The 115,012-nt window shown below is 32.8% G+C and overlaps 2 protein-coding genes across 3 annotated transcripts; one reads left to right on the top strand and one right to left on the bottom strand.

Annotated features, from left to right (window-relative positions):
- Positions 1 to 27,769: 27,769 nt before the first annotated feature.
- Positions 27,770 to 29,788, top strand: LOC115879365 (B9 domain-containing protein 1-like). Its single transcript, XM_030896146.1, has 3 exons — positions 27,770 to 28,035; positions 28,101 to 28,310; positions 29,411 to 29,788. Exons 1-3 carry the CDS (start codon positions 27,795 to 27,797, stop codon positions 29,506 to 29,508), a joined length of 549 nt encoding a protein of 182 aa, XP_030752006.1. The 5' UTR covers positions 27,770 to 27,794; the 3' UTR covers positions 29,509 to 29,788.
- Positions 29,789 to 32,061: 2,273 nt separating this feature from the next.
- On the bottom strand, positions 32,062 to 111,720 carry LOC115879411 (protein tweety). 2 transcript variants are annotated; one of them, XM_030896234.1, is made up of 12 exons: positions 111,630 to 111,720; positions 97,478 to 97,510; positions 57,058 to 57,303; positions 54,466 to 54,633; positions 52,409 to 52,689; positions 42,162 to 42,385; positions 41,867 to 42,094; positions 41,475 to 41,718; positions 39,640 to 39,849; positions 36,889 to 37,077; positions 35,058 to 35,324; positions 32,062 to 34,916 (listed from the first exon to the last, which is right to left on the bottom strand). In XM_030896234.1, exons 3-10 carry the CDS (start codon positions 57,187 to 57,189, stop codon positions 36,894 to 36,896), a joined length of 1,671 nt encoding a protein of 556 aa, XP_030752094.1. In that variant the 5' UTR covers positions 57,190 to 57,303; positions 97,478 to 97,510; positions 111,630 to 111,720; the 3' UTR covers positions 32,062 to 34,916; positions 35,058 to 35,324; positions 36,889 to 36,893. The 2 variants fall into 2 exon arrangements, with proteins under 2 accessions (XP_030752094.1, XP_030752095.1); XM_030896235.1 differs by lacking the exons at positions 97,478 to 97,510; positions 111,630 to 111,720 and adding an exon at positions 69,869 to 70,094.
- Between the last annotated feature and the right edge of the window lie 3,292 nt (positions 111,721 to 115,012).

Here is a 115,012-nt window from a genome sequence, read left to right as displayed (position 1 = left end):
TCCCAAAACTTTCATGCTAAGGATTTTTTGAGCATAATTTCAATAAACTATACAGGGATAGGTGTAGGATATAGTAGTGTTTATAATGTTTAGTCAAATATTTTCCCTATGTGGTGTGGTAACTGCTAATATTTGAATGTAAAAATTGATAGTACCGATTAATTATTGATCTGGTTATTCGTTACTATTTGTTTACATTACTGTTTTTAAATATTTCAGTTGCTGTCGCGGCGCCCCTAGCATCCGGCGCCCCGGGCGGCCGCCCGTGTCGCCCGGCCCTTCCGCCGGCCCTGTGTAACTATGCCGTAATGTGTAATAATATACAGGGTCCGACAAAAGTGTCTAAGGCATCTGTAGCTCCTAGAAAAAAAAATTGAGAATTTTGTTTAAGTACAAACATAAGGTATATTATACAAGGGTGTATTTCATGAAAATATTATAACTTCTATAAGGTGGCCCAAAAAAGTGTAAGTAGATCGGGATAGTTTTTTTTTGAAATGGAACACCCTGTATATTATTGCATTTTTGGCTTCCTTTCAGATCATTTTATATAACCCAAAGATTTGAGTAAATATGTTTCGATAGTTTCAGAGATATTAATTAATAAATAAAAAATATATTTTTTTCAGTCTTTTTAAAAAAATTATTAAAAATACAAAAGAAATTTCCTGAAATCAAAACTATACTAGGTGTTCTATTAAGTTATATTTTATTATCTAGGGTTAGATACTTTAGATGGTCTATACTTAACTTTGCTATAAATATCGTAATCGTAAATCATACAGGCTATTTAAAATTCTAGGTCAAACTTTCTAAAATATAAAATAATATTTTTTTTTTGTTTTTTTTTTTTAATGTAATTATTTAGATGGAGAGTAAAAAATAAAGTATTTCAACATTTTTAATGGTTTCGCAGATACACGCAGTATTATTTCATATGGCTTTTTCAAAGGTAAAATACGAGGGAAAATTTATTAGGTGGCTTTCATAAAAATTTCCTATTGAAAATGCCATATGAAATGTGAATATTTGCGAAACTGATAAAAATTTTGAAATACTCTAAAAACAAAAAATGTTCATTTTTTAATTATCCATCTATTGAAAAAATTATATACATGATGTTCTATTTAAAAAAAGGAAGACAAATTATTTTATATTTTAGAAACTTTGGTGTAGAATTTTGAATATCCTGTGTGATTTACGATTACCATATTAATAGCAAAGCAAGTACAGACCATCTAAAGTAAATACTTAATATAGTTTTGATATCAGGAGTTCTTGTATTTTTAATAACTTTTTTAAGAAAGGATAAAATGTATACCGGGTGCGACTCAAAAGTTGCTAATCCCTATAACTTTTTTATTTTTTCAGATAAAAAAACGAGATTTGGTATGTTAGTATATGACATAAACTATGATTGTTTGACGTATTCAATTGTTTTAGGTCACTTCCTGTTTCACCGGAAATAACTACAACTTTTAATTTTTAAATGGCACCCTCAATATTTTTTTACTTTATTCGATAGAAAATGACACTCTGAATCGAATGACATATCATATGCCAACTTAAGACATATTCGCTCAAAAACAAATTGTATTTTAAATTTCAATCTAGAGTGCCGTGGCTGTATTAAAAACACCAATTTTAATCAAGGAGCCTTGGAAAAATAGATTTGATCGTCTAATGTTTTTAGTATTTTATCCTGACCGGTTAAAAGATACTCAAATCGTGTTTTTAATCATATCTCAATATGGGTAATTATTTCCGGTAAAACCGGAAGTGGCCCAAAACAATTGAATATGTTAATCAATCCTAATTTATGTCAAATAGTAACATACCAATTCTCGTTGTTTTATCTGAAAAAATAAAAATGTTATCGGTGTGAGCCACTTTTGAGACGCACCCGGTATATTCTTTCTTTATTTATTGATATCTCTGAAGCTAACGAAACATATTTATTCATATTTTAGGATTATGTAAAGTGATCTGGAAGGAAGCCAAAAATGCTATTATTGCATTTTTGGCAGGAGGTTCCATTTAAAAAAAATCGTCCTAATCCACTCACACATTTTGAGTCACCCTATAGAAGTTAAAATATTTTCCTGAAATACATCTTAGTACATACTTTAGGTTTACACTTAAAACAAAATTTCCAAGTTTTTTATTCTAGGAGCTACATAACATAGGAGCTGTATAAGTCGATTCACAACGTTCAACGACGTTTTCCGACACCTAACTTTCACTCTGCCCTATTTAGCTAGAGATCATCAGATATTTCTCTATTCTCTAATCCTTCGTGGCCTTCCTCTTTTATTTCTGCCTCGCGTTGTTCAGTAAAATTTGTTTTGATATTCTGTGATCGCAGTGGCGGATACAGAGGGGGGGCCCATGGGGCCCGGGCCCCCCCTAAAATCTGTAAATTGGGTAAAATCTGTAAAATTTCCCTAAAATCTGTAAAACTAAGCTTTTGGGTTAAAAATGGCGCCCTAAATACCATATTCTACATTACTTTTTATTTGGGCCTCCCCTAAAATAAATTCCTGTATGTGATCGGGCATTCACATGACCATACCATATGAGTGGTTTTGTTTTTGACAATTGTGTGTTTTGTTTCCGTAATTTTTCTTACCTATTTTGTCGTTTGTTATTTTTTTCTTTTACATTTTCCAGCAGATCTCCTCCAGTAATCCATTTCGGTCGTTAATAGCATGTTCTCCGTTCTGCTTTTCAACCTTCCATACTTTGCTCCAGTAAATTATTATGCTTTCCACTACGGTACTATATATCTTCTTCTTGTTATTAGTTTTAGAAATCCCCTGATCCCACAGTACACCATTTAGCATCAATATTACCCTCCCCTTCAAAAAAGTCCTATGGGTATTTCGCCACTGTAAGAAAATCTACAAAATAATAATAAAAATGTTATTTGTTGTAAACACTGCTACGTTATTCCAACGGAGACTAATTTCTCGGTGGTGATTTTCTAATAAACAACTTTGCCTAACTGACAAAAAATGCTTAACGTATTGGGAAGTATATCTGTTCTTTCCTCAAATAGTGAAGTTGTTTTAAAATACTTTTTTTCTCTTGTCAGTCTCACTGAAGCAGGTTCAATGTTGATACAAGGTAATTATTACAAGGTAGTTTTTGATTATGCAGCACCTGATCATGAAAATGTGTAGCATTGTTCACCCATCCATGACCAATAACTGTAAACTATCCGGTAAGACGTACGTTCGCCATATTTTAAAGCGCGATAACGTTATTGCAGTCTCTTTTCACTCGTTTGTTATATCAATATAATCATTTCCCATTTCACTTCCTCTTATGTCAGCAAGGATTGCAGTGATGTCAAAATTGATGCCGTTAAACTAACGGTTTTACGGACAAACAGGCGGACAATAAACCAACAGCTTACAACATTTCTCATCAGCAATTAGATCATCAGATTGCAGATTAGAAATGCTGCCTTGAAACAGTACTAGAGATGAGCAACCAATCGCAAACTTTGATTCAATCATAGCGATTTTAAAATCGTAATCGCAACCTGCGATTGGCTCTCATAGGAAACTGCGACTGCGATTTCTTCTATTTGCGAGTTTCAATTTAGGCAACCAATATTACTATAGTTGTGAGATGCGATTGTGATTTTGTAAACTAGGACCGACAAAACCTTCTATCTGCGAGTTTGAATTTTTAGGAATTAGGATTTGCGATTTTGTTGCGAATGTAATTTTGTGGTCCATTGAAGCATTTTATTGTAAACTGCGATTGAATTTTTTCCCTGATTTTATTTATTTATATAGAAGGTATTATTTTCTAGGGCCAAGATCATAATATACCGGGTGTTTCTGAAGAGGGGTTAGCGCCTATAACTTTTTTATTTTTTCTGATAAAAAAACGAGATTTGGTAGCATAAATTAGGATTGATTGACGGTATTCAATTCGTTTCGATCACTTCTTGTTTCAACGGAAATGAGTACTACTTTTGATTTTTAAATGTCACCGTCGGTATTTTTTTACTTTATTCGATAGAAAATGACACTATGAATATGAATAGAATGGCATACCATGTGTCAACTTTTGACATTTACACTTAAAAAATCGTATTTTAAATTTCAATATAGAGTACCATGACCGTGTTAAAAACACTAATTTTTAAACAAGGATCCTCGGAAAAAATATTTAATAGTCTATTGTCTTACGTCTGTTTTTTTTATAGAGGTAGGAAAATACATTTGCGTATCTCAGAGCCAGATGATTGGCCTGGTATGTCGGACTCAGGTTTCAATACCGACTAAAAACCTCCTCTTTCTCCGGCCTCTGCAGTCCCCGCGGAAACCGCCGTTAGGCATTACTTCACCGGGAGAGGATCTAGCAATTGCTCTTCCTTCCATTAATTGAAGTCAATCTTCTCTTCCTCTAACCGTTCTTGTTGCTGGCTCGTTTTCTCTCTAGAGAACGCAGGTGTTGAAGCACTTTCGTTGTGAAAGTATTGGTCGCGTTCCAGGATGCGTCCGAAGAAAACATCGCATCGATTAGTGTCTCTGGTTGAATTGCCTGTTCGAGGACAGTCTCCAAATGACTACGCATTAAGTTGAAACGTAGGCACGCAAAGAACACGTGCTCCGCGTTTTCAGGAACTCCTGGACAGGACGGGCACTCCGGGGAATCATCGAGCTAAAGCGATGAAGATATGCTCGGAAGCAACCATGTCCTGAGCTGATCTGTGTCAGGTAGTAGCTCACCTCACCATGTTTTCGATTCAGCCAAACATTCAACTGAGGTAGAAGACGGTACGTCCACCTACCCTTTGCTGCGGCCTCCTACTGTACCTGCCATCGGCTTATGCTATGCTACCGCTCTTCTCTTCTGAGTGTATCAGGGCTCAGTGCTGACGATTCTCTTCATCGATAAAGGACTTGCCTTTCTTCGGCTAGAATTCCAATAGGAAGCATTTCAGCGATAACACACACCGCATCCTCAGACACCGTACGGAAGGCACTCTAGCTACTCTCAGGGAACTCAGCCTATATACTGATGCAACTCTTCTCCGTGTTGTTTGTATTCTGAGGGCGTCAGCCCAAACAGAAATTCCATAAGTCAGTACCGATGGAATTCCATAAGTCAGTACTGACGATAGCAGTTTGAAGATAGCAATTTGTTTCATATATGATACTGAAGATAGCAATTTGTTTCGGGCGTCCAACATTCGACATCAGTCGCGATAGGCTAACTCTAACTGCTGACGCTTTGGTACATACATGTTCCACTTGCTGCTTAAAATTTAGCCTGGCATCAAGCATCACTCCCGAATATCGAATGAACGGCTGTGATGTGATCTCCTGCTCTCCGACTTCTAGTCTGCTGGTTTCAACTTTCTTTCTACTAGTGATGAGCACTGCATCGGTCTTATGTTTGGCCAGCTGCAGCTTCATTGCACTCATCCATTGGTTAATCCTCCGGAAGGTAATGTCGAAATCCAGATTAACATCTTCTAGATGCTTCGCAACAATCACCACGGCCACGTCATCTGCATACGCCACCAGTTTGACATTCCCCGGAAGTACCAGGTTTAGTAGTCCATCGTCTATAATATTCCACAAAAGCGGTCCCTGAGGCACTCCTCCAGTTATTCTATAATAATTTGGGCTGCTCTTCGTGTCGAAAAGTAGCTTGCAATCATCCTACGCAAGTATCCTGGTACGTTTTTCTCTTCAAGGGCCCGCATAATGCAGTCCTAATTAGCGGAATTAAAGGCATTCTTGCCTTTCGTGCGTTGTCCTGGTCGATAAGGTAGGTATTGGTATGTGTAGTTGCAGCAGTTGCAGCATGTTATAAAGTTTTTATACCTATACTATGTGTCGCAGATATTAAAAAAAACAACTGATTTTTATAAACTTTTTTTAACTGTACATACACAGACAATTATATACCTAGTACTATATTTAAATATTAAAATCGCAATCGCAGGTTACAGTCGCAGCGATTTAAAAATCGCAATCGCAGTTTCAGTTGCGATTGGAGAATCGCAGTTTTACTCATCACTAAACAGTACTATTTATAGTTGGAACCTTTTAGTTTAAAAAAGTAGTCTACCCATTTCAAGGCAATTAAAATGTATAATTCAGTTACAAAAATAAGTGATTTGTTTTACAAATCATTATTTTTTACTGCTCGTTTTGGCTATATCAAGCAGGAGAATATGTTAAGCGAAACTTTATATCCTTCTAATACATAAAATATTTTATAGACATTTAAAATACCACTGATATTATCGAACGGTATTCCTGCATGTCAAGTATATTTTTCGACCTGAAAATTTTGAATTTAATGCGATATTTAAGCGGACGTGTGTGAACTAGATACGTCACAAACGTTACGCAAAGAGATAATAAGCATTTTCAGGTTTCTTATGCGGCAAAGCATTCTTGCATTTCTGGGAATTCCGTTATTAATGTATGGATTATCTACAAAACCTACTGAACTTTCTTTTAGTTCATAACTTGCGTAATGATAATAATGAGTACTATTTAGGTACTACTAGCAGAGGTCTTTTTTTCTGTAATATATGTCAAGATAATTACAGTGGTTCTACAAGATAATTTATCGATAGAAATAAAATAAGTAAATAAATGTTTTGACTTTAATTGATGTAAATTTGAGAATATAGGTCGCATATGTAACCGATAGGATATAACTAAATTGTACCTTTGTCGCTCATGACGTATCTATCGAATTCTTGTTAAGTTTTATAATATGAGAATCGATCAATTTAGATTGCAAAATATTATATACTTTTGGATTTTTAACGATAGAAATATAATTCGATTAATAACAGATAATTATTATAAAGCTAAACGCTCACATACATGTTCGAGTCGGCAAATTATTTAGCTACTAAAGGGTAAACGTATGGTTAGGGTATTCTTTGCTTTAAGTTCTACAAGATAAGACACAAGATTCGCACCATTAGAATAAGTTGATATAGGTGCAAAGCATTGTCATAGTAGCCAGAGAAAAAATCCAACCCAATATTAACACGCAAAAGCTTCAGATAATGGAAATATGGAAGTGATGGAGACCTGTCGTAGTAATAAAAAATCACGTTGATTGAAAAAATGACAGGTTGGTTAGAATGTAGAATGAATGGAAGAGTTAACCGCCGCGACCTTAAAGTCTCTGTCGTGTTTCCCTTCCTTGAGTTTTAACAAATCATACAATCTCTAACATATCATACATGGAGGTTTTCATGTTGTAGGGGGACAGGGTATTTCCCATCCTCCTCTGACAACAGATATTCTTCCTCCGAGGAGTGGACATCTACCTCCTCCGAGGATACCCTCGGAGATGTCACACTTCTACGATTGGGGTTTGGCCCTCCGTGCCATACACATTCGAAGAGCTTGTCTCCGGCTGAGGTACTCGTGAGTTTAAGGCTGGAGAATCTGTCTCCATTTTCTCCACCTCTTTAACTTGGTCTCTCCTTAGATCTGATACCGTTGATTTTCCGAATCCATAATAGGGGATATATTCCTCTTTATCTATTGCCTCCTTGGATTTGAAGTCAATTCCTATTGTGAGGACCTGACCATGGTCCTCCTGCCTCGAGTTGAAGAATCGTCAACTGAATCTCTTTATATTGAAGTTCTAAGCTTGGGTAAGTCTAAAGATCGTGATGGTCGCCCCCTTTTGGTATTTTTCTCCCTTCACTACAACCAGTCCCCGCACTTTTCAATTCTTAAGCTTAGGTGCCACTTCTAACAACCAATCCGCTAATTCTTGAGATACACAATCTATGAGGAGCATGACCACGTGAAAATATCTTCCCGCAAAACAAAGATGACCCACATTTTGTAAATCGTTGCGTTGCAATACGCTCGCTACGGCTTCGTCCAGTATCGCCTCTTCTAGAGCCGTTTGCCAGCCGGTGGTCAGTGCAATCTCTGCGTTACTTTTTGGCAGCACCGCCATTTTCACTTGTCCATCAATAGCGGCAAAGCTGGTGATACGTCCCCGCTTGCCTCTCGTTGTTAGACAACTTTTCAACCTGACTTTTTCTCTGCTTCCTGGAGCAGAGGTGAGAGGTTTTCGCTCCCTTTCTTGTCCTTTGGTAGAGATGCGCCAGGCTGTTTCTTGGTTCCTTTGCTCTCTTCTTTATCGAGGAGTGTTTTCGCTTCACGAAACGGTAGAATATAGAATATGTACTCTTTGACGGTAGCTTGTGTCGCTTATTGACAGGTTGGTTAAGCTACCGGCTTAAATAGTTTTAAACCGACCTCCTTCAGCTAATTGCCTAACGCAGCGATTGAAGATAAAATTAAATTCGTCACCCTACAAAATTTACAAATACTACAAGTACTGGAATGAAAGAGGTCAATAAGGAAGCTTAATAAAAGCATCGCAAAAAGATGCAAAAAGAAGCATCAGAACGAATTGAACGATATTGACTCACTGACACATCATCAAAATTCTAAAGTACTTCTAGAAGTGTTACAAACTTAAAATTTTGAATTTTAGGTAGCTTTAAGCTTATAAACAAAGGAAAAAATGAAAAATCTCGAAATATCCTTATGGATGAAAAGTTAGCAATCTAGCCGCTACCGGTAACCGGTAACTGATTTTACGGTCCAGAAAAAGGTAAAAAACTAGAATTAATCGAAGCGGACTCTTCTGATTTTATTTGTATATTAATGTACCAACAATAATTCAAGGATTATGAATTTTATCTAGTCAAACTTCTTTAACTTCGTCAGGGACTCAGTCACCGTCATCAAAATTCTAAGGTACTTAGAAACTTCAAATTTTGAATTTTAGGTAGTATCCTATGTATTTAAAAAATAAAAAAAATAATATATATATATATATATACCGGGTACGTCTCAAAAGTGGCTCACCCTTATAACTTTTTTATTTTTTCAGTTAAAAAAACGCAATTTGGTATGTTAGTATATGACATAAATTAGAATTAACTGACGTATTCAATTGTTTTCGGTCACTTCCTGTTTCACCGAAAATGACTATAACTTTTAATTTTTAAATGGCACACTCGAATTTTTTTACTTTATTCGATAGAAAATAACACCCTGAATAGAATAACATATCATATGTCAACTTTTGACGCATATGGTTTATTTGAAATTATAACTTGCGGTTTGTAACGAAAATTTCACTCGAAATACCAAGTGTGTGGTACCAAATTATTCGAAAAAAATATTTTTCCGAATATGCTAATGAGCCACTCCCGTTCCATTTGAAAAAATTGAGATATGATTAAAAATTGGATTTGAGCATTTTCTAACTGGCCAGGACACGACACTAAAAATATTAGACGATCCAATCTATTTTTCCAAGGCTCCTTGATTAACAATTAGTGTTTTTAACATAGCCATGGCACTCTAGATTGAAATTTTAAATACAATTTTTTATTAAGCGAGAATTTCGAAAGTTGACAAATGATGTCATTTAAAAATCAAAAGTTGTAGGTAGTCATTTCCGGTAAAACAGGAAGTAACCAAAAACAATTGAAAACGTCAATCAATCCTGATTTATGTCATACACTAACGAACCAAGTCTCGTTATTTTATCTGAATAAATAAAAAAGTTATAGGAGTGAGCCACTTTTGAGACGCACCCGGTATAATGTGGTGGTACAAATGGTTGGTTAGACAACATACAGGAAAACTTTGTAGTTTGAAGCGGTTCAATAATTATTGTTTCCTGTAGTCGTATTTACAGTTTTAATCAATGCAGCATTATCTTTTATCTAAACAATAATCGACACTCTACTCTAATAAATTCGACGCTAATAAATTTAGCATTTTAATTTGTCACCTATCAAAATTCTATATATATCATTATTAATTTCGTCAAAATCTACAATAATTATTAAATCACGTTTACAACTCTTTATTTTTTCGGTCGGTTCGGAATTTCTGGGCATGGCCCTCTAGATATCGGGCTTGTATCTGTACGTTGCGTAACAAACAGGGACGTTACGTAAACCGTAACAGTGCCCGATGTGCCCCTCGGGTTACGTAGCGTGTGATGTGTCTTGCCGGCCGGGCCGGTCAGTCCCATTTCACTTTTTTGTTTTCGCGTGGGCTTATCAGACACACACACACATTTAAACGAACCCGATTCGATTCCGCAAAGATCGCAGCTTGCCGGTGACGAAATATTAATCCGATACTTTATGTGCACTGGTTTTTTTTCTTATTCTTACTCCATTTATTTTATTTCATGGTATACAGTGGCGCTTAACAGTGGGCAGGAAAACAAGAGGTCCATGGCCTCCTTTAGCTCAAAGTCATTTGTTAGAAATAGAGACATACTATCTCAAAGGATTGAAGAAAATGTGACCTTTTAAGTGTTTTATTGTTTGTTTAAAATTGTTCAAAGTTCAAAGTATCCGATTTCGATGTTTTATAATTAATTGCACTATTTCTAAACTCCAGATTATTTAAAGTAATTTATCCACAACTCATCTATAATTTGATTATTATACATGAGTTTATGAAATAATCATAATATTCATTATTCGCTAGTGAATAATGGTTTCATTATTCACCGCTTCCACGGATATCTTGATCCAATCTTGTCGTGTCGTCATTTGTCGATCCAAACGGACTTATAAATAAATAATTTTTGTTTTAATTAGTTAAAGCTAAATTAGTTAGCTGCCTAGTTAAAGAAAAGTTCAATGTTTTGTTTCCATGTTACTTATTCGTTTCACTCGTTCAATATTTTTTTGACTGACATTAAAAATAAAAACTTATATTAATATTATCTAAAATTTTTTGATAGTCTATAAAGTATAATATTTTATAAAGTATAATATTCTACTTGCATATAATGGCTCTTATTCACTTGAACGATTTCTGACACTCGCCTGCGGCTCGTGTCGTCATTTGTAATGGTCATGATAAAGCAAAGCAAGAATTTCCATTAACATACAGACTGGATATAATTTTCTCATATTTATGTCAGCATGAGAAAAACAATAGAGAAACCCCTCCTTATCGAACCTCTACACCCCACAGTCAATCCGTTTGCCAAAAATCAGCTTTAAATGTCAAGCAGTTTAAGCAGAATCGTGATTACTTAATGGTCATATTTTATGAAATACCCTGTATAGTTTTTTACAAAATCTTACAATATGTCAAACAACAAAATAAAATATATGTCTTTAAGAGTTTTTCCGAAAAACTCACCGGTTTTTAAATAAAAAATATTCTAATATTTGAGGGGTGGTTTCACCCGCTTAGAATTCGAGTTTCGAAAAATCCATTCTTATCGAACCTTTACACCCTAAAGTCAATCCGTTTTCTAAAAACCAGCTTTTTACGTCAAACGCTTTATGCAGGATCATGATTAATCAATGACCAGATTTTTCGAAACACCCTGTATACATTTTTAAAAAATCTTAAAATATGTAAAAAAACAAAATAAAATATACGTTACGTATATTTTAATTTGTTTAGTTGAGATTCTTACATTGAGTGGTTTGAGCAGAATCGTGATTAAGCAGTGAGTCAGTCCACTTAAGGATTTTATATATTAGTATAGATCAGTGATTCCCAAAGTGGTCCAGGTGGACCCCCAGGGGTCCACGGGAGACTTGCTGGGGGTCTACGTAGGCGTGAACAAAAAATGGGGGTCCATAAGATGTTAATGGGGGTCCACGAAAATTTATCTGCTTTTGATAGTAAAGACCAAAAATGTAAGCATAGTTTTTATAAGGGCCTACCTACATTGTTTTAAGTACCTATCTAAGCAGATAATATTTTAATAAGGCAAGCGACTGTTACTTGTCCAAACTTGCGTATTCGATATTACGTACAATTTCGTGTACAGACTTGCAAAGCGCTATCCGCCCGACAATGCTTAATGCTTGTTCAGACATGAACTTGATCACCACTATAAATACTTGATGCCAAAGGCAAACGCATTCATTTGTTTCCGGAATTTCGAAAAAAGGCGGAATTTGGAAAAAAAGTTGTGAGAAAAATTTATATCTGTGTTTGCTAGTGTTGGAGAAAAGTAAGTAACCTACCTTTTTTTGTTATAGTACTTAAGTATTTTGTTTACGTGTACTAGTCGGTTGATCACAACGGCCTGTATAGATAGGGTAACTTAGTAACTTACAGATATTTTAATTCTCCTCTTTCGATTTGAAGACAAACACAGCACGTTTTATTCAATTGTTTTTCACGAGAGAAACACTGCCTCTCTAAAAGGCCGAATAAGCAATATTGCAGAGCAATTAATTTTGTAATTTTTCTTGCAAATAACTACTAATTTTATAAAACAGTAATTTCATAATCATTTTAAATTGGTTTTGAAGTAACTATTTTATCAAAACTATTCCTTTTCGGAAAGAGCGAGCGGTGCGCGGGCGACGGGAAAAGGGCGGGGCTTGGACTTCGATGCCAGTTTGTCACGTTTTAACAATGAAGCCGCAGACAAAAAATACGCAAATACACGGAGCGCGTGAACTCATTGATTTAATAAAATGTTAGTTATCGTTTTTATGGACAATTTTGGGATTTCGACTTTTATTTTTCCTACACAAATATGATCAGTATTCGATACTGAGTACACCAATTTTTATTTATACTATTAAAAATTAGTGGTAAATTATGTACTTTAAAATTGATACCGTTTTGTGAAAACGTCTGTATTTGTCTCAGCGGTTTATTAGTTGGTCCCTTTACAAGCCGTAATTCTATTTCCGCGTGCTGACAAAGGCTGCGGTGTGATACCTTTTCCCTCGTCATACCTTGTCGAAAGGAGTTTTAGTGCCGTTACAAACCTCTTAACAAAAAAAAGGAGCAAATTAAACATCACAGAGCGGGGGGATTTGCGGTTATTGCTCACAAAAATAAAGCCAAACATTGATCGTTTGCTGACACTCCATCAGATACATCCTTCCCATTAATTAAAATTATGACCTGAACCTATATTACCTTAATATTTTTTCTTGTAATTCTATTCTTTTAATAAATAAAGTGATATAAAATGTACCATTTTTCGTTTTTATTTTACATATCGGAATATAGGGACAGAACTCAGAAGTGACACAATTTTTATTTTTTGGCGACTTTAAGAATGTGGTAGAAATGTAGCAGCAGGGGGTCCACCGAAACCAGTAAAATTTTGAAAGTGGCCCACGAGAAAAATAAGTTTGGGAACTACTGGTATAGATTAATATCCAATATTTCTTTTTATTTCTAAAACACCAATAACTTTGCGGGTAGTATTTCTAAAGCCAATTGGACTAGTTTAGGGCTGTTAATTTCGCACTGCCTTTGTCGGGGACATTGTTTTGTAATATAAAAACTATAAACAATGGTTTAGGCCAGAGGCGCATATACGGGAGATGTAATCTCTCCCAGAAAGAAACTTACAAAAGAGTTAAAATGTGGTATACAATAAAGTTGCCACAAAAAAACACCACAATCCGATGGGATGGTTGAACGCATGAACAGAACCATCAATCGTGACTTGGCCAAAGTAGTCTCTGACCACCAAAGAGACTGGGACAAATTTCTTCACCTGTTCCTGTTGGCCTACCGTTCATCTATCCAAGAATCCACAGGGCAAACTCCAGCCAGCATCGTTATGGGACGGGAAGTTCGCCTACCTTGTGATCTGAAATTTGGTTGCCGACCAAGAGAAGAAGTCGCTGGAGAAGATTATGTCCACAGACTACGTCAAAGGATGGACGACATCCATCAGCGAGTCCGTCTAAATATTCAAAGCGCTAGTGACCGAATGAAGAAACACTACGCCATTCAAGCTAAGCATGGAGGATATCAACCAGGGAATTTGGTGTGGCTATACTACCCGCAGAGACGTCGTGGATTATCTCCGAAGCTACAATCCTCGTGGAAAGGCCATACGAAGTTATCGATAGGATTAATGACGTCGTATACCGTATCAGAAAATTGTAGAAAGTAAAACCGAGTATAGTCAATTTCAATCGTTTGAGCCCCTACCAAGGCGAAATAGAAGATCGTGCTGAGACCGTGCAGCTTTAATCCCCCTGATTCGGAGATATCCTTTGACGGCTTCATGGCCCGTTACAACAGCAGTGAGAAGGCTCGCTATGGTGTGTCCAAAGAAGAACAACGGAACCGCTTTTCCGTGCCTACAGATTATTCGCTCGCTCACTGTGTGGCCCGAGATTTGCGAATGTCCAGAGAGACTAAACCTAACCAATCAAAATAGAAAATCCAGACCAATAAAAGTATCTTTTTTACATTCACAATACCTTTCAGAGCAAATTAAATCTAAACCTAGTACTTTACTTAAACACTATCCCTCCTAAACTCAATCTCTAGAAGCGCCACTTGTTTAGACAAAGAGATTAAGAGTCCCACGCCAGTCCAAATGATTATATAATAAAAATTTATAAAAATATATATTATAATAGTCTTTGGTCATTTATGAAGAATTTTACTATACTTTAAAGTTTGACAGAACTATGTACATTACATCAGCAAAAATATTTGAAACTTCTGGGAGGATATTTGAAACTTCTGGTAAGGGATAAGAACCTTAAGACTTGGTTACCTAGTCTTTGAAGCACATAATATGTCACTGCGAGGCTCTGAATCGCAAGTGACACTTTATATTTGGGAAAACTAGGCTAGAACCGGAGGAACTATGCTCCCAGGGTACAGGGATAGGAGAATGGGTGCAAATCTAGAAAGGGGACAAACACAATAGGTCTCAAAGGTCACAGTGTTTCAACAAGACTTAATGTAGTATTTTTACACTTTAATTTTGCATCTATATCCATGCAGGAAAATGCTTACAGGATATAACCAACAATAATGGCTATTTTCAAACGGAATAGTAAAAAGGATATTGGAGTGTCATTGATTATGTTGATCTTATTGGCCATTTAAAATCATCTTCTAATACGAGTATATAAAATTCTCGTGTCACAGTTTTAGTTACCATACTCCTCCGAAAAGACTTAACCGATTTTGATGAAATTTAATACGTATAGTCAGTAGGTCCGAGAATAGGTTGTTATCTAATTTTTATACCCCTAAGTGACAAGTTTTAAGTTTTGGAAATATTTTTATCTCATAGCATAAAGTTGTGCCAATATTGTGAAATGAGTGCAAATTATAAAATATATGTTGATGAAATGTTTTCTACTGTCTGCTGCGAAAGTAAATTTTGGCATTATGCCTTAATATTATTAACTTTATTTGCCTTTATTTAATATAGTTAATACATTTTGATTAAAAAAGTGATAAATATTAATTACGACTTTTACTGTTAACAGATATCGTGCCTTAAAACTTGTTTTTACCCCGGTCACATTTCTTTTAAGGTGATCGTCTAGTGATTACGGTGTAATGTCGAGACAATTGGTAATGGCCTGAATTTTTTTAACAAATTAACGTCGAATTTAGATTATTTGACATTTTACGTTCAAGTCCTGTGCGATGCAAGTGTTACAATCGTAATGACCCTAATTACCGAATAATTCAGCCAACAACTTTACACTATAATGATTCATGCATAGCTCAATTCTTTCAAACACCTTCAGTTGTTAATGCTATTACTTTTAAAACAAAACTTGAATTAGAGTCAAAAAAGAATTCTTAAAAAATATTACACTACTGCTTGAATAGTATTGATGTATTTATTACCTTGAACGTACGTTTTAATTCTTCTTCTAGGAGATGTGGGACCTTGTCGTTGGTGGGGAAGCTCCTACTCAGGTGCCAGGGGGAATCCCCTCTGGTACTTTAGCTGGGTCTAAGAAGCATCGTACTCTTTTGTCCCTGGCTGTAATATCGTGGCCAGGAAATTGCACCAAGACGTATAACGATGCCAGATTGGACTACCCTGTCCGTCATACCAGGCACCTTCTACTGTCTGTGATCATGTATCACGGGCAGATGGTAGGGGAGGAAGGACTTGGCTTAACCTCCCGGACCAAGAGGAGAAAACCTCACCAAAAAATTAAAACCTAAATCCTACGATGGCGGGACTAGGTCAATGGGATGCCTGGCTAAATAGATCTATAGTGGTCTCAACCTTGGGGCACCCCGTTGCATTCTTCCTAAAAACCTCCTAATAACGTGAGAACATTAACAGTGCAAGTTTCAAGTGACCAACCCCAAAGGGAATTACAGAAGAGGCAGCTGGCACTTTCGCGAAACCAGCCACCACAAGTGACACACAAGCTACCACCACCTCTAGTATGGGTCTCGGGAGCCTTCTTCTAGACCGAATAGGCTACACAAGCTACCGTTTCTTTTACCCGGCCCAGGTCAACCAGGGGTGGAACTAAATAGCGATCTCTGTAACTAAATAGCGATCGGTAGCGATGAAGAATACTGACCTTGACTTAATCACAACCTAACCTACCGATCGCTATTTAGTTACAGAATTCCACCCCAGGCGGGCTAGACGACTCGCTGAGTACGGAGTACGGAGATACCTCCGACTGCTCCACAAACTTTTTGCTTCAGAGGGAGCAAAAGCGAAAACACTCCTCGAAAAATGGGAGAGTAAAAGAACCAAAAGAAATAGCCTAGAACGACTCCACCAAAAGGCAAGAAAAAGGACGAAAACCTCTTCTGTCTGCTCCGGCAAGGAGAGAATAAGCCAGGATGGAAAGCCACCCAACACCGCGACACAAGCAGGGACGTATCACCAGCTTTGCCAGAACTCCAATATAAGAACATCAAATAGGCGAGTCATTAACTCGAAGGAGGAGGGTCATGGTCAGGTCCTCACAATAAGAATTGATCTAAAATCCAAGGAGGTAATAAAAAAAGACAGATATATCCTCTATAATAGGACAACACCAGTATCAAGTCTAAGGAGAGACAAAGTTAAAGAGGTGGAGAAAATGGGGACGGATCCTCCAGCTTCCACCTCACATGTACCTCAGCCAGAGACAAGCTCCTCGACTGTTAAGGGCACGGAGGGCTAAACCCCAACCGTAGAAAGGTACCCTCGTAGGAGGTAGATGTCCGCTCCTTGGAGGAAGACACTAGACAGCAAAAAGAATGGCACGGATAGTATAAATCACTACTAATAGAAAATAAACCAAAGTTTAAAAACACAAATTGGGAACAGCGGAGATGCATCTTCGCCTGTTCCTTTACATCTGAGCCTTAGCCATGTTTATTTATGGTAGATATGTTATAAAATATTAGAAGGACAATAATACGTGTAACAAAATTAGCTGCAAATTTTCATTATATTTTTCGTTCCATATGAAACAGTAAAAAAATTGCAGCTATCTTTGTGGCACGTTGTATTGCTCTTCTCGTCTTTATATAATACTTCTAGTGTATATCCTATATCTGTCACTTACCCTGGAGTTAAATAGTTTAATGCAATTCTATATGCTACTTGTAGTTTTTTATTAATTTAATCTTAGTTTAAAGTCAATAAATTTAATATCTTACTACCTAATTTAATTAAATATCATTATATTTATTCTGAATTATATATAGAGTTACATAATATTTGAGTCAATTAGTAAATAAACTTTCCATATAATTTAATTCGGATATCAAATACATATAAAAATAAATCGCAAATTTCATTCGGAAAAAGCATACATAATTTTAAAATGAATTCCATAACTTTAATGTACACGCAGAATTTCTTAATATGTAAATGTTAAAAGTTTTTACTATACGGGAACACTTGTTCTTATAAAATCGCTACCGAATTCCAAACTGGCTATGTGACAGCATATCGCTTTATTTTGCAAGATCGAAACAAGATTAATTGTAGAAAGTTGCACGAATTTTTACATAAATTGATAAGACTTTATTGGGAATCTATATTTGCCTATAGGCGTAACTATTATAAAATATACAATTATCAGAAAGTAATTACAGAAAATTGAAATTCCAAAAGAATGGAATAAAAATCAAAACTTCCGATTGATATATTGCAATCTATAAATTATTCTCTTTTGCAATAAGTTTTCCTGTGCTAATTGTTTTTTTTTTCAGCTTCCTTACACTGTAATAATGACAAATATCATGATCTATCAGTACTACAGAGCCCCACATGTAGCGATGTAGGTTTGAAACCAGAGAAGGTTAGTTTTCTATCTAGCCACGCCTCTTGCTCCCGCTCTCACTATCCTTTTACGCCTGGTGCAATTCCCTTGCCACGACACTATAGCCAGGAACAAGACAGCGAGATGCTCCTTAGACCCAGCCAAAGTGCCAAAGGGGGTTCTTCTTTTTGGTCGACTCGTTTTTGTCCAAGCGGTTAAGCTTAAATCCCCTACATCCTCTGCCCGTGATACATGACCACAGATAGTAGAGGATGCCTGGTATGACGGACAGGGTGGTCCCATCCGGCATCGTTATATACCCTGGCCACGACACTACAGCCCGGGACAAGACAATGTGCCAGAGGGGATTCCCCCTAGCACCCGACTGGGAGCTTTCACATCAAGATCTTCCCCAGCAAGGTCACGCATCTCCTAGAGGAAGATGTTCTGTTAGTAGACCCCAGATTTTTTACAGTCTTCCTGTCTTTGCTTATCAGGTCAGCCGTAAATTATGGCTACCGTATTACTATAAACTGCTTCACTTATCTATGCCTTGGTAAATTTTTCTACCACTCTAGAGATTTGTTTGCCACCAACCATTTTGAAACTGCTTTTGCAACGCCATAGAAACGTTTTGGACCTATGAATGACACTGATGAGACTTGTGTGGCCATTCCATCTGGCTTTGCGATTTCTTATCCCGGGGGCCTAGTAGCCAGGCTATCCCAATGTATTTATAGCACGCACATAATCTCTCAGTAATCTGTAGAACCGAGTGACCTTAGAGCGGCTTGAGCTTGACTATCTGTGAGACAGGCAGCTAAACGGTGTGTTGTGTCGTGTCTTTTCATTTCTTTCTCTGAATTATGGATTTGCCATTATTCCTGCCGGGATAATTATTGTGACATCTCTATATAGGCTTACGGGAAAATATATTCCCTCTTTCAGTTCTAACGTTTTCAGTTCTACTAGCCATCTTTGACGCCATTTCTTGATCATACGGTAGAAATAATTCACGATGATACATCCTGTATTTCAAATTACTCATTACCAGTTTTACTTGCTTTAATAAAAAAAAACGCTTAACAAATTTATTGATGATATTCTTACTCAATCGGTGTATGCAAACTATGAATTCGAACATTGGGTAGTAAACTTGACCGTCGTCGTTCTACACCAGTGAACCTCCATGAAGCATAAGCAAATAAAAAGTTTTATGCAATCGAGCGTTTGTTAACATTTATTAGATAGTCGTTAATCCAATGTTAAAGATACATACTAAATTTTATCAAATAAAAATGTGATTAAATTATAATAATTTAGTTTTATTATTTTAATACAATTATCGTCATTATACCGGGTGCGTCCCAAAATTGGCTCGCCCCTATAACTTTTTTATTTTTTTCAGATAAAAATCGAGATTTGGTATATGGCATAAATTAGGATTGTTTTACGTATTCAGTTGTTTTCAGTCACTTCTTGTTTAACCGGAAATGACTACAACTTTTGTTTTTTAAATGGCACCCTTGGTATTTTGTTACTTTATTCGATAAAAAATGACACTCTGAATAGAATGACATATCATATGCTGCAACATGCTGCAACTACTGCATTAAAATCTAATAATATTTATCGTAAATATTATAGTCACATGATAAAATGATACTGTAATGAATTTAGTTTTCTTTTTTAACGTTAAATGAACAAATTTTCTTCATAGAATATAATTTTTTCTTAATCAGATCTGTAACAGTCAACTCATTCTGTTCTTAGAAGTAACTAAAAAAAAGGTCATTCGCATGGGGTCAAAAGAGATGGTGACCTAATTGTCTTCGAAATTATAAGGTCGACCCACTGCAAAACGGATCTATCTCTCGCTCGCTGAAAAATATCGACCGTGTGGTCTGATTTTTCGCGATAAAGGTGAGTGAGGGTGTTTATTAAATTAAGAAAACAATCAAGGGCGAGCAGACATGCGAACAATTCGTTTGCCTTTGTCGTATTATCGCCGGTAAAAATGTCAGAAAGTTTTGATTTAGTTAGTCTTTGTCGGGTGCAGCGCAATCACATTGTACATTAGTTACCAGTGGCGGGTTCCAAACAACAATTATGAAAAACTATAGATAGAATAATATACGGAGCGATCAGTGAGCGATGATGATAGTTGGCTATTGTGATTTGGCCCTATTGGTTGGTAATAAATATAAGAAATTAATAAATATAATAAATATAAAGAAAAATAATATGATATAATTTTTTGACGATATTTAAATTCGTTTTCAATAATTATGTAAAACTAAAACCAATGAAAACGAGATAAGAAATGATCACAAAAACGATTTAATCGATCTTGATAATAAAACGTATATTAAGGTACCGTATGATCGAGAAAAAACGGCGTCAGCGATGGCTATGAAATGAAGATCGCTGTCATTTAATATGTAATTTTATATGGAAAATGTCATCGATCGTCATTTCCCAGCCAACTGGACGCCATTTTTTTTCGATCATACGGTATTATAAAGTACGAAAGCTGCGCGGCGTAGAGCTGCCATCGCAAGATTGAAAATAATTTTAGCAAAATTTACACTTTTTCTGTAAATTTACAGATTTTTTGTAAATTTACACTTTTTTGTAAATTTACACTTTTTCTGTAAATTTACACTTTTTCTGTAAATTTTATGCGAAATTTACTACCCAGCAGGGCGACGCGACGTTTCAATATTTTTAGACTTTTAGATTTTACTTTTTAATTAGAAGAATTTAGAAATAAAAGATTATTTAAAATTTACAGAAATTCTGTAGATTTACAGAAAAATGTGAATTTTGCTACAAATATTTTTCAGTGTTGCGATGGCAGCTCTACGCTTTCATAATAAAGAACTTTTATTTCAAAAAAAAATATTAGAAGGTATCCAATATACAGTATGTTCCCGGATTGTCTTTATAAGAGGAAAAACTTTTTTATTATTGACATTTTGAGAAAGATGCATTCTTCATAAAAAATTTTGCTTGTTCTAAAATGGTTTATCCCGTTTATACCTTTTCAAATTTTCATACCGTTTTAGAGAAAATTAAGAAAAAAAAATAGTCGGCTGATGCAATGCCGGGTATGGGATTTGAACCCACTACCTTGAGATTGGTAGACCTGTACCTCTACGCCACCGGGCAACATAAAGAGCATAAACACAACTTATATTAAATTAAATTTTGTGGTACTTTGTCCATAATCCATCTTCGCGTGTTTTACAGGGTTTCTCGTTTATGAGCAGAGGTACAAGATGCGGTTTTCACATTACTATGCTACTTTTTTATGAAACTAAAAATGGTACACACATATTTGTCCTAGCCCTCTTAGTTCCTGAAATATAGAGCGAAATTGAAATTGTTGCATTTTTCGACTCCCATCATATCTCGGGCATTATAACTTATCAAAAAGGAGAAAATCGATTTCCAAGATCAACTAAAACCTAGATACGAAGAGGGTCGAAAATGCGTGAAAAGTGAAAAAGTGAAATTTTAAAATTCGCCTTGAATTTCAAGAACTAAGAAAAGTAGATGTTATACTAGGTGTGTGAAAAAGAAATGCTGCTGTTAAAAATTTGTCGAGAAAATATAAGTCTTTTATAAAAATATATAGTTTGCTGTAAGCTTGCAGCTTGCAGCTCTGCAGACAACTTATTTATCTCAATGATTTTTTAAATGAACTACGCCTATGAACTATGTGCGTTACTGCAACCAGAGGTGACTTTGATTTCGATCTGAATTAAGAAGAAAACAAATCGTTTCACAGTTAATTAACCAAATAAAAAGAACCGTAATTATTCTACGAAAATGTAGGTCATATTCCATCGATAATAGAAAAATGGTGCTGTATTGAAACGGCGAAAATTAACGACATATCGAAAACCCAGTATTTTGGCGGTGATAAATCTGTATTAGGTTTTAAATTTAAGGCGAATTAAAAATAGAGATTAAGGTCAAAACAATTTTTGAATTAAATTAATGTTCTCTCATATTTGGCCTTCGATTATTTTAGACACTGTGATTTTAATCAAATACGTACGGTGTATTTAGAGTAAAAGCTGATTTACACGTAGTAGCTGGCACTGTTTCACTGGTACGCCAGCACTGGTGTTGTGGAGGCACCATGTAAACCTCGCCTTTTCCATGCCATCACTTGCATGAAAAAGTGACAATGATATTGCCTAATAAGTACCTCTAGTAGCAGCTACAACAGGAATCTTATAGTATAGCAAATGCTGTAAATGGATTTTGGAGGTGCTGCATTTTGTTTGTAGACAAAAATGTTCACACATATATGCTGATTTGAGGCACAAGATGATCTGCAAAGTGAACTGACAACAATAGTCGTCAAAGCAGATAAATAGAATAGCTTAGAATGAGTTTATTAACATGATATTTTGATGATGATATTTATTAACAAGTTAAAGCTTGATGCATTTTTTAAACCGCTCTAAAATTATGGTTAAGTATAAATATGTATGTAGATATACCAAGAAAGTACAACTTTGAGGAAAACATCAATGTAGTATTGTAGTATTGAGAAATAAAAGGACTTCTTCTATCGAAAGATGCGTAATTTACACATAACCTACTGCACCTTACCTACAGTAACCATCAATCCAAAGTTGGTCAAAGAGTGCCTAAGTCTAAAGATATAAACAAATTAGGCAAAGAAAATAAAGTCCTCTTACTCTGGGTGCCAGCCCACCAAGGGAGAGTAGGTAATGAAAAAGCAAACGATCTAGCCTGAAAAAAGCGAACACTCCACTAACTGGGCTAGAACCATTCCCACCAAGCAAAAAACCTCACATTACATTTGCAACATTACAGTCAATCCCCAAACAGTTTGCTTTGTAATGTTAATTTCTAAACGTTGTGTCGTGATTGATGAAATCTTGCTACAGAAACATTGTTTTTGAATGGCGATTAAAACTTTTTTTCTGCAACATTGCAACAAAAATTAAAATGAAAGATCCGCGCAAGTTAATAATAATTAATAATATAACAAATATACCATAAGATCGAAAAAAACGGCGTCTAGTTGGCTCGGAAATTAATATCGATGACATTCCCCATATAATTTTACATATAAAATGACAGTGATTTTCTTTCCACAGCCATTGCTGACGCATTTTTTTTATCATACGGTATAAGTTAGAAGTTAGGTTAGGTTAATGCACTTGTTTTTTTACGTTTTTGGTATCACGTTTTATGCTTTTCGAATGAGATTTTAATGAATGTAAATGTAAGTATAATTTTATTATCATGTTTGTTTTAATAATGCTTAGCCATGTATAAGTCTGTTTAGTTTGTTTATAAGCTAAATTGTGTTTTAGATTAGCTTTTAGCCAACTGAAAATTGAAGTAGATAAAACCAGGACACGAGTATATCAATCTAATGATAAATCACAAATAATATTCAGTATTAATTATTCTCAATAATATTTTTTAATGATGTTTTAATCATTTGAGATTTGTAAAATAAGGATATAAAGGGGCCTCAAAGATTACTGTCACAAGAGGTAAGTTACTCATTGTTTTATATATTTATTACAACTGATTGTTTTTATTTTTGCTACTTTAGAATTGATTGGATATAGATTTCAAAACTTTACCGAAGAGGAATTTGAAACCATGAATAAGACAATTCAACATGCGAAGACAAAATATGAAAGATCCAAAAAATCAGTTAAAATATAAATTTGCCTTTCCTTGTACATATATTTAATGTTATACTTTCCTTTTGTATTTTTGAATAAGAAATATATAATAATGTTTATACTGTACCTATATATTTTGTATTATTTCAGACATTCAACTTTAAGATTTTTTTAGAAATTCGACTCAGAGGTCGGAGTTGTGTAATTCTTTATTTAATGAGCAGCCGAAAAGATCAGTAAGTTCTCAATACTTGACAGTATTTTTGATATTTTTGAAACAAGTAAGTGATAAATTTCTAATTTTTATTTGTTTATTTCAATTTGTTTGACAAATTCGACTTTCTTGGTAGGGATATATTTATACCGAGCATTGTTAATTTTTCTAAGTCAATGGATATAGAGATATGCCTATTTTTATCAATATTGTTTGTTTTTCGTCAATACAATATTAGTAAAAGTATATTATACCTATCTGAAAGTCTACAATTTAATACCCATTAATGTTTCTGTTGATTATAATCTATTACTGATGTATTATTGGTAACATAAAATTGCTAATGTTCTTAAGAAAAAACCTTTTCATTAATTGATAAGTACATAAATATTAAAAAATCATTTCTATGTATACTCTCCTATGAATGAAATGGTTTTTTATTGCAAACATATCTATTTTTTGCTATATTATTTTGACAATAAGTCAATTAATAAGTTATAACAAAATAGAAAGTTTAATGGGCAATTAGTTTTGAACCATAGGTACAATATAATTTTACCAATATTGTATTGACGTAAAATTAACAATATTGCGAATAAATCTCAAATTAGTACTTTCTTGAACGTTAGAGTAGTAACGTTTCAATAATATTGTGAAATCTTTTCACGAGGTTGTGACAAGGTTTCAATAAACTTGCATCAACATTTTTTTCAACCTTGCACTGCAATGTTATTTGGCGGAAGATTAAGCTAACCTGCCACCTTGCATAAACCTCCCTACAATGAAAAAAGCAATGTAACACCTTGCTTTGCGAAGTTTTGGCAATGTTCCAGCAATAAATTTTTCTTGTTGGGTTCTGTTTCCTAAATGGAAACCAATTTAAAGCAAAACTCAAAAACCTGGAAAACTCCATCCGTAACCTGGAATGAGAAACCTACAACCGGTCTAAGACACTCGAATAAATTTCTCAGAATGTTTTTATTCCCCGGGACAAAAACATCTTTAACTAAAACATTTTGCTCTTTCTGTGTGCAGCCTTAGTGTAAATTATTCTCGTTCTCCTAATTGTGTCGATCTGTGTTTATCCTCGACTATCCACCCTGCCGTATTTTAACGTGTAAATAAGTGCGAATTTTTGAATGACTTGCTATTTCTATAGTTTTATTACTCTGTATATAATACCTTTCATATAAACCTCTTCTTATGCAAATATCCATTATTTTCTATTGTGCAGAAGGACCTCTCAGTCTAGATGCGGAATAAGAGATCATTTAATTTTGATTACCATATTTCCACTGACCTGGATAGGTAGGTATGATTGTTTAAACGATTTGAATATATCGCACCTACGAAAATAATCATAAACAATAGCGGTTTTATATTAGTAACAAGCGTATAATGCAATCTTAGATACAAATGTAAGAATTAAATAGATTTTATGTAATCTAAATGCAATTCAAATATTTGTAATATATTAATTTGCAGGATATTTTCTTTGAGTGAGGAATTCAGTTAATTTATATACCGTATGATCGAAAAAAACGGCGTATAATTTAGCTGGGAAATGACGATCGATGACATTTCCCATATTACATATAAAATGATTGATCTTCATTTCATAGCCATCGCTGACGCCGTTTTTTTTTTGGTCATACGACTACCACAGATTAGGACATGTATACAGATAAAAATCTTGTCCCTAATTCGTGGTACGAAAATTGTTTTTTATGACGATGAGCAAACGAGTAAAATGTGATACTACAGTGTACCGCTGGCGCATTAAGATTGAGTTTGGGAGGACTAGTGGCAATAGTTTAACACAATACAAAAGTACTAGAGAACCATAATAGCTTATGTATCAAGGAAATTATAAGGGTGTTAATTATCGATTATCGAGGGCAAAGTTTCAGTCCCGAGGGCCTATGGTACGAGGGATAATAATTGCCCGATGTTATTAAACTTAATAATTCCCTTATTGGTATATAATTTTATTTCTTACTGAATTTAATATATTTTGTCCCATTTTAAAACGACACAAATGTTGCATTCAGAGCTGCCGCGCCGGTAGAAACTATGTTTGTTGCCAGATTATTTTATTTTTTCCTGTCGTTACTTTTTAAAAAATCAAAAAACCAATTGCACATTGTCATAGCCACTTTATTAGGGTTATCTGATGGTATTTTTAGATTTTCAAGTTAGATAGTGTCAAGGTGTATTACTGGTTGCATAACTGCGTACTGCTGAATAGTCGCGGCGTGCATTGAGGAACCTGGCGCATTCGCCAGAAAGTAAAGAAAATTATAGAATTCTTTAGAAAAATCTAGAAACAACCGCCAGGGGGTATATAAGGCCCGCGCTTTGACAGTTGGACAAGTTTGAAGTTTAAAGTTTGAAGTTTAAAGTTTGAAGTTTAAAGTTTGAAGTTTGAAGTTTGAAGTCTGAAGATAGTCTGAAGTCTGAAGTATGAAAATACCGCGAAATACCGTTAGAGTAATAGTAGTTGCATAAGTTGTGTTGTAAATAGTATAAGTTGTGTGTACAGAGTGAAACAAATAAATTCGTTAAGTATTTTATCGTGAGTTTAAATAGTGGACCCACGGAATCCGTAACAATAGGAACAAGTTTTTCGATTAGACTTGAATTAGCTGATAATTTGTGAGATACAGAGGTCACTTAATTTTTTTTTAAATGCGAACCTGCATTTTTTATTTCAGGTTTCGAAAGAACTCGATCTCCTGAGTACAATGATATGCCACACTTGATACTTTTTTTGTTTTGGACATTTGTATGTAATACACATTAACCCTTTCGAACATGTAGAGCATTAGAAACTAGTTTGTAGAAGCTTTATTTATAATAATTACAATTAATATTACGCGTATTATAAGATCGTACACTGAGATTTCAAATTCACAATAAAAAAAGTTAAAAATATTATCTTTAAATTGCTGACCTGGATATTAATTATTTGAATATTTTAATTGGCTTGATTTTCCTTATTCGATGTTAATTAGCGCTGATCAATATTTTTGCGATGAATATAATCAGATTATAAATTAAAAAACCAGAGTCGAACTTGAAATGATTTTAAATAATAATTAAATAGATTTGTCATTGTTAAAATACCCAAAACAAAAAGTATCAAGTGTAGCATATCATTGTACTCAAGAGACACGTTCTTTAAAAACCTGAAATAAAAAATGCAGGTCCGTATTTAAAAAAATTAAGTTAGCCTATGTAGCTTCCAAATTATCAGCTAATTTGAAAATCCAAAAATACCATCAAATAGCCCTAATAAAATGGTAATAAGAATCTGCAATTAGTTTTTTGATTTTCTAAAAAATAACGACAGGAAAAAATAAAATTTATTTTCAAAAAATACGTTTTTCCAAAAAACTCAGCAATCCTTGAAATTTTTAAAACCTTTTTGATGGCATCTTGGTCAACATCCCAAAGCGCCATCCCAGTTGCTGTTTTGAAGCAACTTTCCAGTGGTTTTGAAAATTTAAGCCAAAAATATATTTTTTTTAATTTTATAGAAAATAACTCATCAGTTATTTTGGAGTTATCTCCAAAACGGTAAAGGGGAAAATATGTTTATTTTATCGAGATCTACCAACCCTGAAAATATTTGCGCTTATTTGAGGCTCACCCTGTATATTACCAGATATTACTGCTACCCCCTTTACCTTCTACACCCTATATTCTCTTATAGAAAATAAAAATAAAATTTCTGGTTGCCTATTCTCCTCATTATACGCTTGGATTAAATTTTCGATACAAACAAAACAATTTAAAAAGCCCGTCAAAACACCGCAAGTGAAAATTGGTGAAAATGTCGGAAGGAGGAACATTCCTTCTTTCGATTTCGGGTCAAATTGAATTTGTGGAAGTGATGGCATCGATTGGATCCTCCTTCCACTGTAAATACGAATTCTGTTCAGGAACGGACTGGAAAATTATTGGTGGTCTGGAAGGCGGACTGTCCCAAATCGTCAATGTCGTAAACAATAACGATAAAATAGTATTAAATTATCCTGTGGATGTACAATTCAAATCCACTAATCCTTATGGATGTAAGTTAAAAAGTTTCCCACTTTATTTTCAATTTGTCAATGTCCCGTTCTTTTAAATTTCATAGGGCCGCAAATGATAGTAAGCGTTTACAAAGGAATGTCCTTAGAAGGTTACGGTAGAACTCACATGCCAATAAGACCAGGAAATCATCATTTAGAAGTTGAACTTGCTAGACCGAAACCGTCCTCATTCCTGGGATATATTGGATCATTTTTTGGATATCAGCCAGAGTTACTACAACCAAAGATGTTAGCTACAACTGCTGGAAATCATTGTAAGTACCTTAAGTATGTCTGAAATACTCTATTCTTCTATTTTAGGATTTTTTAATAATATACACACACCGGAAAAGTCTAGGGATATTACAATTTTATCCAGCCATCGTCAGTAATTTTATTATTTGCATATCTGATATAATAAAATTAAAATAAACAAATAGTTTACAGGACGTATTGGAAATAAAAATGCGAAATTTACCGAAATTTCCAAATTTATATTGATATTTATTGAATTCAGAAAAATACACAATTTTTTTTTATTCTAAACTGTGAATTAAAAAAAAAGATAAAACCATTTTTAATTAATAAAGGGTATGGCCTCCTCTACTGTTCATTACAGCCCTACATCGTCTCTCCATGCTCCTGATCAGGTTGTCAATCTCTTCTTGAGGTACAGCCTGCCACGCTGCATTCACGGCCTGAACCAGATCCCTACGAGTTTCACGAGGCATACCCATTCTCAAAATTCTTCTTTGGACCGCGTCCCATACATGCTCCAAGAAGTTGAGGTGAGGAGATTGTGCCGGCCAGGGTAAGATGTTTAATTGATGAGCATTGATAAACTCACTTACCACTCTGGCTGTATGAGGCTGTGCATTGTCATGCACGAGAATGAAGTTTCTCCCAAAATCATTGGCATATGGTAACACAACAGGCTCAAGAATTAAATCACGATATGTGATTCCCGTTAGAAACCTTTCAAGAAAAACGAGATCGGTTTTTCGGCCTAACTGGACTCCTCCCCAGACCATAACTGTTCCACCTTGATAAGGGTGCACTTCCTGAACATGATCCAACCGAATAAGATTTCCCGGTTCTCTTCATAAAAACATAGCCAGTACAGGTTAAATTCGAACGATTGATGCTAGGTACTTTATATACATTTGACAAAAAATGTACAAACACTTCTGCAAATATCCCAAATTTAGAAATAACTAGTGTGACTACTTCGTTTCAATCGAAGTAGAAAGAATCGGCCAACAAATATGTGGTTCAAAACATTTATTTTTAACTTTAATAAAATGATATCCCAAATTTTTCCGGTGTGTGTACATGAATAATTATTTATAATATTTATAAAATATTTTTGTTGCAGTGATAAGAATGGAAACTTATGGAAGAATTCATATGAATTTTAACGTGATATCCCAAGGCTTCTCGAGATTAGGTTATGATTTCGGAAAAATTAATTAATACTTGTTAATTAGATTTAAAATATTACTGACCTTAATAAGACTAAAAACTATATACTTAGACTGTGCCTTTTAAAATAAAAATAAAGTCTGTCCAACGCGTAAAGGAAGATTTCGACAGACCACATCCAGAAATTGAGAGAATCAAATCAATTTGCTTGTGTAACCCCTGGTGTGACAGTCACAGCTGTCATTGTCAGGAATTTTCTTGTTGGACAGACTATACCTACCAATGACTAAAGAATATAAGGACTAATAACACGCGAGACCAAATTGTTACCATGCCAACAAACAGTGCCGTGGCCCATATTTTTCTTAACATAGCTGCTTGAAGAGATATTTATATTTTTGATAAATGTTTTGAAGAACGCCTAATTAATTACGAAAAAATGTATTAAAATGTTAAGAAAAGGTACAAAACTACCGTATGATCGAGAAAAAACGGCGTCAGCGTTGGCTATGAAATGAAAATCGCTGTCATTTTAAATGTAAATTTATATGGGAAATGTCATCGATCATCATTTCCCAGCCAACTGGACGCCGTTTTTTTTTTCGATCATACCGTAGTATCGACGTATAGCACATATATCAAGCACATACAGGGTGGCGCACCTCATTCGCATCGGTTGATTATACGAAATCGAAAAGATGTAGAAACAAAATATTTTATGGGTATATGTGGGGAGGCAATGTGGCACAATTTAAAATTATTTTGAAATATACATGGTGTTTTAGAACTAAGATCCATACCAAAGTTATATTTTTTCTTATGGAACACCCAGCATTTGAATCTGCTTCGGTTTATTTTAAAAAATACAGGGTGTTGCATTTGAAATAACGAAGTTTTTATGTAAAATAAATCCGTAAATTAAATCAGCAATTTTTGATACCTCTGTATAAATTTAAGGAAGTAATAACATTTTCCAGTAAAGTTTATTTCTTTACCTTTAAACTCAGCACAAGAATTAATTCTGAAAAGTAATGTACAGTGTTAATAATCTATTCTATAGTAGCATGCAAATTTAAATATCTTTAAATATCTCAAAAACCAAAGATTTTATACATATTTAACCCTTATAATAAATGCCTTTTTTTGGGCCCAAGAATCCAACAATGAAATAAAATACCGGGTGTTCCATAAGAAAAAATATAACTTTGGTATGGATCTTAGTTCTGAAACACCCTGTATATTTCAAAATAATTTTAAATAGTGCACATTGTCTCCCCACATAAGAAAAATAATTATCGAATTCACTAAAAAAGCGCTAAAAATGTGGAGTGGGCTGTTTATTCACCTGTGAAACGTAACTCCTCTGGCTCTTTCTTATCGCTGCGACTTTTACATTTGAAAGCTGTACAACTAATCACCATTGTAACAAAGTTTATACAATAAAGTTCACTACACACAAACTATTGATGGCTCATTCGTTACTTCCAAAAAAATGGCGTCTAACATCACAAATACTGCTGCAGCCCGTGTATGCGGGCATTACATATCCTTGTATTCTTTAGTCATTGATACCTACATACCTTAAAAACATGTATAGAAAAATAATAAATGAAAAAAAACAATAAACGGTAAAATTCGTTTTTAAAAATTATATCTTTTAGATGTCATGCGTTAACATCATTATAACATTTCATAAATGGAGTATGTATTATTTTTTTGCCAAAGAAAGTAAATATATTGTATTCGATTTCATACATCAATATCTTCCCTTGGTTGCCTTTGATTTTTTTAATTTAGATTTTCTCAAGACCCTTAAATTTGTTTTTATAAGGAGCTTCGTTATTTCAATATGCAATGTACAAGGAAAACTTATTTCACTCAGTGTATTTCATACACTGACTGTACATACATAGCTTTCATTTTGGAAAAATAATATAAGTTCCAAACAACTTTTCCCTTTGGCATTTTTCGATCTTTTGTCTCATCTAACCCCACTAATTGCATTTGCATAGAATATTTTGTAACTTTCCGCCATGAGAGGTGTGACATTATACCCATCTGGTCATCGAAACTGCGTGGTTTGGTAAAATCCAAACCACGTGTAAGACAGTGATGTAAACAGCTTAATGTAAAATCCAATGCATTAAAAAGACACAAAAGTTGGGTTGATACATTTATTCTATGCGGTATTGCCAGATTTTGCATCAAAATTTCTAACCGCACAAGTAGGCGTTTACGCAAATGTTGCATCTAGGGTTGGAACTTTATTTTCCACAATTAGTAATACATTTTACTACAGCTGTAATATATTACATTTAGCTTAGATCTTCATTTCAGTAGAATGCATGAAAGTTTTTAAAATAGTTTGTTTTCTACACGGATTTTCCTACACACGTAAAAACCGGCAACACTTTATGCCGCAATTTATTTTGTCCCTGTCTGTCAACTGGTCATTAATCGGTCAACTCTGTCGCATGCATTAAAATTCAGACCACACACATGAAGTATCCTGGATGGTATATGCTAAAATATTCCGTATAAACTTTTTACAATTCCTTTTGTTCCAAACTTTTTCGCACACCTTGTATTGATTAAAATACAAAATCGACTGTCTCAAGTTTTTTATTACATAAACATACTATACAATAAAAATGCGTTATCAGTTCCAAAAAATCAATAAATACAGTGACATTATCATACAAAATATATAACGTACACACAAATTAAAGCTTCCTCTTAAAAAGAAAATAAAATAAACCAAAAAGAAACTAAAAACACAACTAATTTATAAACTATACAATGCCTACCTGAAAACATCGACGCCTTAAAATTTAAAGAACATTCAAAACGCTATAAAGTAATTCATGAGTGGAAAGATACATTTACTATTAGTTAATTTAATATTATACATCACGCACTCAAACAGTGCCTCTCCAGTTTGACAAATCTTACATTAAATGGTTGTACAGGGGACCGTTTAAAAATTGAATAAGAGAAATTCTATATTTTTGGTTGGTAACTTAACACTTCTTTTTGTTCACCCTGTAGAACAACTTCTAATACAAACACCCATACAAAACTTTCAGCGTCAAGCATCAAACCATAGTCTTTGGCAGTTATTCAGTATTTTTATATTTACGACAAAATATACAAAATTATTCAGGGTCAATGGAAAATGTACGCCCTGTAATTCTATAACAATATTAGTCCTATTTTAACTACCACATCTCGTTTTATGTAGCTATTACATATTTTTAACTGAGTTAACTAAAATAATTCCAGTACAAATAAAGCACAATTTGAAAATTTAAATTGAACTAGTAATTTCACATTGTATCTAATTTTAACCTAGTATTTTTACTTAGGTAATAGGAATATATCAATATATATGTAACAGCTCCATAATACAGACATACACGGTAGATTCTCTAGAAGAGAAAGTAAATGCTAGTACATTTATTTATCATGAGACCCCCGTATATACTATTTTTTTCTAAAAATTAAAAATGCATTTACAAGCAATATATTGTGGACTTAAATTACTTTTTGATAATTTTAAATTGCTAGTTATGTTATTTTTATAGAATAAAAATATTCTAGCTAACATTGTAAAGCAAAAAATACATTTTATTAATCAATTATCCATCTACACCATTAAAATTTATAAAAAAAAATAAATACAATGCTTCTTTGAGCATAACGGCCGTCCCATTCACTACCCTATGTAAAAAATGAGCATCCGAGACGGTAGAGTTCCTACGTTTTTTATTTTTTATACAGCAAAAAAAATCTGGTTTTGTTCCCCATTGTATCAGATGTATGTTTACTATTTGTGCCACAACAGGTTCTTGTTTTTATTTCTACTAGAAAGCCTCTCATTTATATTTTGGCACATTATGTTTGAATGACCATGAACTTAAAACAATCTCAGACTAGAAGTGTCTAAAAGTGACATGTAGAAGAAATAATGTACTTTAGAGAGAATTATATAAAATTGTACTAGTTCCCCTAGAAAATTCGTTTTGTATCGCTCGTAATAACTAGCCTGAGTTTTTACAGTAATGATTCTAGAATGAAAATGTCCATTTATTATAACATTTATAGAAGTAAATTGTGCTAGAGCCTTTGAATGTCGATTCCTTTTAATGTGAAATCGTAAAAAATGCCACGTATATTTTATGGCACTAAAACGTACATACCTATACAAAAAATTGAATGAACTAATATACCTAATATTCAATATTTTTTTCCCAACATATATTTTATTCAAAATGTATTAACTACCTTAAATTAAACATCCTTACTATATACATCTTTGCAATTTTTATCGACAAATTATAAGGTATTAGGTTGGGGTAATAACCTAACAGTATATTAGTCCATTATGGTACAACATATATCATTTTTATTAGAATAATTACATATATAAATTCCATAGGCTACCTTACTACCTATAGTAGACAGGATGAAGGAATGCAACTAAGATCACTAATAATATATGTTGTACTACTATATGCTTTAAAATTTATAAAAAAATATCTACATACACGTAGTAATAATATAAAATAAAAAAGAAATATCCTTTACTATTAACCACATGCCTGCATTTCCCAAAATGAAACAAAAAAAAACATACACAAATGTAAAATATCTATTAGAGCCAATATTTATAAAAAAGGTTATAATAGATATTGGTACATTTTATAAACCAATTTCTAAAAACCGATCGTCATTAGACCTAAATCAAAAAAAGTTCAGTCTCAAGTTTGTTGCGATTGTGAATTTATATTATATTAAATCTCAATTTTAAAATATCTACTTAGTATCAAGTTTAGTGTAAAGTTTGTCAGTCATTTATCTAAAAATATAAAACTGTGCATTTATGAATATTTCATTACCAGATAATCATAACCACAAAAAAATGTTCAATTATAATACGCCATTAAAAGTCATTGTGGTCGTCAGGAGATCTAATTTTCGAAGAACTCCTGTTTTACTTCATTTTACTTTGTTTATTTCGAAAACTCCATAATTACCTTCAACATCAAAATTCAGACCACTAAAAACATTTTTAGTTGTCTTATAATTTTAGACAACTCCCTGACATTTAAAAAACTTTCCATAGAAAAAGAATAAGGAATGTGCTGGTGACTTAGAAAACGATTTTCGGAATGTAAATCAGTCTCTTTATGGTCAAAACGATCGATTTTTATATTCGGTCTTATACAAAAAACAAAACTAATTGACCAATTCACAGTTCGGTAACAGCATACAACTGCCTCTCGTTTTCGCTGTTAGCGTACATAGCCTCGCTCTGCTGGTTCTGATCCTGAATCTTGACGGATCTGAATTGCGCGTGCGCACCTGGCGGTCCTAGGTTGCCGCGCTGCAGCGACCTGAATTGCAGGTTAGGTTGGAAGGTACTCACCGACTCTTGCCAAGCTCCACGTTGAAGAGACCTAGAGCAAATAGCTAATAATATTAAGAACATCCTACGACGATTAATAACAAGAATGGGATCAAAAAATAGAACAACTTAGAAATAAACAATAAAAAACACCATCTGATAATTATTTTATTGGGTATAGAACGGGCATTACCTGAAATTATTAGGGTTAATTGGGGTCTCTGGAATGGTTCCAGAAATGGTAACAGGAACCTTCGGTACAGGTGGCTTGTTTCTAGCCTTCTCATCGGGCGTTTGCGGTAAGGGACGACGTCCCAAAGATGAGTACTTTCCAAGGGTGGCGGTGCGTTGCGTTTCGTGAGGCTGTTGTTCTGTGCTGTGCTGTTGGACGTTGCTACTTTGCTGCTGTCCTTGGTCGAACTTAAAACCTTTAAAGTTTGGGAACTCCTTGCAGGCATGCCTGTTTCAAGAACATTACAGGGTATTAACTAGCTTAAAACTGGTATGATGAACAATAAGTACAGTATATTTTGTCGCCTATCTTACGAAAAGGTCTAACAAGCCTAACTTAGCGATATCGTGAACGTCAAGGTTTTGTATGACTTTTGTTAACGTTCTGTGATTTTTTGATATCAGTGATTAAATCAGAGTTTTTTATCGTGATATGTCGCTCATTACTAATACACATATACCGGGTGCGTCTCAAAAGTGGCTCACCCCTATAACTTCTTAAGTTTAGTATATTATAGTATATGTGACATAAACTGACTGATTGACGTATTCAATTGTTTTTGGTCACTTCCTGTTTCACCGTAAATGACAACATCTTTTGATTTTTAAATGGCACCCTCGGTATATTTTTACATTATCTGATAGAAAATGACACTCTGAGGGTACATCCACATTATCCTAGAAAAAGCGGATCGGCGTATCGGCGTAACGACCTTGAAACGATTTCCAGTAATTCTATTGGCTGAAATTTTTGACAGATGAATTTGACAGATGAAATTTTTGACAGATGATTTTTTCAGCCAATAGAATTACTGAAAATCGTTTCAAGGTCGTTACGCCGATACGCCGCGCGCCTATCCGCTTTTTCTATGATAATGTGGATGCACCCTGAATAGAATGACATACACTTTGGACATTTTCCCTTACAAAAAAATTGTATTTTAAATTTCAATCTAGAGTACTGGGTGTGTTAAAAACACTAAATTTTAATCAAGAAACCTTGGAAAAATAGATTTGATCATCTAATGTTTTTCGTGTCGTGTCCTGGCCGGTTAAAAGATACACAAATCGTCTTTTTAATCATATCTCAATTTTTTCAAATGGAACAAGGCATTCAATGGACTATTAGCATGCAAATGGACTATTAGCATATTTGGAAAAAGCATTTTTACGAATTTGGTACAACACACTTGGTATTTCGAGTCAAATTGTCGTTATGAACCGCATGTTACAATTTCAAGTAAACCATATGCAAAAATGCCAAAGTTGACACATGATATGTCATTCTACTCAGAGAGTCATTTTCTATCGAATAAAGCAAAAATATACAGAGGATGCTATTTAAAAATAAAAAGGTGTAGTTATTTCCGGCAAAACAAGAAGTGAACAAAAACAATTGAATACGACAATCAATCCTAATTTATGTCATATACTAACATAGTAAATCTCGTTTTTTTTATCTGAAAAAATAAAAATGCTATAGGGGTGAGCCACTTTTGAGACGCACCCGGTATACTTTCACTTATAAATAATTTTGCATATTATATTGTTGCATATTATATCCGACTATATAAAAATAAACTATTCATTCTGTCTAACAATTATTAAACTATTAATTTTATATAAGATGAGACAGAGTAAAAATATTAGTAAATAAATTTTATAGAAATAGAATTTCATAATATACGCAAATATGATACACATTTTTTTATTAACAATATCTAAATATTCATATAAATTTTGTATTAATTCAATCTCTAGTTTGAAAAATATTTACTACAATAATGGCATACCTGTCTCAGTAGAAATCCGAGCTTTCTAACGTCTTGCACTGTTTGCTCAAAGTAGCGTATTTGCCATTGTTTGGTCCTGAAATCGACTCGTGATGATGATGAGACGGTAAACGTCCCAAAGTGTGACCTCTCAGATGGGATAAATGTGCACCGCGGTGATGCTCCTGAGCCCTTGTATCACAGCCATCCCTATAGCATAATTTGAATTAAAAAGGAGTACCAAAAAATACAAGAATATATAAAATCGTGAATGTCCTATGCAGAGAAGATTTTTAAATATTCACATCTAAAAAATATGTATGAGAAGTAGTAGAAGTATATGTATAGTTTCTTCAAAGTTTGAATATATTATGAGATTGTTAGCGGTACGCCAATGAATAACGTTATATTTCTAAAATATGTTATATGTATAGATAAATCCAAGTGGGATATCACAACGTTCCTTATCACTTTTAACATAACTGACATATTATTAATGTTATAATCTAATATCTAACATCAGAAGTGGGATTAATATGTACATTATTGTTAATTTGCGATTTGTTATGTTTTGTGATACATTCAATTTTATGGCAGAAAAAATATTAACAATATTATTTAACAATAGTTTCTGAACGAATTTGTCAATTGCAATTTATCAATTGCCGAATCTGTCAGTTTTTATATGTCGCTTGTCGAAATTATAGATTCCCCGCATGTCAAAGGACAGTCAAGGACGCATGTCAAGGACATTTTAAATAATTTTTTTAAGAAGGGCTGAAAATACATATTTTTTATTTATTTTTTAATATCTCTGAAACTATCGAAATATATTTATTCATATCTTAGGGTTATGTAAAGTGCTCTGAAAGGAAGCCAAAAATGCAATTATATACAGGGTGTTCCATTTAAAAAAAATCATCCAGGTCCACTCACACTTTTTTGAGCCACCCTATAGAAGTTAAAATATTTTCCTGAAATACATCCTGGTACATACTTTAGGTTTGCACTTAAACAAAATTCTCAAGTTTTTTATTATATGAGCTACAGATGCCTGACGCACTATTGCCGGACCCTGTATATTACGTTTTACCTGTTCAATCAAAACGTACCACGACCATACAGATCTATTGTTTCCTCCTTGAGTTATAATTCATTATACAGTCTCAGGACTTTGACAAAAGCCAGTATCTGAGACTGTTTTACAGAGGTTAGTTATTCATCTCCGATATCAGTCGTACCAAAGTTTATGACACGAGAGTTTGTCGTCTCGGCGCACTCACTTATGAGGTGTTCTGATATTTTCCCATTTTCCCCACAGAATCTACATTCGTCGTTGATTCTTAGCTTCAATCTTCTGAGGTGTTCTGCCTGATATAGTAAATTGAGAGCATATAGTAAATTGAGAGTAAATGTCCTTGACATGCGTCCTCTAGTTAAGACACCCACAATTTTAATAAATTCTTGTATATATTTGGAGGTTTGTTTAAAAATTTCTATTCATATTTCAGTTGAACAAACATAACTGGATTTATTTTATTATATTCATTATAAGATCAAATATAAATGTGTTCCACAAGTGTGATTGTTTTCTAATATTGAATTTCTAAACATCAATCATGCTTTTTCAATTTGATTATCTCATTTAGAAGCAGTATTTCAGTATTTAGATATTTTTTTTTATAAAAATAGCTAAATATTAAAATAGTAATCAAAATAATTAACTATCCAGTGTATATAAGCTCTTCGAACTACTACTTTTCTACGTTATGTGAAGTTTGCTGTAAGCTTTTTGGCGTACATATAATAAAGATAAATTAAAAAGTATTAATACAAAATGACGAATTTAAATCAAATAACTTCATCTAAACATTAAACTTGACTAATGGTGGGTTCAAACGAGGAAAAAATAAAATAAGAACATATAAGAAATAGATTTTAATTATTGTTTATAGTAATTATACTGTCACAACGGCCCTGTTTGGTTCAAACACCAGTTCCCGATATATCACCAAGTTAGGCGACGTTGGACGATGCGAATGAATGGACGGGTGACCCTTTGGAAACGCTGTCATGTCGTGCTCTTGTTTCATGGGAAGAGTGTAAAATCTATTGACACGCACTACCCATTCACGCCGGTTCGAGGCCGGATAAGATCGAATATCTCGAGAGTAAGAGTCGATTACGACACTTGTCAAGTCGGTAGGCCATTGACCATGTGACGGTAGGCCGAGGACCGCGGTTCGGATTCCGCACAAACAAAGTAGGTTCTGCCCAGAGACCAATTTTAATTTGAATTCTTATTTTATTATATATTAACTTTTTTATGTTATTTTAGTTTTATTTTATTTCGTTGTTTGAACCCACAATATTACTAAAAAATTGAGACATGTAATAATCAGAAACGAATTAAAAATCGGTCGTGATATAAAAAATAATCAAAACATTTACTAAAAATAACTTCTTGTCAATAAATATACTTTGATGTTTCTAAACTGAATAAAGATACTGCTCTCTATAATCTTCTTTTCAACAGATTTTGCCGTTTTTCTGTTAAGAGCATAATAACTCTTTGTATCAGGTTGACAAGGATCTAATAGTGGGAGCCACCCCACTGGTTGTGAATGATATAAACTGATACTTTGAATGAGATATTTCAAATTAGCCAAATTTAACATGTCTATTCCTTACACCACGACCGTTTAATAACGAATTAAAGACTTTAAACGCCAAGACGAAAGTAAAAACAGAAAAATAAACCAAAGTGTGTACAGCAAAAGATCGGCTTCATGCACCGGAGCCGAGGCGACATGCGAGGGGGGCGGTCTAAGGAGGGCGGCGTGCGCATAGCTAGGCGGAGGAGTGTCGGGGGGTCCGGGGAACTGCCCTTGGCTGCGCTGCAGGGTGCGGGCGGCGATCGCTTGGCTCGCGGCCGGCGGCGGCAGGTACGGGTCCGTCTCGTTCACCTGTTGATAGTCTTTCCTGAAACAAACACAAAAAATTGTATTCCGTGCTGGCAACTGTTACTTTTGGGTCGGTATTTACATGTGTGGAAGTAAATCGCATAGGGATCTTATTAAGTCGGAGTGAGAGAAATGCGACGGTATGCTGTTACGGCGTTGCCGGTACGTCTTTCCCTTTAAGTAAAGTAAAATCAGGATCGCAAACCGCTTATTTTTCAACGACTTTTTTTAAAAAAATAACTAGATAAAATCATTAGATATGTTTCAGAGCATCTGAAATGGAATTATAAGGATATCGTGATTGTATCCATTCTATTATAACGATAAAACGTCAGCAATTGCGATAATTTAAAAACTCGACTTTTTAACAAATATAACACGCTATAACTTAAAAACCACTTTAGACATTGAAACTTTTTTTATTTTGAAGATATTTTACAATATGTTTAAATAAGAAAAATTCGATAAGGTTGTTTTTTTTTTCATTCAAAAATTTTAAACAACCCATCCATTTACTTTTAGTGCATAGCAATTTTCAGCAATCGTGTAACTTTTTTATTTAAAAAGATTACCACATACTGTCTGCGAAGAAAATATAGCAGAAATGTTAAGAAAAGTTTTTGAAAAAACTCCAATCAATTATTTTTAATAGATTTCGAGATATCGATTTTTGACTTCAGAATTCTAATAGCGCGACCACTGTCGAACAACAACTCAATTCCACTTATTTTTACCAAAAATGCAAGTGTTTCTAACTTGTGCTTAAAATTTTTCAAGCTATAGGGAAAATTACGAGGACTCGTTAATAAATAAACAAAAAAAATATCGCGAGACGTAATTAAATCGTGAAGCTAAACGCATGATGTACACCTTTCCCTAGAACTTTAAGTACTGATTGGGTAGACCGGTCGACTGCGACAAAATCTGCTATATCTCCTCCCACGTCTCTTAGCAATGTGCACAGTTTCTCGGTTTATTTCATACGTTTGGCAACGTGTTTACTGTCATCTCTTTGTTCAGTACATCATAAACGCATTGTACTCTTCTTACATACGGAAATCTCGACACAAGACTAACTTTTGCCAGCCCTTAGTATTATACTAGGATATAATAAATAGTAATATACCTAATACCGTATGATCGAATAAAAACGGCGTCAGCGATGGCTATGAAATGGAGATCGCTGTCATTTTATACGTAAATTTATATGGGAAATGTCATAGATCGTTATTTCCCAGCCAACTGGACGCCGTTTTTTCTCGATCATACGGTATTTGGTGATACATTGTTAGTGGATTAATGATTTACACCAATGCGACTTGATTGAACATTTTTAGGAAATTATGTCTATTCACTGATCTCAAATTTTTGGCTTGTCTATTAATCCTTGTAAGAAGAATTAAAATTTTGACATTGTTATTTGGTAAAATCGGCATATTTTTCAATGTAAAAAATTACCTACAATTTTTCAATAAAACTATAGAAAAATAAAACACTAATTCACTACAATACACCAAAACACTTTACTTTTAACACTGAACGCGCGAAAGAAAGTGGTAAAGAATATAAGTTTACTTCTGTATATTCCATTTATGTGGATGACAGCAACTTGTTTTTATATTAAATTTGAGCTAAAGTACTTACTTTTTTCTAATGTATATCCATGTATGAGAATCGACCCAAACAAGCACTGTTAGTAGAACACCAGCCAGTACTGCCGAGGCTAACATCAGTGTAAGCCCAAGCAGTCCCACATTACAAAGTGCTCTGGCTCCTAATAAGTAATGGGTGTACAATGCTCTACAATCCACAAGCGCTGTTAACTGGGTACCAATGGTATCGGCGGCATTGATTTCGTTTTTGAGTGAGTTGAATTTCTGTTCCAAACCTAAAAAGAATATTGGACTATTATAGCAACAATAAAATTATAATTAAAATTTAAAGATGCCTTATAGAAAATCTAAAAAAGTCTAATAGCGAAAAATATAATTTCTGTTTTAATTGGCGCAGTCGGCTGGATTATCAATAAATCTTACCTTTTTTCGGAAATAACTGAAATGCCAGTGGTTTGAGTAAGCTAAGCTCAATTCTCATATTTTCCAAGGTAGTTTTTGCTTCCCTTAATCGTTGAGTAAAAGGATTTGCCCTTGCCCTTTCGCAATTTAAATAATGCCTTAAAATGTCCTTCGACAGCTCGGAACTGGCCCGACTTTCTATAAACTTTTCCGGTCCCATACAGAAGTCTCCCAGTGCCACAGTTGAAGCTGAAATATTTAGAAATATACAATAATTTTAAAGTCGGATTATTATTAACAATTATTCTGAACTTACCCAAATAAACGCTGGCCATTATGAAAGAAGCGATAACAGCGAGAAGCCCACACACTGAAAATGCAATAAGGGCGCATCTATTATGTCTAGCCACGCCCACCAATAAAATGACGCAAAGTATGAGAAGAACGCTCAAAACCGTCATGGTAAAAGGCCATCGAACTGTTTCAAACTTTTCTCCGACTTCGATAGTCGGAATGAGATTCAGTGCTATAAGCGGATTCCTGAAAATGTAATAAATATATCTGAATAAAAATAGAAAAAGGAATTATAGTGAATTTGAAATGAAATTAATAAAATAGATCATATTTACATTATCAAAAAACTTGAAACTGGCGTCAAAGTGGCTCTTACACCTAATTTTCGATTTGATTTTAGATTGCATATGGATATTTATATGGATGACGGATAAGCTTGAAGAAAAGATAAGTGAAAAGAAGCTGAATTGTAATAACTGGTTAGGAAATCCAACAGATGAAAATTGGCTGGCATATAAGAAGTTACAAAAGGAAGTTCGACAACAAGTAACTGAGGAAAAGAATAGTATGTGGGAAAGAAAATGCAACGATATTGAAACTTACATTGGGGGATCACGAACTACGGAAGCATGGAGAACTCTGAAGGGGATGAAAACAAATACGCGTGAACGATGGACGGGAACTATATATTTAAGTGATTGGAGGAAACATTATGAAAACCTATTAATAGAACAACGTTTTTTTCCACAGTTTTTGCAAAAAAATGAAGCCGTCACTATTACAGAACCTAGAACAAACATATCGATTGAGGAAGTTAAACAAGCCTTGGTGTCTATGAAAAATGGTAGAGCTGGACCGGGTGGTATTATGGCTGAAATGCTAAAATATGGCGGAGAATGTCTTATAACAGAAATAACAAACTTAATGCAGATGTGTGTAGATCGGAATAAAATACCTAATGAATGGAAGTTAGCCTATATCACTTCTATATATAAAAAAGGGAACAGAAAAGACCCGAATAACTACAGAGGTCTTAGTGTGAATTGCACCTTCAGCAGACTTTTTACAAAAATTATTAGGAATAAGTTAGAAATATCTACTTACAACAAAATCAGGGAAGAGCAGAGTGGCTTTACTGCAGGGCGTTCATGTATAGATAATCTATTTACTATCCAACAACTGATAGAAAAACGGAATTCACGTAAAGAAGATACACATCTAGCTTTTGTAGACCTTCAAAAAGCTTACGACTCCATCCCCAGAGTTAAACTATGGTACATACTGGAACAATTTGATGTGGATGAATGTCTCATAAATTTAATTAAGGTGCTGTACAACAACACAGCTCGTGTTAAGAGCGGTAACAAACTGTCTGAGGTAATTTTTACAACTAAAGGCCTTCGACAGGGATGTCCTCTGTCGCCTCTTTTATTTAATCTGTATTTGGAAGTGGTTCTTAGGGAATGGAAGAAGAGGTGTGGGGGAATGGGCGTCCCTGTAGGAGATGACTGTTTGGTTACATTGAATTTTGCCGATGATCAGGTGGTCATAGCTCAAGATGCTTACGACCTTGAATTCATGATGAGCAGGTTGAATTCGGCATACACGGAATGGGGCCTTACTGTGAACATTGATAAAACGGAATACCTAGTGACCAATTCAGATGATAAATTTGACATTTTTATTACTGACAATGCAAAGCTCAGACAGGTTGAATGGTTTAAATATTTGGGGGCACGTATAACCAGAAAGGGACTGGACAAAACAGAAGTATCTGCTAGAATAGAACAAGAGCGGAAGATTATAGGAGCACTGAATGGCATCTGGTGGGACAAAAACATAAGACCAAACACAAAAGTACATATTGGAAGAGCCCTAGTGGAGTCCGTAGTAACTTATGGGTGTGAAGTTTGGACCTTAAAAGCTGAACAAAAGCGAGCTTTGAATGCACTCAAAATGGACTATTTGAGACGCAGTGCGAGAGTATCTAAACTGGACAGAGTTAGGAACGTGAAAATCAGAGCCAAAATGGATGCCACACAGACAATAGTGGATAGAGTCGAACAGAGGGGCCTTAAGTGGTTTGGACACTTGCTACGCATGGAACACCAAAGATGGCCCTACCGTATCTACAGCTGGTCACCTCTTGGAAAAAGGAAAAGAGGACGGCCTAGAAGATCCTGGAATGAGGCCATCAGAAGGGCAATGGAGGACCGTAACTTGGAAGAGGAAGATGTTCTTGATCGTAACAGGTGGCGGTTAGGCGTGGGGATGCGACATTAGTTGCGACAACCGTAAGGTATATATATATATATATATATATATATATATATATATATATATATATATATATATATATATATATATATATATATATATATTTATTAAATCGACGGAGTCAGACCCGGTACGTTTAAGATAGGTAGATTTATATAGATTTAAGTCAGACCCGGGGTATATCGGACGAAAAATGTTCAAGCGATGCCTTCAGGCCCTGATGCTGGACCGTTTAATTTGTCCCATTTATATAAAAAATAGAGGTTTATTCGTTTTCGCCAGACCCACGACGTTGCCGCCTTTTAATTCTCAAATATTTATATTAGAATTAGACGAACGGACCTTTTGACGCGGTAATGGATCACAGTGCAGAAGTAAAAACGGTGCATTTCTGCTATAGTGAATATTATTGTACTTATTGTTAGTATTAGATATATTCTGTCTTATAAATGCATCTGTACGAAAGCGTTTTTATCTGAAATTTCTTTAAAAATTAAATTTCTTTGTAATAAGCATAATCAAGTTACAATGTATTATCACTTTCGTTTAGTAGATTTTGTAAGTGTTTACTAAGTGATGATGGAGAACCCCGTTTATTATCTTTATACTTTAAAAGAAAAAAAGTTTAGCTACTTCTACAAGGAAATCATAGCATCGAAATAAATTTTTAGATACTCGTACAATTTTTTGACACGACGATCGATTCCGACAAAAAAAAATTAGTTACTTCTAGAACGATATTGTAGCATCGATATAAATATTTAGGTACTCGTACAATTTTTTGACACGACGATCGATTCCGACGACTGTCATTTCTAAGGTAATTTGACGCCGTGTTTTGGAATCATAGAGTATGTGTGTATTTTGTACCTTTTTGTTTAAACTTTTTCCTGTGGGGAGAAATATCATACAAAACGGCCTTATCGTACAGTCACTATCATATATACGATGATCGTAATTACTTTGATGTAATTACTTCGACAATGAAATCATACCACCGAAATAAATCTTTAGGTACTCGTACAATTCTTTGAAATCATAGCACGAAATAAATTTTTAGGTACTCGTACAATTTTTTGACACGGTGATCAATTTAGATGAAAAAACTTTACATACTCGTACAATTTTTTGACACGACGATCGATTCTGACGATTGTCATTTCAAAAGTAATTTGACGCCGTTTTTTGGAATCATATATATGCCATGTGTATACTTATCTAATAAGTAAAGTGTATTCATTTAGAATATTAAGAGATTCAAACGAAAAAAATCAAAATAGGTAGTAAGTATTTTTTAAGATTGTTTCTACAAGTTTTATTTAAAAATTGTAACAGAGAACTATTATTATTATAGGGCTCCTCTCGGACCGCTTGGACGAGTCCATTATAAAAAAGAGCGAGGGACAGTAGGTAGAAAAAACATATGATTTGATTTGTCACGGAAACGTGAAGTTTATTAATAAAAGTGTTTTGTTGAAATTCTTCGAGTTTTATCATAAAGTTTATGGTTCGACACCTAACAAAATAATTATAACGAATCCCCGTCACAAAATATAAATAATTGAAAGTCTAATCTGGCGAGTTGAATTTGGATGAAACTGTAAACAAAATGTTTAAAAGTGTAATGTAATCATTTAAATTTGAATAAAATTCGTATAGCAGTAAAGTAGTAAAAAAGTGTAGGTTTAAAAGCATGAACTTCTGGGAATTCCCTATTTGTATAGTCTGAGAACCACCTACTTTTCTGGGAAACACATACTTTCAAGTTCAATTTATTAGAATTGTGATTAAAAGAAAGCACTATTCTCATTCATATTGCGATTAATGAATATTAATATTATACTACCATATATTACTCAAATTAAGTTTTCGAATACATAGTAAGTAAACATAGAAAGATAGAACATATTATAGCGATGCAACCTGTAACCATAGAACGTGTTTGTCATATTTATATGGTGTTGGTAGATAGCATCCAACCGTAAACTGATTATACAACGTATTACCGTGGTATTACTGCAGCAATCAACATTTTTGTTACACTAAAATTACTATTTTAGATCTTAGTGAACGTAGTAATGTAATAAAATTAATTATTGTACTGATTAACTACCATATAATCGAAAAAAAAACGGCGTCAGCGGTGGCATGAAATGAAGATTGCTGTCATTTTATACCGGGTGCGTCTCAAAAGTGGCTCACCGCTGTAACTTTTATTTTTTTTTAGATAAAAAAGTGAGATTTGGTATGTAAGTATATGACGTAAATTAGTAATATGACGTAAATTAGGAATGATTGACGTATTCAATTGTTTTTGGTCACTTCCTGTTTCACCAGAAATGACTACAACTTTTGATTTTTAAATGACACCCCCGGTATATTTTTACATTATTTGATAGAAAATGACACTCTGAATCGAATGGCATATCATATGTCAACTTTTGACATTCTCGCTTTAAAAAAATTGTATTTTAAATTTCAATCTAGAGTGCCATGGCTGTGTTAAAAATACTAATTTTTAATCAAGGAGCCTTGGAAAAATAGATTTGATAATCTAATGATTTTCGTGTCTTGTCCGGGCCCGTTCTTATAAGATGCCCAAATCGTATTTTTAATCATATCTCAGTTTTTCCAAACGAACAAGGGAGGCTGGTTAGCATATTTGGAAAAAGCATTTTTACGAATAATTTGGTACCACACACATGGTATTTCGAGTCAAATTGTCATTATGAACCGCATGTTACAATTTCAAATAAACCATATGCGAAAATGTAAAAAAATTGACATATTATGATATGTCATTCTATTGAGGGTGCATCCACACTATCCTAAAAACGGCGTATCGGCGTAACGGCGTAACGACCTTGAATAGATTTCCAGTAATTCTATTGGCGGATGCGTCTCAAAAGTGGTCCACCGCTATATCTTAAAAAAACGAGATTTGGTATGTTAGTATATGACATAAATTGTTTTGGTCACTTCCAGTTTCACCGGAAATGACTACACCTTTTGATTATTAAATGACACCCCCGGTATGTTTTTACATTATTCGATAGAACATGACACTCTGAATAGAATAACATATCATATGTCAACTATTGACATTTTCGCTTAAAAAAATAGTATTTTAAATTTCTATTACAGAGTGCCATGGATGTGTTAAAAACACTAATTTTTTAATCAAGGAGCCTTGGAAAAATAGATTTGATAGTCTAATGATTTTCGTGTCTTGTCCGGGCCCGTTATAAGATATCAAAATCGAATTTTCAATCATATCTCAATTTTTTCAAACGGAACAAAGGTGGCTCGTTAGCATATTTGGAAAAAGCATTTTTCTACGAATAATTTAGTACCACAATTTGGTACTCGAGTCAAATTGTCATTATGAACCGCATGTTACAAATAAATCATATGTGAAAATGTCAACAATTGACATATTTATGATATGCCGTTCTATTCAGTGTGATTTTCTATCGAATAATGTAAAAATATACCGCGGGTGCCATTTAAAAATCAAAAGTTGTAATCATTTCCGGTGAAACAGGAAGTGACCAAAAACAATTGAATACGTCCAATTAATCCTAATTTATGTTATATACTAACATACCAAAACTCGTTTTTTTATCTGACAAAATAAAAAAAGTTGTAGGGGTGAGCCTTTGAGACGCACCCGGTATACGACGATCGATTTAAATGAAAATAGTTTTTAAATACTTCTACACCGAAGTCATAGTATCGAAATAAATTTCTAGGTACTCGTACAATTTTTTGACACGACGATCGTTTTAGACGAAAAAATTTTAGGTACCTACTTCTACAGCGAAATCACAGCATCGAAATAAATTTGTAGTTACTCCTACAATTCTTTGACACGACGCGACGATCGCTGATCGATTTAGATGAAAAAAAAATTAGGTACTTCTACAACGAAATCATAGCATCGAAATAAATTTTTAGGTACTCGTACAATTTTTGACTAGCCGAACGAAATAATTTTGTTTCTAATATTTATTAGCCGAACGACCGGTTTCGACAATAAAAGTTTAGTTACTTCTACAAATCCGGTGATGACAGCAATTCAAAAAAAAGATTAGACCGTAAATTATTGATATTTTTAAATGAAACTTGGTGGAATAATTTTAAAAGAATACTTATTTTCATTTTTTTCGTCTGAATTTCTTAATATTCTAATTAGAGTATGAGCATTTTGTTTTCTACCAAATATAACACGGCTATATCTTCGTTTCCCTTTAATAGTTTGCTTTACCGTGTTGCCGGCTCTTGGGTCTGAATACATCGATTCAACGTAAATCGGCTTATACACTTATACTAATGTCGAAGGTGGCGCCGCCCGTGACAATACCGGTGTACCCCCAATCGTATATAAAAAACGTAAAAAAACCATTTTTTCAGGCCCAGCTGAAATTTGGTCAGGGGAAGTGGGGAAACCGTTCTAGACGATAACCACTGAAATCGTACTCAGACCCGACCGACCCCGGGCCTGAAATGTCGAATCGGGTCTGAGCCCAATGAAGCAACGTAGTTTTTGGGCTCGTATAAGCGGTTTAATAAATCTATATATATATATATATATATATATATATATATATATATATATATATATATATATATATATATATATATATATATATATATATATATATATATATATATATATATATATATATATATATATATATATATATATATATATATATATATATATATATATATTGAGATTGCATCTTTAGTGGATTAAATGTTATATGTATTATTTAAGTAACGTAATATATGTGTAGTAAAATGTAAAAGTATACCGATTTGGTCATCGAAACTGGGCGGTCTGAATTTTAACGTGTAAGACAGTGATGTAGACAGCTTAGTGGAAAATCAAATGTATTAAAAGAGATAAAAAATGTGGTCGATACATTTCTTCTATGCGGTATTGCCAGATTTTTTGCAATATAATTTCAAACCGCACAAGTAGGCGTTTACGAAAAATTTTGCAAGAGAGAGCATATATATATATATATATACATATATATATATATATATATATATATATATATATATATATTTGAGATTGCATCTTTTAGTGGATTAAATGTTATATGTATTATTTAAGTAACGTAATATATGTGTAGTAAAATGTAAAAGTATACCGATTTGGTCATCGAAACTGGGCGGTCTGAATTTTAACGTGTAAGACAGTGATGTAGACAGCTTAGTGGAAAATCAAATGTATTAAAAAGAGATAAAAATGTGGTCGATACATTTCTTCTATGCGGTATTGCCAGATTTTGCAATATAATTTCAAACCGCACAAGTAGGCGTTTACGAAAAATTTTGCATTTAGGGTTGGAAGTTTATTTTTCAATATTAGTTACTCATTTTACTACAGCTGTAATATATTATATTTAGTTTAGATATATTATCATCATTTCAGTAGTATACATTTTTTTTTAAAACAGCTTATATTTTTCTACACATTTTCTTACAAACGTAAAAAATCGGCAACACTGTATGCCGCTTTTGATTTTGTCTCTCTGTCTGTCAACCGGTCATTTATATTATTCTCTGTCACACTCATTAAAATCCAGACCACATAAATTGCATGACCAGCAGGGTATATATCTTGCGAAGCTGAGTATGATAGAAAAGATTATTATAAAGTATAGGACTTGAATGCCTGTGCTTTAATATAGTGTTATCTACATTAAAATATTTTGAGTCTCCAATATAGCTGTACAAAGAATATTAGGAATGTAAGTAAGGTGAAATAGCAAAATTCCATTTAATGAAATTTTACGTTGGAATTTACATAATAATATAGCATTCATTTTTAACACTAATGAATAGACATACATCAAAAGTGTGGTTTTTAAATGCATATCCTAGATAATAATTGATAATATTGTTTTCCCTAATTTAACTAAGAACACTCTTCGGATTGTCATGGGGATTTTAACAGGACAATGTCTCCTCAATGAGCACCTCAGTAGATTTAAGCTAAGAAATAACGGCGAATGCAGATTCTGTTGGAAACACCAGTACACCACATTACTGTGTACGCCGACAACCATTCGTGCCATAAACTGTAGTACGACTAATATCAGAAATGGAGGATTACCCTCTCAAAACCTCTGCAAAACAGTGTGAGATACTTTTCTTGAGTTATAACTCAAGAAAAGGGAACACGATAGATCTATAAGATCAGGGTGATCAACTTACCCCCTCCCATAAAATCTACAATCTAACATAGCAGATGATCTGATCGAGCTAGTAATCACGGATGGACTGCCTTTGATAGAAAGATATATCTATAATAGAAGTAAAGGATGGGCATGCAACGCAATGGTTTAAAAATCAGAAAAGCCCCTGGCCCTGGTAATATCCCAGCAGAATTAATAAAATTTGAAACACACAAATTATACGTACACCTAGCAGAACCATTCCAAACTTGTATCAATACCGGAAAGATACCAGAAGAATGGAAAGAATCGTATCTTACCCCAATACATAAAAAAGGCAGTAAAGAAGAGTGGAAGCGGAAACTACAGGGGAATTACAGTTGCAGGCTATATGGAAAGATATTTAAGGCCAGAATAGAACCCTAATTCGCTGACTACGAAGCTGAAGAACAAGCTGGAATTCGGGCAGGAAGACCAACTGTCGACCACCTCTTTTGTGTCACACAAGTCCTGGAAAAAATGTCAGCTGTTAATAAGGAAGAAGTCCATCTATTATTCGTTGACCTAAAAAAAGCGTACGATAGTGTTCCGCTTATTAAACTGTGGGAGGTACTGGAGACAACAAACATCAATGCTACAATAATTAAAGCCGTTAAAAAAACTCCCATATAAAAATTAAAATTCCAGTGGGTTTATGCCAAATAAAAGATTGAAACATGGTTGCTGTCTATCACCAACACTCTTCAAAATATTTTTAGAAAAGACGCTGCTACAGTGGAAATGAAAATGTAGCCATATGGGTATCCCGCTAAACGGCAGCGCCATCTATACATTAAGTTATGCAGACTACCAAGTAGTACTGGCGCAAGACTCAGCCGATCTCGAATATATGACCAGAAAGCTAATCGAAGAATACAGCAAATGGGGATTGGAAGTGAATTTAGATAAGACTGAATATATGTGCATTGGCGGACTCCAAGAAAATCTCCCACTTGAAAACATTCAAAATATTAACTGCTGCAAACATTATAAATACTTGGGAGTCAAAATACCAAGGGATGACACTCTGGACAGGAACGCTCAGGGAAGAAAGGCAATCTCTATGTTAAATGGCGTCTTGTGGGATAGTAACATCTCTAAATCCAACAAACGTCAAATATTTGTATTGTAACGACAATGGTTAAAAGCATTCTTTGCTGTGACAGCTAAAAGATACTGCCGTGTGCACCCTGGAAGCGGCAGAAATGGATTTCTAGAGACGAGCCACAGGTATATCCAGAAGAGAAAGATGTACGGAACAACAAAATTCGAGAAATTATAGGAGTAAATCTAACAATAGCTGATGACATAAGAACGAAACAATTAATATGATATGGCCACGTACAAAGAATGTCAGAGGAGGTTCCAAAACTAATCCTCAAGCGAGACGACGAAAAAGAGGTAGACTACGCAAGAGCTGCAGAGAAGGAATAGACAATGAGCTAAAAGAACGAGAGCTCGAAGACGACCTCTGGCTAGATAGGGAGCAATGGCGACTGGGCATCGGAAGACGTCGAAGAACGTTTTAAAACCGATATAAAACATATTTTTAAAAACAATACGTGTACCTTACTTTCACATATTTTCAAACAAAGTAACCCCCGGGTAAAACGGATTCCCTATTAGTGTTTTTAAAAGATATTTTGTATCAAATCCACAATAACCTACAAGTAAATTGTACTCTGTGTTTGTTCGAAACTAATCAAACAAACGTTTTCAACATTTCTTATATTCCATCATTCTTGTAAAAACTGATATCTACCTGATTTCAGCTGCAGCATTTGCTGCCAGAGTATTATTGGCGACGAGCTTCTTCAAATGCAGTTCCGCAGCTTTAAAAACAGTCATATTACTGACAATGGAGTCATCAAAAATGGATCTGATCGCGGTGAAATCAGCTGCGGCCTGGATACGCAGCTGTCGTTCAATTGCTTCGGTGTGGTTGCGAATTTTAGCAACGAGACCGTCGATCGTGCGAGCCTGGTTCAAGGTCTGGATCACTCCGTTGTGCAGATCGTCGTTACCGTATAGACCCAAACCAACCTGAAAAAAGTTAAATCAAAATAAATATAATATACATGGTGTTACAAATTCGAGGTACGAGTATTGGTATCTCGGGATACGAAGACGGTTAAATTGGGACAAAGATGCCTCCTTGTGATGTTCACCAAGATACCATCAAAAAAGTTTTAAAAATTTCAAGGATTGCTGTTTCTTGAAAAAAAAAACAGATTTTTTTGAAAATCAATTTTATTTTTTCCCGTTGTTACTTTTTAGAAAATCAAAAAACTAATAATTGCACATTCTCATAGCCACTTTATTAGGGTTATCTGATAGTATTTTTAGATTTTCAAATTAGCTGATAATTTGTGAGATACAGAGGCCGCCTTAACTTTTTAATATACGGACCTGCAATTTTATTTCAGGTTTTGAAAGAACTCGGTCTCCTGAGTACAATGATATGCCACACTTGATACTTTTTTTTGTTTTGGGTACCTTAACAATAACAAAACTATTTAATTATTATTTAAAATAATTTCAAGTCTGACTCTGGTTTTATAATTTATTTCATATCATTATATTCATCGCAACTATATTGATCAACGTTAATTAATAAGGATCAAAGCTAATTGAAAGATTCAAATAAATAATATCCAGGTCAGCAATTTAAAGATATTATTTTTAACATTATTTATTGTGAATTTGAAATCTCTCTCAGTGTACGATCTAATAATATGCATAATATTAATCGTAGTTATTATAAATAAATCAACTTCTACAAACTAGGTTCTAATGCTCTACATGTTCGAAAGGGTTACCACCCTCCATAATGCACAAATTTATTTTTCGTTCAATCTTATAGCTCTTTGAACAGATCTTCTTATACTTCCGAATGCATTTTGTAGTTTTTACTGTAAATATTGAAATGTATACGTACTTTAAATGACGTCAAGTAATGCTTGGCGACAGATCCAGGAACCTCGCTTTACCATTATACCGCTCTACCATTTCCAATCCGTCTTCCGGGGAAATGATTTGATTGTTTATATTATATTATATTAACATTATTTTTTATTATCTTATTGCATTTGATTTTCCGCATTCATTGTTTTACCCCACGTCATTGTTAAGTTTGAAAGCTTATCAATATTGTAACGATGAATAGATTAAATATTATGAATAGATTATAATATTTAAAACAAACAGAGCCGGGCAGAGCCTGCATTTAAAATGAAGGCCGTATTTAACAAAATTAAATTGGTCTCTGTATCTCACAAATTATCAGCTAATTTGAAAATCAAAAAATACCATCAGATAGCCTTAATAAAGTGGCTATGAGAATGTGCCGTTAATTTTTTGATTCTCTAAAAAGCAACGACAGGAAAAAATAAAATTGATTTTCAATAAAATCCGTTTTTCCAAAGAACTAGCAATCCTTGAAACTTTTAAAACTTTTTTGATTGCAACTTGGTGAACATCCTAAAGCGCAATTTTGCCCCAATTTAACCATGTTCTTATCTGTTACAGTTACTGAGATACCAATGCTCATACCTCGAATTTGTAGCACCCTGTATAATTAAAATAAAGGAAAAGTCCAAGTGCTCGGAAATCGCCGACTGTCGATGTGCCGTAAGCATAAGGAGATGAGTATACATTTTTGACACTTTTACCATTGTTCATCAATAGCGAAGAAAACCAAAAAAAAATCTTTGATTTATAGACCGATATACAGGAAAGGAATTTATTTAACTTATCTACTTATAAGACACTCTAATTTATTCTATGTTAGTTTATATCTCTTCTTGTGGATATACTTACGGCCGCGCAGCACAGCACCGACGTAATCGCCAGCGTGACCTTAAGGGCCGAAATTGATTTGGCGTGTCTCGGTTTCCGGTCGCAGCATCTCGTCAGCAGATAAAGCAGCAAGATAAACAGGGTGAAGATAAGCCATGCGCCCGGTATCGAGGCTAAAATCCCCAAACTCTGAAAACAAAAAGAAGAGGAAAACGTTTAGACCCCACCAAAGTGATAAAACGGGTCGTCGTTCGCGGTTCATGCTCTTGACGGGGTCGTATCCGCAGAAAATAAAGCGTATAAAATTAATTAGAAGCCCTTTTGACTTGGCCAACTGTCGCGATAAGATAAAAAAACGTGCAGAACGGAAACATGTACCGTCGAAAATATTAAAATACCTTTAAAAATGAAATAAATCTTACAATTAGTGGAATGATAATGCCTGTTAAAGTTTGTTAACTTTTATATCATTCGTCATTGTCAAACACAACTAAAGTAATATCGGTAAAATAAAACACTAATTCACCACAATACACCAATACACTTAAATTTTAACACTGGACGCGTGTTTATGACATGATAGAGAAGATAAATTTTCTGTTGTTCGACATATTTTTTTTATAAATATCATTGTACTAGCGGGTACCAGCGACTTCGTTCGCGTCGAATTAATCATTTGTAATGGTGATGATAAAGCAAAGCAAGAATTTCCATTAACATACAAACTGGATAAAATTTTCTCACATTTATGTCAGCATCAGAAAAAATAATATGGCGATATTATTATATAACTTGGTAATATTTGAGGGGTAGTTTCATCTCGTTGGAATTTGACTTTCAAAAAATCCGTTTGCCACAAATAAGCTTTATACGTTAAGCAGTTTAAGCAGAATCGTGGTTAAGAAATTACACAACTTTTTGGAACACCCTGTATGATTTTTTAAAAAATTTCAAAATATGTTTTTTTGAAAGCGTTTTCCCGAAAGACTAACTGTTTTTTAAATAACAAATATTGTAATATTAGAGGGGCGTTTTCACCCTCTTGGAATTTGAGATTCGAGAAACCCCTCCTTATCAAACCTCTACACCCCACAGTCAATCAAAAATCAGCTTTAAACGTCAAGCAGTTTAAGCAGAATCGTGATTACTCAATGGTCATATTTTATGAAACACCCTGTATAAATTTATAAAAAACCTTAAAATATGTAAAACAACAAAATAAAATATACGTGTTTAAGAGTTTTTCCGAAAAGCTCACCGGTTTTTATATAAAAAAATATTTTAATGTTTGAGGGATAGTTTCACCCTTAGTTTCACCCCCTTAGAATTCGAGTTTCGAAAAATCCCTTCTTATCGAATCTCTACACCGTAAAGTCAATCTGTTTTCCAAAAATCAGCTTTTTACGTCAAGCGTAAGAAAAAAATATTCATTAATTATTCTTAACATTTATATTAAACGAAAATGTTAAGTATTTTAAGATTTTGATTTCAAAAGAGTCAATATGAAAACAAAATACTTACTGTAAAACTCTGTAATACATATTAATAAGATTTATACAAAATATTCAAATTCCTTACGAAATATAAAGCAGAAAATACACACCAAAATATTCTAAGGGATATTTATGGACCAAAACATGAGGAAATAATTTATTACACTAAATATACCCTATAAATTCAAATAATGTCCTTTTTATGATAAAGGTAGACATTTACTAGGCAATTATTCTGAAAACACACCTTTAATAATACAGCGTGTTGGATACGGTATAACTTGTTATCTCATATAAATTTTCTATTGTATATCTAATACAACAATGGTTATTGGTATTTTAAAACTTTGCGTACAAATGGAAGAACGGTAATGGAAGTAGCATAAGAATTGAGTGAGTAAATATCCAAACAGAAGAAAGTATCACTTAAAATGATTGAATTTAAACAGTAAATGTACTGCTAAATACAATAAAAGTAAAATTATGGATGAGTGAATGCCCTCTTCAGTCAATTCAACACACTTCTTATTAATATAATACCGCTAAGAACATGATTAGTATTCAGGAAGTGATGCCAAACTTTTAAGGAAGCGCATGGGGTACTAAAGATCTTCAAAATTCATTAAAATCATGACAAAGTCTTAATATACATATTTTGTATAAGATTTGTATCTTTAATAAATTCAATATAGGACTCTATTACTGAGATTTGTCTTTTATATTTAGTATATAGAGGTAGAAAAAAGCAGTAGATAACTTTTAAACGCTCTTGTTTTTCTAAATATTCTCCAATTCTGAAAGCAGTTATTCCACTCGCTTGTTGGTACCTTCAAATTTATGTTTTTGAAGGCGTTGACTCCATTTTCTGGATTGGAACCTTTGACCACGCAGTCAATTCTTAATTTTTGGAAAAGTAAAAAAGTTGTTAGGAGTTAGGTTGGTACTATATGGAGTAGGGTCCAAGAATTCTATGTTTTCTTGCTTTTATAACTCAATTGTTTTTCGAGCTGTGTAAGTTGCATTGTCTGGGTGGAGGATCATTGGCGGAACTTGGTGTAGAAGAGGTTTTATATTTCACAGAAAAATAATCTTGTATGAATTGTCTAAAGTAGGTACCCACCTCTAGATAAACGGATGAGCTCGGATCGAAGGTACTGTCCACCTCCTTGAAGCTGGCGTTGACGTGAGGTAACCGGTGCAGCCATTCGGCGAGCCTTGGGGGCCGGTAGACGTCATCGGAACGGGCGCCCATGACGTAATGGAAGCGACCGGGAGCGGCGGGGCGAGGGGCAGCCCACGCCGCCTATACCATCGTTGCTTGGGTCGGGGTAGAGACGAAGGTTGAGTGGTACAAGTATAAACGAATCTGAAAAAGAAAATTACCTATTAAACATATTGTAAGAAGATTATAATCTGTTATAGCACTGAGTCGAGTGCGCATAAAGGCGGCTTTTGAAGACTCGCTTACTTACCAAACATTTTTTATTGACTTAGAGGGTTCGGCGATAGTGCGTCGTAACTCCTATAATAAATAACTTAGAAATGTTGTATAGATGCCCAAAGGACTATTGCCGGACCCTGTATACGAATAATAAATGTTTGCCAAATATACGAGTCGTCTGAGCGGGTCATAAGAGAAGGCTACCAAAAGATGGTAACATACGATCGAAAAAAAAATGGCGTCAAAGACCGCTGGGGAGTAACAATCGATGATAATTTTAGGGACGTCAAGCCCTAGACGTCATTAACTTGGCCAGTACTCTTCTTTGTTCTTTTATTTAGTACGTCTTACGTTCAATTCTTTTTTAATCTTTTTATAACAAATGTTAATTTTTGACAAGTTTCATGTCAATTTTTAGTAAATTACGTCTAGAGATTGACCTCATCAAAAAATTGCCATTGAAAGTTACTCTTTTCTTGTAAATTGTTACCATCTATATAGCCATTAAATAACCATTTAGTGATGAGCAAATAGAAGACCAAAACTTCCCATGGTCTTACAGTCTATAATAATAGTAGTCGTGGTTCTGAGGCAGGATTGCAGGACTGCAGGACCCAGCCTTGGTCTTGATCTTCAATCAGAGCAAGACTCTTACAAGTCTTGGACTTTTTTGATAGATTTTAACTAGAAACAATTGAAGGGGTGGCTGCAATAACCAGGCAGCTCCACTTTTTTTACGAAAATAAGATTTTTACTGAACTGCCCTTTAAAAAATAGTCCAATCGTTCCCTGCAACAATAAGATAACTCCATTTAGCAGTACATAAATGACAACGTTCTTTGGAGCTAACTTGCTTTCAGTTTGCAGCAAAAACTAGGATAGCTCCTGGGAGATGTTTGCAGCAAGCAAAATTTCTTAAAATGGAGCTGCCTGGTTATTGAAGCCACCCCTTCAATTTCTACAATTTTTTTAAGAACATCAATTTTTTGACATCGTCTGTCGATATCTTCCAGTACTCGTAGGGAAGAGTATAGAACGTGTATTGTGTAGACACAAATCATATTGAAATCTGCTTGCTATAACTAAATAATAAAACAAACGCCCCACACTGTAATGTACTACAATATTAAATACGATGTTTAATAGCTGACTTGCTCTAATAGGTGCAAACCGCCACACAGTGCTTCGTCCCATGGACAAAAATCAAAAAATAAGTTAAAATTTACTAATATCTGAATATATAATTTTATACTTATAGCAATGTTCAACCACCCTGTATATTATTTTTCATAAGCAGCGTTTTTGTTAGCAAATATTTTCACTAAAAATAAATTTTGCGATCATTATCTCATCAGTGAAAAGAATAACATTCATAGTAGTTCTGTATATTATGGAGTTAAACGGGTACGTACTTAATTGAAAGCCACTATGGATATTGTTAAACAAGGTATGTACTTTAAATTTATTTCTAAACAAGTTCGTGATTGTTTAGTTTTTATTTATTTTTTAAGATGATTCTTAAATGGGTATAAAAATTTTACATTTTCAAACTTCAAAAGGCATTTAAAAAAACATATCAAAACATATCGTATTTATTAAATATTTTTGTTGCCATATTCATACACTTTTATTTTTGTATAGTTCACCTGCGTCTGCTTGCGACGAACTTTATTTTATAATACTTTTCAGATGGAGTAAGATTGATAAGCAATGCCGATCTGGCTAATACTTGGCTTGATCATAAGGACAAGAACTCAAAATTATTAGTATTTCAAAAAATATGTTCTTATTAGATATTGATGAACCTTCCAGTCAAATGAGACACCACTTGTGCCTGAAAAAGTCCACTATGTTGGAGCGAAACGTCGAATAAAAAAAGTGTCCATCTTTCAGTTTATTATAAAATCTCATACCCAAGAAAAGGAAAAAATAATATATGCATATGGTCTATTAAAGAGGTAACTATTAACATCCGAACCCCTCATACCGACAAAATGAACAGTAACAACGCGAAAAAGTAACATATTAGAAAATGATGTACAGAAATATCTTATATGTGAGGATACTTCATCTACCTGTGATTTAGATACTATAAATTTAGAAGATTCTGTCAGCAGTGATTCTCCTGAATCAGAGTAGTTACGATCTATGCATTTTGTTGTCCTAAAGTAAATTTATAGTATCTTAATTTTTTTTTTAATTAAATATAACATTAATGTTTCTTTTTCATTAAAGAAAAACATTTTTATCTTATATTAGGCTTATATTGTAGGAATCATGTTCTAATGTTATTTCAATTCTTTTTTATCACAGGAATTTATTTAATACTTACACCGTTTTCATACTATAACTTATTATTTGCTTAGATGGAACACAGCTCCAACATTATTATTATTTATAAGATTTTTTTTTCATAAACGTGGGACTAAGAACATCATCATTTAGTACAATGAGAGTACTCATCATTTGTGTCAAATAAACCTAGTTTGAATAAATTGCTTACAATAAAAGAGAAGTTTTGGATTTTTGTCCTCTAGAGCCATATGTTCGAAGCACTGTGCGCCAGTTCGGCAAAATTACTGAACTGCGCCTAATTACATTCATGCTAACTTCTAAAGTACATTCAAATGCCATTAGGTACAGAATAAATTTAATCTGCACCATAATATGTTTACTACACCAACGCTTTATCTGATAACTATTTATAGAGCTGTGAATCGCCTTGTTAAATAATATACACAATATTTATACACAAAATACTAATTTCTGCAATAATTACCTAACCTAACTTTACAATAATTTATTACTCACACTCTTGCTGCAGCTTCTGTCTTTTATATTATTGAATGTGTCATATAATCGAAAAATAGCAAATGGTTTAAAAATTACAATCTATCACATTCACTATACATATAATTTTATATATAAAATAAATTTTAATTTTTTCCAGCAAAATAAAATAATCTCAAAAAAAACTAAATAAAAATCATAAATATTTATATAGGTGAGTCTTAAATAAGTGCAAATATTTTTAGAAGTGGGATATTTCAAACCCAGAAACTGTGTTTTGCAGTAATACTAGTTTGAATTTACTCACTTTGCTGAGAAATGCGTATACGATAACTATTTTTTAACGAATAATACACGAATTTAGAATTTCCCATGAATATGATGTTTTTGGTTAAAATTTCCTTTTTCAATCTGGATCTCGAAATTTCCCATGATTCGGATACTTCCTACGAGTGGGCATTTGGCATCACTTTTTTTGCGGCACTAAAAGGGAAGCAAAAACAGAAATAATTCGGTGGCTCTCAAAATTTTTTAAAAATATATTTTAATTTGAAAAACGGTAAAGAAGAAATATGTTTATTTTATCGAGATCTACCAATTATCTAATACATCTCTTATCCACAACAACGTACATGTTTGCCCAATGTTGAGTACATGTTGTGGTTAACGTGTTGTACACGTAAAAGACAAGTATGTGGAGATCTGCAGTAATGACAGACGATGCACAGAAGCAGAATTCGTTAGGTATGAATTAATTGAAAATACGTTAGGTTAGGTTGTCTACAACCTCTATCAAGATCAATAATTATTTTCAAAATGAATACACTATAATGTTTTCATTGCTCATTTTAATGATTAAACCCGGATTAAGTTCATAAAGTTGGATTAGATTGAAATACGGACTGCAAGTACTGCAAGTACTTTTTTTAATTAGTTCTGAACTTCCTGACCTTAAATCTGAATCACCCTATATATTTAATTTAATTTTTTCGGCATATGTATTTGAAAAGGAAAAAATATCGTTCTTATTGTCCTAATCAATATTTTACATTAGGATTGTGCAATATAATTACCTAATGTAGTAGGCTAATGGCGTACCTAATGGTTGTTATTAATTAATTAACTGTACTAAAACCTTCATCATGTTTTACAAATTTAATTAGAGAATGGGCATAACGCGTTTATGTTAATTTAACAATAACATGTACTGGTATTATTAGTTACACAGTGGTGTTCGTCCTTTTATTGTCTTTAAACTATATACTAAAACAAAATTATCAAGAGCGAAAACAGTTCAATAAAAATCCTTACTTTTGAAATCAATAAAAACTATGCCAAAACAAAGTAAATGAAAATACTTGTTATTCATATAAATAAGTTTATGTCTGAAACTCTTTAACAGTAGAGTTAGAATGAGAATGAGTGGAAGGAAGTTAATCACCGCGACCTTAAATATCTATTGTGTCCACCTTTCTCGAGTTATAACTCATCATACATGGGGATTTCTGTTGTAGGGGGTATTTGCCATCCTAACCAAACCTAGAAGAGCTACCTACCAAACCTGATCCTATCAAACCTAACCTAACCTAACAACCCTTTGTCCTTCGAGGAGTGGGCATTACCTCCTACGAAGGTGTACACCCTTCCACGGTCTACAGCTCAAGTATCCTTGAGGTGGAGGTTGGGGGATCTGTAACCATTTTCTCCACCTATTTAACATTGTCTCTTCTTAGACCTCATACCGGTGTTGTCCCGGATCTATAATAGAGAATATATATTTTTTCTCTATTGCCTGGATTTGAGGTCACCTGGACCTGACCATGGTCCTGCTCCCTCGAGTTGATGACTCGCCAACTCGATGTTCTTACAAAATTCAGGCAAAGCTGTGTTCTACACCGCAAGGGTTAGTCGGTCCATTTCCACACCACACAGACTCCCGAATGTAGAAGTAAGTAAGGGACACGAGAATACAAGTTGCCTCCTGGTGCCCCAGTGTTGAAACCAGTAGCGGCTAGTCTTCTATCTAGCAACGTATCCCTTTGACCTGGTTCCGCCATCATAGGATTTAGTTCTTTAGTGTTCTCCTCTTGGTCCGGGCGGTTAAGCTAAGACCCCCATACCCTCTGCCCGTGATACAGGGCCAAAGACAGTAGAGGGTGCCTGGTATGATGGACATTGTAGTCCCATCGGCATCGTTATACGTCTTGGTGCAATTCCTTGACCACCACACTACAGCCAGGGACAAGACAGTAAGATAATCCTTAGATCCAGCCAAAGTGCCAGAGGAGATTCCCACTAGGTCACGCATCTCCTAGAGGAATGACGCTTAGTAAAAAATATAAAAAATACCATGTCCGGTCGACATCAAAATAGTCTAATATTAAGAGAACAAAACTATTCTGTTTTATTTTTGATACTCTCAATTCTGATAGCATAAGTCATTAAGTGCAGTAAGGAATAAGAATTATTTTTGTAATAAATTATTTTTAGCACAATCATATATTATGCTAGACATAATGTTAATTTAACATGATACATGAAATAAAAAACATATCAAATTATATTAAAATAGTTTTCTTACTTTTTAGGGTTCCGTACCCAAACGGTAAAAACGCGGGAACCCTATTACCCTTCTATTACTAAGACTTCGCTGTCCGTCCGTCACAAAGGTTTATGAACCGTTATAGCTAGACAGTTGAAATTTTTACAGATAATGTATCTATGTTGCTGCTATAAGAACAAATACTAAAAATAGAATTAAATAAATGTTTATAAATAAAAAAGTACTTTCACTAAACATTATCTTTTAAGTAAAAATTTTACATAGAATCTTTCAAGTCCTCGGTGGCCGCGTGGTTAAAGGCGTTAGGATTTTACGCTGCTATGACGTTGGAACCGTAGTAAGGCAATTTCGAATCCTAGTCAAGGCGACTTTTTTTAGTCATTTTTTTTTATTTTTACATATTTATTTTCACTTTTTACATATTTATTATTGATTAATACAATTTTTAGTAATGTGTTTCTTCATTTTTTTTTAAATTGCTTATACGCGCATTCAAAATTTCAGCTAAATCGGAAAAAAGTTTATAATAATATAGTGTCTAATGTTGTATAGATAATGAATGGTACGGAACCCTTCGTGCGCGAGTCCGACTCGCACTTGACCAATTTTTTAAGAACTTTTGAATTAGTGGCAATGACTAATAGCGTATCTCATATATATGTTAAACAATCAATTGAACGACATAAAGAACGAAATTATTTTCCAAAACAATAAATACGTATAGCTTTTTCCAGTACATTTAACAAAACAAATTACCTTACGCGCCCGTGAAAAGAATGGAACGGTTCGATTAGGAAGCGGCATATCATGAATATACATCGTGAAGACAAAATAAAAAGAACCGGCGAAGAATAATAGTTTTCATTTTTAATACCTCGCTGACAAGATAGGTCGTTGTACAGGAAGTCTTTTTTATTTCTATTATTATCGGTACGTTTGTCGACACTGTTCATATTGAACTGGGCGAGACAGGAATGACAAATTCATAAAAGTTTACAGCGATTACCGTTTTATTTCGTGAACCATAACAAAGAATCTTTCTTGTTTCCTAGAGGAAGTTTTTTGACATTTTCATTATTTTATACACTGTCATACAATAATCATACAAAAAATACAACATAACAGGTTTACATATGTTTGGCAAGGTTCAAAAACTGTCATTTGTAAAACAAGTCACTGCCAGAGTTCTATGTTTAAACACTTTTTCATATTTTAGTGTAATTTATTAGCAGTCTACTAACAAAAAATATACTTCATTTCAATTCAATTTAAAAATAAGTTCCTTTCTGTACTACCCGTCGTCATATTCAAACTTCATAACGAAAACATCTGAAGTATCATTAAGATTATTATACAGGGTGAGTCTTATGGGTAAGTAATAAAGGGTACTCTCAGGGTAAGTAAATGCAAATATATTTAGAGGTGGTATACTTCGACCCCAGAAACACGTCTATGAGGTTATTTTCGCGAAAAAAAAGGCTGTACTTAAACTGCCGTTAAACGGTAGCTTACTAAAATGCCGTTAATAGGTATGACGTCGTTGATGTGACGCACTTGACGGCTTTATAAAATATAGGAATTTTATAAGGACTAACCAACGCTATCTACCCCACCAAATAACCAACTTAACCAACGGAACTAACCTCGACACTGATAAAAAAATATAAAAAACAAATATAAATTAGTAAAAACCAACCAACCCCACCAACTAACCAATAAATTAACACCCTCCAAATAATCACGCTAACCAACCCGCCAAATAACTAAACCATTTCAACCAAAAAGAGTGAAACCAATGCAATAAGATCACGCTATAAGCAAAAAAATATATAAAAAAGTCTTGGTCGGCGTGAGGTTTGAACCACGGCCCATTCGTTCACGAAGCGATAGCCTCAGCCACGGAGCCACAGGTGCCATTGCAAAATGCTTATAGCTAGGCATTACTTTCCGCCGACATGAACGACGTCACAATATCTATTAACGGCATTTTAGTAGGCTACCGTTTAACGGCTGTTTAAGTACATCGAAAAAAAAATGAAAATTTTCTGTTTCGAAAACAAAATTTTAAATTTTTAATTTTCACTTCAAAAACGTAATACTTTGACAATACCGAATGCGTCTCAAAAGTGGCTCACCCCTATAACCTTGTTATTTTTTAGATTTGGTATGTTTTAATATGACATAAATTGGTATTGACTGACGTATCCAATTGTTTTCGGTGACTTCCGGTTTCACCGGAAATGACTTCAACTTTTGATTTTTAAATGGCACCCTCGGTATTTTTTTACTTTATTCCATAGTAAATTACACTCTGAATCTAATGACATATCATATGTCAACTTTTGATATAGTTACTCAAAAATAAATTGTATTTTAAATTTCAATCTAGAGTGCCGCGGCTGTGTTAAAAACACTAAATTTTAATCAAGGAGCCTTGGAAAAATACATTTTATCGTCTAATGTTTTTAGAGTCTTGTCCTGGCCGTCTAAAAGATGCCCAAATCGTATTTTTAATCATATCTCAATTTTTTCAAATGGAACGACGATGGCTCATTAGTATATTTGGAAAAAGAATGTTTTTACGAATAATTTGATACCACACACTTGGTATATCGAGTAAATTGTCGTTATAAGCCGCATGTTACAATTTCAAATAAACCCTATGCGAAAATGTGAAAAGTTGACATGTGATATGTCATTCCATTCAAAGTGTCATTTTCTATCGAATAAAGTAAAAAAATACCGAGGGTGCCATTTAAAAATCAAAAGTTGTAATCATTTCCGGTGAAACCGGAAGTGACCGAAAACAATTGAATACGTCAATCAATCCCAATTTATGTCATATACGAACATACCAAATCTCGTTTATTTATCTGAAAAAATAAAAAAGTTATAGGGGGTGAGCCACTTTTGAGGCGCACCCGGTATATCAGCTATACAATATGTCCCCGGATTGTCTTTACAAGAGGAAAAACTTTCTTATTATTGACATTTTGAGAAAGACGCATTCTTCATAAAAAAATTTGCTTGTATTAAAATTGTTAATCCCGTTTATAATTTTCCAAATTTAAACACTGTTTTAGAGAACATTTAAAAAACACATAAAAATATATTTCAATATTTTCCTAAAAAAAAGTCTTAAAGTTCTAAAAATAAAAAGGCGTTTCTATTCCAATATCATTTAGATTTCATTCTTTGATAGATGGTTATTATTAATTTCCATTAACGTCATATTTTTTACTGTTGTTAAAGTATCACATTTTCCGATAGCTATTATTACCCTACCCTATCCGTAAAAATGAACTAAATAAATTTTGTATTTCTTTAACATTTTAAAACAGCAAAAAATATGTCGTTAATTAAATTTCTATCAATAACAATCTTGGAAAGAATGAAATCGAAATGATTTTACCATAGAAACACCTTTTGATTTTTAGGACTAAAAAATTCAACTGTTTTCATGTTATTTCAAATTTTCTCTAAAACGACATGGAAATTTGGAAAAGTATAAACGGGATTAGCCATTTTAGAACAGACAAATTTTTTTATAAAGAATGCATTTTTCTCAAAATGTCAATAGTAAAAAAACGTTTCCTCTTGTAAAGACAATCCGGGAACATACTGTAAAAATACCTATATTATGTATAGTAGATTAAATTTAGAGAAAATAAAACTGAAAAATCCAGCGGTTCTTGAAAAAGTTCTTTTATCAAGATCTACCAGCAGGCCTGGATTAAGGGGGGGGCTATGGGGGCTATAGCCCCAGGCCCCGTCATTGAGAGGGGCCCCCGAATCAGGAGAATTTAATCGATATTAGTTAAATGAAAATGTACATAGGTATTTAGTCTTATTAAATATATTGCAATATATTGCAACAGACAACTTGTTATTCTCATAATGTTAAAAACACTGACTCTTCTTCTTTTTTTTTGGGCGGCAACACACTTTCCCCAAAAAATATCAAGAGTGCTGCATAGACAATGGCTCGTTCTTCTTTTTAAATTTTTCGGGATGGATGAATTACCGAAAGCCGAAAGCGCTAGGGGAATTACTCAGATTAGAATCCTCTTTTTATTCTATTTGATTAGTAATTTTGCATAGCGCATCTATGAAGTAAGCGATTGCGAATAATAGATTTAAGAAAACAAGAACAATAATACGTTTTTAACTGTGTAGTGTATACCAGTATTTTAAAAAATATCATGTAGCAGAAAATATCTTAGTGGATCTGCTAAACGTAAGGTAGGAATCAGTTTTAGCCTTATTATGCATTTACTTGATATGATCATTTATATAATAATTTTGGTATTGACAATTAAATTAATAATAACTTTCTTAAGTTTTCTTCTTTTAAAAATAAGCGCATTAATATATTATAAGTACCTTGGTATTTACACCCTCTTTGCTTGCACCCCTTTGACGGCACTATCACCCTTAAAATAATTTTAAATGGAATAGGGGGTCGAGTGATACCTTGTTTTAAAGGTCTTTTGAGTCTTTTTATATCTGTAGAGTTTGAAGTCTCTATTGCCATTCGCGTTGAATGGTAACGCCACTACTTTTTAAATAAAATTAATATTGTTTTTGAAATCCCCATTCAATTTACAACATATTTTATTTCTTGACTTTTTTTATCCGACGCACCATTTTTGCGTAAAAAAATAAACACCATTTTCATGCATAACCAAATCGCTAAAATGTTACCATAAATTTAAATAGCAAAATTTGTAAAACGGCAAATTTAAGTTTAAAAAGATTTTTTATTTTCCAAAAACTTCTTTCTATGAACATAGTACGAACTATGTTCAACCAAAACTAAATTATTGTCGTTTTTCAAATTTTACCATTAAAATTTCATTACCATTTTAGCGATTTGGTCACATGTATGAAAATGGTTTTTATTATTTCAAGCGAAAACGGTGCAATAATATTCAATTCAATAATATTTTGGTATTATAGTAAATAGTATAGTAGTGGTATAATAGATATTAAAAAAGATCGATTTTTTTTCTTAAAAGTTTAACACCCTGTATTTTGAAAACGACGCATTTCCGACCATCAGGCTGCATCCACACTATCCTAAAAACGGCGTATCGGCGTAACGACCTTGAATAGATGTCCAGTAATTCTATTGGCTGAAAAATTCATCTGTCAGAAATTTTATCTGTCAAAAATTTCTGCCAATAGAATTACTGGAAATCGATTCAAGGTCGTTACGCCGTTACGCCGATACGCCGTTTTCAGGATAGTGTGGATGCACCCTCAGTGTCCCATCTCAAAACGTTTATTTTGGCGAGATCTACCAACCTTTAGATTTTGGTACAATAGATTCGGAACACTCTGTATATTTAAATCTACGAAAACTTAGATTTTTTAATTTAAAAAAAAATAGAAAACGATATTTTAAATTAATTTAAGATATAAGAAGAAAACTTTAAAATTGCCTAAAGTAACAGACTTTTTTAGTATTTGCAAAACCCCTTCAACGTCAAATTCTGAGTTGAATAAACACCAAGATCATGAACTGCCTTCCTGTTCAACTTCAAGCAATATTAGTTTAAGTGAAAATAACAGCAATGAGGAAAAATAATCCGACCTGGGGGGCCCCAAGGGTAGCACCTAGCCCCGGGCCCCCTAGGACCTTAATCCGGCACTGTCTACCAGCCCCGAAAGTATCTGCACTTATTTAAGACTCATCCTGTATAGTATACTAAAGTTTATTTTAGTTACATAGTTATCACATTGTATCTGTATGCAAAGTGATAACCTTGATTTTGCAAAAAATGTTTGACGCCATACCATTAAATATCTCAATTGTGTGCCGGTATAAACAAAATATATTGATTTAAACAAAATCGATAATAAATTCGATTAAACCCTTTCGGTGTCACTGCAGTTAGTTTACTATTAATAATATAAATAATTTTGGTATTGTTTACGTTTTGTTGCAATTAATATTATCAAAGAGATAATAGACAAAATTCAAAAAATATTTTATAAACATTTTAAAGTTCGAATTTTGGTTGCATTATGTTTGAGAACCAATTTAAAAAATCAATTTTTATATTATGTATTATTACCTTAATTATTTTAATGAATCTTAATAATTTTAATAAAATGTTAATTATAAATTTAATATCTTCACTGATAACCCACTTAACATTTGAATGACAAATATGTAAGTCATTAAGAAAAAATTACGAAACTGACTTGTCATAAAACAACTTGACAAGTACTTTGAGGTCATGGTCAAGTACAATAAATAAAAATATGTATAACTAAAAGCACAAAAAGTAATAGCATGTGTAACAGAACTAGCTGTAAGTACATATACCGGGTGTTTTTAAAAAGTGGCTCACCGGCTCACTTAACTTTTTAATTATTCAGATCAAAAAGAGATTTGGTATGTTAGTATATGACATAAATGAGGATTGAGGACGTATGGCGCATTTATGATTAAATCATCATTTAGATTCGTTCATTTCCTGTATCACCGGAAATGGCTACAACTTTTGATTTTTAAATGGAAGTCTAGGCTTTTTTACGCTATTTGATAGAAAATTACAAACAACATTAAAAACATTTTCAACCGAAAAAATTCCATTTTAAATTTCAATCTAGGGTCCATGGTCATAAATGCAACAATTTGACTCGAAATACCAAGTCTGTGGTACCAAATTATTCGTAAAAAAAATATTTTTCCAAATATGTCAATGAGACAATGAGCCACCCTCGTTTCATTTGAAAAAATTGAGATATGACTAAGAATACAATTTTGGCATCTAATCATAATAACATCATAAAAAGAAAAAAAGAAAATTCAGTCCCAGCCTTAAATATGGGTCTTAGTAATCCCATTAATCCCATTAAAATTACACACTAAATTTAAAAACTATACAAGAGATGAAGGAAGTAATATGCCATACTCTAAGTTTGAGATACATTATAAAAAAATCAAAAATCAAAAAAGTAAAATTTTGGTCCGGATTGTGTTTAACCCTGTATAATAAAGTATGTTTGTGGTAAAAACAACAAATCGAAACAGAAAATATGAAAAATTTCGTTTCTTACTCTGGAATTAGTAAGATTTTTTGTATACATCCTGTATAAATACGACAATTTCAATTATTGACTCACCAATAATACTTAATATTCCTCTTTTTGCTCAAGTTCATGCTTCTTAGCTTTTCCTCATGAAAAACCATTTTAACACAAAATGACATAAGTTTTGCAACTATGGCAAAAAAGTAAACAAACTTTAGAAAACTGAACATGTTTGCCACCAACAAACAAACAAACTTATCACCGAAAGCTATAACACAATTTTGCAATGTACCCGGACAAGAGTAAATCAAAACTAAACAAATTCACAATGACAACAAACTCGGGCACGAAGAACTTGATAAAATATATTTTATTAAAGTACTACCAGTACTACTGCACTCAAAGGACTAGATACAATTGATAATAAAATGTTGCCACATTTATCCCAGAAATAAAAAATATACACTTTAACTTTACAGCGCCACTAGTATGTAACAATAATGTATAATGTGTAATAATGATATAATACCAACTCTAGAATCAGAAGAATATTAATTGTTTTATAAAAAACAAACATACAGTAATAAATATTCAATTCAACAGTGTTGGGAACTTTAAAGAAAATAGTTAAAAAGCGGCAACATTGTACAAAGAGTACGAGGTCTAGTGCACGTGAACCCGACTGAAAAAAAAATAGAATTATGTTGTTGACAACAACAATAGGAAGGAATATTACCTCCTATCTTTCTAGATCATTGTTATTGAATTGACTTATTATTTCCTATATCAGCAAGTTGAATAGAGAATCCTGATAAAACAAAATGAGTAATAGATTCATAAAACTAAACACACAATAATTGTTTAAAACAAACTGGGCATTTTTTAATTACCTCTTCATTAATAAAAAATAAAAATTTGATTTCATCTGAGAATGAGATACATTTTGTAATATTACAATACTCCAAAATTTGTAATTTTGCATGGCTTAGAAAAGCTTGCTTTTCTTTTTGTTTGTGCAGGACCTAGTCTTAAGTTTCCTGCTATATATTCTTAGATAATTTAGCTGTTAGCTAGTATCTTTGAAACGGTTTTCCTCGACGCCACTGACGGCATTTTTTAAAAAGAAGAAATTTTTAAAAAGAGTCTATTTATTTTCAGTCGCTTTGCAAAAAGCCTAATCAGAATTTAAGCCGGGGCCCCATCACGCCACACGCCACTCTACGCCATGCCACCCCACGTCATGAAGATCTGGGCGTATGTTTTTTGCGTACACACTAGGCAACACACCACCCCACGTCATCCTAGAAATCCCCCCATCAAGAGAAAGACAATGGTTCGCATACGTAAAACGCATGGAAGAAACCATACATAGCTGAAGGGAAGTTCATGGGTAAGAGACAGCCGGGAAGACCTCCAAAAAGATGGAAAGACAGTTAGCAGTCCAATCTCCCAAGAACTCCTACAGAGGCAACCTTAAAACTAACAGATCGACTAGATGTCAACTAAGAAGAAGAAGATTTAATTATTATACTCTGTAATTCGATTCTGTGTCCAGGGCTTTTTTGTGAAACTTTGCTGTCTTTTTGAATAAAATAAATTTTGTTTTTTATAATAATCATCCTTGGTCACACTCTCATTAACAGAATCATCACTATGTTGTTCTATTTCCTAATTTTTTAAGAAAAGTCCAAGAAATGTTCCTTGGATACTTAAATTTAGGTGTTAGGTATACCAATCCCGTGTAAAATGTTTTGTGCAATCTGACTATTCTTTATTAGACATTTTGAAGAAAGAAAAACAGATAGGCTCTTTTGTAAAATTTCCTTCTTTTATTAATTTAGAATGTCGACGTTTTATAATACGTCAAGTCTTTTTTGCAAAATGCCGAATTAGTCGATACGCCTGCAACAAATATATCTAATAACTAGCGTGTACCAGCGACTTCGTTCGCGTCGAATTAATCATTTGTAATGGTGATGATAAAGCAAAGCAAGAATTTCCATTAACATACAAACTGGATAAAATTTTCTCACATTTATGTCAGCATGAGAAAAAACAATATGGCGATGTTATTATATAACTTAGTAATATCTGAGGGGTAGTTTCATCTCGTTGGAATTTGACTTTCAAAAAATCCGTTTGCCAAAAATAAGCTTTTTACGTCAAGCAGTTTAAGCAGAATCGTGGTTAAGAAATTACCCAACTTTTGGGAACACCCTGTATATTTTTTTTAAAAATTTCAAAATATGTAAAAAAACCAAATAAATTATGCTTGTCCAAGCGTTTTCCCGAAAGACTAACCGTTTTTTAAATAACAAATATTGTAATATTTGAGGGGCGTTTTCACCGTCTTGGAATTTCAGATTCGAGAAACCCCTCCTTATCGAACCTCTACACCCCACGGTCAATCCGTTTGCCAAAAATCAGCTTTAAACGTCAAGCAGTTTAAGCAGAATCGTGATTACTCAATGGTCATATTTTATGAAACACCCTGTATAAATTTATAAAAAATCTTAAAATATGTAAAACAACAAAATAAAATATACGTGTTTAAGAATTTTTCCGAAAAACTTACCGGTTTTTAAATAAAAAATATTTTAATATTTGAGGGATAGTTTCACCCCCTTAGAATCCGAGTTTCGAAAAATCCCTTCTTATCGAACCTCTACACCCTAAAGTCAATCTGTTTTCCAAAAATCAGCTTTTTACGTCAAGCAGTTTAAGCAGAATCGTGGTTAAGAAATTACCCAACTTTTGGTTGTAAGGATAAGTAATAGGGATCGCGTGATTAATCAATGACCAGATTTTTCGAAACACCCTGTATACATTTTTAAAAAATCTTAAAATATGTAAAAAAACAAAATAAAATATACGTGTTTAAGCGTTTATTCGGAAACTTGGCCGTTTTTTAAATAAAAAATATTGTAATATTTGAGGGGTGGTTTCACCCTCTTGGAACTGGAATTTCGAAAAATCCCTTCTTATCGAACCTCTATACCCTAGAATCAACCTGTATGCCAAAATTGAGCTTCTTACGTTGAGTGGTTTGAGCAGGATCGTGATTAATCAGAATGTCAGTCATTTAAGGATTTTATATATTAGTGTAGATTATACTTTGTACGTAGTATATGAGGACAGTTGGCAGTCGACCCATCAAGAACTAACACTGAGGCAACCTTAAAACTGACAGATTGACACATCCGAAATAATTAGAAGAAAAAGAAGTATATGATTTATCGCTAGTCAAAGTTTAATTGTTCTTTAAAAATTTAAAGCTTAATTTCAGTAGTGACATAGGTACTCATCGATCATCAAAATTCTACAGGGTGACAAACTTCAAATTTTAAATTTTAGTTAGTGTTAGGAAATAACTTGTTAGTGTTAGTGTTAACCACAAAAGAAGAAAAATAAAAAAAATCCTAATAATTTCCAATAATAATCCCCATTAATTGGTTCAATAAATGAAAAATAATGATTACTAAAAGTCAAGCGTCTAGTCGTTACCCGTTAATTGACTATCGAGTGAGCTTTAAATGCCTAGATTTTAAAATTGAATGTCTCACATCAAATTTTTGGTCAGCTTCCCACATGGATGGGCTGGCTCTGATCATAATATTCGTTGACGATTTTTGTTTTATATTAATTGAATTGATATAATTTCGATTGCTATGAATGGATTGGCGATTGAAAGGCTTACTTATTTACTTACTGATTTCGAAAGATATATTACCCGAGAGAAAAAAAAAAGAAGATGACAAAATGAAATGAGTACCCGTCAAAAACATAAAATGTAAAAAAATGTCAAATCTCGTAACGCAGTTCTTCCGCAACAAACAGTTGTAAAAACTGATGCAAATTCAACTCAGTTATTTTAGTTAGTGTAGTGTCTATGAAAGCACCTATTCAACAACTTTGTTATAAATTATAATAAAATAAAATGAACATAAATTATATAAAATATAAACAAGCAGAAAGTAGTATCGACTGGGTGAGAAAGAAAATCTAGGAACTAGTGGGGTTGCAGTCGGAAGGGTTTGACAAAGAATTAATACACTTTGTTAATTGTCAACTAACACTGACAATTAACAAAGTGTATTAATTCTTTGTCAAACCCTTCCGACTGCAACCCCACCAGTTCCTAGATTTTCTAAAATATAAACTCTCATATGAAACGAATTTACCTACTAAAATCATACTATATTATTATTTTATATCTCCTCTATTATACTACAAACATTTTCTTTCAAACCTTCAACCATCGACCAGACAAAACAATATTTCGTTAAAGAAAATCCAGAAGCCATCCAGTTTTCACTAAGACTTATTTATATCGCATAATATGAGCTGTCAAGCCATATCGAAAACCGCAAACAACTCAGGCTCAAGTATTAATGCTTCCTTACAACCCACATTATAACAGCTCTTTATCGAAGTATAAAATAGCTATTTATGTAACTAGTACCTAAAATGATGTTTTTTAGGACGAATCATTACTGTTTGCGGACGAGGCGTTAGCCGAGTCCGAAATAGTAGATGAGTCCTAAAAAACATAATTTAGGTACGTGTTACATACACTATTTTTTGTCATACGCTTTTTACAGTTTTTTAGAACGCATATTTGCAAATTTTCCATATTTGAAATTATAATGTTTGAAAAAGTTGGCTTATAAATTCATATCTTAGTAACGAGTTTGTTTATTTCATCGCATTTTGACATGTCATTCGAAATTTGTCACAAAATCACACAAATTCATCAACAATTTTAAAATGTTCCAAAATCCCGAACATATTGCTAATAAGGCCAAAGAAATCGTGTTGGATTTACTTCCTGTGAAGTCTCGTGCCATTTACCAGAAAGAATATGATGTTTTTAATGAATGGAAAGACAAAAATGGCGTATTCGTTGTAAATGAAGATGTATTGCTAAATTATTTCCACGAAAAAGTAAGTACCTAGGTACTTACTTTAAACAAATAACTTAGCTTTTGATATTGTTAGTATTTAATAATTTAATTATAAATATATGTATAATTTTATGTGATTTTGTGACAAATTTCGAATGACAAAATAAAACAACCAAATAACGAATTTAGACATTTTAGTCCATAAAGGTTGCCATGACGACCTTTACGGCCTAGGCCGAAAAAGAAACATTTTACGGACTGAAATGAGTCCGTAAAATAGCTGTTTTTGGGAGCGTATGACAAAAATACATTTTCGAAGGCTATAGACTATAGACCTCCGACGAAATTTAATATAATATACAGTGAAGTTTAAAAGTTACTATTTGATATTAATAAAGGATCTCTAATGGTAATCTGAACATATGTACGTACTTATAGTTGGAATATCATTAATATTTATTGGACCCAAGCTAATAATGGTACTGTTCTACAGAGTTGTACAATTTAAGTGACCATTATTGGTAGCTTTCAACACATAAAAATAGATATAAAGAATGTCCCTGGCCAACATTGCACCCGAATATTCTCGAAAACCAAGCATATAGTACAATAAGTATATCTATACTAATATATAAAATCCTTAAGTGACTCACTGATTAATCACTATCCTGCTCAAACCACTCAACGTAAGAAGCTCAATTTTGGCGTACAGGTTAATTCTAGAGTGTAGATGTTCGCTAAGAAGGGATTTCTCGAAATTCCAGTTTTTCGAAATTCCAATTCACTCCTCAAAGATTACAATATTTTTTATTTAAAAAACGGTCAAGTTTCCGAAAACACGCTTAAACACATATTTTATTTTGTTTTTTTTTTACATATTTTAAGATTTTTTAAAAATGTATACAGGGTGTTTCGAAAAATCTGGTCACGATTCTGCTTAAAGCGCTTGACGTAAAAAGCTGATTTTTGGAAAACGGATTCACTTTAGAGTGTAGAGGTTTGATAAGAAGGGATTTTTCGAAACTCAAATTCTAAGGGGGTGAAACCACCCCTCAAATATTAGAATAATTTTTATTTAAAAACCAGTGAGTTTTTCGGAAAAAAACTCTTAAACACGTATATTTTATTTTGTTGTTTTACATATTTTAAGATTTTTTAAAAATTTACACAGGGTGCTTCATAAAATATGACCATTGAGTAATTACGATTCTGCTTAAACTGCTTGACGTTTAAAGCTGATTTTTGGTAAACGGATTTGACTGTGGGGTGTAGAGGTTCGATAAGGAGAGGTTTCTCGAATTTCAAATTCCAAGAGGGTGAAAACGCCCCTCAAATATTATAATATTTGTTATTTAAAAAACAGTTAGTCTTTCGGGAAAACGCTTGGACACGCATAATTTATTTTGTTTTTTTACATACTCATTTTGAAATTTTTTAAAAAATCATACAGGGTGTTCCAAAAAGTTGGGTAATTGATTAACCACGATTCTGCTTAAACTGCTTGACGTAAAAAGCTTATTTTTGGCAAACGGAATTTTCGAAAGTCAAATTCCAACAAGATGAAACTACCCCTCAAATATTACCAAGTTATATAATAATATCGATATACTATTGTTTTTTCTCATGCTGACATAAATGTGAGAAAAGTTTATCCAGTTTGTATGTTAATGGAAATTCTTGCTTTGCTTTATCATCACCATTACAAATGATTAATTCGACGCGAACGAAGTCGCGGGCTAGTTTTTTTATAATCTTTAGTTTTCAAAATCAAAGATTCATTTCGACTTACCTTAGTTTTCATAATATCAAAAAGATTGAACGAAAATCCATCAACAAAAATCAGAAAAAATAAATCAATGACCTATTTCAATAAATCATTGTATATAAATTTAATACATCCGATCTTCCCCAAAGCCCCTCTAAACATAATAACAATAAAGCAACGGAATTCCGACATTTATATTATGCAAGCCAAAAGGATGTTTTCGTAATTATCATTCCATAGCCAAATACGGCTTTCCCATCACTGCATGGATTACAGTTGTGTTCAGAAATATAATTTTTCAATGTCTACTTTTGTATCTATCTAGCATGTTTTTATGGTATAATTAATGTAAATTTAATAAAATAAACATTCAAATTTTAATAACCATTAAAAAAATTGGTCAAACAAATTAGACTTTTTTATGCTAAAATTTGGCTTAGAATTAAATACATTTTATTGAAATTTAATAACATATTCACAGTGTTTTTTTGCACAACTGGTTTATTAATTTTTTTTTGATCTAATATAAAGTGTGGTACCTATGCATCATATGGGATTTTTTTTTAATTAAAAGTTCTATCGAAATGGGAACATTGTGAATGTTTGATAACCATATTAGCGGCAATTAGAATTACTGCAAGTCAAACAACCTACAGAGTAGACCAAAAGTCGTTCAAGACTAAAGTACCTTTATTGGAAAGAATCTTGAGAGATGACATTAAGATAAACATTCTAAGTACCGCTGATACGGTTATCGGACATGCACTAACTTTTGATGTATTTCCATATTGATAAAACTTATCCTATAAAATGCATACTTAGTGGACCACACTGTAGATACAAATTTGCTATTACAAGGTATGCTATTTTATTAAAATAATTTCCACCTCTTGATCTTTAGCATTCTTTGGCCACAATTTACTTATTTTAAATAAAACCCCTCATATATTTTTCGATTTTTTAATTATTTAATATAATTTTTATTAAATTATATTAAAATTATCATAGAGTTAAAAATTAAAATAGAGAAAACAAGTCATTCATAAACTCCCGATTTGTTTTACCCAGACATAAGCCTTAAAAATTAACATTCTATCACCGCGACGTCAACGCCAAACGATAGGCTGCGGGGTTAAGGTGAGGTAAAAGTCGGAGAACAAGATGTTAACATCCACGTGATATCATGTCCCCTCCGACTTTATCAATGATGGGAACGAAACGCACATAGGCGTGACAATTTATTTTTCTTGGTATTCATATAAAAATATTTAATTGTATAATACCTACCACAAAGCAGGGTGCAAAAAAATCGTGATTGAAAAAATAAAAAAAATCGATTTTTTTAATTTTAATCGGATTTTTTTGATTTTAATCAATTTTCAATTTAAAGACGTATCCTAAATGGCCAAATCTTTGTAACTCTACCCCCCCCGATATTGACAATATTAACATTTCTACGGCGGGTGTCCTCATGTAATGTGTTTCCACATGGGTCACAGATATTTTTTATTCTGTAAACTTTGCCGATGCCTCGGCCGATACCCCTATTTCGATTAAAAAAATCGGCCGATAGATCAAAGGGATTTTTTTTTGGAAATAGTTAAGACTGCATTAACTCGAGAATAAAATTAGTACCATCTAATGTTCAAAGTGCAAAGTACTTATTGCAGAACAAAATGTCGGTGGAAATTTGGAATGAACTAGAAGATAAATTAGGGAAGGCGGAAGTTAGCTTGATCAACATTCAGCTGTTTCAAAAACGATATAAAATAGCCTTGACCCCAGCTTATCTTTTGACATTGATTAGTCCTCGGGAATAAAAATATAACCTAACATCAGAAGAATATAGTCCTGCACTAGAGTTTGCGAATGAAATCTATTCAAATACCGGATTTCTGGCACTTCACAGTTTCAAAATAAATCTCTGCCATTTAGAAGTGTCATGGATTCACACGAAATAACTCTAACATTTTAATAGATAAATAGATATTAGGGATATGTGTTACATATATGTTATATCTTTTACAATTATTTTCGACCTATTAAGATATTTAGACGTTAAAAACAGCAAGTGTAACTTTGTACTTATTTGATGGATAGGTATAGGGTTATAGGGTATATCTGATATAGGAATACTTTTTTATAGCTTTATAGAAAGTTTTTATAATTTTTACAATTATCTTTCGGTTTATCACAAGTTTTTAAACAAGTTGATTTTTTTAATTTAAATCCACGATTAAAATAAAAAAATCCATTGATTTAAATCACGATTTAAATCTTGATTTAAATCATTGCACTCTACCACAAAGAGTTACATATTAATCAAATTCTATGAAATACATTAGTGCTTAATAAATATTCACAAATATAATACTATTAAACTTCATAAAGCTATATCAAAGATAACCTTAATATTCATATCACTAAGAGTATTTCTCACAGAACATACAATAATTATAACTGGCATAAATTTCGTTAAAATTCTGGATGGTTTTAAGCTATTTTATTGCTCCTAATTCCTTCATCCCCGTTCCTGCGTATGGGGAATTTACTTCAATCAATTTCGGTAACACGATTAAGGCTAAAATGTTCCTTGTGTACCAAGAATACGGAAAGGAAATCGGATCAGAATTTGCGTGGGTTGACAAGGTAAAGTAAAATTTGAAATTTAACGTAAAACATTTTTTTTGGAATAATTAATACATATTGAAATCAAATTATCAACCATACTGTGCATATTTATAAAACCTTTTTCATAATTACGAACAAATAGTAAAACTTATACCGTATGATCGAAAAAAAAGGCGTCCAGTTGGCTTGAAAATGAACATCGATGACATTCCCCTTATAAGTATAAAATGACAGCGAATGATCTTCATTTCACAGCCATCGCGACCGTTTTTTTTTCAATCATATTGTACATTGCATTTTAAATTAATAAAAATCTATCCCCCCTTTCAGGGTGTTCATTTAAAAAAAAATAAAACTTTTTTATTTATTTCTGTTGGTTATTTCGTCGGATGCTGAAGATATCTTGGACCAAGCACATGTCAAATGACTCCGTATTACATCGCATGAACCAAGAGAGAAAGAAAGAGCTTCTAAATATAATAAAGAAAAGAAAACCAGCATACTTTGGTCATATTCTATAAGGACCGCCAAATACAACCTAATACATCAAAGGTAGAATTGAAGAGAAGCGAGGTCCAAGCAGAAGACATGTCGTGGATGAGAAATATAAGGGATTGGACACTTTGGACAGGAATGAATGTCCAAAGACTCGTTAGAACAGCAGAAAGGCGAGAAGAATTCGCTGTGGTTATCGCCAATCTTCACTAAGAAGAGGCACCTCAAAAAGAAGATTTATTTGGGACACTCTGTACTTTCTGAAAATAATTTTAAATAAGTCCTCCAACGATCCCATCACTCACAATTTCTAAAAATATAATCATTTGGCTACAACGCTCCGTGTCGAATGAGGTGAATATAACCCTGTATACTACAGTCGTGGATTCCGTCTATCAAAAAATCTTCTGTCGATAGATAGACTTGTTACTATACGGGGTGGCCCATCGAAAACGTTCCGCAAGGCATAACGGCCAGGGTAATTTTTTTTTCAGAAAATCCAAAAACACGTCAATTTTGTTTGTGAGGGGGACAACTTTTGCCCCAAAAATGATTGCAAAATCTTCAACCCTCTAAGCGGGTGTATCATCCCCCAATTTTTTTCAAATGGGAAGGGGGGTCAAGTGGTACCGCAGTGAAAAGGGCTTTCTATTCTCTATACATTCCCGCTTCGTTTTTGAAAATCGGTCGAGTCATTGAGAAAATATTAAGGATTGAAATTTGAAAAGTTTATTTAAACATTTACCATAGTAAATGATAAGGATAAATTCTTCGACCAATTTGCTGTTTTTTCTTATTATTTCTAGATATTTACGCATTTTTTCACTTACCACAAGGTTGAACGATCAGGTGCGGTAGTTGCTAGATAGCTGTTCTGTGACTTATGCGTTGAAGTTCTTCTCAATATCGTTAAACTTTTTAACAATTATGGTGTACTCACTTGCAGAAAAAGTGGAAATAATCGAACTTTATTTTAAAAATAATGAATGTGGCAATCGGGTTGCGCAGATATTCAATAAGCGCCATCCTAACAAACACCTTTATGGCAAAATTGTTCACGAGTTAGTAGAAAAATTTCGCGAAACTGGTTCCGTTATGAATAAAAAGAGGCAGAGGGAAAATCCTGTAGTAAATGAAGCTATGGAGATATTCGTATTGGGCCAAGTTGTCATGGATAGTACGCTGAGTACAAGAAAATTAGCCAATGAGACCGGCCTGAATCGTACAAGTGTCCAAAGGATATTAAAAATAAAAAAACACAAGTTCCACCCGTACAAAATTCAGTTGGTACAAGAACTCAACGAAGACGATTTTGATCGTCGCATGCAATATTGTGAAACTATGAGTGAACGAGTGGCGAATGATAATAATTTCCTATTTAATGTGTGTTTTTTCGGATGAGTGTACTTTCTTTTTGAACGGTGTCGTTAATCGGCACAACTGTCGGTACTGGGCTGAGGACAACCCCCGGGTTTTTCACGAGGTGCACACACAAAACCATCAGAAATTGAACGTGTGGGCTGGTATTTTTGGAAATTCTATTATAGGTCAGTTTAACGATATTAAGAAGAACTTCAACGCACAAATCACAGAACAGCTATCTAGCAACGACCGCATCTGATCGTTCAGCCTTGTGGCAAGTGAAAAAAAATGCGTAAACATCTAGAAATAATAAGAAAAAACCCTCAAATTGGTCGAAGGAATTTATCCTTATCATTTACTCTGATAAATGTTTAAATAAACTTTTCAAATTTCAATCCTTCATATTTTCTCAATGACTCGACCGATTTTCAAAAGCGAAGCGGGGATATATAGAGAATAGAAGGCTCTTTTTTATTGCGGTGCCACTTGACCCCCTTACCATTTGAAAAAAGTTGGGGGATGACACCCCCGCTTAGAGGGTTGAAGATTTTGCAATCATTTTTGGGGCAAAAGTTGTCCCCCTCACAAACAAACTTGACGTGTTTTTGGATTTTTTGACAACAAAAATACACTGGCCGTTATGCCTTGTGGAACGTTTTCGATGGGCCACCCCGTAGATTCTGATATTCATAACAAATTGTTTAAGTACGACATTATCTTTAGGTCACAAATATATTAAATGGGCAAAAGATATTCGCATCAAATTGTTTTTAAATACAAAATTATATCTGCCCGGGCATATATGGAATGCAACATTCAAATTACGCCGTTATCCACAATAATTCCAGAACTATTATGTTACAAATCACCAATAAATCTTTAAATCATACGGGATATGGAAATAGGATTGATAATATTTACACCGAACAACCAGAGTTAATTAATTATCTAGTAATTCGGTGATATTTACCCTCAATAGCGATAGAGATTGGAAGAGGCTTGATATGGAAGTAGCAATTTACACATAATATATGGTCAAATTCGTAATAAAAAAATATTGAAAATTGAAGACAAAGTAAAATCTTGATACAACTCTATTAAATTTGGGTTTCGAAAAGGTGAATCACTCAATATAAAATGTAACAAAGGCAATATCAAGTCCAAAATCAATGTTTAAAAAAATTCTAGCATAAAGTTGATATAAAGGGATAAGAAAATAGAGTCAGGAGTAGAAATAATTTTGGTTTATTGTATATGAAGTAGCACAGTATTATAAACACTAAGTTCATAGTAAAATAAATCCTGTATATGTTTTTGTAAGTATGTTTCTTTTCATATACTTAACGAGTAGACAAGTAGACCAAGATTCGTAAAATTGTATCATTTAGAACATAAACATATGTGACATATTTACGATATATCATAATCTCCTAGCACGTCACAAAATAAACCAAAAAAAACGGGCAAAATGACGGACACTTTACAAATTCCAAGCGCACACGTGTTCGGGAGAAAACATACCAAGACGACACGCAAAATTACCAGATTCTGCGACAGGACTTGTAAAAGGATAAAACTGCATTAAGGCAGGTCCACACCGATCTTTGACAACCTGTAATTTACTTTTATATTGAATACACATATTTGTAAATGGTGTAGTTTAAAATTCGTGAAAAAATAATTTTTTGGAAATATATATGTGTGTCTGAATTTTTAATCTTTCTATAATTAGTGTTAATTTTTGACAAGTTGTATGTTAATTTTAAGTAAAAGATTATCGTTTAGAGTTTGACCTCGTCAAAATAATCATCAATTGTTGGGGAATGACAATCATTCCCCAACTGTCTTTGACGCCGTTTTTTTCGATCATACGGTTTTATTGCTACTGCTGAATTGTTAATTTTGATAATAGTCAGTAAACAATTAAATGTACTACAAATACCTGAACACTATCTTTCCATGGATGATGTCAATATTTAACAATAAAAAACACAATTATGTCAATATTTCAATTTACCTAATATTAATTTTTTTAAAAGGTCCGATTTAATTTATATCTCCGAAACTAAAGTTTCAAAAAGAGTCGTACTATATCTAGAAATTCATTTACCCACTAATAGATATAAAAAACATTTTTGGTAAACTCTGTCTCAAATAGTTTCTGAAAAATAAAATTATTTTTTTTAAAAGGTCCGATTTAATTTATATCTCCGAAACTAAAGTTTCAAAAAGAGTCGTACTATATCTAGAAATTCATTTACCCACTAATAGATATAAAAAACATTTTTGGTAAACTCTGTCTCAAATAGTTTCTGAAAAATAAAATTATTTTTTTTAAAAGGTCCGATTTAATTTATATCTCCGAAACTAAAGTTTCAAAAAGAGTCGTACTATATCTACAAATTCATTTACCCACTAATAGATATAAAAACATTTTTAGTAAACTCTGTCTCAAATAGTTTCTGAAAAATAAAATTAATTTTTTAAAAGGTCCGATTTAATTTATATCTCCGAAACTAAAGTTTCAAAAAGAGTCGTACTATACCTACAAACTCGTTTACCCACTAGTAGATATAATTTTTTTTTTAAATTTTTATATCTACTTTAAATTAGCCAAAATAAACTATATATTTCCCCAATTATCTTTACTTCGCTAATATAACTACGTCATTATTCATTTAGTTAGCTACAATAAGCCATTTCGGTTGAAAAATTAGCCAATTTAACAGTATGTATATTTTCGCGTACAAATTAAATCGAGTAAAAATAATTTAGCCATTATCACTGATTATTTTATCTGTAATAACTTGTGATATATCGTTGAAAATGTAATTTTAAGCCGGGTTGTCCCTGCGCGAAACTGTGTCGCGAAAAAAAGTTTCGCGAGAAATGTTTCGCGAGTGTGTTTCGGACAACGAACATACGTTTCGTGCTCCAAGCGGAAAGAAGTGGTGAGCCGCCAGTTTGCGCGAGACAATGACTCTTGGTCCATTTCTGGCGCGAAACACACGATGAACGTTCACACTCTGAGCAACACGGAAGACGAAACGGAAGAAGCTCTTTTGATGAGCGAACGAAAACCGACTGACGCTGGCTCACTTCGAAACATATTCGGGAAACGAGTTTCGGGGTGAGTACGAAGTATACACGAAGCGAGGCTAGTTTCGCGGAACAGTTTCGCGCAGTGACAACCCGGCTTTAAGTTCAGTGTGAATACGTAAAAAATATACAGAGTACCACTTAAATTTCTCGCTTGGTAAACTTTTTCTGAAGTCAATTAGAATAGATTAGGACTCTTAATTTCGGCACTGTCTTTATCGGCATCGTCTGGGCAAACTAATTAAGAGTCTCAGTACCATCCAACTGACTTCGTAAATAATATACCACATCAAAATGTTTACAATTAGGTATTCCCTAAAAATTACCAAAATTTTGATTTCTAGAACAAGAATTCCTGTGATTTATTAAGATTCATATTTCGTATGTAATTTTTAAATCATTATTGGAAATAAGAGCCATCTACTCATGCTTATCTCGAGGCTTATCTCACAATTGAATGTATATAAAAATGAAATAAAAAATCAGAAACTAGGTATTTCGCAACTGCAACAGATATGTAAAAAATAAGTTATTTTTTTTAAATACCACTTCGAACAATTCCAACGGAAACCAGCATTTCAGTGGCTTTCTACTCGTAAAGCAAAGTCTAACTAACAAAAAAATGGTTTCACTAGGTGTCCGCATTGTCCACAAGATTTTTTCAAGAAATAAACCCTCAAGAAAGGTACAGAATCTATATACTAGAGATATTATTAATCCAGTCACATGGATCATCTCAATCCTGTCACGCTTTTCTAATAATCGGAAAAGCGTGACGGGTGAAAGCGCAAGGTCGTGCTTGAACGTGTGGATGCACCTTTAGCCCTCCTTTCATTTTCATATCGTTCGGCTGAATTATGATCTGACACATCTGGCGGGCCCCTTTCAACGAGTAAGGGGGCTTCCAGAAGTCGTCAAAGAACGAGGCCTCGTTGTTCCATTGCTTTCCAAACAAGCTTTAGTTCTTTTATATTTCTATTGAGCTCTTCCAAATGACGTCATAAGTTAATATAAAATGTAAAAAACAGGTGATTGCTGACCACCGCCGACTTTTGTGTCTGGTATTTTCAATACGCCTATGATGGTTGCGCATGTTGCAAAATCTGTGAATTTTTTATTATAAAAACGGGGGATGGAAAACAAAATCGAAAAAGCACGTTAACGGAAGCTATATTTGTTGAACGTCACTTTATAAAATTGATCAATAGAGGTTCATAAGATACCGTATGATCAAAAAAATTGTGTGTACTGGGTGGGTCAAATTGGACGCTTTTAAAGGAAAACACCCTTTTCTATAGGAGACAGACGAAAACTAATATCAGTGTCTGGCGCTCAATTTTTATCAAAAAAATGATGGCGAAAACCGCATATCTATAGCTTTTACCGTTGCGGAGTTACGAGGTGTTTTTCAAATATGTGCTTTTTTAAAAAATCGCTGTAACTTTTTTACTATGGAAAATATTGTATTTTTGTGAAAACATTTCCAAAGCACCTTTTTACGTAGAATTTAATGGTTTAAGTATAATTTTTTTAAAACTAATAATTTAAGAATTAACAACAAAAAAATTGATTTTTTATATGGGACACCCTGTATATGTTTAATCAGTTGAAAAGAATTTAAAATCACCTTTCCAAAAATATAGCATACTTCATATTTTGGTCGATTCCTCTTCGAGATATAGAGTTTTTAAAAATTCGCCCACTTTGAATAAGTAGGCTTTGAACGACGCCGGCTGTAATGCAAAAAAATTCTCGCTATGAGCATCAATAATATTTACCATGAGAAATGCAGAATTTTATAACAATTTAAACTATATTTAACAACATCAACATATTTAAACTATATCTAATAACAATAAAAATTAATAGCAAACCAAGACATGAGATTTTGCTACAGGTGTTCGACATATCGATCGTCTTCTGTTTTGAACAGACGGGGCCGTTTTTGAACATTTCTCGCGGAATTCATTAACTCAGTGAGGGTGAAAGATACCCTCTCATAATTGCTAAGTATTTCTAATTTTTGTCTAAATTATACGGGCAATTTAAAAATAATAACCTTTATTCTTTCGCAAATATATCCATGAGATTAGATCCATAGGCACTAAGTCCGGCGGCCTCGACGGCCAATGGCTGGGATCTTGGTTAGCTATTCAATTATTCTTGAAATTGGCTGCAAAAATTTACTGATAACTTCAGCGTTCTGAGGCGGTATCTCATCTTGCTGGAAAAATATGTTATCGAGTTCCATTAGGGGCATATCATCAATAAGGGGTCCAAAGCCTACTAGTTAAAAGAGGCGAACTTTTAAAAATTCTGTATTTCGAAGGGGATTATAAAAAAAATATCAAGTGTGCTATATTTTTGGAAAGGTAATTTTAAGTTCTATTCGGTTAATTAAAAATATACAGGGTGTCCCAAATAAAAAATCAATTTTTCAGTTGATAACTCTTAAATTATTAATTTAAAAAAAAATATACTTAAACCATTAAATTCTACGTAAAAAGGTGCTTTGGAAGTGTTTTCATAGAAATATAAAATTTTCCATAGCAAAAAAGTTACAGCGATTTGTTAAAAATGCATATTTTTGAAAAACACCCCGTAACTCTGAAACGGTAACAGATATTGATGTGCGGTTTTCACCATCATGTTTTTGATGAAAATTGAGCTCCCAGACACCGATATTAATTTTCGTCTATCTCCTACAGAAAAGGGCGTTTCCCTTTAAAAGCGTCCAATTTGACCTACCCTGTACACTATGTGCGCATATTTGAAGGGAAACTTCTTACTAACAGCCAGTAAATTGAAACATTTGAAGGATATGTTTGAAAAAGTGTAGTTTGAAATGTTGAAAAAGTAATAAATTAAAAAAAAATTATGTGTAACAAATAGTTTTTTACGTGTAAAAATTAGTTTTTTGCTCCTAAAAAATAGTTTTTACGTGTAACAAATAGTTTAATAAAAATTGGTCAATTGGCTAACCCACAAATATTATCTGAGCAATATTCTTTACTCTTCAGATTTTTTTTGGGTATTTTTTGGACTTTCTGTAAAGATCTAAACATTCTAATTGAATCTGACATATCGTAAAGTCAGCAGAACATATGGTCGTTTAAGGTCGATTTAGAAACACGTCGTTACAATTGAGGTATTGCCTTATAATTGCCTTTGAGGTATCCCGATTGCCACCGTCACAAGCAGCTGCTTATATCCATATTTATCCCATCCAAGTTTTGTAATCTCTACACCAGTCTTTCCTAAACTAATAGCCCACCAATTACACAAAATACTTTTAACAAATCAAACTACAAGAAAATTAATGTAGATAATGTATATAAAAAATAAAAAAATATAATGAAATGCAAAAAATCCTAAAAACCATTTATAACCATTTAGCCTTCATAATATAAATCTTATCGAAAAAGCCTATCAATCAGATTATGACACTGAACTATCTATTACTACTATAATATTACCACAACTTTTGAAGGCGGGTTGACAGGGTCCAAGCATAGTTTAAAGCGTAGTTTACACGGGCAAGTAAATTATCGTAAGTATATGTCTGAGAGCACTTCTACCAAACTTGCATAATGTAAGCAGTATCCGAAAGCACCCAGCAAGTCACAAAACTTGCGGGGAAGTGGTTGCGACGAAAGACGCTTGCAAGACGCAAACAAGTTGGGAGAGTGCTCTAGCGAGTTAAAATTTATTTCCGTCTTGTTGAAAGTTTTTGGAGCAAGTGATTTTCGAAGGCGTGTTAAATAACGATATTAAAATGGAGTATGTGGTCGAAAGAAGATACCATCACTTTGATTAATTTATTTGACTGATTTCCGGAATTGTGGCAAAAAAAATCGAAAATTTAGAGATAGAGCTAAAAAGCAAAAAGCAATCAAATTTATAGCTGACAAATTCAACACAACTGAGGCTGAGATTCAGCGGAAGCTACATAATATTCATACCCAAGCAAACCAGGAGTGGAACAAAATTATAAAAAGAAAAAGTAAAATTGACTTCTGACATTCGCAGAAAATTGTTTAAATGCTTTGGGTCTTCATTTCTTTTTTTTAATAACATCGCGTAAGCTCCCAGACTAGGCCTTTTGGAAATCCATTCTTTAACCCATATTCTTTTTCTAGATTTTCTTGACTATTTGCTAAAATTGCAACAAGAAGAGCAGTGGCTGCAGCTCTCTTTTTATGGCGCGACATTTTTCTACTAAACAATATACTTGTGCAATATACACCATACCGTGTATACGTGCATGCAATTTCTTGCTCAAAGCATATGCCTAGAAAGTACTTGTTGCAAGAAATTGATTTAAAATTTGCTTAAATGTAAACACTATCGCAAGTTACTCTAGCAAGTTCTATCGCAATTTTCTATCCAGCACAGAGACGGATTGACAAAAAATGGGTGCCTTACTGTGTGCTGCTATTAATTGTAGTAATAATTCAAAAAATTGTTCTTTGAGTTTTTTTAGATTTCCATCGGATATAAATCGGCAAGCTGATAGTAATTATCAATTAACATTTAATTATATTTATTTGGTTATTTTAGAAGCTGAGATATTATGTAATTAATTAAATGTTATTATTTTTTTTAGCATGTGGGCAGATTTTAAAAATAGTTTTTTAGATATACAGGTTGTCTCAAATATGCGCATGAAAATTTTTTTGGTCAGGGGATTTGCCATAAAATTTTCATTCCAATAATAGTTTACGAGATAATTTATATAGATTTATTTTTGAAACAATTTTAGAGTAAATATTTTGTACATCTAAAGTCTCCGCAAATTATTCATATTTTTTAATTGAAAGAATTTTATAATAGCATAATCTCTTATAAATTTAGTGGACTGTATTTTTTTAGGTTTTTTTATTTATTTTTTATTATAAGTGGTCGTAATATAACAATATTCAAAATACTATAGACAAAATATTGAGTTTATATTTGAGAGAAGAAAAGTGCCACACCTAGCTTTAAACCACCTTAAATATACAGGGTGGCCCATTAGTGCGAGGAAGTCCAATATCGTCGTCGTTGTCGAAGATGTGAAAAAAGTTTTATTCATATGTTTCAAGGTTTATAAAGGGGCGTATCCTAAAATATTTTGTTATATACAGGGTGTCACAAAAAAGTTATGGTAAAGTTAGTTTTATTTTTTTTAAATTATTTTACATCATTCTATATACATTATTCTATTTCGCACTCATTTTACCGTTGAAAGAGGATTATTTTACCGGATAGCATAGCTGCTGTGTTGGAGCCTCATTCATTGCGCACTCATTTCTGGGACACCCTGTATAGGGTATTTTTTATGGCGTCACCAAAATCGGAATAGTAGAATTAGAGAGTAGAATTTAAAATGGTATATCTCAATTTTTTTAAATGCCACATTCTGTATATTATTTTTCAGTCAGATGCAGAATTAAAAAGTGAACATTTTTTTATTTAAAGGGTTTCTAAATTTTTAACGGTTTCGCAGATATTCGCAGTATTATATTACATATGGCTCTTTAAATAGTAAATTTTTATCAAAGCCACCTAATATGATCTTTGTCTGATATTTTATCGTTGGAAATCCCATATGTAATGAAATACAGAAAATATTTGCAAAACGGCTAAAAATGTAAGAACACTTTAAATACAAAAAATGTTTACCTTTTAATTCTACATCTGAAAGAAAAATAATATACAAGGTGTTGCATTTAAAAAAAATGAGATACAATATTTTAAATATTACGATTTTGGTGACGCCTTAAAAAATATCCTGTATACGATAAAGTAAATTTTTCTACACGAATTTATTCTGGTATCCTTCGTGTTTAAGAAAACATAGCTAGGTATTAATAAAGTTATATTCACTCTAGTTTTTTACCACCTTTCGTATATAATGTTTTTAACCAAAGTTTTTTAGTAAATAAGAAATAGAATGACCACACCGCAGTGTGCTTTAAATAAAGACGGTGTACTATATGCAGAATTTTATGCCGAATCCAGTTATGTACAGAAAATTAAACTTGTTTTAAATAAAAAAAAGTTGTAGAAAATCTTTGAAATAGATAATGATATAAAAATATGTCATTATATTTTTTGTCCGCATTACTTCCAATCAGAAGATTTTCAGATACAGAAGAATTTTTACCTACGCGAAATGTGAAAATATTCTGTTTTCAAGCAAGTTTTTACTCGATGATCATTTTTTTATTTTATTTTATTGTGAACTCATATTTTCCTAAATACATATCTGTGAAACTATGGCGAGTGCCACGACTATACAGCTACGTCAGTGGTCACGGGAGGCGAGAACAAGGTCATATAAAGTAGCAGAAAAAGAACAAAGGATTTGACAAGGAGTAAAACTACTAGTTTCCTTATACTATGGTCCAAGTATACTTACTTGGAGCAAGTACGCTTCATCTGCTGCGCCACAATACTTTTGTGGTTAGTTCATCGTATGATGTTTAGTATGTAGTATATACTACACTCACTGCCACGAAAAACGGGCAACTTAAAATTTTCATGTATTTTAAAGTTTTATATAATATTGTGTTTTAGTGGACCGATTTTGATGATTTTCTAAGCAATTTGTAACTAATTGACTTTTTAGTATGCCTTTCCAAATAAAAAATGAAAGTTCCCATCTGTCAATTATACGAGGGAAAACAAGATGTTGATATTTTGATGAAAGTAATGGAACACCCTGTGGAGTAAGTTAGCAAAACAAGGAATGTTAAAATTATTTTATACCTAGGCGTATCTTCTCTCGATAGTTTGTTTTTTGATCATCTCAATAGCTGTATTTCTTTTGCAGATATTCGCTTTTGAAGCCAACACTAACATTTTTTCGTATTTTGTACATTAAAACCACGCCTTAGCTTTTGGTCCTAGTCAGCAGACCTATAAAACAGTGTTTATGATTTATGTTATGTTCGCTCTTCCAAACTTTCACCAAAATATCAACATTTTGTTTTCCCCCGTATAATTGACGGAAGAAAACTTCATTTTTAATTTAGAAAGAGACACTAAAAAGCTTCTAAAAGAGACACTAAATAATTTAGCTTCAAATTTCTTAAAAAATCATCAAAATCGGCCCACTAGATCACAATATATAAAACATTAAAATACATCAAAATTTTAAGGTTGTCACAATACAAGAAAAATCGAATGAACCAATTAAAACTGTAGATATTTTAGAATGTCATAATGTAGGCTTGAATGGTATACGTATAAGCAGATCTACTTACAATAAATTTCTTTAGTATTCTTTCAGTTTACCTTTAGAGAAAAACATTTAATCAATGCCATACTTTTATCACTGGGCGCATATAAAAGTCTACGTCTGTTTATTTATCCTCCAAACGTTAACAGGCTGTTACTCCAACGCCCTTGTTATTTTTAGAGTTTCTTGTTCGAAATTCTTCATTCGTTCTTTTAAAAGGTGATAGAAAGAGTTTTGATTCGTTTGTAGGCCACGAGTTAAAAACAAAGGAAAACTTTGAAAGGAACAGCGACAAGTTCTTTAAAAGAAAAATTGAAAAAACTTTCATCGCGTCGCCGTCATTTCAACTCAGAATTTGATACAATTAATAAAGTTTAATTGATAAAAATCTTAGTTACCTATATTTCTTGAAAAATAAAATCACAAGAACTAGTACAAAATACTAAACAATTACTATTACTGCAATTAAAATATTACCTTAGATAATATCGTATTTTACCGTATCCGGAAAATTGCCCGATGACAAATGATAGAAATAAAATCCCAAGAACTTTAACAAAATACTAAACAATTACTATTACTGCAATAAAAATATTACTTTAGATAATATCATATTTTACCGTATCCGGAAAATTGCCCGAAAACAAATGGCCGAAGGAAATTGCCCGAATGGAAAATTGCCCGACAAAAATAATAATTTGTTAGGGAATTGTTATTGTCATCGCTGCTAATTTCTGTAAAATTGTATTTATTGTGTTAATCATCATTCGAGTACTAACACGTAGAATGCTAATCCAATTAGTCGTCAGTGAAAAGGAAAAACAGAAACTTTTACTCCAGTTATTTGTATCAAAAAGAAGAAACAATTTATTGGAAATACCCATTACAAATCATTTTGGTTTGGTTATTATTCAATATATTATTAGCATCGGCTCGAGGTATATTTATAATCAACAAGAAATATACAGACCAATAGGTAGTATATTTTGACTAGCGATGGGAACTATCAAATGAATTAGACTATCGAATGGTTACTGAATGAATGATTTCAACTATCGAATGGTTTTATTCGAATAAAATCATTCATTCATTTGTATACTAAAGCATATGTGACAACCTCGCCGTGCGACTAAATGGTTATCGTTGAGCCACGACTATCGAATGCTTTTGATAAATGAAATTTAGTATTCGTTTGATTTTTGTGTGCGTGAGTGCATTATTAGTTCTTCCAAATTTTTATAACTTCGCCTTATAAATACTGTGCTATTTTTGCGTTTATTAAAATATTTAAAATACTAAAATAGTAGTTTTTTTTTAATTGACGATTGTGTGCATGTGCAGGTGGTCAAAACTTTTCCGAAAATTTGTGTGATTTTCCGTAGCCCGATCTTTCAATTATTTTATTTTATATGGTATATGGTCTATTTTTTAATGGGAAATTTTGAGAAGAAGCAATTTTTAAGAGAGATGAGATGAACTTAGAATTAATTTTAAAAATACATATTTGTATTTTAGATGTTTTAATAATATGAATTAGTTGAACTTAATAATCATATTTAAGTAATGTGGTTAAGTAAATGTTATCGAACTCAAACTATGGGATGAGAAAATTAAGTTTTACACGTGCCAATTTGAAAAAAAGTTAACGATGTTTGTATTTTGTTTATGCTAATTCTCTTACATGTAGTTTTTTGCGAAGAAATATTTCATTTATTTTTTAAAGTAAATGCCAGTAAAAGTAAATATTATTTTTAAATAGTAATATAAAGTACCTAATGTAAATAATTTTGATTTCTAATTTTTTATTTATATTTTCCATCCATTACACTGCATGCTTAGAAAATTAATAAATGTTTATATTTCATGATTTTAAAGTTTGTTGTTAATATAACAAATTAGTTCTGTAATTATTATTATTTAATAAACCAACGTTGCCAAAAAATTTAAAGACTATATTATTTTTAAATAGGATCTAATATAAATAATTTTGACATCTAATTTGTTGTTTATATTTTGCTACTACGTAAAAAAAATTATATTAAATTATTTTAAATTTTGTTGTTAATAGGTATAACAAATCATTACTGTTATTATTTTTTATTAAACCAGTCTTTGCTTAAAAACATTAAAAATCATTTTCCTACATCTAAAATAACAAGTATTATTGCAGTGTAACAACATAATATTAATAAAAAAAAATGCAAAATATATAGACATACCATCCCTAACTAACTAAAGCCAAACAGTAATATTCTTTGCTAATATCAACTAATACCAATATATGGCAACAGCGCCCTTCATAATGTATTTTCTGTGTAAATACTAGCACCTCAATAAAAAAAATAATGTGTCCTTATCTTTATATGACTCCGCAAAAAATCAAAGATGCCGGCTTCTTTCATAGCATTGCCACCGACCGCTGTCGGGTTTCTCAGAAAGAAACCTACGTCGCCGGGCGACAACTAAAATCCAGTTAATATTTTATTATAATCGATCCTGACGAATAAATGAATTTCATAAATGAATGAATTTTATAAAAGAATGGTTTTTGGTGCCGAATTACTAGAATATAAGATTTCAAGGATGATGACGCATCTATTCGATAATTTTTATTCGAATAGTTTTCAACGAATGTTTTCTTACTAGCTATCGAATTATTCGAATGAATTGCAACTATCGAATGTTTCGATAGTATTCATTCGATAGTTCCCACTACTAATTTTGACTCCCGAAACACGTCTATGAGTTTTTCTTTCGCATTTTTTTTGAAAAATTAGAATTATTTTTAAAAAAAATTATCGTTAAAAAACAAACTATCTTGGTGGTAAAGCAGCATAGGTAGTAGATTAAATTTACAAGAAAGGAAACGCAGAAAATATCCAGTGGTCCTCAAAATTTAAGCAACATTTTTTTAATATTCAAAGTTAAATAACTCGGATATTTTAGGCCTGTTTGAAATACGGTAAAGAGGAAATATGTTCCTTTTATATGTATATTCGAGAACTACGAGTCCTGAAAATATTTGCACTTATTTAAGACTCACCTTATTGAAACTTATTGAAAAAAATCTTATCTAATATTCCTCTAAAATATTAATTTGCAAACTAATTATACAACAAAGCCCGACAAACTAACCAAAGAGAAAAGTCCTAAAGTAATACTAAACCTAGGGTAATTAAAAATTTATAAAAACCTAAAAAAGAAGTTCTCAAGTGACTCGAAGGCCCAAAAGTTTGCAGGGTTGAGCTGAATCTACTTTGGGCACGTAAAGTTCTAATTGTGTCACGTTTTTACAAAACTTCCATTAAAAACTTTTTTTCACTTTAGTTGATTTTAGTGGAAGAGATCTTTTGTACGAGTTTTTTCATTAATAGTCTCATAGAAAACTTATTAATTACACAGCCACACAAAAAAGTGGTCTATGCTTTTTACCAGAGCATCATATCCTATAGTATCCTTCGACGCTGAGTACGAATCCGCTATAAGAATTACACCATCAAATCTCATTTTTTTTTCTAACCTCAAGAACTTCGTGAAAATCCGTAAAAATTCAATGCAGTAGGAAAAAATCAATTTGTTTTCTCATGTATAACACTATAACCTAATGTAAATGGGCCTAATAAACTCAAAACACCGTATCAGAATTGAGCTAGCATGCCCCATATTTTTTCTAACCTCAAAAAACCTACTACACGTCATAATTTTCGAAAATCGCACGGATTTTAACTAAAACCGGTATAGGATTTTTTTTGAGTCGCTGGTCATGAATCTGACATCGGATTGGCAGAATTCAAAATGGCGGATCCAATATGGCCGATGCGAATTTCAAAAAAACTACGGAGAACTGAAAAATTATCTTAGTTTGGCTTATACGGCTCTTTGAAAACATCGATATTTCGTTTGCATCCCTAATTAAAGCACGTTACAACTTTTATTTAAAGCGAGAATAAAAATTTCAGTCATTTACATGTCGCTAAATTGAATTTAAAAGTTTTTGTAATTATATAGAGTCATATTTCTGAGACATAACATTCATGCACGTTTTTCATTAGTAGATTACAAGATACATTACCAGAGTATGCGACATTTGAAGTCATACACATTAAAAAAAACATTACACAAAACCGTAGTAAAAGGACCTAACAAACTGTAACCCATATTTCGTCACCTTTCGCCCTAATGTAGCGTCGTTTTTACATTACATAGCTCTGAGTATTCTGTATGAACAATAATGCCGTTCCATTGTCATTGAAATAAACTGGGTATCACCGAGACTTAAAAATAAATAAAAAGAGAACTTTGAACGGTATATTCATGACCCTTTGCCCTCGTCCTTTTGTTAAAAAAGAGCTCTTCTAAAATATAAAACATAAAATATGAGATTCCTCTTGGTTTCGTAAAATCACTGTCCATAAATTACTAAACAATAGAGATGAGCAAACTGCGATTCTCCAATCGCAATTGAAACTGCGATTGCGATTTTTAAATCGCAGCGACTGTAACCTGCGATTGCGATTTTAATACTGACCAAACCAAATTATGTATTCGTAAAAAAATATTTTTTCCAAATATGCCAATGAGCGATCCTCATTCAATTTGAAAAAAATTGAGATATGATTAAAAATACGATTTGGGCATCTTTTAACTGGCCAGGACAAGACGCGAAAAACAATAGAAGAACGATTAAAATTGGGGTCTTTAACACAGTCATGACATTCTAGATTAGTAGAGGGAGATAGGGGTTTCTGCATCAGGAGCAAGGAGCAGGAAGTGACGTCAGACGTAAATCAGGTAAGAACGGTTAAAATACGCTAATAAATAAGAATAAACAGGTCTGAACATCTTTGAACCGCTTTTGAACTGCTTTGATCCGCTTTTTAGCTTAAAACAACAGACCTGTTCATTCTTTGTTCATACCCGTTTATTTCTGTTTTAAAGCGGTTGTTTCTTGTTTAAACCTGTTTAATTTTGTTTATTTAGCGTATTTTAACCGTTCTTACCTGATTTACGTCTGACGTCACTTCCTGCTCCTTGCTCCTGATGCAGAAACCCCCATCTCCCTCTACTTAGATTGAAATTTAAATTACAATTTTTTTAAGCCAAAATGTCAAAAGTTGCGATATGATCTGCCATTGTATTGTGAGTGTAATTTTCTAAATAAAATAAAAAAATAACGAGAGTGTTATTTAAAAATCTAAAGTTGTAGTAATTTCCGGTGAAACAGGAAGTGACTGAAAAGAATTGAATACGTTAATTAATCTTAATTTATCCTAATTTATGTTATATACTAACATATCAAATCTTGTTTTTTTATCAGAAAAAAATAAAAAGTTAGAGGTGAACCACTCTTGAGAAACACTCAGTATATTATTGATCGTGGCACTAGAAAATAATAACTTCTCTATAAATAAATAAAATCAAAGAGAAAATCAATCGCAGTTTACTATAAAATGCTTCAATAAACCACAAAATTACATTCCCATCAATATTGCAAATAGCAACTTCTAAAAATTCAAACTCGCAGATAGAAATCACGGTCCCAGTTGACAAAATCACAATCGCAGCAAAATCGCAAATCGCAGCAAAGTCGCAAATCGCAGCTATAGTAATACTGGTTGCCTAAATTGAATCTCCCAAATAGAAGGAATCGTATGAAAGCCAATCGCAGGTTGCGATTGCGATTTTAAAATCGCTGCGATTGAATCGCAGTTTGCGATTTCTTGCTCACCTCTACCAAACAACTAAGAAAAATATTCCGAAATTCCATTAACTTTGTTTATAATTCAGTGAACCAAAATTTAAATAAATTAGATTATTCTATTTGTTAATTACTTGTAACAACACTGTTCCAGTTTTCCATCTAATTCTAATTAAAAACTAATTTCGAATAATGTCTAAAGAAAACTTATCAAACTTCGGCAAAACAACCAAGATAATTTAATCATTAATATGGACGGCACAGCCAAAGTTATTCTGTAAACCTTGGCCCAGCGCAGCCATTCGATAACCATTGCTGACAAAGTTTATATGAAAAAAAACACAGGTAGATGCACCTTAAATGAATGTTTGAGCTTCTTATGAAAAGTAAAAAAAAGTTCTATACTAACATAAGCTTAAAAAATGTATCCTTAATTTTTTTGTATTTTTTATACAAGCTACTGAAATATAGTATTATATCTTAAAGCATAAGTTTCTAAATAATTATGAATACTTTTACTTACCCTATCTTCGTCTAGTTCGAAAAAGTAAATAACCTGAAAAATAAAGAGACCAACATTAGAAAATTGCGAATAAATATATTTTTACATATCCAGGCTTCTCTGTATTGCCGGAAATGACTACCACTTTTAATTTTTAAATGGCACCCTCGGTATATTTTTACTTTATTCGATAGAAAATGACACTCTGAATAAAATGACATATCATGTCTTGGAAAAACAAATTTGATCGTATAATGTTATTCGTGCCTTGTCCTGGTCGGTTAAAAAATGCCCAAATCGTATTTTTAATTATATCTTAATTTTTTTGAAATAGAACAAGATGGCTCACTAGCATATTTGGAAAAAGTATTTTTTTGCGAATAATTTGGTACCACACACTTGGTATTTTGAGTCAAATTGTCGTTATGAACCGCATGTTATAATTTCAAATAAACAATAGGCGAAAATGTCAAAAGTTAACATATGATATGTCAGTTTATTCAGTGTCATTTTCTATCGAATAATGTAAAAATATACCGAGGGTGTCATTTAAAAATCAAAAGTTCTAGTCATTTCCGGTGAAACAGGAAGTGACCAAAAACAATTGAATACGTCAATCAACCCTAATTTAAGTCATATACTAACATAACAAAAATCTTGTTTTTATCACAAAAAATAAAAAACGTTATAGAGGTGAGCCACTTTTGAGACACACCCAGTATATAGTTACGGTTAAGGTGCGATATCCGGTTAATATCGACATTACCCGGTTAATCTCGAGAATAACACAAAACAAAACAATGCATGTACTAACACAAAACAAAACAACCAAAAACAAAACCAAACCCAAACATTAACCTGTTAATGTCGACATTAACCGGACATCGGACTTTAACCGTAACATATACATTAAGAGGGTAAAGCCAATACTAAAAGAGCAACGGCAATATTTACTAATACCACTAATACCACTCAATCACCCAGCAAGAGTGATATAAAATCTAAAAACGAGAATCGATTTTCCATAGGTCCACAAATATTACAGATGTTTTTAGATATAATGTTAAATAACTATATTTAAACCATCAAATAACAATTAATACAGAGTATAAGCATGACGAAAATATATTAAACGATTTAATAAACATTAAAGAAATGTATAATGTATGATCTACTAATATAATCGTCACGTAGGTAACGTCGAGACACATAACTTTTCATTTTGGATATGGGAAGAAGAAACATTAAACACAAAAAGTTAAAATCCATCATCTTATATTCCCAAAAATCTCATAACTATGACAAAAGGTAAAATTAATTTAGACTAATTAAATAAAATTCTTGGTAAAAATATTTTTCTTCGGAAAAAAATTGCTTTGTCATTGAACCAATATAAAAAAATAAATTTGAACTTTTTTGAACTAAACCAACTCTCTCGCTGTGGTCGATGACCCGACCCTAAGAGCGAATCAAACCGTTTTCATTAACTAATGAGCCACGTTGGTTCCTGAAAGAGCGACATTATTTTGATTAACTGCCCATATTTAGACCAAGCCGTGCCATCACATGTAAGATCTCTATCAAAGAGGTCGCTGTTGCTCGTTTAATTTGTTTATTCGCTTGCATGTTATTATCTGATTAAAAAATAAATATTTAACGTCCTTGAACTATCTAGGAAAAGTAGGTAACTTCGATATTACTTTCGGTATAACGAATTAGTTCAAATCTTTAACAATGCCTCTTTATTTTTATAATATTCTCAAAATATTTAGCTTTATTTAATTTAGAGTAATCATTTGGGGGCAAACTGAAATAAAAGTAATTTCTTTTTGTACCAAGAATTAAGTACAATTAACTTTAAGAGCTCAAACGCACTGACGACCAGGTGACAGCGATCAGTATTTGATTTAATGTTGCTGGTCGCAGCTCCGACCAGTAATAACATTAAATCAAATGCTGATCGCTGCGACCTGGACGTCAGTGCGTTTGAGCTCTAAGAAATTTGCTTCCAGTACAGCGAAACTTCTCTATCTCGAACTTCCTTAATTCGAAACCTGCCAATTCTGCCAGTACTGATTCCGTCAATTAGTGTATTAAAAAAGATTAAATGGCGAATCAAAATTTAAAATGCATTATATTAATTATATTTGGATTCGCTTTTTATTTTCGAATTCTTTATAGATTCTTCCAAATTCCCTATCTAAACTTCAACTTAACTGTTATATAAATCCACAAATATACATAAGTGTTATCAATACAGTCAAACTATTAACAATAGATGTCGGCTAATAGCGAGTACAGTTGTAGATTCTTATACTATTCTGCTAAGGGCTGGCAAAGGTTAGTCTTGTGTCGAGATTTCCGTATGTAAGAAGGGTACAATGCGTTTATAATGCACTGAACAAAGAGAGGTCAGTAAACACGTTGCCAAACGTATGAAATAAACCGAGACTGTGCACATCGCTAAGAGACCTGGAAGGGGATATAGTAGATTTGTCGCAGTTGACCGGTCGACCCAATCAATACCCAATACCTCTGTCAGTACTTAAAGTTCTAGGGAAAGGTGTACGTCATGCGTACAGCTTCACGATTTAATTACGTCTCGTGATACTTAATTTGTTTATTTATTAACGAGTCATTGTAATTTTCCTAGAAACACTTGCATTTTTGGTAAAAAAAAGTGGAATTGGGTGGGTGTTCGATAGTGGTCGCGCTATTAGAAGTCTGAATTCAAAAATCTATTAGAAATAATAGATTGTAGTTTTTTCAAGAACTTTGTTAATATTTCTGCTGTATTTTCTTTGTAAATAGTATGTGAAAATCTTTATCAATAAAAAAAATACGATTGCTGAAGACTGCTATGCTCTAAAAGTAAATGGATGGATTGTTTACAATTTTTGAATGAAAAAAAAACCTTATCGATTTTTTCTTACGTAAACATATTGTAAAATATCCGATCTTGAAAATAAAAAAAAAAGTTTCAATATCTAAATTGGTTCTTGAGTTATGTCCTGTTCTTGAGTTATGTCCATGTGTTAAAACGTTGTTTTTAAATTATCGCGATTACTGACGTTTTTTCGTTATAAAAAAATGACACCCTAACGATATCCTTATAATTCCATTTCAGATGCTCAGAAACATGCCTAATGATTTTATCTAGTTATCTCTTGAAAAAAAAGTCTTTTAAAAATAAGCGGTTTGCGATCGTGATTTTACTTTACTTGATAGGGGAAGGCGTACCGGCAACGCCGCAACAGCACGTCGTCGCATTTCTCTCACTCGGACTTAATAAGATCCCTATGCGATTTACTTCCACACATGTAAATGCCGACCGAAAAGTAACAGTTGCCAGCACGGTATACCGATACTACATACAATAAGCAATAACAGGCCAAAGGTGCCAACCGATGGGACTACTCTAATTAGTATATATAGCGTTAATTACACCTGTGTTAGCTACGAAACATCTCAATGACATGGTGTAAGGACAAATTTGTTCTACATAAACAAAATAACATCTCTAATTTTATAAGAATTTGTATAATATAATATAGATACTACACAATTTTAAGAAAACATTATTTAGATTTTAACTTTTTAAAAGCAGACCAGAAGTAGAGAATTCTGTTTGTAACTAATTAATAAAATCTGTCCAACGAGTGAAGAAAAATGTCGACAGACGACATCCAAAAAATTACAAAGAATGACTGTCACTGTCGTGTATCGTGTCGCTGGATATACAGAGAGGAGCTTTCCACATTGTCTACCACTCTGAAGCAACACATAACATATACTCGTAGATGTCAATAATAAATTGAATTTATCAAAGACTTAAGTAATAGACAGATAATATAAATTTATTCATTCGTGATGATACAGTATTTAAGATATGGATTCTAATTGGATCTGTAACTGCAATCATAATTAATGTTTGCTTTAATTAAATACAGTAAACTAAGCTTATGGAAACAGTATGTCTAAGCAAATATTTGACAAGAATGATAGAAAGTTAATTAATATTAAATTTAAGATGCATTTAAGAAATCTATAATCAACAAGAAAATAACTGTGAAGGTCCAAACGCAGATCTAACTTTTGATAGGTAAATAAAAGGGATCACACACCGAATTATAACAAACTAAACAAATATTTGACGTCCTTGAGCTAAGAGGAAAAAGTAGGTAGATGTTACAGTATTTATTAATGTTTATTTTTAGATGCTCATAAAATATTTAACCCTGTATCATAAAATAAAATCATAATGTAATTTAAACGTAAACTTTGATACACAAAAACAGAAAGTAGTTGGGAAAATGTTGGTGATAGGGACTAAAAACCTAAAACGGGTAGAGAATAGGAAAACAAAATTATTGTATATAATACATACCGGGTGGTGCATCATCATTGGAAACATAGAAAATCCCATGCAAATTTAGAGAGTCGTAAATAGTTTTTAAAAGGTCAACGTATGCTGAATACACATGCCAAATTTGTACAATTTTGAGCAAGCCGATTTTAAGCAATTTAAGAAAAAACGGCATCTATTTTTAAATTTAAACTGAACAGGTACCAATGCAAAAGCAGACAAATGCCAACGTACTTTAAGTTGTCATCCTATAATTTTGTCAATTGTAATTGTCAAATTGCATTTTCTAAACGTTAGGTTTTTGCCTCATTCGAAGCAGTTTTAAATTACAAAAACGCATTTCGGGGACATTAATTGTAGGTACTATATCTGTGCTATAACGTAGTTATGTAGACAGCACAAAAAATTACATTTGACAATGATAAAATCATAGGTTGACTACTTATACCCTGCTGGCAAGCGAAACCTTGGGTCGGCGTTTTCAGCATACGCAGATCTTTAAAAAATGTATTAATGACTTAGCTGTAAAATTAATAGGGGGGCCAATATTTGGACAGTTCAAAATTTGCACGAAATTTCCTGTTTTCAATGACGACGCACCACCCGGTATAAAACTCTGATACCCTTAGAGAAACGAAGCCTTAAAATTTTTACTGCAATTACACAAAATTGAAAATATTTCAAAAACGGTAAGGTTTAAATGTGATAAACCTTAATCAAATTTACCTTTATTTTAATCGCAGAAACTAAAAATGTAATAATATACAGGGTGTTCTATTTAAAAAAATACAACTTTGATAGTTTTTATTTATTTGGGACACTCTGTATCTTGTAAAAAAAAATTAAATTGTAGCTCTAATAGACCTTCAACAAACCCAGAACTTACAATTTGCAAAAATCTAATCGTTTAGCTACAATACTCAGTGTCGTATGTGGTGAACAACCCTTTAGATACATATACCGTATGATCAAATAAAAACGGCGTCCAGTTGGCTTGGAAATGACGATCGATGGCATTTCCTATATAAATTTACATATAAAATGACAGCGATCTTCATTTCATAGCCATCGCTGACGCCGTTTTTATTCGATCATACGGTACAATTGAATTTGTTGTCTGAAATATAGCTTTGAAGTAAAAAAGTATATACAACAATTGTAATAGAAATATATAATTGTAATTAAAATTCATTTCTACGTAACAAAAATATTCTAGAATTTAACAGACACTTAAATATAATAGCAATAAAAGATCAAAAGTCCTGAATTAATTTTAGATACATTTCAATTGAAACAATAACTTATAATGAATCAACCATTGAACACGAACGAAAACGCGTTTTGAATATTCATTTTCGGTATACTGCTTAGACTTTCCTGTCTATTTAAATTCAAAGATGTATGAAAATATTTAATTATTTATTAAATAAATATTACACTAGTGATACAAATATTAGATTAGTAAACAATGAGACGGGTATTGTATATAATATTATGAATTTGTTCTACTGTACCCAAAAATTTCCAGTATCTAAGCGCTGTACCTTTAGTTAAACCACAGTTCAAAGAATATAAATTCAGTTGGTCCACTCTAAGGAATTCTATTGTTATTTTGACTTCAAAGGCGGCCCGTGACCCTTCGAGGTGATAAAAAATTTGTACGTTTACCGGGTGCAGCGGAAGTGCTATTTTATCAGTCAGAACGCTGGCCGTATACGAGGGATCAACTAAAAATACTAAGGAATTTTAATATAGCAAGTAGAAAAATAAAAATACAGTACTAGTTTTATTGATTAACAGTTTTAGGCGTCTTTAATAATTGATCAATATATATTTACTTTCTTCTTCTTATTATTTAATAACATATCTCATTGTTTACAAATATAAATACGATATGAATTGAAATGTAAAATAAAAAACGGATTTTAGTTAAGTACATTATCTTATAATACTAATTTATTCATGTTAATTTTACAACAAAATAATTTACGATGTATTTAAGTTGTATCCAACTACTTTTTATTACCTTTTAATAAAAAGGTAGATAATTCAAGTTAAATGCAAACAGCTAAAAAGCAAAACATGCTATAACTTAAAAAATATGCAAACATAATTTATTACAGTATTTACTACTAATTGAAGAGCACACGGGAAAAACAATGAAAGTACCAAAAAGCTACACCTTTTAGAACCTAAATAAACGGGAATATTGATAACGGCCACATAGAAACAGGCATTTAAAAATGGGAAAAACGATATAAACTCGGATATAAAAGTCCATGAGTAATTTCAATTAAAAAAAAAACGGTTTCCTGAACATTTATCATTTCTGGATACTCATCGTTTTCCCCATGTGCTCGTCAATTGTTATATTTACTGTTACATAAAATTTAGTAAAAACTCTAAAAAACTTGTCAATAGCAGAAGAAGTTGTATGCACGTATTTTTATTACCTGACGATAAAATTTGGACTTTCCAGGTAGGTAGTTAAATACAAACATCTAAAAAGTAAAACATGCTATTTAAAAAAATGCAAATAACTTAAATAATAATTTAATATGCACTTTGCAAACCGGTTAATACTGCAAAATCCAAAACATAATAGTAAAGTATCTACTACTACTCTAAAATATCTACTAAAATAATAAACTAATTGTTATAAATATTTTGTGCTTATTTCGAGTAAAATCTTTTCTTAATTTATATGTATATTTTTAAAACCATTCTTTCATAGTTAGGTTTCCATAATTATAATATACTTAATATGTCTAATACTTTAATTATTATATACTTAATATCCTATACTATATAAACACATACCTTCCTTCATCTTTTGGGCACCTAAAGAACGATATATTGTCTGTCATTCTACTTTCACAACCATCCACTGCACAAATATTTCTAGTAGACATTTTATTCACAATTCGAACAAAACAACTAAAACACTATTTTTGGTTCACCCTATGCGTCGGACCGAAAACAAAACTAAAATAAACTTGGAACGCTGTGTACACGTCGAGCAACGGATGTAGACTGACCCAAGTCTACAAGACAGGCGGGGAGCGGCGGGAAGAATTTTGATACGGGCGAAGAGTGGGTCAACTGATATATTTATATTCTTTAAACTGTGGTTAAACCTCCAATTAACTATTATCATGTGCATTTCTTTAAATACAATAAATCTAGTAAGAATGCAGATTCAGAAGTTTATACTAAAATATGTGGATTGAACTTAGCGGTTGCCTAAATTTGCATCATGATCTCAGAGCAAAACTCTATAGTTATTCGTTAACATAGATTTCATAACATTGATATAGTTATGTTTGCCAAAGACGATTATATGCGAATTGTAACCTGAATTTTAACATGTATAAAGTATTGTTTTTTATTACGCTTATCTTTTAGTAGAATCAAATGAGAAACTTCTAGTGAAGAGATAAACAATGTATAATCATAATAAAAGTTATCAAATAATTAGTTAAAAAATTATTAGATGTTAAGAATTATTTTAGAATGGAGGAGAATTATTTTTATGTATTTTTTTTTCATTTTCAAATATATTTTGTCTTGGGAAACAATAGACTTAGCGAAATTAATTGCATTAAGGATCGAAATAACCATTTTATGGGGAAGTTATTACATTTTTAGATGGAAAGTCGTTATTTTAGTTCAAGTTGAAAGTTTACGATCTCTTACTTTGTATTTAATTTGCTATTGATTGTAATTGCAGTATAGTACCCTTACATTTACCCTTTGCATCAGATATTTTGTTTCTACTGGTGGATTCATTTCGATATGATTGGTGTTCGGAATTTACGTTTATTATTTAGTCGTTACATTAGAAGAGAGATACAGTAAAAAATATATAAGAAGACGAATTCTATATTGCCATTATATTGAAATAATATATTAATATATTACAAAATATCCTAACTGGCAAAGGATCACGACAGAGAGACGTGATATCCCCAAAGCTGTTTACAGCAACATTAGAAGAAATCTTCCGTTAACTGGACTGGACTGGCAAAGGATTAAAAACAGATGGAGAATATCTAAACCATCTAAGATTCGCTGATGGCATAGTCCTAATTGCTCTCCTGAAGAATTACAACCACAAATTAACGAACTAAATACAGCCAGTAATAAAATGGGTCTCGAAATGAATTTAGCAAAAACTAAAGTAATGTACAACGAACTAGTAGCAAACTAGTAGCAAAAATAGACCATATTAGTGGAAAAAACTTAATTTGCAAAATTATTTTGTATAAGAATCTACATAAATTATATAAAATACTAATGTGTTATCTGTGTCGTCTCTACTGAAGTAACGACTTGCTCTAGAAAGTTGCTTTTTTTACTAAAAGATAGCTAATTGGCTCTTCTAAAAACTGTCGTCGCCGGATTTTTTGTTTTTCATTTAATTAAAAAAAATAAAAAGTATTTTTTGCCGACCATACCAACAGGCCATTACGATCGGGAAAAAAAAAGTTTTTTTAATTTCACTCAAAATGAGTTATTTGGGTCATAAATGACCTAAATACAAAATATTTTCATGGTGTCTGTCTGTCTGTCTGTAACCCGATAACTCAAAAACCGCTAAACCGATTTTAACCAAATTTGGCACAAAAATACTGTGCCACCCGAGAATCTGGCCATTAGTTTTTGGTGGGGATGGGGGGTTGGGATGGAGGTGTTGGTAAGGGGGTATGGGAGAGGGTTAAAAATTTAAAAAAATCGTAACTCCAAAATTACAGTAGCTAGCGAAACGCGGTTTACAATTTAAGATTAGGAATAATATTTGCAACAAAATTTGTAATAACATCAAAATCAGTCAAAGTCGCAGTTTTTGAGATAAAAAAAATTGGAAAAATTCCTTTACTTTGAAACTTAAAGAACTGCCTACCAACTTTTTATTAACATATTTTAGTATGGGCGGCTATACGTGCGTCCCGGCGCCAATTTTTTTTCCTGATGTCGCGTCGTGGCGGATGCGCCAGGCTTCAACAAGTAATAAATACGGCAGTATATGAAACACAATTTATTGAATTATTATGTATTAAGTAAGAACGTTCTTGCAATGCGACATACTCATGGGAATGGAAACAGTATTATATATCACAGTAAATCGCATATTTTTTACTATTCCGCTAACAAAAAAAGCAAAGAACAAATACCTTTGATGTTTTCCTTTTCCTCCCACATTCTCCTGTCGATCCCTAAGGCCGTTTACAATGCACGAACGTAGAGATGACCTAGAGGCCATCTGGCGGATCGTTCGTGCTCAAACAGTAGCAGCGATCAAACGTGATTTCTCTTCTGGACCGAAACATTCTATTTTCGAACGCAGCACTGTATTTAGGAATAATCGTAACTGTCGAACGGTGATGGAATAATTACACTTACCTTCGTATAGGTTCATTAAATAGACAGACAGAATTTTTTATAAGCCACTAAGAATACTAATTTTATGTTTGTGGTAAATAATTTACTATACGGTCCAGCTAAGTTGAGCAACAATTTCTCAATAGTATTTTTTTATTATATCAAATATACCTAGATGCATCTAAAAAGGATATCGATGTTTACAACCTAACCAACGAACTGTATTCCGGAAATAGGCAGCATATTCTGCAGATAAAAATAAGTAAAAAAGTTCGTATAAATGTATGTCCTAAGATGCTTAGTTTCGGAGATACAGGGTGTAGAAGTTTCATTTTTATTTCGATTTTTTTCCACATAATTTTTGAAGTAACTGTAATATTGTGTCTTGAATGTCTGGTGATGAAAATTTGTGTCTGGGAGTTTTTTGACTAATAAATTTGATTTTGATGTCTTGATTGTTGAATATAACTTCTACTTGTAGAAGGCACCATCTATTCTCTAACTGTTTTGAAGAGTAATAACGTTTCGTCCGGATCTGTATAAAACTACTGAGTGAAAAAATATGCATTTCCGTGACTTATGTATAAAATGTCTCTTAGTAAATCGCTACGAGCAACCGTTCTCAAGATATTTAGAATGGGTATAATCAATACATGTCATTATTGACAAAAGATAAACACGTTGAGTAGGTAGTTATATCACTGAAATAAAATAAATTTGGAAAATTTTATTTCTTCAAATTAATCATAAATTTTTCTGGCAAAAAATGAAGATAAAACAGTTTCTCTTGAACTTTTAGCACAAAAACATTTCAAATTTATGATTTGAGTTTAATAACTATTTAGTCAACATGTTTAATTTATGTCAATGATGATAGGTATTGATAAGTTTAATTCCAAATAGAGAACCATCAATCAGATCCACAATCGAGAACCATTACTCGTAGCAATTTGTACCAAGAGACCTTTTTTACGTAAAAAAAGTCGTAAATGTATATTTTTTACTCAGTAATTTTATACAGATACTGACGAAAAACGATTACCTACTCTTTAAACCAGTTAAAAAATAGTTTGCGCTCTCTACAAGTAGGAGTTATATTGACATCAAAATCAAATTTCTCATGTCAAAAAAACTAACAGACACCAATTTTCATCCAAATATTGACGTTACTTCATAAATTATTTGGAAAAAAATCGAAATAAATATGAAACTTCTACACCCTGTATCTCCGAAACTAAGCATTTTACGATATACATTTATACCATAGACTTAAAATAAAATATAGACTACACTATTTACATCTCAATGCGGACAAACAACCTTTTTTGTACACATGTTTACTTCTGGGTACAGTCGACTGAGCCTTCCTCATCCAGCCTATGTTGTCACGTCTTTAATATTATCAATATTTTTTTTCTTGTTATACACATATATTGAGATATTAATACTACAGTTTAATAAAGTAGGTTTTAATATTCCATAGATGTATTAAATAGTCCTTATACTACTAAATTATAAGTTGGATACTGTTTAATAAGGATAAGTTCTTTACAATATGACAACACCGATTAGAGGCGAGGGAGCCTATTCATTCATTTATTACCTTGTAGTACGTGTCGCACTTGTGCGGTAAAGCTTTGTTGCCGCTATCTCCCCGGCTGTATTAACGCATTTTCTTAGCTTGTAGTCCTTAAGTGTTTATTTTATTGACTTTTTCTGTTCAAGAACTATAAAATACGGTTCGGCAGTGCCAAATTTACAAGAAATTTGACTTAAATAATCCATTTAAGTCTTGAAACGACTTTCGACCGGTAGGCAACTCTCAATTTACCCATTAGGAGTCAGTGACGTTGTTGTAGAAAGGCGATTATTTAGATAATATTTTAGTAAAATGTAAAATCTGAATTTTTTCTCTTACATTATTTACTTACTTACATTGTAACAAAATCATAATTATAACCCTGTTAATAATTAATAATGTTTTTATTAAAAATATATTCCGGTTTATTCTAAAATTATCTTCAGAATCTAAAATAACATACAAGAATTTTAAAATGATATTACATTATGAAACAATATTTTTTAATATACCGGGTCGTCTCAAAAGTGGCTCACCCCCTATAATTTTTTTATTTTTTCAGATAAAAAACAGATTTGTATGTTAGTAGGTATATGACATAAATTAGAATTTATTGACGTATTCAATTGTTTTTGGTATCTTCCTGTTTCACCGAAATGATTATATCTTTTGATTTTTAAAGGCACCCTCGGTATATTGCTACTCTATTCGATAAAAAATGACATTCTGAATAGAATGACATATCATATGTCAACTTTTAAATTTCAATCCAGGGTACCATGGTGTTGTTAAAAACACTAAGTTTTAATCAAGGAGCCTTGGAAAAATAGTTTTGATCGTCTAATGGGTTTCATTGTCTTGTCTAGGCCGGTTAAAAGATGTACAAATCGTATTTTTAATCATACATACGTCAATTTTTCAAATGGAACAAAGGGTGACTCATTAGCATATTTGGAAAAAGCATTTTTTATGAATATATTGATACCACATACTTGGTATTTCGAGAGTCAAATTGTCGTTATGAACCGCGTGTTACAATTACAATTAAACCATATGCGAAAATGTCAAAAGTTAACATATGATATGTCATTCTATTCAGAGTGTCATTTTCTATCGAATAAAGTAGAAATATACCGAGGGTGCCGTTTAAAAATTAAAAGTTATAGTCATTTCCGGTGAAACAGGAAGTGACCAAAAACAATTGAATGCGTCAATCAATCCTAATTTATGTCATATACTAACATCCTAAATCTTGTATTTTTATTTGAAAATATAAAAAAATTATGGGGGATGAGCCACTTTTGGGACACACCCGGTATAATAAAGACAGTATCGAGTTGAATAAATGTAATTTTCATTTTATCCACTTCCTATCACCATTTTATCCACTTCCTGCTTTAATGGAACAAATTTATGTTATCTCTAATTTACATAATAAGACATCACTTAACCAGAAAAAAAATTACAACAATCATTTTTTTTTCTCTCGCTGTCGGCGATTCTATTATATCTGTGGAATAGATCCTGTTTTGATTAATATTAGGGGTTGTAAATGTTTGACTAAAATTAATAATTTATTATTAATTTCAAAAATTACCTAATTTCGATTATAAAATTTCTTCTATAACGTGTATTTTATTATTTTTATCCTTTTCTAAGGGCTCTAAGACGTTTTTTTCTAAACTTTTATTTAAAAAACCTGTCCTAAATCTTAATAAAATATAAAAAAGTTTAAATACGATATATTTTTAATTTAATTATAGCTTCATTAAAATAAAAAATTTACCCGGCTATGATACGGAGAGTTCAGGTGTAGTTGAGAAACGAAAGACAGTGTTGTGTTTTTCGGCAGAGTCGTCAGGGAACGACCGTTACGACAGAGACAACCTATCTATCGCTCGTGTCGCACTCGTTATAACCTAAAACAATAACACAACAACATCACAACAATAACAAGACATTGTCTGACCGCATGTTCCAGCTATTTATGAATGAGATGCTCAGTCTATATTTTATTTTAAGTCTATGATTTATACGAACTTTTTTACTTATTTTTATCTGCAGAATATGCTGCCAAAATTTCCGGAATACAGCTCGGACCACCCTGTGTAATACGAAACATAAAATATCAATTATTCTAGCATCTCTTAATCGAAGGCAAAATCGAAGGTCAGAGTTTACACCCGTAAAAAAAATTGGTGTAGTCAGTCACCCGTGAGATTGCCCAGTGAAAATGAAACAAAAAATATCTAGTTATTGAAATACGTGGCATAATTACGGTCTCATCCATGGCTCCATAACAACTAAGACTATCATCAAGATAGAGTTGCCAAACGTTCTCTATTCTCTATTCCAGAAGACAGTCTTTTTGATCGTACTTTCTCTCACGCATTAAAAGGTCCTCTTTTTTACATTCCACACTCACAATCTAAAAAATATTCGCCTATCGCCACAATGCTTAATAAAATTGTTAATCTAGCAACAATATAAGGGGTGGCTGCAATAACCAGGCAGCTCCATTTTAATAAAATTGTGGGAAATCGAAAAAGAGCTGCTCAGTTCTTGCCGCAAATCCAGTGCAAGGCAGCTACAACCAATGTCGCCATTTATGTACTGTAATATTGAGAGAACTGATTGTTGCAGAAAACGATCGGCCAATTTTTTTAAAGGGCAATTTATTAAAAATATTATTTTTGAAAAAAAAGTGGAGCTGCCTGGTTATTGCAGCTACCCCTTCAATTGTCTTTTACTACTCCCACTTGTTCGCACAGAAAATATTTATTTATGTACAAGAAATATTATTTGTGAAAGCGATAAACATGTTCAGATTTTTTACGTTTACTTACTGTTAGCTGAGTCTACTAACAGGAGGGTATTGAATAGGCATCTAAAGCTAATAGGATTGATGGACGAAGCCTAGTGCAAGTTCTGACAATCTAAAAAAGAAACGACAGAATACATTTTGTGTCGGTGCGACAGCCTGGCAAATGTGCGGTTCTATGTACTAGGCAATGATAGGCCGTTGACACGCAGAGCTATTATGGAGGGTTTAGTCTCCAAGTTGCTAGACTTTTTGAAAAGGATACACTCAATAGATCTGACAAAATCGCAATCGATCAGGCCTAGAAATCTAATCTACCGTTATAGTTAAGACCATCCACCGCAAAAAGTTTTGAGTAAATTCTTGACATCAGTTCGGCGAGGTTTCAAAAAACGTTTCGCCTACTCCAGTTCTTTACCCTCTCGTCCTCTATTTTTTATTTTGAAAATTGGCAACCCTAGGTTAAGGTTGCCATGCTGCCTGTCTAGAATGTCACTTGTTAAAAAAATACTAAGGCTGTATTCCGTTGCAAAACTAGGCGAACCAGACCGATAAACTACGGTAAAGAGAGATTCCTGAAAAACATCGGTTTGATACGGAACGGTTTGGTAAAATACCGGACACGTCAAAAAATGTTGACGGTTTCTAAATTTCAATACCCCTATTATAAAATTCATATTTTATGCATTTTTAATCTACCTATTCTCTGCTTTTACGTTTGCTCCTTTTTTTCAATGGAGTGTAATATTGAAAAGTACTTTATTAATAAACTGATAAACTCGTTAGACAGCTCAAGTGAAGATTTGTAGGTCCAATATTAAAACAGATCAATTTATATTTTTATAGCGTACAAAACATTTACGATTACTTGTTGTCTTGTTTTTCATGTTTTCTTTAAATGTTCCTGACTTTAAGAAACAATGGCTGCATGATAAGTTTAAATGGTCCTAAAAAGTAATTCTATTTAGTTAATGAAATTTATTTACCGTTACTGCCTACCTCCATTGCTTTTGGATATAAATACAAAATATTATTACAAATTTTAGAAATTAAATGAGAATTACACTCGAACTACCAGTATTTGCTTGATTTCTGTCTCATAAATGACACTGATTGACAAACAAAACCAGAAAAACCAGCCTTCTGGCGCTAGTTTGGTGACAATTATGATAGATATTTTTCAGGAACCGTGTTCAGTAATAAGAAAACTTTCAGGAAATCTTGGAGAGTGAGAGAGAGATAAGATATTAAAGAAAAATATACACTAAAATAAGATAAACTGATTTAAGATATATCGGCTAACAATGAATAGGCCTGCCTCGATCCTCTGTGCAGCTGAACAAATCGAACAGAAAAAGGACCGGATGATGCATAACGCGAATAACAGTTTGCCGAAGCCGGTTAAATGGAATTTCTGGCGACGCGACATATTCCGATGGGGTTTTGGAGGCCGCCATCTGGCCGGACGAGAAATTTGCTTACATTTCCTCGTGGGAAACGCCTAACAGGCCGTTGCCAATAGGAAAAGTTTTCGGTTTCACGTAAATGGATTATTCGGATTGGCTGTGGTGCTGATGTCAACGAAAAGAAAATACTAAAAAATGTTCGAGGGTCAATCCTAATCAAATATAAACAAATGTATCGCTCCAAGCATCTGTAAATATTATGCCGGGTCCAGACCAAGGCGACAGAAAGTGAACACGATTTTGAGACAAAAACAAGACAAAAATGAGAAATTCAGACAAGACAAATTTGAGACAAAGTGTTTATACCGCGAGGACAAAAATACAACAAAGTTCAGTATATGCGAATCAATTTTATTAATCATGTGGCCTTTCTGCCAGGAAGAAGTTAAAGATATATTACTAGCAGCCAGTAGTGTTGTCTTTGACTCGCCATCCCATGTTGCAAAAAGAAACAATAATAATGTTTTTGTTTTTATTTCTCTTGTATACTATATATCTATTAATATTTCTTATTTTCTCCTTAACATCATCAACCGAGTTAATGCTGAACAAATCTCCTCTAATGCACTAGCTTTCTTGTAACAATTTTTGTAATCCTTTCCGGTTTTATCCTCTCATAATAATAAATGCGCTCTATAAAGCACTATTAGTTTGCATTTCATTTATAAAGATGGGGCACTCCACCATATACTGTCATATATTAGCCAGTACCAGCCCTCCATAGTACTAAATTTGTGTGATTCCATTAGTTTCTTACTTTTGGCAATGCACGACATCCACATTGCACCGACAATTTGTCATAAAATACACGACAAAACAAACTCTCTGAACTTTACCGACTCGAGACGGGAAATTCAAAAGTCTCCGAATTTGGAAACAAAAGAAAAATGAGACAAAAATGTCGCAGAAATGTATTGGATTTGTCGCTACTTTGTCGTAAAACATGAAAGTTTCTGTCTTGTCGCTGTTTTGTCTGCTTGGTCTGGACCCGGCTTTAGAAACGTCTTTGGTAACGTGGGGTTATCGCTTCTTTGCTTTTTAATTCAGCTAAGTTCCAATAAGCTGAATTTAACTTCTAAACAAATGACACAAAAAAAGGCCCACCATCGCATTCTATTTTAACTTTGAAAATTAATGGTGTTAATGATTTTGTATCAAAACCCAGGTTTGAAACGTTCAGTAAAATTATGTTGGGACATGACATATCATTTTCAGAGATAATCACCTATATCAAAAGGTTGGATATTGAGGTTGAAATTTAATTTAATTTGTGTGTAACTGAAACACAATAATGTCTCCTTCAACGTGAGACCCACTCCACTTACTTAAAATACAATAAAATAAAATCTGCGTTAATTTTGGAAGAAAAGGTGTGGAAAGCAGAAGAACGAAATCCGATTATTTCAAATCGGAGTAGAATAACTGTATATTTTAGTACTTAAATAAATAACTGTCAGTTTATCATTGAAGGGAGTTTGATTGAAGGAATGAAAGGGATTCCAGAAATAATAATACGGTTCTATTTTAATAAGACCCTCCCTAGTTGTAACTAATGCTGGCTTAAAATAACCTATTATTAATACTGAGTCACGGGTTACACCTAAAAATGTATACTTATAGCAAGTTATCTAAGAAAATAAAAATACAGTTTTGTTTTATAGGTAAGTTTTAGAAATTTTAATTCTAAATGCATATCTACTAAAAATAGATACCTATTAGCAGTAAAAATTAATAAAAAAATTTAGTTATCTATTAGTTGCTAATAAAATTACTGGTCATAAAATAAAAATAGATATTGAATCGTACTGATCAGCAGGAAAAAGGGACATCTTAAAATTTTCGAGTCTTCAGTTCAATATACAGTACGTCTCCGGACAAAAGGAAACGCTTTTTTATTGATAAGTTTTTGAGAAAAATGCATTCTTCATAAAACATTTTAAAT

This window comes from Sitophilus oryzae, unplaced genomic scaffold (genome assembly GCF_002938485.1).
Source record: "Sitophilus oryzae breed Bouriz unplaced genomic scaffold, Soryzae_2.0 scaffold_1576_pilon_pilon, whole genome shotgun sequence".
NCBI lineage: Eukaryota > Metazoa > Arthropoda > Insecta > Coleoptera > Curculionidae > Sitophilus > Sitophilus oryzae.
This window is presented reverse-complemented; position numbering and strand designations above follow the sequence as displayed.

Excerpts from the sequence above, each read along its gene's own strand:
- LOC115879365 (XM_030896146.1), top strand. The coding sequence starts at position 27,795 with ATGTCGGAAGGAGGAACATTCCTTCTTTCGATTTCGGGTCAAATTGAA. Across the intron at positions 28,036-28,100 it reads ATCCACTAATCCTTATGGAT|GGCCGCAAATGATAGTAAGC; the intron begins GTAAGTTAAAAA and ends TAAATTTCATAG. Across the intron at positions 28,311-29,410 it reads TACAACTGCTGGAAATCATT|TGATAAGAATGGAAACTTAT; the intron begins GTAAGTACCTTA and ends TTTTTGTTGCAG.
- LOC115879411 (XM_030896234.1), bottom strand. The coding sequence starts at position 57,189 with ATGGGCGCCCGTTCCGATGACGTCTACCGGCCCCCAAGGCTCGCCGAA. Across the intron at positions 39,850-41,474 it reads TGGATATACATTAGAAAAAA|GAAAGACTATCAACAGGTGA; the intron begins GTAAGTACTTTA and ends TGTTTGTTTCAG. Across the intron at positions 37,078-39,639 it reads CATGAAGCCGATCTTTTGCT|GGATGGCTGTGATACAAGGG; the intron begins GTACACACTTTG and ends ATTATGCTATAG.